At 36.7% G+C, this 105493-nt stretch overlaps 5 protein-coding genes across 8 annotated transcripts; 4 read left to right on the top strand and 1 right to left on the bottom strand.

Moving 5' to 3' along the window:
- Positions 1 to 3845: 3845 nt before the first annotated feature.
- On the top strand, positions 3846 to 24480 carry LOC306845202 (inactive phospholipase D5-like; the record flags this gene model as incomplete). The annotated part of the gene is made up of 10 exons (XM_079377859.1): positions 3846 to 4013; positions 16307 to 16443; positions 17244 to 17427; positions 20147 to 20255; positions 20574 to 20701; positions 21214 to 21411; positions 22517 to 22668; positions 23551 to 23716; positions 23803 to 23893; positions 24230 to 24480. The coding sequence occupies 10 exons, from the start codon at positions 3846 to 3848 to the stop codon at positions 24478 to 24480; spliced, it is 1584 nt and encodes a 527-aa protein (XP_079233985.1).
- A 2769-nt stretch (positions 24481 to 27249) lies between these two features.
- On the top strand, positions 27250 to 48356 carry LOC306845199 (girdin-like). The gene is made up of 26 exons (XM_079377855.1): positions 27250 to 27848; positions 28453 to 28553; positions 30115 to 30220; positions 31611 to 31680; positions 32385 to 32443; positions 34079 to 34162; positions 34522 to 34662; positions 34880 to 35046; positions 36709 to 36790; positions 37049 to 37207; positions 37578 to 37724; positions 37847 to 37988; positions 38203 to 38864; positions 38951 to 39078; positions 39203 to 39344; positions 39608 to 39760; positions 40003 to 40164; positions 40674 to 40951; positions 41093 to 41236; positions 41949 to 42135; positions 42344 to 42489; positions 43488 to 43580; positions 43687 to 43910; positions 45316 to 45495; positions 45934 to 45999; positions 47039 to 48356. The coding sequence occupies exons 1-26, from the start codon at positions 27789 to 27791 to the stop codon at positions 47713 to 47715; spliced, it is 4560 nt and encodes a 1519-aa protein (XP_079233981.1). The 5' UTR covers positions 27250 to 27788; the 3' UTR covers positions 47716 to 48356.
- Positions 48357 to 48820: 464 nt separating this feature from the next.
- Positions 48821 to 57850, top strand: mtif2 (mitochondrial translational initiation factor 2). 2 transcript variants are annotated; one of them, XM_079377858.1, is made up of 14 exons: positions 48821 to 49003; positions 49558 to 49719; positions 49887 to 50013; positions 50517 to 50688; positions 50771 to 50931; positions 51245 to 51421; positions 51579 to 51718; positions 52254 to 52378; positions 52480 to 52684; positions 53588 to 53840; positions 54110 to 54250; positions 54957 to 55121; positions 55477 to 55617; positions 56879 to 57850. In XM_079377858.1, exons 2-14 carry the CDS (start codon positions 49579 to 49581, stop codon positions 57049 to 57051), a joined length of 2121 nt encoding a protein of 706 aa, XP_079233984.1. In that variant the 5' UTR covers positions 48821 to 49003; positions 49558 to 49578; the 3' UTR covers positions 57052 to 57850. The 2 variants fall into 2 exon arrangements, with proteins under 2 accessions (XP_079233984.1, XP_079233983.1); XM_079377857.1 differs by having other exon boundaries at positions 48826 to 49003; positions 49553 to 49719.
- An 807-nt stretch (positions 57851 to 58657) lies between these two features.
- Positions 58658 to 61149, bottom strand: LOC306845206 (ubiquitin-ribosomal protein eS31 fusion protein). Its single transcript, XM_079377866.1, has 7 exons — positions 60968 to 61149; positions 60387 to 60474; positions 60219 to 60283; positions 59518 to 59572; positions 59236 to 59321; positions 59003 to 59134; positions 58658 to 58902 (listed from the first exon to the last, which is right to left on the bottom strand). The coding sequence occupies exons 3-7, from the start codon at positions 60264 to 60266 to the stop codon at positions 58753 to 58755; spliced, it is 471 nt and encodes a 156-aa protein (XP_079233992.1). The 5' UTR covers positions 60267 to 60283; positions 60387 to 60474; positions 60968 to 61149; the 3' UTR covers positions 58658 to 58752.
- Positions 61150 to 66209: 5060 nt separating this feature from the next.
- On the top strand, positions 66210 to 78788 carry LOC306845205 (reticulon-1-A-like). Of its 3 annotated transcripts, none has more exons than XM_079377863.1 (7): positions 66210 to 66754; positions 72319 to 72526; positions 73902 to 74040; positions 76777 to 76846; positions 76969 to 77015; positions 77161 to 77219; positions 77800 to 78788. In XM_079377863.1, the coding sequence occupies exons 1-7, from the start codon at positions 66358 to 66360 to the stop codon at positions 77840 to 77842; spliced, it is 963 nt and encodes a 320-aa protein (XP_079233989.1). In that variant the 5' UTR covers positions 66210 to 66357; the 3' UTR covers positions 77843 to 78788. The 3 variants fall into 3 exon arrangements, with proteins under 3 accessions (XP_079233989.1, XP_079233990.1, XP_079233991.1); XM_079377864.1 differs by lacking the exon at positions 66210 to 66754 and adding an exon at positions 68294 to 68519; XM_079377865.1 differs by lacking the exon at positions 66210 to 66754 and adding an exon at positions 70008 to 70132.
- Positions 78789 to 105493: the final 26705 nt, after the last annotated feature.

Genomic DNA, 105493 nt, shown 5'->3' with positions numbered 1-105493 from the left:
GTTGAGCTATGATTTACTCAAAACTGAGGTCATGTTGTGTTTTGTCAAGTATTGACCCAAACTCCTTATTCAAAGGGTTCGAAATGAACACTCTCCGAGCATTAAATTGACCAGTTGGGCGGCAACAAAATATTTAATTCAAATCAAACCATGTACTAAAGAAAACATGTCAGACAACTTTTACCTCAGTGGAGAATTTTCCAACCTAAGTTTGTCTAGGATGCATAGAGTTCTTGCTTTTTCCAGAACTCCATGTGGAGACACTTATGTGGAATATTTCTTACATTAAGGCACCAAAACAAAAAAGAAGCAAAGTGACACCATGGGCTGTGCTGTCTGCAACAAATATGCAATGAAATCCCATTGTCAACAGGCACTATACCAATCAAAAGTTTGGGGTCAGAAAGATTCTTGAATGTTTTTGACAGATGTATGCTCACTAAGGCTGCATTTATTTGATCAAAAATACAGTAAAACATATATAAAATGTTCTATTGTAATATATTTGAAAATGTAATTTATTCCTTTGATGGCAAAGCTGAATGTTGAGCAGCCATTAATTTAGTCTTCTATAGTGTCACATGATCCTTCAGAAAAAAATAAGAAAATGTGTGGATTTGATTCTCAAGAAACATTTCTTATTCTTAATATATTAATGTTGAAAGCTGTTGTGCTGCTTATTATTTTTGTGAAAACTGTTATACATTTTGAAGCATTCGTTTAAAAGAACAGCATTTATTTGAAATACTTTATTGTCACTTTTAATCAATTTAATGTATCCTAGCTTAGTAAAAGTATTAATTTCTTGAAAAAAAAAAAAAAATCTAATTGACCTCAAACTTTTGAACATAGTGTAGGCTATATTTGAATAAAAAATAATGCAAACATTTTCATGGCTGTGTTTTGCCAGTGTGATCAAATTTTTGGACCCTGTTTACACAGCAGTGAACCAAAAAACAATATTTTGCATATTTCAGTCAAAATATTTCAAGCCAATTTCTGCCAAATATTTAATACACCTACTGTGTAATCAGATCTTTAGACATTGAGGTTGACTAACCGAAAATGATCATCTAAAAAACAATATCGCAGTTGTTTTGCTGCAGTGAATTTGTGATTTATGAGAACGCTGATATGTCAAGACAAAGCTAAACTGTTTATTACACTGGCCTTTATATTTGATACATTTTTTAACATTTCTTCTCTTACAGTCTTAGAAACAACCCAGTCTAATATGTGAAGTGTAAAAATCAAGCATTGTTATTTGGACCAGTCCTTCAATTTGGTCTTTAGCACTTTGATTCTCTTTTGTAAATTTAATCGTAAAACATTCCTCTGCATAACTTTCATTACCTAAGATTATAAAGTAACAGTCGCCATGTTCCTCCGATATCCTCTTCATATAATATTTAATAACCAATTAGGAATACACAAGTTGTCTCTGCCATGTGATAGCCAATAGGAGGGCCTGGATTTACCCAGATGTCGATCAAGCTTGTTGTGTCACGAAGTGCCCATTATCAAGGTCATAATCTGATGATGTAGATGTTAAACATCATGTTATTTTGCACATGCCAATGAATCAACCTGTTCAAATGAGTGTTGTGAATTGGGTACTTTTGACAGATTGAAAAACGGCTCATTTTATGTCAAATGTCTTTGCAGGCCATCTGGTTAAGAAGGTAGCATGGTAATTTTTCTCTCCTCTTAGCTTCCGTCTGCCTCATACCAGTGGTGTTTACACATGAATGTAAAACTAATAATGTTGATTTAATAAAGAACTTTCATATCCCTGGCTGCTTGATGTCATAATTTATTTATATAAGATTCACCCTTTTTCCAATTAAAGAATTTTACACATGCACACATATGTAGGTATATACATATATATTTCTATTTTGCTTGGAACTGTTGCATTAAGGAAATAAATTGACTTTAATAATGAACCAATTAATGAATTAGATATGGATGTTAACTAACTTTCTGACTAATATCTCAGAGTAAAGCATGGCCCTTTATACTGTATATCATAGAGTCTGCGCAGAGTAGCCTATGCTTTTTTATGTTTGTTACATAACAGCTTTTCCGCAGTGTTTGATAATCACGACAAATCATTCAAACAGCAGCTCAGAAAGACATACGTCTTCCCGGAGGATTTCGGTTATACAGAGGGACATTACATTTACATATTCTGTGCATTTGGTCGATGGGCAGTTACTGCTGAGGGTCTGATTGTGTTTCAGGAGAACAGAGAGTGGAAAAGGCATGCTGAGTCATTGGTTTAATTATGCTAACGGACCGAGGGAGGAGGAATTAGTATTCATGGTAGAGAGCATGTGGGAAAGACCACAGTCGGAAGAAATTAGTTAGAAAGCAAAGTTTAAAGCAGAGATCACAGAAAATATTTGGAATAAGCTCTGATCTTTTCTTTTCAAGTCAAACATGTCATGAAAATGAACTATTATTCATTTTTTAATACATAACTTACTGTGCCGCCATACATTTCGCTTGTTGAATGTCCTGTTTTACTCAGAAATAGGCTAGGCTACACCACACTGAAATTGAATCGGTTGTGAATGCAGCTTCATGTTGATTTTTAAAGCAACTGAGTGTAGTTTTGTCGATTTTTGCGACTTTTGAGCCCCTTACAGTTAAGCGAAATGTATCGTCGTAAAAAAAAACACTGTCCTATGGCTGTTGCTGCTGTAAAGCAATCCGCACTTTTCGCAGAATTTCGTACCCGCTCACCAAACTTGGAGCTAATGAAAGAAAGTGAAGCCATTCACTTCATTAAAAGTAAGTGTACCATCAGAATGATTTTGAAACTCATATTTCAAACTTAAATACAGTTGTTTTAAGGCCTCATATGATAAATACTACTAAAAATCAACTTTTAGATGTCTATACTTTTTATGATTCTAGAAACAGTCTTGGTTTTTCTATCAGTAGATTGGTACAAATGATTTTTCAAGTTATTGTTATATAGTTATTGGGGTACATTTTTACAGCAAACTTCTAAATTTCTTATATGTTGTCATTTCTTTGTAATTATGTGTGAAATCTTCTGGCAGTTTCGGAGTGAAAATTGTCCACACACCAATTGTTGTCAGTGTTGTTTGTTTTTATCTGTTTCTTTTGGCAGACTCTGCTTCACAAAACAACTGCTGCTTACATTATGAGTTTCATCAGTATTGCATTGACATATTGCTTATCTCAAGGATCATAATAGATTGAAGTACTTCATTGATCACCGGGGAGAAACGCGCATGAGGCAAACAAGGAAATATGAAGCAATCAAAAGCAATCACAACTGCTTCCTCCAGTGTAGAGTTTTATTACAAAATCGTTTCCTCTCATCACCCAATAATACGGATGGGTATTTGTTTTTTGAATGAGTGTGTCTGACGGCTGTGAACTTCTGGGTGATATCAAATGAATACTTTATTGAGTTTGCCCGCAGCACTTCTGACTTAATATGCACCGATGCCTTTACTTGTGAGTGAGTGTGTTGGACTCACAGTCATGCTTCAGAGCACCACGAACACACTGAGTGGAGGGGAGGGTACCAGGTGCAGGATGTGGGGTCTATGCATCCACTCCCACACACTTTCTCAGTCACTATGCCCACCCAGACTTTGCCAGCCCCTCCCAACAGGACAGGGAGACCCCTTTCTGTCTGTGTATGGATGAAATCCAAAGAAATCAGGCTCTCTGCAAGACACGGCTCAGTCTAGCACAGACTCCAACAGCGTTTGCTGCTAGCACTGGCTTAGAGTCTTTTCCTCGGGGACCTTTATCTTATGGAGATAAAGTAGGAGTATTTGGATACTTGACGAAGTGGAAAAATGCAAGATAGGAGGTTTGTTTCAGAGGGACCAGTGATGAAGGCTCCACCCGAAACAGGGTTCTTCTCCACGCCTCTCACCCGGCAGGGTAACAGCATCTTCAGCGCCGTCCAGCAGCAGGACTACTCTGCTATGATCTGGCTTAAAAGAAGAGATAGAATGGAACGGGTAAGGTTGACCTTTAACGACTGACCGCTGAAATTGACAATAACTGCTGACTGCTGCCCTTTTCCCCTCAGCACAGAAACCCTCCACCTGTAACCATAAAGGCACACACAGCACACACTGTCCTGAACAGGGTGCAGTGGCCAGGTCTGTGTGTCTATGTGGAGAATCTATCTATCTATCTATCTATCTATCTATCTATCTATCTATCTATCTATCTATCTATCTATCTATCTATCTATCTATCTATCTATCTATCTATCTATCTATCTATCTATAACTTTATGTATACACAACTGCTTACTGTAACCCAGGGTTTGTGTATGATGGAATTGTAAGAGGTTCAAACTATTGGCATAGAAATGTTACTTGCTCAAAAACAAACAAAAAAAAAACAAGCCCCAATATGCATTTACTTTTTAAATACAACATATTTAGAAATGACTTTAATATGTACAGGATGATGTAAATATATTTAATATAAAAATGCATATGATATCATACTCGATTTATTTATTTAAAGGTTACATTTTATGATTCAGCATTTTATTCATTTTGACAATTTTATCAAGTACTTGTCAAAATAAAATAGATCTGAAAGATATGAATAGGCAAATATTTAAATTAAAAGGATGCCATAATAATAAGAAACAATCAATTCATATTGAATGATTCCACTCAGTTGACCTATAGGTAATGGAAAATAATGAAAATTTCTCTAATGTGATCTGGAATTTTACTTTAAAGTAAAAACAATATTTTTTTATGCTACAATTATAAATAGTTAACGGTGTCCACAAATCTCCAATGACAACTCTCTCTATGACAACATACATTTTCATGTTCAAAGTGAAATATATGCAATGACAAAATATTATTTTATTATATAGATTCTGATTATTAATCATTTTTATTATTATGAATTATTTTAAATTGTTTATATTATAATTATTTTATTATTATCACTATAGGCAGCAATTTTAAATTAGACTATTTGTGACCCTGGACCACAAAACCAGTCATAAGGGTAAATTTTTGGAAATGTATACATCATCTGAAAGCTGGATAGATACGCTTTCCATTGATGTATGGTTTGGCTGAGATACAACTATTTGAAAATCTGGAATCTGAAGGTGCAAAAAATTCAAAAAATTGAGAAAATCGCCTTTAAAGTTGTCCGAATGAAGTTCTTAGCAATGCATATTACTAATCAAACATTAAGTTTTGATATATTTACAGTAGGAAATGTACAAAATATATTCATGGAACATGATCTTTACTTAATATCCTAATGATTTTTGGCATAAAAGAAAAATTTATAATTTTGACCCATGCAATGTGTTGGCTATTGCTGCAAATATACCCCAGCGACTTAAGACTGGTTTTGTGCTCCAGGGTCACATTTAACATCAAAACTGGTCTGTTGAAACAAATCTCACACATGTTGATGTTTAGATGAAACAGCTGTTCAATAAATGTGCTTAAATTAGATTTAGTGTCAAAAGAAAAAAGGAGGATCTTGTGCTTGGTTCCATTCACATGTAACATGATTTCAAGTCAATAATAGAATCCAACAAAGAGCAAAAACACTCAATTCTTTAAATTTGTTTGCTATGTATCCAAATAAATGATTACATGCCGAGATACTAGTATTCTTCTTTATTCTTCTAAAGTGCAAAAAAGTGCTCAGTGCATGTTAAAATCAACAGATGTTGACAGATATTGATTTTAACATGCACTGAGCACTTTTTGGAAGGACATGTAGGAAGGACACGCAGGACCTTCCTCAGTGTTGCCATTCTATTCAAACAGTTCATTTTTATATTAAATTCCTCACATATCAACACTATGGAAGCATATGTGTAGCTAAATTCAATTTGCAATGTAATATGCAAAATGGCAATGCAATATGTAAAATGGCAATGTATTTCTGTATTTAAATTTACATTTTCCCATTCATGTGCGCAATATTTGGTGCAAAATGAAAATTCAGTTATATCATTTAAAGTTGCCATTTTTGACACTAGTTTTAATATGAAAATTAAAAACTTTTGCTCTTTGGTGGATTCTATAAATGAGATTTAGTGCCATCTATGGTCAATATGAGAAAGGATAGGTACATCTTACCTATTGTTCCCCATTTTACAACACGTAACATTTCAAAATGGTCAAAATATTATAATTTTATCTTGTATACAAAATAAGTAATCAAATGCATTATTCATTATATTCATGGAATGTTTAAAACTACTTTAAAACATACAGTAAATCATTTAGGTGACGCTTAATCAGTCAAAAATGTTATACTTGCAAAAAAAATGATAAAATATGCAATATATATAAAACATGAGTGCGATACTGTATTGCAGTAATGAGGATCTAGAAAGAATCAATGACAATGATGAGAATTACTATCAAAAAAGATGAGCAGAACATTCATTACTGAGAATTTGATAACAAAAAAAATCGGAATGGTCCTAAAATAGGCTTCATTTTCTTTATGCAAAAAGTAATTTCGTTTCTTGTTTTTTTTTTTTTTTTTTTTTTTTTGCATTTGGTGTGATATGTGGCCTGGGCAAGTTTTGTGAGGTTGACATATCTCTGGATGATACTAGTAGGCTGCAGTAAACCAGAGCATTTTCTGTTAGCTGTGTACTGTAGCAGGCACTCTCATTTGGCTTGCTGGGTCTCTCTCTATATGTATTTCTCTCTCTTAGTGAAATGAGCCACTCGGGAGTTGCGTGGAGGAAAGTGTGCTGTTCTGTGCCTTCACCGACTGCTTCTCTGTCTCTGTGTTTCTTTGATATAAATATAAATCATGCTCAGTTCCTAATCTTTGACTTCTCCTTCAACCTAAAACCTAATTACATAACCAGGCCACTATACCTGTGAGTGTAGCACCTTTGGCTGTTGTAAAAGTGTATAGTGCTTGATCAAAGCAGAGGTTTCATTCCTGGCTCTATAGATCTTGCTGTTTAAATGAGCTCTGTTTAGCCTTTGGGTTCAGACTGAAGTCTTTGAGATAAAGCTTCGGATGTTTTTAAGTACTCTGCTCAGGAGGGACATTTTGTCCACACACACACACACACACACACACACACACACACACACACACACACACACACCTCTTTTAGATGCTTAGATGTCTTGTACAAATGTCTAAAGTGTTTAATGAAGGAAGCATGCATTAGCTGTAAGTTATAAGTGGTTGTTTTTTTACAGATATTTTACTGAAGGTTTGGGGTGTTTGCCACAACATGAAACTATAACATATGCAAATAATAATAATTAGTTATAACTAAAGAGTTACAGGGTCAAATAAAGATGGAAGAGATGTGTTTTTAACCAATTCTTGAAGATGGCTAAGGACTGCTTGGATTGAGTTGGGCAGGTCGTTCCACCAGATGGGAACATTTAATGTAAAAGTCTGTGAAAGTGATTTTGTGCTTCTTTGGGATGGCACAATAATGCGCCGTTCACTTGCAGAACGAGGTGACATAAATCTGAAGTAATGCATTTAGTTAAAGGGGTGCAGAGCCAGTGGTGGTTTTGTAGGCAAACATTAATGCCTTAAATTTGATATATATATATATATATATATATATATATATATATATATATATATATATATATATATATATATATATATATATATATATATATTTACTAGGAGTAGAAGGGCAGTTTTTTAAGCATATTTCATATATTATATTCTGAAGCATATTACCTCCAGATACCTCCAAGTTATTGGTGTTAATCTGGCAGCTGGTGCTAATTTCTGTAATTATTTGACAAACCCTATTCAACTGTCAGCATTCCTCCAATTTTCACTGAGATTACAATATGGCAGGCTGCTCTAAAGTGACTGAAACCCTGCGGCAGGAGGTTGTTGAGACAACGGCCAAAAGGATGAGATGCAATAAACATACTTTCTTGCCCTCTCCAGCAGTTCTTTATGTAAAAATAATGAGACCTTGTTCAGCTTGGCCTGCTTTTTCAATACAGGCACAGTGAGTCTCTCATGTGGAACCCCCCATTTATATAAATTTTTGCTCATTCAAGATCTTCCTGTGCAACTTACCGGGTGAATTCTGCCCTTTCATCAAAGTCAGCCTGGCCGTTTGCTGTTTCCCGGGGTTTAAAGTGCGGCATCCTGCAGACAGGAGCACAGCATACACACTATAAACTGATGTGACCCTCAGTATGTGGGACGCCCACACACATTCGCTGACCTTAAAACACACACACGCACAGCAGGGGCGAATGAGTCAGGCATTACAACGGGAATGTTTCTGGCACCCCAGAAAAGGCTCTCATGAAAATCACAGCCAATGTTCGTATTGATTAATAATGCATGGAAGCATGTGTTGTTACACTCCGATCGGGTTTCTGAACAGTGCGTTTCAAGCAGTGGGATCTCTCAACTCACAGTGGACAGGGAGGTTAGGTAAAGAGGTCCTAATGAGTCTTGTGGGAGAAAGACTGTCTCAGTTCTGTCCCTTAATGATGCTCTTCTGCCAGAGGTGTTGCTGTAGATCAGATGCTTCAGCTCCAAGCTTTTGTCCTGAATAAATTCTTTAAGGATGCTGAGGATGTCACCTGCCTGGATTTTGACAGCTGTTGTCGCTAGGAAATAAGGAGTTATATTCAAAATAGTCTCTGGTCAGTAAACTAGATGATGGTGTGATGTATTGGGTTAAAGCTCAGAGCTGCTAATTGGTTTAAGGTTACTTCAGGTGGACTGTCCCTATTATCAGGCCCAGATAGACTCTATACATTATTTCAGCTTTTCTGTGCTGATGGAGGTGAAAATCTGCAGCACTTGTGAAAAAAGTGCACTTAATTGTACTTAATGTACACTTGTAGTGTACCTCAAATCTGTATTACTGTATTAAAACTAAAAGTTTTACTTTAAAGTACATTTTAAACCATAATAATCCTTTTAATAATAGTACTGAAAGTACAGTTATTTTGATCTGTTGACTAGCATACTAAAGTGTGAGTAATGTAATTGATTATAATTTGAACTCTAGTGTGTTATTCAATATTACAATTGAATGTACTGACTTTCAACATCATGATTACAAATGTGAAATTACAAATATATTTAAAAACATGTTATATAAGTTTCAATAAAAATGGCATTAAAATATAATTTAGTTTACCATGCATGTTTGTCAGTATATTCAACGGCACTTACTACAAACCATATTTAACCAAGGCCTGAAAAACCATTATGAAATTATATATAGAGATGTACTGTACTACTTTAGCATTTAGCACACTAAACTAACATTTTACCTTACTTTTGTGGTTACTGAAAATGCTCTAGAACATATATATTTTATATATTTCAATATTTTTCAGTGACTCTTTATGCAGGTTACATTGTCTCACCAGTAGGTGGCGACAAATGGCTGTATTTATGCATGAGATTGTCCGATTCGTTCAAAAACACTGATTCGTTCAGCATCTAAAGTGACTGCATTTGAGTGAGACTGGAGAGTGCAACTGCAATTTACTCAATCTTGGGCATCTCAAAACGTAAATGAGTTTGTTTCTTCATCAGAACCGATTTGGGGAAATGTAGCATTACATAACTTGCTCCCCATTGGATCCTCTGCAGTGAATGGGTGCCGTCAAAATGAGAGTCCAAACAGCTGCTAAAAACATCAAAATAATCCACAAGTAATCCACACAACTCCAGTCCATCTATTAATATCTAGTGCAGTTAAAAGCTGCATGTTTGTAAAAAAAAAAAAAAAAAAATCCATCATTAAGGTATTTTAACTTTAAACCAATAACAGTTATGGCCAAAATATGAGTTCATAATCCATAATAACATTTTCTCCAGTAAAAAAGTCCATCCCCTGTTGTCATCTCAAATTAAAATCCACCCACCTACTTGTTTAGAACTGTTTTGGATTGTTTCTCTTGTAAATAGTGCTTGATCTCTGCATATTTCTCTCCTGATTCAGTCGAGATGACTTTTTCACTGGAGCAAGCAATATTATGGATAGAGGACTCATATTTTAGCTGGAAGCAACAGTTTGAAGTTAGAAACATCATAATGATGGAGCTGTGGATGAACTATTCCTTTAATGCTTTACTCACTCACTTTATTTTGTGGGTTTTCTTAGTAAATATTTATATATTTGATTCATTGCATTTAATTCAATTAATTTGATTACAATGTTTGACAGAGCTAGCTAAAATATTTATTAAATGAAGCGAGTGACCGATGTTTCAGTTTTGCTGACGTTTGTGGATCCTTCTGCTAGGTTCTAAATCCTAGAGTAACTGATGATTGTTTCTGTGTACCATTTCAGCATGTACAGTGCCAAGGCCTAAAATAACTTTTCCTCCTGGCCGTATAGGGTCCTCTGTCAGAGAAGGACACAGTCAAGTTTGCTTTCCTCATTTTTATTATATATTACACCCTGTCTGCTTCACCGCTCCCTGGAGAAATGACTCACCTGGCATTGTCTGGGCTATCAGCCTCTTTTTTCGCTCTCTTTTTACTCTCTCAGTTTTTAATTCAGTACACTTTTTGCAAGTATTCAATCAACACAGAACTCATAGGAACAGCCATATAATCATTTTCTGAAGACATCATGAGTGCTGTTGGCTTGTGCAAAACTCTGTGCCATGATACTAAAGTGTTGTTCCAGACCTGTGCTGTGCAGTTGCTAAGGTGTTTTTTAAAATGATCATCCATATCATCATCATCCATAACGTATAATAAATAAACACTGTACTCCCACGCTCTACTGTATGTACAAAGTGCATCTGCTGTGCAGTGATGAAGTGCTTGGCGTTTTAAGGTAACTAATGGACGTCACGCTGACAGTGACCTCTATTCTGACTTGTGGTTATATGGGCAGGGTCATTCCCGCTTCGTTTCGCTCTCGTTTCCTTCGATGAAAAGTTACGCAACGAATGTCCCAAAACACAGGTACATATATCTCCCGTCTGACGTCCTGCCAGCTCTCCTCAATGCATCACCATCGTAAGTGCAATCAAGTCTTGCGGTCTGTCAACGTCTAGTTTTATCAGACAGATTTAGCTGACTCTAAAGTGGTCAAGAATGGGAATTAGTTGCTTTTAAATACGCTTACTCCACAAACTCCACTCTGTAATCACAGGACTGAGAAGAGTATGCACTGATTTAAAAAGGTGATATCTCGTTAAGCAATGATGCAAATCCCATTGAGAGAGGTCGTCTGTATCTTGTGAGTATAGGCAGTAATTAACAGTGCGTAAGTGAGGTGAGATTCAGCAGGAGTCTCCTGCTGTAAGCAGCATATGCTCCATTCCATTATGATAGTGTGCCAGGAACATCTGCCGAGTGATTCCAGGGAAAACTTTGATTACTTCAAGCTCTTGGCCTTTTTTGCATTTATCATGCTACACATGCATCTAGCAGCTAACTGTTTTTGAAACATAACAATGCAGAGGTTTTCAACTTTTTTGACTCAATGGTCCCCCACTGCCCACACTGCATTTATTATTAATTATTGTAATTATATATCATTACAATATATATATATATATATATATATATATATATATATATTATTATTATTATTATCATTATTATATTTTTATATTTAAGTTACTTAAAGTAAAGTAGAAACTAATAAAAAATTACCTGAAATAATTAAGTTGAAGTACTTAAATGACTAAAAATAAAATAACAATGAATAAAATCAAAATAGAAATATAAAATAAATAATACAAATTACAAAAGTACATGATTACTAAAAAAAAACAAAAATATAAAAAAGCAATTCATAATGTTAATAAATATTCTAGTCGTATAAAATTAATATTTCTGATATATATCTCTAATATCTTTAATATTTCTAATATTTCACTTTCTAAAATGTTAAATGTTTCTGCTAAAATTGTTTTTTTTTTTTACTTTTAAAAATGATTGTGGTTAGCATAGTTATCGTTGACATTTGATCTTGATAAATCATTGAGATGTGTTTTGAAGATGAAGTAGATGTGAGAGTGAGACAACTGGTCAGTAATAAAATCAGCAAACCTAAGCAATTCGTTCTAATTTACTGTTTTCAAGGAACAACCGAGACAATAAAAGATTTCCTTTTTGATTTTTCTTTCCTATAGGAGTTGCAGACCAGTGAATCTCTTATACAGGCTTGATAGATTAGTTCACAAGCTTGCCAGGCAGATTTAACAATCCTAAATTAGACACAAATGAGACATTACAGCGTGAGTTCAGAGCTATAAAATTGAAGTGGAATACTTTTTCTGGATAATTGGTCTTTGATGAGAAGTATGTGAGCTCTCTGACCTTTTCAAACTTTTGTCTTTTCCCAGTAAACTCAGTTTGAGACATAATTGACGTCTATTCTGAAACACTTTCGGAGATTACTGGGATCTTTTTCTCTTGAGAACAATCTGAGAATCAGGAGACTTCAGCAAAGTCGGTTTGCTTTCTATTGAACGTAATTTGCTGTCTGAGAGAAGACAGGTATTAATAAGGTCTCCTCTGGGGTTTTTCCTTCCTATGGGAAGGTTCTTCAGATTCTGAGATTGCATACCGGTGACTCTAATAAACAATTTACTTGATAGATTAGTTCAGGAGCTGGCCAGCCAGTTGTAACGATGCTGAATTATTTATAGGGTGAACGTGTCAAGCTCATTTATGCTTGCGCTGAACTTCCCTCTGTCGTGCTGGAAGGAAAAGAGACAATACCTTAGAGATGCTTGGAGTCAGAAGGTTGCATTTTATAACATGTTTTCCCCCCTTGTCTTTCTTCTGCTGAAGCCAAATCCATTTGCACTCTGCCGGGAGAGTTTTGCTTCACAGGGCAGGTGAGAAAGATGCAGAAGGGAGGGGGATTGTTCTGTGTTAGCCCAGCATTGGATGTTTCGAGAGAGGGAGTGGACAGTGTCTTTCTCTCTCTCTCTCTCCTCCTCTCTCTTTCTCTGTCTCCATCACTGTGGAGGTGAGGCAAGGAAACCACACAGCCAGTGGAAGCATGCGTGAGCTCAGGGTGCTAAAACAAAAGGCACACTATCTATCACCCACTATATCATTCCGTGGACCTGCACGTCCATTACAGCGATGAGCGTAAGAGAGAGGCTGAGCGGGACACGTTACCAAGGAGACTACAATGATGAAATGCACTAGCATCTCGTTTTCCATGTTTCCTAAAGTCTGAAGGAACTTAAAAGCTGTTATGCCAGGCTCTGCCAATCAGGAGAACATCATGAAGGTGAGGCTTAACTTTCACTTCAGGCTCCACATACCCCATCAGAATATTTTTGCAGATAGTCTGCATTTAAATTGAAATGAATTGATTTTTTGCTCAGCTGCACAGAATGTGATTTTGATATTGGGTGACTCCTAAAACTCCCAAGAAATGTTTGGGTCGAATTTCATCCCCCCCCAAAAAAGTGGGGGAAAACAGTAAATTACATTTTGAATAAAGAAAGTTATTTTAACATTTCTAATTAATATCAACATTGAAAATTTTTGGTTTGTGTTTTTTCATAACAAGTGCATTAGTTTCCAATTTGTCAGTATATAGTTAATATATGCAAGTTTGTATATGTGTGTGTGTGTGTATGTATGTGTATATATATATATATATATATACATACATACATACATACACACACACACACACACACACACACACACACACACACACACATATATATATTACATTTTCAACAGTAATGGTACATTTTTTAGAACATATTATTTATTTATATGAAAATAAATGTCACTTTTTCACAAATACAGAAAAATCCCAATGTTTCTAAAAGCATAGTATAATATAATGTAATATAATATAATAAATATAATATGAAATACGACCTGAACATTCATATGTGAGAATTTAAACATTTTTTCAGTGGTGTCTACAATTGTGTATGTTGTGTAGGCAATTAATTTTATTTTTAAAAACACACATATGCAAATGTTATGTGTGTAATTACATTTTGTCCGTTTCTCTGGTTTATTTTGTTTTGTTAAATTAGATTAAGTCTGAGAGGAGAATATGTTTTAATGAATTTTTCTCTCACATGGTGGTTTACAGTAGTCTGACTAAGCTGGATGTCAGGCCTTTTTGATTGTATGTTAGAACGCTTAACTCGGCAAGACTGAACTCTGTAAAGTAACAGATAAGGTTGGAAGAAGTAGCACATCGTCCTGTCAATCAAAGCCGTCAGCACAGACAGCTCGATGCAAACACAGCATTAATTTGACATATTTCCCTTCAGGCGGAGAAAGTCTGTGTTTACAGACAACTTTAATCCTTCCTTTGCCTCTGGCAAGACACAGATTTAATTTTTATTACAGTGGAGGAAATCTGACATATCGTTTGATTACTGCAGTGTATGCTCTTAGCTTCTAGATTAAAAAAAATACTGAAACACTAATGGATTCAAAATATCCCGTTCTCTTAAAGGTCTGAAACACCCCATTTACTTCTAATGGTTGAAATAAACTAAGATACTTCAGTGTTACTGTATTCAGTGATATTCCCCAGTGCTACTGAACTGATTTTAAGCTTTAAACCAAGCCAAGCTTCAAAACTCCTTTATATATAAAAAGGAAACTCCTTCAATAATATCTTGGATGTCAAACTTAACATAAAGTAAAAATCCAAACATAAAGTCAATTATGACATGAGTGTGTAAGGATAATAAAGGGGACACTAATTGACCAAATCCATTTGAACTGCAAGAAGGTTAATGCCGTGCATTAATCTGCTCGCTTTGTGTACTCCCTGCTCTTTAAATAAACTTCACTTTGCATGTCTCCTTCAGAGGAAAATGATATACGATGTATATGTCACTCAGCAGACAGCTGTAAAGCTGGGACTCTGATGGAGGCCAGCAGATGGGATGGGAGACAATCTCTCTCAGGGGAGATATGTTCAGGGAAGTGCAGTGCTAAGCAAAAATCAAGTCACTTGTGTTCACTTTTTGTTTTTTTGGAGGGAAAATCAAAAGTTCTGAGTTGATTACAACGCTGGTTCTGAGTTGATTACAGCGCTGGTATCTCAAGTACTATTGCCTCAGGACCCACACTGGTCATCAAATGATGACAAAACACCATAAGTTTTTAATGCACAAATGGAAACAAAATGTTCTTTATATACAATATTGATATGTATTTATACTTCCATAAACTGAATATGCCCAATGTCAACAACCTGTCTTATAGGTTCTGTATTCGTGTAGTATAGGTCCTTGACTTGTTCATTTGTTTTTGAGGACGAGGCCTCTGATGCCAACAAAAACATTGAAATGTTTTCTCCTATACACTAATGTTCAGTTATCTCATGATGACCATGGGCTTCATTTATTTATTCAAAAATATGGTGAAAACAGCAACATTGTGAAATATTATTATAGTTTTCTATTTGAATATATTTTAAAATGTCATTTATTGCTGTGCTGGCAAAGCTCAAAGTCTTCAGTGTCACATGATCCTTCAGAAATCATTCTAATATGCTGATTTGCTGCTCAAGAAACATTTCTTATTATCATCAACAGTTGAGCTGCTTAATATTTTTGTGAAAACTGTGATACATTTTAAATTCTTAAATGTAAAAGAACAGCAAATGTCTTTACTGACACGTTTAATGTATTTAATGCAACCATCACGAAAATTTCTTATCATACTGACCTCAAACTTTTGAACGGTAGTGTATTGTTGATAAACCTGTATGTTTTACAGTCCTTAATATGCATAATTTTATGATTTATTATTCACATTTAGTATTGTTCTTTCCCTGCTGTCTACGACCCTATCAGCGACCCACCATATGTGAGAACTACTGCCCTACAGCACACACCACGTTTTATCCATTGATCACATTAATATTTATAGACACTAGTTTTCGTGCTGATGCTTGTTTACAGCGGCGGATTGGAGAGAATGCCGCATAGTGAGAACACTCACCAACAACAGATTTATCTACCTTAATACCTTAGAAAAAAAACACCAAGCATATTAGGAAAGCTCTTTTTAAAAAAAGCCATCCTTCTGTATAATAGAATTCAGGCAGAAATTTGACAGAGACGCTCTATCATTCTCTCAGTCATAAAATGAAATTATAGCTATAGGAAAAGATTCCAGAGCAGAGAAGTACAATTTTGAATACAATAAATCTTGATCCTGCAAATTTAAACTGTTGCCAAAGTCAGAAACTCTATATTAATATTTTAAACAAATAAGTCAAGACAAAGTTATCCAAAACCTGGTATATGTAATTGGCAGAGCTCTCTTTCTATGTCTTATGCAGTCCCAGCAGAAATGTATTGCTGTATTTGCTCTGGTTTGCTGCTTTGCTGTCCTGGTGGCTCTAATTTTCTCTGCTGTGGATGTCTGGGGAGAGGATGAGGATGGTGTCACTGAGGAGAACTGCAGCAGAAATTGTCGGTAAGAAGCAGTTCTCACAGATCATGCCCTGATTATGTTATTTTCTACAGTATGTATTGAATACAGTATAACAAACCAAAATGTACACCAGGGAGCACTACATATTCAGCTCTGTGTTTTGTACCTTTAGCCAACATGAGCTAATGTTTCATAAAATGATCATTGCTGTGTTCCTGAAACCATACAATACCATAACGTTTTGTGAAGAACAGACTGAATTTTAATAAAAAATAAGTTCCCTCTAGTGAGCTGTTAACCGCTCATTCATTCTGTCAGAGAGCTGAACTCATCAACAAATCATTCAGAACTGAAGTGACTGATTGAAAGCAAAGATCTGACTAAAAGGAATAATTCCCTCTTGAACATCCCAAGGTGAGATGATTAATTCAGTCGTTTAATCAATTAAAATTCGGTCTGTTGCTCACACAGGACGTGAACTGAATTGCATTGTTGTTAGGACATTCATTTTGCAACTTAACAGCCTTATTCCACATTCATTTTCTATACTGTATATTAAAAAGTGTGGCCAGATTCACCTTTCTTGTTTTATATGGAAAGGAAGTCACATTGCAACATGTTTGCTAAATGAACAATTGTAGCATAATGTAAAAGAATGAAATTAACTTAACTGCTTGCCCAGCAGTTTTTAAGAAAAATATGCAACGACTCATATACTGAATCATATGTGTAGTAAACAGGTTCAAATTTGATTTCATGGTGACTTCAATATATGTTGTACATAAAACTATGAACATTTTCCACAAACTAATATTTTCTGACTTACATCAATGTGCTCTTAGCATTGTCCTCGTGGAGAACGTCCCAGAAGAGCTGTCATTCAACCCCAATAGTTCAACCCATCTCCCATTTGCCATGGGTCTTAACCACCTTTTGGACCAAGCAAAACTATCAGTTGAGATAGTGTCGCCATACTGGGCTCTGACCTCCACCGATCAGGGGTCACGGCTTTATTCTTCCTATCAGGTTAGTTAGCATATGGTTATCCTGCAAATACACAATATCAACACTTAAAGTGATAGTTTTTTTATTTATATACTGTATATTAGCAATAAAGTTATCATAACTTTGTCTTACCAAGACAAACTATAGGTCTACAATCATTTGTGTGATTTAACTTTATAAGGGATGCACTGATATTCTAATTAAAACTATTTTTAGAAATAAAACACTAAAAACTGAAATCATTTTAAATGCTACTGTACAGTATGAAATATTTATATTTATTTTGAGATTCTGCTAAAAATTTAATTTATCAGTTTCGCCAATTTATAAGTGGTTTTAAAGATTAAGTGCACATTTACGGAGCCTCTAATGGTAATGGTAAAAAATTACCTAAGAGGGAAAAAAATATATGCTTCTGTGTTCTCTCACAAAACATTTGGATTCCCCCTAGACACTTTGCATCGAACGCAAATATTTTATGAGAGACTGCAGAGTTTTTTGCAAAACTTTTGCAAAAGAACACACATATGTCACTTAAAAATAAGAGGGAAAAAATATTTTTGCAAGAGAATAAATATATTTTATGAGAGAACGCAAATGTTTTGCGAGAGAATGCAGTGTTTCTCACGGGAACACAATACTTTTGCAAGAGAATGCAAAAGCACTGAAATATTTTTCCCCTCCCATCTCATAATTTTTTACTTTCCCCATTACTCCTTAAGGCTTACTACAAATGCAAAGTTAAATATCGGAATAAAAAAACCCCTCTAATATTGGCTAATAAATAAAAAAATTCTGTCATGAAACTTTAGATGGCACAGGCCGATAGGTTCTAACTCAGTCTGATATAATCACATAATTTCTGGCATGGCAAATTGTTTGGTTTCTTTTTGCATCAGCTGCCAATGAACCTGCTGCTCAACATCCAAATACTTGACTAGTGCTTTAGAAACCCTCCACCTCCACCAGCTCCACCTATATACAGTAGATCTGCTACAGGGCAATGCCATGTATGTTATACACAGGGGTTATTTCATGTATGTTATATGTGCAGCAGCAGTATTTCTTTCACGCTTATAGCAGCATATCTCTGGATGGACAGGCAGTAGCAAATCTGTACCACCGAAACCAAACACATTAACATTGCCATGTATATTACCATGCTGAACACTCAGAGTGTTTTCATGACAGAACTGATGTAGTACGTATATATTGTTCATACCTACAACCCGAATCCGGAAATGTTGGGACATTTTTTAAATTTCAATAAAATGAAAACTAAAGTACTTTCAAATCACATGAGACAATATTTTATTCACAATAGAACATAGAGAACATAACGAATGTTTAAACAGAGAAATTTTACACTTTATCCACTAAATGAGCACATTTCAAATTTGATGCCTGCTACAGGTCTCCAAAAAGTTGGCACATGGACAATAATGGGAAGGGGAAGTCGTGGCCTAATGGTTAGAGAGCTGGACTTGTAATCCAAAGGTTGCGGGTTCGAGTCTCCGGCCGGCAGGAATTGTAGGTGGGGGGAGTGAATGTCCAGCGCTCTCTCTCCACCCTCAATACCACGACTGAGGTGCCCTTGAGCAAGGCACCGAACCCCCAACTGCTCCCTGGGCGCTGCAGCATAAAATGGCTGCCCACTGCTCCGGGTGTGTGTTCACGGTGTGTGTGTGTTCACTGCTGTGTGTGTGCACGTTGGATGGGTTAAATGCAGAGCACGAATTCCGAGTATGGGTCACCATACTTGGCTGAATGTCACTTCACTTTTTGTTTTTTTGTTTTTTTTTAATGGGCTGAAAAAGCAAGAAATTTTGAAAGATTCAGCTGGGAGAACATCTAGCAACTAGTTAAGTTAATTGACATCAGGTCTGTAACATGATTAGCTATAAAAGGGATGTCTTAGAGAGGCAGAGTCTCTCAGAAGTAAAGATGGGCAGAGGCTCTCCAATCTGTGAAAGAGTGCGTAAAAAGATTGTGGAATACTTTAGAAGCAACGTTCTTCAACTTCAAATTGCAAAGGCTTTGCAAATCTCATGCATCTCACTATGAATGCTGAAAGGTATATAAAGGTTTTAGAGCAACATATGCTCCCCTCCAGATGACGTGTATTTCAGCAGGACAATGAAAAACCACACACTGTAGCTATTACAACAGCATCAGCACGGCTTCGTAGTAGAAGAGTCCAGGTGCTGTATTGGCCTGCCTGCAGTCCAGATCTTTCACCTATAGAGAACATTTGGTGTATCATTAAACGAAAAATATGTCAAAGACGACCACAAACTCTTCAGCAGCTGGAGACCAAATTCCAACACTAAAACTCCCGAAACTCATAACCTCGATGCCCACATCTTCAAACTGTTTTGAAAAGAAGAGGAGATGCTACACCATGGTAAAAATGCCCCCGTCCCAACTATTTTGAGACCTGTAGCAGGCATCAAATTTGAAATGAGCTCATTTTGTGCATAAAATTGTAAAACTTCTCAGTTTAAACATGTGTTATGTTATCTATGTTGTATTGTGAATAAAATATTGGCTCATTTGATTTGAAAATATTTTAGTTTTCATTTTATTCAAATTTTAAAAACGTCCCAACATTTCCGGAATTCAGTTTGTACTTCCTACTTATAATTATGTACTGATAAATTCTACTTCTAAAATTAATTTATTGTCATTGGCATATATTGCATATGGAATTAATATTCTACAATCTTTTACTGTTTTCTAGGGTCAGTATTTGTTTCAGAGATTGTTAAGCCTGAAGACTCGAGGTGTGAAATTAAAGATCGTCAGTGACCAGCCCAACTCCATTGAGCTGAAGAGCATGTCTGACCGCTGTAAGTGAACTCAAATCTCTCTCGTTTATGTTAAGAGATGCGTTGATTTGTGTCTGCTGAAGTGCTGAATACAGTACTAAAGCAGTTCTCTCGAGGCAAACAGTGTAAGATCACACACACAGGCATCTGTCTGTCATAAACTGGCATAACTCTTTGGGCTTTTTCGCTGCTCCAGTCCCTCAAGGCTACACACAAGGTCAAAACATCACGAATGTGCAATATTGTTTATGCCAGAGTTGAATGACAGACAGATCTCTCGTCAAGGTTGAGCGCTTAACAGTTCCCCAACTATTCCCAACATGGCTCGGTCTCTCCCAGATGCAGAAGTGCGCTACGTCAACATGACAGCCCTCACCAGAGGAAGACTGCTTTCCTCCTTTTGGGTGGTGGACAGGAAGCACATTTACATTGGCAGTGCTGGCATGAACTGGAAAGCGCTATCCAAGGTAAAGAATTTCGGCCTCGAAAAGTACTTGGTTGATGTATGAGAAAAACATAACAAAATATGAAACCTGGGAGCATTTAAGGGCAGGTCACAGTACACTCTTTGTTCAATTGACTTCCATTCACACCCATGCAAGAGAGAACATTTACATTAATTAATTTAGCTGACGATTTTATCCAAAGCGACTTACAATTGCTATATATGTCAGAGGTCGCCCATCTCTGGAGCAACTAGGGGTTAAGTGTCTTGCTCAGGAACACATTGGTGTCTCACAGTGGATTCGAACCCGGGTCTCTCACACCAAAGGCATGTGTCTTATCCACTGCGCCATCACCGCCCCTAGAAGGCTAATTCAAATTTTACTGCATTTAAAAGTTCAAGTTTTATGAATGCTGCCCTGCAAATTTGTATCATGAAGCCATCCGTGACCAAAGTAGATAACGTATTTTTCAAGTAAAACTTTTCACATTTCATATTGAGAAATTCTTGCTCCTGTTTTTTTTTTTCTTTCAGCTGAAGGAGCTCGGAGTTATAGTGTACGACTGTAGTTGTTTGGCTCTGGACCTGCACAGGATCTTTTCTTTCTACTGGCAGCTGCAGTACAGGGACTACATCCCTTCAATCTGGTCCAAGAGAGTCACGGCCGTGTTCAGCAGAGACGAGCCGCTTCAGCTCAGACTCAACAATACAAATGCTTCTGCCTATGTGTCGGTGAGATCAATAAAAAACTCTCTAGTCTTTGCCTGACTCCGGTGTTCTGCCAGTGTACAGCTATTTTTAAAATAAAAAGGGATAGTTTCCACACATTTTACTCCTTTATCTTCAATATCCTGCTACCCACTTCTCAGGGAAGATTTATTTTTAATGTTGTCTATACAGTAAGTCTATAGTTACTGAGATACAGTCCTTGTGACAACTTTCCTGTGTGACAACTAACTATATGGTATTATGCCTGCAAAATGAAATATAAATTTCAAGTATATATACAATTGAAAAGTTTAAGGGTAATATTTATTTTAAAAGAAATAAGTACTTCTATGACAGTAAAGACATATTCAGCTTTGCATCACAGGAATAAATGACATTTTAATATATATTAAAATATAAAGCAGTTATTTTAAATTGTAATATTTCACAACATTACTGTTTATCCTGTATTTTTGAGCAAATTAATGCAACCTTGGTGATCTTAAGAGACTTAAAAAAAAAAAAACATTACAAATTCATACCGACCCCAAACCTTTAAGGGTTTGTGTGTAAACGTATTTCGTACAGTACTTACTAATACATTTGACAGTTTATTGCATAAACATGCCATGATCGATTATCTAGTTCCATGAACATTGAAATGTGTTTACATCTATGTCTGTTCTTATTACAAAGATTTTTTATGTAAACTGCTTTTTTCATTGGCTCCCATGGGATATAATTTGATTAAGGTGAATTCACTCACTTGACAGGTAATTTATCCCGGTGACTCTGTTCCACGTCAAGCTGCGTCACATGTGAAGACACTGGCCATCGGATTCTAATTTGGGCATAATGAATCTTGATTCCCTTCCAGCAACAGGATGTTTACTCGACACATCTGAAACATCCATCATCCCATTCAAATGAATTGTGCTGTAATGTTATAGGCTGCTGGGAGACATTTCTAGCTCAGTGATAAAATCCTTCTCCTGACAATGATGTATGTACACAGACGGCCATCTCATTACCTCGCTCTGGTGTACTGGCAGTGTGAATTGAAGCTGAAAAAAAAACATTAAAAAGAAAACTGCTGTTTAATCTTTTTTTCCCCAACTTTTCTTCATAGACATCACCAGAGCTGTTTTGCCCCAAGGGTCGAAGTAGAGATTTAGATGCCATACGGCATGTGATCCGAGAAGCCAAGAGATTCATCTATATTTCTGTGACAGATTACCTGCCCTTAGTCAACCGCAGCTTCAGAGGATCACCAGTCATACGGTAAAGCTGGTTTTCACAGGCACAGGGTTATTTTTATATTTCAGCATTAAAAATTGTCTGTTAATAAAGGAAATAATCTATTTAGTGAGATTTGTTAAAACAAGCAAAAAACTGCAAACAAAAAGGAAAAAAAAACATGAAAAGATTTATACATTTCAAAATAAAATACATTGAAATTATTTGAAAAAACACTGAAACTTTTAACACATTTTAACGTTTTTTGTAGTGTTAATCTAAGATATTTCTCAAGTAAGCATGCTATATTTTATGCTTTTATTCTTCTATTTTTACGTATTATTTAATATTAATTAACTTGATTTTTGTTTACTTATTTTTTCAAAATAATTTTTTATTTGCTTTTAAGAAATTAATTAAATCTCAAAATCTTCTACAACATGTTTGTCATTATGTATACTGTATGTATAATGTGTTTTAGCCATCTTAAGAAAATTTGATGATTTATTTAATCAACTGATCATTCAGTTTGATATACAATATAACACTTTAATCAAGTTTACCCATTTTTTTACAAGTTTCCTCAATCGAGTCTTTTTCTGTTTATCTTGATGTTCACTGAATTATTTGTGAAAACTCTTGCCAAGGAAAAGAAAAATCAAATTGAGACATCTATATGTTGTCAGTTTTATGCATCTTAATATTCAACTTTGAAAGGTCTTATTTTTGCTTCTCAATTGAATTTGTCTTAAAAGACATTTAGGTATTTTCAATGGAAAACAAGACAAAGATACTAAAAATAGATCTTTTTGATGTGCAAATCTTTGGAGCTATTTATACTGTAAATGGACAAATTTGCTCTTTTGAAGATTTATGACTTCACTGTTACATCAACACTCATGTGGCTTGTTATATTTTTTGGTTCAGGTACTGGTCGCCAATAGACGAGATGATCCGAGAGGCTGCGGTACTGAGAGAGGTCAAAGTTCGTCTCTTAATCAGTCTGTGGACACGCACACATCCACTGACCTTTAACTTTATTACGTCAATGCAGGCCCTATGCACAGGACTGCCATTCTGCTCTATAGAAGTGGTGAGGAAAGAATCTATTTGGTTGATCTGTTTACACACACACATACCCAAACATATATTTATATATGCGTGTCTGTTTTGAATCAGAGATTTTACAGAGGCAAGGAGCAGATGGGAGGATTTCAGCACAGGATAAATGAGAATAAATTTATGGTGACAGACAACACAGCATACATCGGTAAGGCTCTCTCTCTTGCACACACACTTAATTTAGTGTGATTCACTGGCCTGACAAAAACTGTATATTTGTATTGCCAAAGCAGTATAAAAAATAAGTTTAAAACAGCAAATAACAGTAGTGCAAATGTGTAAAAGTATTAACAAATTAAGTGAACTCAATATTTTTTTTTTTATTATTATTAAATGTAATATTAAAAGCGATAGCAGAAAACTAAAATATGCAATAATTCTAAAAATAAATATACATAATGTTGCATTTGTCATCTGTATTATATTAATTCATGTACAATTTTATCATATTGCACATTACCATTCAAATTTTCTGTCATTTAAGGGAATCTGGACTGGGTTGGCAGTGAGTTGGCTTTCAATGCAGGAGCCGGGCTGGTGATTCAAGAATCGGAGAACCAGCGGGAAAGGCAGGGCTCGATTGTACAGCAGCTGACTGCTTCTTTTGAAAGAGACTGGTTTTCACCCTACACAATAAGCCTGCTCTCTGGCAGCACGACCCTACACGAGAGCCAACATGGGAGTCAGAAACGGCAAGCTCTAAAGACAAAACCAGAGAGCAGAGAGCATGAGTGAGCGGCACAAATTTCTCTCTGAAGCGGGACCAATAAGCCAAGGACTTTGTGCCTCAGAACATCTGCACCATGACTCTTACCATTTGAATTTTCAAATGCTGTCAATGGAACGGAATAATAATCTCTGAAGGACTTCTGTGAAGGAAAAGATTTTTGTGTATGCTTTCTTTTTAAAATTACAGTACAGCACTTTCAAAGAAATACTCTAAACCACTATATAATGCATGCTTGTTTGGATAAGAAACACTCAGTACCATTAACTAAGAACTGTGGAAATCATTAACTCCAATATTTAGACTTTTCTTATTTTAAACCAATTTATTCAGAGACTGCTCATGGAAAAATTTTGAGAAAGGCCATTGGCAAAATTTTATAATCATTGTGTAAAGTATATTATTAGTCATCCTTTTTTAAAATCAAGCACATTTTTACTGAAAGACAGTTTGGAAAAATCTGCATATACACCAACACACTTGCTCATTACATATGCGGCCTCATACTGTAGCTATCATTACTTTTTAGATATTATGGCACACTGTGTATATATATATATATATAATGTTTACTTGATGCAGCATGCACAGCCTTGAAGTAATGTACAATCATACGCACAAGAAGAGACTGTTTTTCTTACTGAATACTAACTTAAGCTTACACCCTTTAAATGTAGCTTTATAGAGTAGCTTTTATATGCAGCTTTATATCATCCTTTAATTGACTGTTTTAATGGAACAGTAATGTTTTTGTTAAATAGTCACTGCTGATTGCTGATCTTATAACACAGGCCATTTATGTTGCATTTCTCAGTAGTTTGTGGCCTGAAGCTTTAGCATGTTTTGCCTTAAATATGCTGCCATAAACTGTAGCTGCTGTTGCTTTCTGGATGACTACCTCCTGTGATACAATGCATACATATAATCATATATAATAAAATCGCTTGCTGCAGCATGGGTCATATATTGAACTGTATTATAGCCCCATGTACTTAAGATACTGATTTTCTTACATGGAATGCACAATTTATGTGATTAAATGTATAGCACCTTAACCGACTGTTATAATTAAATATTAAAGAGTTCATTAAAAATTGACTACCAGTCGTAAATAGGCAACATATGTCCCATTGATTTCTCACCGTTGTTGTTCAGTAATTTGTGTCAGACTGTCAGCAAACATTTCTCAAAACTCAATCAATTTAAAGCCTCTCTTGGGGGAGCAATTTATTTGGCACATTCAAAGCAATAACAAAGATCTGCATAGTATCTTACTACAGTACATCTTGTAAGTGGTTAGGTGTGGAGTGTTATTTAAGTGTTCCCTGTGAGGCTAATATTCATTTTTGATGTGAGCTAGTTAATGATTTCAACTGAAAAAAAATGCAATGTTTATATGTTAGGTAACATTTTATTTTGATGTCCCCTTAGTCTATTGACTATAAGCAACTGTGCAACTACGTGTCAACTAACTCTCATTAGAGTATTAGTAGGCTTAGGTTAGGGTTAGGGTTGGTAGAATGTTGACATACTCGCAAAGTTGCTTATAGTCAGTTTGTCTGTTGGGGAACCATCAAAATAAAGTGTTAGCATATATTTAGCAGACATACTACTGATACTCCAATGACTGCTAGTTTACATGCAGAGTTACTTAACAACAGCTGTCTAAAGGGTACCATCAAAATAATCAAACTGATATTAAAATAAAAATAGTTCAAAGCAATCTGATATCTGATCTTATGGTTGTTTAAGAGAGAAAAAATATTACTATTATTATTACTATACTTATAAGTGGTCATTGATGGCTTTAGGTAAAGTAGCATAAGAAAGGTGGCAATATATGAGATTTATATGAGAAATATAATCCATTGTAACTTAAGCGGATGCAACGTGTTCACTGTTATAAATCATCATACTCTTAAAAGCTATAACCACTAATAAGTAAATATTATAATACATTAAAACTGTTCTTATGAATATTCATAAGATGATATAACATATTATAAGTTTATGCATTCATTATAATGCCTTAAAATACCCTTATAATGTATTATAAATATGGGATTTATAGAAAGTGTTACCAAAATTACAATGCCATGCAATTACATTACCTGCTTATGGTCTTCGGTATTATCAGGCACAGATATTGTCAGGCACATTACAGATTATAAATTGTGTGTGGTACTCAGAAAACGTTGTACAAAAAATCCACCAAGAAAATGCACTTTTCACAGCTTGTAATACGTTTTTACAAAACAAAACACTCATCTACAGCCCACTTGCAGCTGGCTCCGACCTCCGTTTGGACTTCTTGTTCTTAACTCTTCCGCAAGGTGGTGCCAAAGCCTTCCATTACATGTTTAGGGAGCTTGTCCTATTTTATATATATATATATATATATATATATATATATATATATATATATATATATATATATATATATATATATATATATTTTTTTTTTTTTTTTTTAATTGTTTTCTATATTATTAGATATTAATATCACAGACTAACTAGTCTTTTGCCCTTTTCCAGTTACACGAATAGCTCTGCCAGTACAGTGTAATGTAGTCCACCCCTCAGCAGAATGTGTGGAGGTGCTTGTTATTCTACTCATCCCTCATTGGTGACGATTTAAAGCACAGACCGGGACAGATTACACTCAATAAGCCTGTTATGATATTTTAACTGGTGATTGAGGGGGTTGACGGCTGTTGTTATGGTAACAGATTAAGGTCAGAGATGTACTAAACCACAACCACTGCTGTCCAGATCAGGCGGATGCTGTGGGACGGAAAATACATAAAAACCTACTAAAACTTTTTCAATTAGACTTTACGTCCTTTTGGGATATTTCCATTTGATGAAGGAAGCACGAGAATGCACTAAATGTTTCAAGTTTACATTTAGTTATTAAAATCCTGTGTTATTTGGGTTCTAATGGTTGGCGGTTTTACTTTAAAACTTCCCATGCACTAGTAAGTGAGGATGGATCTCCAGTAGTGAGCAGTGAGCACCCTGCAGGCTGCACTGATGTGTGAGCGGCACCGGAGGATGCTGCAGTCCTGATGGAACATTTAAAAGGCAACATTCTGCGTTTATTTTCAATCTAATAACAGATACCAGTTTGTTGACGAGGAACGAGCTACATGAATGTGAAATCTTGCATCGCTGTGAACGGAAGATTTGTCCCTTGTTCAGTGATGCAGCTAGATTTCCTCTTCTCAGCTGCATATGGAGAAGGGTAAACCACCAGTGCTGGATTTATATGGATTTAATGTGTTTCTTCCAATCTCTTTGATCGTGTAATATTAATATGGAGGGTGAGATTCCAGTCTTATTAGAGGAGTTCATGAGCAGCCCTCTTGTCACTTGGGTAAGTTGCTATTTTTCTGTTTGTTATGAGCAGATTCTGCAGAACATAGCTAACATTGTATCAGTGTGTCAGAATATATGAGCTAGCATAACAATTATCTCATTGGAAGATCAAGCTGTATGTACATATATACACACACACACACACACACATATACACACATATATGTGTTGTTGGGCAAAACAAAGATTTATCTAAAAAGCTTACTCCATTTACTGTTACCATGATTGGGGCATGTTGTCACAAGAAAGTATAAACTATATAATGGTGAGCATATTTATTTAGCCAAGACTTTAAAGTATGTCTCTACCACTGATCTCTTTATTAGAGTTCATAAATCTGCCACAAGAAATATTCACTCAAATGAAGTGTGGTGAACAGCCCAGACTTCACTGATAATTATATTTGTGCAGTTTCCTTAATGTAACTAATGAGTGTTTAAAAGTATGAATATTCCATGTAGTTTCTCAGTATGTCTCAGTCTCAGAAATGCCACAAAACTGCTTGTTTAATTAGAAAATTGTTGTCACACAAAGCGCATGTCACACTGCTGTCACTTCATGACATGTCTTTTTAATTTCCCATATATATCTGTGTTCCAAAGGTTAAGACATTTGGTCAACTAGGTGACAAAGAGGGGAACATGCTCTCTGAATACACTGAATTAGTGGATGGCATATTCTTGAACAAGGTCATGAATCAAATGTAAGTATCTATTTACACACAATTATATTATCCGAACACTCAACTCAATAGTAAGCGTTCTACCTAAATGTACAGTATTTGAGGTTTTTATTGATCTCATCAAAATTTTGGGACATATGTCATTGAAAAATTGGGATCAGTAAATTATAAATTTATTTGAAATAAAGTGTATTAAAAAGGCAGAATACTGTATAGACATCAGATCAGTTTCCAGTCCCCCCCAAAACATTAAGCAGCACAACTGTATTGAGTATTTATAATATTTTTTTCTTTTTCTCAACATCAAATCAGCAAATTAGAATAATCTCTGAAGTATCATGTGACACTGAAAACTGGCTGCTAAAAAATCTAAATGATCTAAAAAAAAAATCTAAAAATTTGCCATAACAGAAATAAATTACATTTAAAAATATATAAAACATTTTTTTTTAAATTGTAATAATATTTCACAATATTACTTTTTACTGTATTTCTTATCAAACAAAAGCAGACTTGGTGAGTATAAGAGATATACCAACCCCAAAGTTTTTTCACTGGTATGTACATCAAAGTAAACATTTGTTGCTCATTCAATTAGCTGTTGAGCCTAAATTATTCATCCAAAGCAATTGAACACTAGCTGAGTGCTTTGCTTAAGGGCATATTGTTGAAAGGGTTCTCTCAGTGACTTTTCAGTTCACAGGTTGTCTCTACATGTGATCAAATCTGTGTGCCCCCATTCCAGACCCCATACTGTGAAGTTACCACCACCCTTTGGTGTCGTTCACGTGTAATATCGAGCAGTGTTGTAGACAGCATGTGTTTCAGCTTTTAAATGACTCACTCCATGCAGGAGACCCAAAACACTGTATGCTTTGTCATGGTCATGAAGGAACACTTTGTAGTCGGTCCGTCAGACTGTTCGGCTGGACAGAATTTGGATGGGTGCATATGGGTGGGTTGTTTTTGCCCCAAATTCTATTTCCATCTCAGACAAAAATCCATAGCTGTATTTAAATGTTAAAACCCAACCATGCCTTTAGGCAACATGCATTTCGTTGTCATTTAAAGTATAGTTAATGGCCAAAACATGTATTTTCAAAAGCAAAATAATCTGTAAAGATGCTGAGGTAGTAAACCGTACAGTATCAAGCCGGCCACAGTAATCCCACAGATTCAGGGAGGCTGATGGATTAGAGCTTGATTGTAGACTGTTTTTGGATGGTGGCATGGACAGCATCCCAGACTGAAGTTTATCAAGGGACAGCAGCGTTTCAGGTCACTGTGTCAGGACTCAGACCTTGAGCTACTGAACTAGAAGAGTTAAAGTCTCAAGACTTGACCTGATCTGAATGTTGCTGCTTTTGCCTCTGTCTGTGTTTTAGTGCTGGCTAGTTGAGGAATGAAGTCATGTGGAAAAAAAAGGGAATGAATGAACGGATTGTGTTTTGTTGCTATTATTACTCGTGCCCCTTAGTCCAGGTTAATATACTAAACAGGTCTTCGGAAACAAGACGTCTCAGTTTCTTCTTGCTGAGTTGATTTTATATTGCAGGAATAAGTTCATGTCTTTTTTTCACAGAAATCCCAAAGGAACTGTTCAAGGTTTAAACAAAGTGAACAATGACGTCGGCCAGAGAGCGCAAAACCTGTCTGTTCTCATTTACCACATCAAATCATACTACCAGGTAAGGCACAGAGAATTAAATATCATAAATATAATAAGACTATATAGATATATATATATATATATATATAGTTCAATGTCAAGTTTCCTTTTTTACTATACTCGATTCTGCATATTCCCAAATGGAGGCCCTCTGGGTGGAAGGGCAGGATTCAAAGTCATACCCTAAAGTTCCTGCTGCTCACCCTGCATCCTGCACATCTGTCCGTGTGGAAATAGCCTCGCCACCAGACGTACAAGCTCCCCTCAAAGAGGCTGGCCTAGATATCAGTGCGCCAAGCCAACATCTGTGTAATCAGTAGCTAGGAAACAGCGATGGCCCGGAGCAAAGCTGGAAAATGACCCATTTTACATCCCATGAGACCTGTCTCTCATGGTGCCGGCTAAAGCGGTCAAACTAATGAAAGTACCCTAAAAAAAACAAACCAGCCAAATAATGGAATTATTTCCTGTTGCTTAATTTTCACAAGGGTTTTTAATTGGTGGAAATTATGGCTTTGTAAAACCCATGTGTTGCCATAAGTTCTCACATTCAAAGCAAAGCTGGGAAAATAAATGCACATACTTTTAAGTTAATGTAAAATAGTGTGACAGAGCTGTTTGTGCTCAGCATCTTGAATCTTCGGAATTGACTTTATCCTCCCTTGAGTTTTGTTAGCCTGAGGAAATTCAGATCGTCCAATCACTGATCTAGCTTATTCAGCCAAACTGAAAACGATTTTGCCCAAGAAGAATCGGCATTAGCGAATTCCCATACGGAAAAGTGACAGGCAAAGTAAGCCCACCCACATCCTTGTCGATGTGTGTTAGCATAACTTACATATTGAAAAACTCTGGACATTCTGGGACATCTGCCTTCCACAAGAAGACATTATTAAATAATGCTGTTTAATAATTAATAATACACATTGTCATGCTGATTTAAGCTGAAATGCTCTGTAATGAATGCTCTCTGGTTGTCTGGTTATGTGGCTTTTTAAGAAGGACTAATACATATTTTAGTGAGTGTAGTGTAATCTAACTTCTTGAATTACCTCTGCATTGGTCCTTTAATGTGTTTTTTTTTTTTTTTTGAAATTAATAAGATTGCAGATAACGGTGACCACAACATTCAAATTCATCTGAAGCACCACATCAAAGTTTAATAATTGTCTTGATTTAAACCATCCCCCAAGTTTCCTGAACTCTTTAAGACGTCTCTGAACAATTACCACAGTCCCTGGTCCTGCCTGTAATTTACTGCTTAAAACGGTTGAATGCAAAGAAACTGATGGCAGCTGGATCTGTTTTTGCTCTTTAATAAAACTCAGAGCTGCTGATATTTGGACAAGATTCTGCATATCTCCTCTCTCTTATCTCCTGTTTCTGATTTTGCATCCTATTTACTGTAGGAGACCTTGCATCAGCTGATTATGATGCCTCCTCCCAATGTTCTGCTGCTGGGCAGGAACCCGCTCTGTGGTACGTCAGCTCTTTAAAAAAAAAAAAAAAATTCAGAGAATGTGCACAATAGTTCTAGTCGCTTGAATATAATGTCGTGCACATGAACAATCTGTCAGGAGCTCTTACAGAAATCATAAAGCTGCTGTGTGTGATTTTTCATTTTACTTTCTCCTTTAAAATCCTTTCCTATCCATCCCAATACTTTCCTTTTCTTTGCAAAAATGTATACTTATATTTAGCATGGATGCCTTAAATTAATCAAAATTAACAGTTAAGACATTTATAATGTTATAAAAAAACTTATGTTTCAAATAAATGCTGTTCTTCTGAATTTTCTGTTCATGGTTTCCAAAAAAAAATAAAAATTAAGCAGCACTTTTTTCCAAACTGTTCAGCAATGCAGCACATTAGAATGATTTCTGAAGGATCATGCGACATTGAAGACTGGAGTAATGATGCTGAAAATTCAGCTTTGCATCACAGGAATAAATAATTGTTTTAATATATTCTAATACAAAACAGTTATTTTAAATTGTAATAATATTTCACAATATTACTGTTTTTACTGTATTTTTGATCAAATAAATGCAACCTTGGTGACCATAAGAAATCTCTTTTATAAACATCTTGGAGCGAACCAGACAACTGTGATTAAGCAGATTTAGAATCATTAGCATTCCATTGTAAAGCACTTATTTTGACAAATGACACCTTTTTTCTAGAGGAAGGTCTAGAAGAGATCAGGAAGTTGCTGCTACTGTTGCTTAGCTGTGCTGTGCAGGTAATATGTGTGCACTACATAGATTGTATTAAACTGAGCAGTTGACTATTCATTTAACTTTTAATTTTTTCATTGTACAACCTGAATTCCAGACATGTTGGGACGTTTTTTAAATTTGAATAAAATTAAAACTAAAAGACTTTCAAATCACATGAGCCAATAATTTATTCACAATAGAACATAGATAGCATAAATGTTGAAATGGATAAATTTTACACTTTTATCCACTAAATAAGCTCATTTCAAATTTGATGCCTGCTACAGGTCTCAAAAAAGTTGGCACGGGGACAACAATGGGCTGAAAAAGCAAGAAATTGGGAGAACATCTAGCAACTAATTAAGTTAATTGACATCAGGTCTGTAACATGATTAGCTATAAAAGGGATGTCTTAGAGAGGCAGAGTCTCTCAGAAGTAAAGATGGGCAGAGGCTCTCCAATCTGTGAAAGAGTATGTAAAAGGATTCTGGAATACTTTAAAAACATCGTTCCTCAATGTCAAATTGCAAAGGCTTTGCAAATTTCATCATCTACAGGCACAACATCATCAAAAGATTCAGAGAAACTGGATAAATCTCTGTGCGTAAGGGACAAGCCCGAAGACCTTTGTTGGATGCCCGTGGTTTTCGGGCCTCAGACGACACTGTATCACTCATCGGCATGATTCTGTCATTGACATTACTAAATGGGCCCAGGAATACTTCCAGAAACCACAGTCGGTAAATACAATCCGCCGTGCCATCTGCAGATGCCAACTAAAGCTCTATCATGCTAAAAGGAAGCCATATTTGAACATGTTCCAGAAACGCCGTCGTGTCCTGTGGGCCAAGGCTCTTTTAAAATGGACTGTTTCAAAGTTGAAAAGTATTTTATGGTCAGACGAGTCCAAATTTAACATTCTTGTTGGAAATCCCGGGCGCCGTGTCCGCCGGGCTAAAGAGGAGGGAGACCTTCCAGTGTGTTATCAGCGTTCAGTTTAAAAGCCAGCATGTCTGATGGTATGGGGGTGCATAAGTGCATATGGTATGGGCAGCTTGCATGTTTGCTTGAATGCTGAAAGGTATATAAAGGTTTATGCAACATATGCTCACTTCCAGACGACGTATATTTCAGCAGGACAATGCAAACCCACATACTGCAGCTATTACAACAGCATGGCTTCATAGTAGAAGAGTCTGGGTGCTGTATTGGCCTGCCTGCAGTCCAGATCTTTCACCTATAGAGAACATTTGGTGCACCATTAAACGAAAAATATGTCAAAGACGACCACAAACTCTTCAGCTGCTGGAAACCTATATCAGGCAAGAATGGGACCAAATTCCAACACCAAAAACTCCAGAAACTCATAACCTTGATGCCAAGACATCTTCAAACTGTTTTGAAATGAAGAGGAGATGCTACACCATGGTAAACATGCCCCCGTCCCAACTATTTTGAGACCTGTAGCAGGCATCAAATTTGAAAGGAGCTAATTTTGTGCATAAAATTTAAAAATTTCTCAGTTTAAACATGTGATTTGAAATACTTTTAGTTTTCATTTTATTCAAATTTAAAAAACGTTTCCGTACATTTTCATCAAACTGAAGCAGTGCCACTTCTAGTATGTAGACCTAAAACTGTCTGTTGCTGTTTTACAGTGTGAAAGAAAAGAGGAGTATATCGAGAAGATACAAAGTCTTGATTTTGAAACAAAAGCAGCAATCGCAGGTCATATCCAAGAGGTACTGGGATAGACTACAATAGACATAATTGCTTGGCAAATATGGCACATATGGCTGATTACCTGTATAGTCATGTAGTAATTATATTTGATTGGACTTCTCAGGGAGAACTGATTAAAATCATGTCTGCCTGAAAGAAGCCACCTACAGGCATAATGAGTGTCTTAATAACTTAACAAGATAATACATCAGAAACCCTTTTGTTTGCAGATTGTCAGCAGCATGTAACTTCTATTATCTATTATGTACTTTCTTGCCAGGAGGTGCTTTGAATTAAGTAGTAGATAGATAACACAAAATGTTGTACATTTTTATAAAGCTATACAAAATGCTGATTGAGACAAGTTTTTTCACTCCAGGTGACTCATTGTCAAGAGAACGTGTTTGATCTGCATTGGTTGGAGATGGAGGGTCTATGTCCAGAGGAATGGGAAAATCTCTGCAGAAGTTTGAGCATCAACCTCAAAATGTTAGTGGACCAGCGAGACCGGCAATTTGAGGTATCTTCAAATGTCATTTAGAAATGACAAAATCTATTACCTTCCCCACTTTTCTAGGAGATGATCATTCAGTTTCAAAAAGGTTTATTGTGCTTGGCTGCAGTATGAAGGAAAATAAATATTTGCCGGTGTATAAAATGATAAGCAGCCAATGCATTTAGTTGGCTAACTAATTGATTCTCTTGTCTGACCCCTCTCACTCTTTCTCTGCTGGTAGACCATCGTGGAGCTGATGCAGGGGAAAGAGACGATAAAGTCTGTAGTGTTTGGTGATGACTCCTCCCTCACAGAGTCCACCAGCAGCCGGCTCCCTTTATCCCAGCAGCATCTGGCACTAGAGCTGACGGATGCTAAAGCCAAGATCAAACGCCTCAGACAGGAGCTGTGAGCAAATGCACACACACTAAAATGATCTACACATGCACAGATATGATGAAAGATCAAACTGTTTATGTGGGTATATGATTGCAATCAATTCAGCAAGCAGAAAATCATGGTTCATGACTGTGACTTCCTGTTTCAATAGGAAATATGTCAACACAGGAAAGAAAACTGCACTTATCAAGACATTTCCTCGGATCTATAACTGTTAGTGATAGACAATATATTGGCCGCCATATCTGTATTCGTCAACATTCATGATATTTAATTTTTAATTTTTAAATTAATATTGAATGCTTGTAATATTGGTTTCCAGTGTCCAAAATAATATTTATCATATAACTTCAACATTCTATATGCAATTAATAATCACTTGCACTACACCAGACTTCAAATAAAATGTAATCTTGTATATTATCTTATTTTTTATTGATTTATGTGATAATAAATAAAGCTTCATTAATTAATCTGTAATAGCTGGTTTTGTGGTTACGGTAAAAGGAAGCTTGCCCCAGATTAAATAGACCCTCGCACAGTGCAGGGTCCGTCCTTATTCTGCTGACCCACTTTGATCCTCTTAGTGTAATGCTACAGACAGTCAACCCCCCTCGTTTCCACCCATCCAGCCTTCTATCCATCAATTTTTTTTCCATCCATCCACAAACCCACTGTACAATACTGCTCACACTGCTGCATAACTTCTATTTTGGAGTATATTCTCGAGCAGCAATTGTGTGTTAATGTCTGAACAAAAACAGCACAGCTTTCTCAATGTTTTAAAGTGAATATGTGATGTTTCAATAATCATTTATGGGAAGTAGACTTCAGTTTAGTCAAAAGTCAGTTTCATTTGGGGATAAATCATCATTTGTAGTGAAAATTCTAGGCACACTGAGCCATGAAATAACTGAGTTTGGAAATATTTTTTAGGTGATTATACTAACTTTCTGGTGTACCTTTCCAGTAACATAAAATATTAATTTAATTAAAACATTATTTAATATTTCTAAATATGATATATACTGATGTGATCTGTGATGTGAAAAATGCAATATTGACATAATCTCACATAAACACAGAGCACTATGCAGAAAACAGATCACAATGATTTTAAAATAATTCTCTTTCTTATTTTTGTGTAGTTAATAAAAGTACATATGCACTTAAAAAAATGTATAGCTTGAGATATAGTTTGTCTCTCAATGTCTGTGTAATGTATGGGCCATGCAAGTGCATGTGCAATGCTCTTATTATTATATTAATGAACCAGTATCTATGAGGGCTATAATTTCTAGGGAAAATGCAAATGTATTTTCTATATTACACTGTGCTGTTTTTTCATGTCAAAGTTTCTTTGGATTTCTTAAAGTAGCATGTTCGGTTCATCAATATTTTTTTTTATTTTTGTGTATCTGTAGGTCAAACATACGTCAAACACTGTGCCTCTTATTTGGCTTGTGTGTGCTTATAGTAGTTGTGCATTTGTGTACACACTTGCATTGGTTATGTTTGCATGTACTTAAGCTTATGTGCACACATATTTAGGTGTGCGGTTTTGTACTTGTTCTTCTCTGATTAAGTGATTGCATGTTAATCACTCCTCTGAACCTGTGCGAGTATTGAATCTTTAAATCTTCCAAACATTTGTTTCCTGTGTCACAACAGAGAGGAGAAAAGTGAACAGCTCTTAGACTGCAGGCAGGACCTAGACAGTGTGGAGGCGGAGCTTAAAAGACTTCAGCAAGAGGTACTAAAAAGAACATGTTTTAATATGTCTGATCCAAAGCTCCAACAATGAACTTTCACTTTTGTCGCAATTTATATTTTGAATAATACATGCTCATGGTTTTATGTTATAGACATGACAACTTCAGAACTTTAACTTTCAAAATATAAAGTAATGTACAGTTCAGTTGTGCTATATTTATTGATAAATGGCTATGGTTGTTATTTTAAGGTTTGATTTTTTTTTCTTTCTATCCCATCTACTTTTGTCCGTGATCAGAACATGCAGCTGTTAACAGATGCACGAGCAGCTAGGATGTACCGTGATGAGCTGGATGCAATGAAAGAAAGAGCCATCAGAGCAGACAAACTGGAGAATGAAGTGGCTCGCTACCAAGATAAACTTCACAACATGAACTTTTATAAAGTCAAACTGGAGGTGTGTGTACTGTATACCATTCAGAAGTTTGGGGTTGGTAAGATTTTTTTTTTTTTGTCTGATCAAAAACTGTGAAAACAGTAATACTGTGAAATATTACAATTTAAAATAAAATAATGATGTAAAAATTAAAAATTATTTATTCCTGTGATAGCAAAGCAAAGCATGATCCTTCAGTAATCATTCTAATATGCTGATTTGGTGCTTAAAAAATAGAATTATGTGAAAAATCAGAATTATGTGATGAATATAAAGTTCTAAAAAGAGCATTTATTTAACATTTTACTGATAAAATCTTACTGTCCCCAAGCTTCTAGTGTATGTGTATGAGTGAGAAATCTCACCTTAACTTTCTTTTTGCCGTTGACAGGAGCTGAAGGAGGATAATCAGGTGTTGATGGAAAGTAAGGCCATGCTGGAGGAAGAGCTACAGAGTGTCAAAGCACGATCTGACAAACTGCACCATCTGGAGAAACACAACCTCCTATTAGAATCAAAACTTCATGACATGGAAGAGGTGAAGAAGAAGAAATGATAACCGTGCAAAAGATCTACCACAATATTACTATATACCTTTTTCTGTTATTGCCATTCCAAATTGTTTTTATCTGCTTTGCTCGGTTGTCTAATGTGTTTTAGGAAAGAACTGTGGACAGAAGACGAATAGAGGAGCTGCTGGAAAGGAACGTCATCCTGGAGCTCTCTCAGAAAAGGAGTATGGAAGAATCACAACGTTTGGGCTGGGAGCTAGAACTTGCCAAGAACCCCCAACAGAATTCAGGTATACTAGCACTGCCAATTTGGCAAGGCATCTTAAAAATGTGATGCTTGTGGACCACAGTGCAATTAAAGACCCTACATTACTCCAAACCTTACTTTGAAACCAAAATCTTGCTATTACATAGAAGCATACGATAGCTTGCAAACCCCCTCCCCCCAAAAAAAACCCTGAGAATAAATTAAAAAAACTGTAATAAACCTAAAATGTGTTGTAGAGCTGAAGTCTTTGGGCCAAGAGGTAACTGAAAAGACGTGTAGCAGGTTGCTGAAACTGGAGAAAGAGAACCAGAGGTTGTTGAAGACCCTGGAAGAACTTCAAGGAACCAGTTGTCCATTGGATGTTGAGGAAAATGGCCAGACAGATGTAGTGGACTGTAAGACTCACAAATCTACTCCAGCATTTGCCAACATGCATTATGGCCAAATTATCACACCGACTCAGAAGACCAGCAATCATTCCCTTGACACAGAACATTTGTATACATCCTTGGAAAATACTAATGGCAATCTTCTTGAAGTAGAGCTCCATGAATTGGAGGCTGAAAACCAGAGTCCTCAATTTAATTTCAACCAAAACCAAGGACAAGTAGATATGGAAAACCAAGGTCTAGTGCATGAGAATGGACATCTGGAGCACGATCGGAGTTGTCTGGAGAAGGAGAATCGGAGATTGCGGCAGCAAGTGAAGATCCAGGAGGCCTCATTGGATAGTAACAACCTGAAGTTGGTGGTTCTTGAGAAGGAGAACCGTACTCTGGTTAAAAAGACTAACTATCTTAGTGAATCCTGTGCTAAGATCAAAGAGCATGAAAAGGAAAACCAGGAGCTGATTCAACAGGCTGGAGTGGACAAGAGGATGTTGATGACATTAAGAGAGGTTACCACTACAGCGAATGCTTTGTAGATTATTACATTTTCTCAGTATTCTCTTATTTTTCTCAAATTTACTGTTTTGCGCTCCAGGAGCTGCTGGACCAGAGGTTGAAATTGCAACAGAAAGAATCTGATCTTGAGAAATTGGCTTATGAACTAGAGAGGATGAGGTTAAACCAGGAGATGCGAATGGGAGATCACGAGGCTGTAGACCAGAGGTATGCAGACATTTACTTATATATTCAGCGAAGCCCAAGGTGATGCTTTTAAATGTCAGATACCTTAGAAATGACGAATGACCACCATTGTCTTTGTCTCCATCACTTTCTCTCCCACTCTCAGTCAGTGTAAGCAGTTGGAGTCAGAGCTGGAGTCTTCTCTAATGAAATCCCTAAAGATTAAAAAAGAGAGAATGGCTGGCCTTGAGGCCCGTGTGCAAGAATCGGCCAAGATAAACCAGCAACTACGACAGGATCTTAAAACTGTGAGTTGAAGCCAAGTCCAAATCAAGATAGTTTATTTGGTAGCCATCCTTGAATGGGGAAAGACCAAAACAGTTTACCAAACAAAACAAATATTTTAAAACCAGAAAAAATCTGACCAAAATTGTCTCTTAATTCAGGCTAAAAAGTGATTTTTTTTTTTTTGTAGCTTGGTCCAGATAATGCACATGAGAGCCAAGCCAAGGTTTTTTTCATTTTTATCCAAAGCAACTTTGGATTCAACATATATATGATTTTTTTGCAGGTCAAACAGAACTATGAGGCATTGCTTCAGAGGGATGAGGAGGAAAAGGCAGGACAATGTTCTCCACCAGAGAGGACATGGCACAGAGAGAGTCAGGAGGCCACGTGGGCATTGCTTAAGCTCAAAGATCGACTCATTGAGGTGGAGAGAAATGTGAGTCTCATGAAGGAGCCAGCGTCCACAATCTGTTTAAAAACTTAAGGGAGGATTTTAGCATGAAATAATGTTCATACCTGCTAAGCATCTTCATAATTTTAGCGCATTCAAGATATACATTTTTTGTCAGTACTTGTACGTTTGGGAATCAAACCCACAGCATTGGTGTTGTAAGCATCATGCTGTACTAATTAAGCTACAGAAATTTGTCATATCTGCCTTTGGTTTTTGTTGTGCAGAATGCAACTTTGCAGGCTGAGAAACAATCATTGCAAACACAACTGCAGACATTGCAGATGCAGTCAGATGGGCTGCAGGCACAAATAATCGCGTTACAACAGCAGACAGCTTCGTTGCAGGAGAGCAACACAGCACTGCAGACACACAATGCACAACTGCAGGTAAGTCACATTAAACCAAATGCTATTGCCTTAAATGCATTGCACATATAGCTATTATAAAATATGATAAAAGTTGCATATACACTACCATTCAAAAGTTTGGGTGTGGTTAGAGAAAGTCACTTAGGTTCACTAATGCTGCATTTATTTGATCAAAAATACAGCGGAAGACTAGTATCATTAAATGACTGTTTTCTATTTTAATATATTTTAAAATGTAAGTTATCCCTGTGCATTTTCAGCGGCTGTTATTCCAATTTTTGGTGTCATATGATCCCTCAAAGACAACTAAAATTATTTATTATTATCTTATTATTTGTGGAAATCATGCTAAATTTAGTTTTTAGCATTCGTTGATAAATAAAAAATTAAAAAGAACAGCAGTCATTTGAAAAAGATAACTTTTATTCCATTTTAAATGTCTTTACTTTCACTTTTGATCAATTTAATGCTGGGTTAAATAAAAGTATTAATTTCTTTCTTTCTATTAAATCCTCATTTTCTATTAGGTTGAGAAGTCCACTGTAACTTCCCAGAATTCCTCTCTGATGGCCCATAATGCACAGCTACAGCGGGAACGGCAGAGTTCGGAGGCTGAGAGGGAGGGCGCGATACGGGAGAGAGAAGATCTGCGCACAGTTAATGAACTTCTTCTCCGGGACCACGAGAGACTGAGTGTCCTGCATGAGAGACAGGCAGCAGAGTTGGAGGTGCTCTCTCATAGGTACTCCACGATGGAGAACAGCCACCGAACCCTGGAGATAGAGCACAGATCACTGGAGGACAGGTTAGTACACACAACATAAGATGTCTTTACAATGACAGGTTAAGATGCTAATTTGAAGTTCTGTGTAAAGATATAATGCTATATTCAGCTTTTGACAAGTAACATTAAACTATGACGCTGTTTATGTCTGTCTGACTCCAGGTATAACACACTACTTCAGCAGTGCGCTCAGCTGGAGGGGTTAGAGAAGGCTCTCAGAGAAGAACAGAAGAAAATGCAGAATGAGATATGCACAAACAGGAACACAACAGCAGAGTGCCAAAGGCTCAGAGACGAGAAAGATTGGTTAGTGTTGTGTGTGTGTGTGCGTGTGTTCATATACTGTACTGTATGTGTGTGACTGTGCTTTCATGCTTTGTTTGTTCCCTTGGTGTACACTAAGTTCAGAAAATAGCTGTCACATTGAACATTATGTCTCTATGTTGTGTTATGGTAATTTTGACCCAGAGAGGATTTCCATCAGACAAAAACTTACTGACTTTGCTTACACAGGTTAAAAAGGCTATTTTTTCCCAGCTTGCTTCATTTGTGGTGTTCCTGGTCAAAAATTGCTTGTTTTCTTTCAATTAGCACAGGTTTTGTATTTCTTTTGAGAACTGATTGATTCTCATTGATCTGAGCTTATGCACATTAGTATTTGAGTGAACATTGACATAATTATCCACAAATAATGATTTTGTTTTTCACTCAAAAACAGGTGCATAAGCTCAGTTAATTGAGACCTATGATCAATCAGTTACAAGAAGAAATACAAAACCTGTACTGATTGAAAGAAAACAAGATGACAAAAAGATTGAATCCAAGATTTGGTGACAATGTAGCATAATGAGATATATTTTCTGCACAGTGTGTACAAATGGTAAACATAATATTTTAGAGCTAGTGTTGATCTACAGTAATAAAATTACCTAAATATATAAATATTATATTACATATGAATAGAGAATTAGATTATTTGATTAACCGCACAAAACATTGTGCTTTATCCTCCACCCAGGCTGAATCAAACCTACCAGAAGCTGTTGGCAGAGAATGAGGAACTTCATGTTGAGCACAAGAGCATAAAGAGCCAGTTGAACTCCTGCAAACTGGAGCAGACACAGCTAGAGTCAGAGCTGTCCAAACTCAAGGAGCTGAACCAGCAGCTGGAAATCACCAGCATTAAACTGACCAACCAGTGTGAGGTGCGTAGCAGTTCTCTCAATCAGAGCAGAATGTTCTTGGAAGATTTTACTTCCATCTTTTACACACCTGCAGATCATGTCATCATCCATGCTGGTTTATGCTGGCAGCAACTGGACAAAGTCTTGCCATTGTTGCATTTCAAACAAAACTACTGATTTAAATACTGTAAGTTCATGATGAATCACCTTCTTTTGTGCTTCTGTTCAGTTGCTGACCCAGCTGAAGGCGAATGTGGAGGAAGAGAACCGACACTTGCTGGACCAGATCCAGAGCCTGATGCTGCAGAACCGAACCCTGCTAGATCAGACCATGGAGAGCAAGGACTTGTTCCATGTGGAGCAGAGACAATATATGTGAGAGACATTTGTTTCGTCTATGCAGCATAGAAATCAGTTAAAGACAGCTTATTAATATTCTGAAAAATATTAAAGCAGTGGTTCTCACATTAGGATTTATTACCAAAGCTATTTATGCATAGTTAGGATAACACAACAAATAAATTATTAAAGGGGAGACAAAACAACTCCTATATCTTAAGTTGTTGACATCAATGACTGTGCGTCCAGACTTAGAATTTTAGCACAAATTTAAGGTTGAAGCCAATCAAATTACGCAGATGCTAACATGGACAGGTTCTTCGACATTCCCTTATCCTCGACAACCATAAACAAAACTATGCAAGGTCAAAAAACATAACCCAGACGACAATAAATATGGGTTGACTTGCAGATAAACGTGGGGTGTGCAGACCACTATTTGTTTTGTGCAGTGAATTAACAAGAGCGTGAACTTTTTTAGAGCATGATGTTTTTGTATAATAAGGAACATAACTGAATGCATAATCTGAGAAATTAAGAAAAAAGCAGTGTCTCTTAGCTAATGAACTGGGGCTTCAAGATGACTTAAAATGATGCAAAACAAGCATTAATATAAGCTAAAACAACTTTAAATCAAGATGGTCCCCCCTTTAACAAACTTTTTTTGTCTTTGAAGAATCAGTATAGTTAACTAAAACTAAAACCATAAAAAACCTTGCTACATGAAATAAAATAAACTTTAAATGAAATTAAATATTAAAAAAAGTTAACTTATTTTCAGCTAGTTGCCAAGCCAGAATAGCTAAAATTAAAACTTAAATAAAAATGTATAAAAACTATATAGATATTTAACTATATTTAACTGCTTTACAATATTTTATTGGGTAGAAAATGCAAGTAAAATATCTGTAAAAAGTAAATCACAATCAACTGGAAAATTCATGTTGTGGACAACGGAGGTCAAAAAGATTGAAAACGTTTGATGGCACATTATGGCTTGTATGCACTAGACCAACTGTAATGTTTTTTGACAGAGACAAACTGAATGAACTCAGAAGGCAGAAGGAAAAGCTGGAAGAGAAAATCATGGATCAGTACAAGTTCTATGACCCATCACCACCACGCAGGTACAATCTCATGATGTGATGTTACCAGAGGTTTTTTGCATAAAAAAAATCAAGATCAAATGTTCATTTTTTGCGTTTCCTGTCCACAAACACTTAATCAATGCAGACGGGGCAACTGGATAACGCTGAAGATGAGGAAGTTGATGAAGACGAGGACTCGTGATCAGGAGCATGTTCATTCCTCAACTACCCAGCTCCGCTCCGAGTCATGTGAGGGTCTGGATGACCTGCGTTGCAACGACAACGGCTCCTCTATGGGTTCCCAGGGCTCTGAGGAATCTGCTTCCAACTCCCTTAATGGTGACAACGTGTCCCCTAAGAGGAGCAGCAGTGAGTATAACCTCAGTTACATGAAACTGTCACAGTCCAGCCATTCCAGCCAGGAACATCTAGAAACAAGCCACTCAGTCAGCAGCAAACCCTTCATCCCAACATCCCAAGGTCAGGAGAAGGAGAACGGAACAATTTGTGTCAGACGACTGACGTGGGGTAGCCTAGCAAAGCATAGCTACCATAGTAAATCACCTCACAAATCACCTCTGCGGATTAGAAAACTTCTCAAATTCTGCCCTAAGCAAACCTGCCACAGAAAACTTAAAGAAGAGTTCAGTTCTTCCAAATAAACAGTTATTTGACCTGTGTTTCCTGATTTATGTGAAGTCTGTGAGTCTATCATCTTTTTTGGTCCTCCATTGTTTTCCACACGATATTTCGGTAACACTTTATTTTAAGGTGTCCTTCTTGCTACACATTACATGTACTTACTATTATAATAACAATAAATTATGCATAATTACATGCAACTAACCCTAAGACAAACCCTAATCCTAACCTTATAGTAAGTACATGTAGTTAATTAATATTGCTTAGTACTTAAATGTATAATTACACTCTAACAAGGACACCTTAAAAAGTTTAACAAATATTTCTTATGTTTTTAAAGGGGTCGTATCATGAGGAATCAAATGTTGCTTAAGATAAAAGAGCTCTATGAAAACATACAATACTTTAATTTTCAGAACTCAGAACTCTGATATCAGAAATTCAGTCAAACATTGCAAGTCAACGGGGTTTAAAGCAAAAACAAAAAAAACTAATCATATTTAATATATATATATATTTTTTTTTCAATGAAATGGCCTCTTTAAAACAAGAAATACTTGTGTCATAAAATCATAGAATTTAGCAAAATATCTTAACATTCAAAGTAGGTAGCAAACAAGATGAGTGATGTCTGTGGTTGTTTTGTGATTTTTCATGTTCTTTCCTTCAAAAGAATTTCCTTCTTTCACTATGACTACGTTCACAAACGTTTTTATTGTCATGTTTTTCCTCCCTCGTTTCCTGTCTTCATCTTTTCCATTGTGGTGATCAAGCCAGCACCCTGAAAATGTTTCATGTTAAGCGTAACAAACCAAAGGATAAAGACAAAGTCAAGTCTCTCTTCCGCCGATCTCTGTGTAAGACCTCACATCCTGCCCTTCCTGTAACAGCTGTGCCTTCACTTTCATTGCTTTTTATTTGAATACATGATAAGATTAATAATCATCAGCCGTTAGAGCTTAAATATGAGCAAAACTGTTTTTATCATTTTAGAAGTAAATCAATGCCTTTTATTCTTCAGTGAAGAGAAAGTGATAATGCTTGAACTCCCTCAAGACAAATGCTGCCTCGCCTTTGAGCCCCACAGACCTCATCTCATGTCATCTTCATCTCTTGTCATGTTCCATCTCAGCCATGAATGACCTGCTGCAGTCAGAAGGATGTTTGGATGAGGACTCTGGGAAGCAGGAAGATCAGGCAGAAGAGCAAATAATGCAGCACACCATTGCCATTTCAAAAAAACAGTCCACATCATCATCATCATTTCATCACTACTCTTCCATAGACAATCATACAATAATCTGTAATCAAGGTACTAAGTCAAAATGCACGTTCATCTGTTCTAGTACTACCAACAAGCAGCATGGTAAAAAAAAAAACATCCAAAGCACCATAGAAACATGCCAAAAGCCATTCTTAACACCTTAGTAGCTGCAAACAAACATTTTGACAGCCCAAAACACTATAGCAACTATAAATCTACATACTGTATGATAAAAACCACTCAGAACACTTTTGCAACTGCATTCCAACACCTTGGCAACCACAAAGAAACATTCTGCCAACCAATAACTTTGTATTGTGGCCAACTTTTCCATGGGCAAGCACCATTTCACCGCTTTGGTGCTTCGCTGCTTTGCAAAATAAAAGTCTTATTAGTAATTATTCACCTTTGATACATCTGTTTTAAAGAGTAACTGGATTACAGTGTAGAGTACCTAACTGCCCGTTTACACATTTTTCAATTCAGGTAAAGATTTTCAAGGAGACACAATTCCACCAAGGCTTGCAAATGGCACTGAAGGCCAAGATCATGGTAAGAATTTGTTGGTAGACTACACTTTCAAAGTGATGCATGATCCTGTTGAACTTGAAGGAGAATTTCACTTCTAAAATGAAAATTTGCTGATAATTTAGTCACCCCCATGTCATCCAAGATATTCATGTCTTTCTTTCTTCAGTCGCAAAGAAATTAAGTTTTTTGACTAAAACAAACTTTAACTGAGACCAATGGGTTGACGGTCTAAATTGCAGTTTCAATGCAGCTTCAAAGGGCTCTACATGATCCCAGGTGAGTAATAAGGGTCTTATTTTGCAAAATGATAAGTAATTTTCTTTAAAAAATAAAAACGTATATACTTTTTAACCACAAATGCTCATATTGTACTTGCTCTGCGATGCGCAGGTGCATTTTCACGCATTGCGTGATCAAAATCTAATTTTCTCCTCCAACTTCAAAATTGTCCGACATTGTCGTTTAACCTTTTTTTGTCAAGGGCGTATGATTTTCTTTGCTCGTTCCTTTTGGTACTTCCACCTACGGCATGCGTACATGATTACATAATGAGTGAGGTCGAGCTAGGGCAAGACAAGCGTTTGGGATATTTTTCTTAGAAAATGACAGATCGTTTTGCCCTTATTCCTTGGCTGGGAGTGTGTAGAGCATTGGTCTCAAACTCAATTTCTGGAGGGCCACAGCTCTGCACAGTTTAGCGCCAACCAGCTCCAAATCACACCTGCTTGTAAGTTTCTAGTGATCCTGAAGATCTTGATTATCTGGATCAGGTGTGTTTGATTAGGGTTGGAGCTAAACTGTGCAGAGCTGTGGCCCTCCAGGAATTGAGTTTGAGACCAATTGTGTAGAGCCCTTTGAAGCTGCACTGACACTGCAGTTTGGACCTTCAACCCATTGGCCGCCATACAAGTCTACTGTATAGAGAAAAATGTTTTCCTTTTTGACTGAAGAAAGAAAGACTTGGATCTTGGATGACATGGGGGTGAGTAAATTGTCAGGAAGTTTTCATTCTGGAAGTGAACTTCTCCTTTAAACTTCCTCTAATTGACATTTTCACTAGGCCTGAATGGTAAATCGAGTCGTGCCCGAAGTGCGAGCAGTGGTGAGTTCAGCATAAGCCTGGAGAATGAGGCCTGGTCCAGAGATAGCAGCCCCCTTCCGGATCCACTCTCGTCCAGCCGGCAACGATTCAGTGACTCCCCTTCCCCAGCTCGACCCAACCATGAGGATCTCAGGCAGGGCTACAGCTCCTCAGGGAGTGGAGTACGCAGAACCAGCAGTGGGAGATCCGCTGGAGAACGTTCAGCCCAAAAGCTGGGCAAAGCAAGCATTGGATTGTATAAAACTCAGAGTGTGCAAAGTACAGGGTCTGAATCTAAACCTGCTCTTGAGACGCAGGGGAAGTCGTCCTCCGTATCGGGGTGTTTGAACTGCTTTGCCACACCAATGCGAAGCCCTAAAACAAGCCAGGTTCTGTCCACTCTGCCCCGCGCCAGCTGTGTCATCTCAACATCAGAGGGCAACAATCGACGTGCCAGTGTCCACAGCACTATGTCAGTGAAGTCAGCGGGATCGGTGTCAAGTAAGAAGGGTGCTGCTGAACCTCAGCCTGACCCCAGTGATGAGGTTTCAAAAGAAAGCCCTGTCTTGGAAGAGGAAGACAACAAACAAGAACAGCATTTTGATTCACCATTCACCATCGATTCGGTCTTCACAAACACAATTTTCAGTGAGTAAAGTGGAAATGATACTGGTTATAAAAGTTTCTATGTAAACCCCTTTGCTGAAATCATACCAGAATCATATAAATACTAGCATCTGACCATGTGAAAGGCAACTATGCACTATGATTATGCCATCTCTGAGGTGAATTCAGGCATAATGAGTCAGGAAGCCAATAAACAATCCTCGTCCTTGAACAATCCTCAACTACGGTCCTTAAATGTATATTTTTCCCCTATCACTCCATATTTTGTCTCCAAATCTTTTTTTGTTTGCATTTTAACTGAGGTAACTGATCCCATGTTTTGTTTTGTTTTTTTCAAATGACATGCATGAAGGTTAAATCTAAAAAATGAAAATACAAGTGTCCCTCTGAGCATGTAGCATCAAAACTGCTGTGGTTCATTTGTTCTGGTTACAGTCATTTTCCTTTTTTGCAGTATTTTTAGCTGAAATGCACCTTGTGTTTGTTAAAAACCAGTGAATATCTCAGAGTACCTGTGTATCTTGCTTAAGTTTAATCATGTTTTCCTTCTAATTAAATAAAACCTGCTAGTTTGTTTGTTGTGCTGGTTTGTGCTCATGTTTCCTATTTGTAAGCAGGTTTGGAATATAAATAAAAAGGCTGATTTTTGATTAATAATAAAGCCTCACTATACACAATGTGTTTTTTGATGACTTTGGTGGCTCGGTAAGTTGAAATTTTCATCCATTGAAATGTCAGGACGTTTTCTGACATATAGGAGAAATTTGAATTAATTTAGAAAGGTATTAATTTAATATATGAATTGTATCTGAAATACAAATAGAAATTCACCCAGCAATCAACCATGTTTTCCTCCACTAAGCGCAAATAACTGTGATTGGTTCATCCTGACAAAGGCTGAGAAAAGTAACAGGTACCACGCGCTTTGGTATTAGTATGCATTCATATTTACAGACATATACTGAAGCTTCCAGTATAGAGAAAAGATAAAAAAAAATATTATTAAAAAGTATAAATAGTGTATTGGACATTGCTTTTTTATCCAAATATTTCTGAGCGTGTTAATTTTTTTTATAACAGTGTTTTAGAGCAACAGGACTTGGTGATTATGTCGCCACCGCGTGTTTGTGTTTTGAACTGCATTCTGCGCAATGCATTGTGGGATGCACTGTCATGGCGGCGCCCTTACAGCAGAAATGACATCTGACTTAAGATATTATTTGCTTAAGTTGATTTTTTCTTCACACCTCTGCTTTCAAAGTCTGCATACTGAATTAATTCAGCGGTGACTGTGTTGAGTGCACTTCCTCTTATTTAGTAAGTAGACAACGTTACATGAAGGGAAATAATCATGCTATTAATCTGCCTTGAGCCACTGTGATATAATGTAACATAATGTCAGCTTTACAGATGTATGTAAACATACATAAAGTGCCTTGGTTATGCTTATGACATTTATCATGGTAATACCATTTTATATGAACATATACTGTGGTAATACGGTCTTTTGGCATGTACCATGGTAATACCATGGTGTTTTTTGAATTGGCTGGAGTGCCATGTAAATACATTGACTCATACAGTAATCATTCAGAGCCACTGCATTTACTAAATTATCATGATATTAGCATTTGATACCATTACTGTACCGTGGTATGACAGTACATAGGGACCAAATATTTTAGTAATAGCTTAATATGTGTCAAATCATAACATATTCATAAAACAAGCTATTTAAATATTAATATTCATGATACATTTCAACTGTCATTTTAAAGTTATTTGTCATCAAAGTTGTACTGTATGTGTATTGATTGTCCTGGATTAATGCAAGATTTGCACATTGTCTGTATATAAACTGTAAAGCTTAGTTTTTTTAAAGAAAGTCTGCAATGAAGCGGATGGCAGCCTTGATTGGCAGGACTGCAGTGTCCTGTTGGCATCATGGGAGCCCACATCTTCCCCCTCTGTCTGCCTGGGCCCCTGGACCTCCTTACACCTGCCCGCAGATCCGACACCTGGCTGCAAAGCAGGTCAGTCTCTAAATGTCAAACCCTTCGTTATCAGAGGGGTCACAGCAGTCCAAAGCAGATGACAAGATTAATTCAAGATTCCTGATTACAGTACAAACCAGATAGATTGGATGCCTTGATCACGCACAGTGTGCTGAGCAGAATGTGCTTTGTTTATCCTGCTGAAGAATAAGGGCCAATTCAAAGGTCAGAAGATCAAACCAGTGAAACTAGAGAAACAACAGAAGCAGGAGGTGGAGATCAAACAGAGGATGACTGTGTCAGAACTCGCCAAGGCCATGAATAAAGACATTGGTGAGTGCTATGATGATATGGCCAAATGCTTACCAAGGCTGCATTTATTTAGATAAAAATCTGAAATATTGTGAAATATTATGATAATTCAAAATAGCTGTTTTCAATTTTAATATATTTTAAAATGTAATTTATTCCTGTGATGCAAAGCTGAATTTTCAGCATAATTACCCCAGTTTTCAGTGTCACACGATCCTTCAGAAATCCTTTGAATTTGCTGATTTACTGCTCAAGAATCATTTCTTATTATTATCAATAATAATTGCTTCATATTTTTCTGGAAACTGCAATGTTTTTTTTTTTCAGGATTCTTTGATGAATATAATGCTCAAAATGACAGCATTTATTGAAAATGGCAATCTTTCGTAGCACTGTTATTGTTTTGTCACTTTTAATTAAATTAATTCACCCATGCTGAATAAAATTAATTTCTGTAGTAAAAAATATCTTACAGGCCCCAATGGTAATGATAGAAGTATATATCTGTGTTATTCCGTCTTTAGATCATGTCTATGAGGCCCTGCTCAATACAGATGTCGATCTGGACGAGTTGGAGCCCGACACAGTGCTGGAGGAGAAATGGATAAAAGAAGCAGTAAAGAGATCGGGAATGAAACACAAATGGGCCAAACTGGTAGAAACCAAAGTCAGAGAAAACAAAGATATACAAAGACAGTGAGAAAAATTTTAATAATGAGTTTATACACAATATGTATCTTTAGTACCTTTCTGTAATTTCTGTTTGAATTGTTGTCAGACCTCCTCCAGATCCCGCTCAGTTAGTTCCTCGAGCTCCAGTGGTGACCATCATGGGTCATGTAGATCATGGAAAGACCACCCTGCTGGACAGTCTGAGGAAGAGTCAGATCGCTGCGCAGGAGGCGGGGGGAATCACGCAACACATCGGAGCATTTCGGGGTACTGAACACCTCAACATATCAGTGCCATTTACAAGTTTTTGTTTATTCTCAAAGACCCATTGTAACAGAATTGTAGAATATAATTTGTATAGCGCAATTAAACAATACCAATACCAATTAAACCATAAATATGTTGGAGAGTGAAAAGAAAAAGAGTGCATCATGAATATCAAAGCTTTGCTCGCTGAGGGTTAAACTTAAGACAAATAGTAGGTTTCTTGAAAACAAGCAATAATATGTGCTGTTCTTTTTGGCATCCTCTGTGCTAAGTAAAGCAATTTTGTGATTAAACGAGTCTGTCTCATGTTCAGTTCAGCTGCCCACAGGTGAGAAGATCACTTTTCTGGACACACCTGGTCATGCAGCGTTTTCTGCCATGCGGGCACGTGGAGCTATGGTCACTGATATAGTCATCCTGGTGGTTGCAGCTGATGACGGTGTGATGAATCAGACTATTGAGTCCATACAACATGCCAAAAAATCCAAAGGTAATATGCTGTTTATAAATTATGGTTAAAACTACAATTATAATAAATGCAATAAAATATCACTTTATAGTCATTTACCATGACTTATTGTGTTAGTGTCATTACATTATTGTATCAGTTTTGTGTATTTATCATAATTCTGTGTTTTGATCTGCAGTGCCGATTATCGTTGCTGTGAATAAATGTGATAAACCTCAAGCCGACCCCCAACGCGTGAAAGAGGAGCTTGTAGGCCATGATGTTGTCTGTGAGGAGTTTGGTGGGGAAACACAGGCCATCCACGTCTCTGCATTAAAGGTACCATGGTCCCGCATAATATTTAGACTCTTATGCCACCCTTAAAAAAAAAATGTTATTGGATAGCATCAATAATCACAAAACAGCAAAAAATATCAAACCTAACAGCATCATGAAGAACTAATTTCACTTTTTCAAGCAATTTTTGCTATGAATTTGAACCAAGTGTTATCAAAGTGATTTCTGGATATATGAAGTTAGTTCTTGGAGACTAACCACATTTAGTAATAATATTAATAATACTTTGCTATTGAATCCATACATTTTGCATGAAAAGTGTGTTTTATCACTTTAAAATAATTCCCATTTTTGATATATTTTAGCATCTAATACAATAACACTTAAAAATATGCATGGTGTTAGATCTCCAAATATTTTTGTACTCTGTCTTCTTGTTTACAGAGTGACAGGGATTTGTCAGTGTTAATATTTGTTCACTCTCTGTATGTAGTTTTGTGACAGTGGTACCACGCCACATGATATTGGAATTATTATATGTGAATATGGCAGCTATTAGTGTGTAATTTCTCTGCAGGGGGACAATTTATTAGAGCTGGCTGAAGCCACGGTGACACTGGCAGAGGTCCTAGAGCTGAAGGGCGACCCCACAGGCCTGGTGGAGGGGATAGTCATCGAGAGCCGCTCAGACAAAGGCAAAGGGTGAGTGTAAACAAGACATCCCTACAGTGCCAGAGATTCAATAGAACTACATGTTATATTATATCATAAGGGTTTTGCCATCAGCTGTTGTGTTAACACAGGCCGGTTACCACAGCCATCATCCAGCACGGCACTCTGAGGAAGGGCTGTACGCTGGTGGCAGGAAAGTGCTGGGCTAAAGTGCGCTTCATGTTTGACGAGTATAATCAGGCCGTGAGTGAGGCCGGACCCAGCATCCCTGTGGAGATCGTGGGTTGGAAAGATCTTCCCTCTGCTGGCGAGGAGATCTTGGAGGTGGAATCAGAGGTATCTTAGAAGCTTTTTTAGAGAGCCATATTCTAGAATTTTGTAGCATTTTGTATGATATATGTTATACACTACTGGTCAAAAGTTTGAAATCAGTAAGATTTTTAAATGTTTTTGAAAATTCTCTTATGTTCACAACCAAGGCTGCATTTATTTGATCAAAAATACAGTAATATTGTGATTTAAAATAACTTTTATGTTTTATGCTAATATATTTTGAATGTAATTTATTCCTGATGCAAAGCTGAATTTTTAGCCTCATTACTTTAATGTCACATGATCCTTCAGAAATCTAATATGCTGATTTGCTGCTCAAGAAACATTTATTTTTAATTTTAAAAAACTCTGCTTAATTCTTTTAAAACTGCTTAATTCTTGTGGAAACCGTTATACTTTATTTAGAATTCTTTACTAAATAGAACTTTAAAAAAAAATCAGAATTGATTTGAAATAGGAATCTTTTGTAGCATTATACATCTCTTTAGTGTTACATTTGATCATTTTAATTCATCTTGCTGAATAAAAGTATGATTTTTTTATCTACACCAAACTTTTGAACAGCTATTTCAGTTTCCACAAAAATATTAAGTAGCAAAAACCAAAATCAACATATTAGAATGATTTCTGAAGGATCATGTGACACCGAAAACTAAAGTAATTATGCAGAAAATTCAGCTTTGATCACAGGAATAAATTACATTTTAAAATATATTCACATAGAAAACTGTTATTTTAAATTGTAATAATATTTCACAATATTACTGTTTTTACTGTATTTTTTTTTATCAAATAAGTGTAGCCTTTGTGAGCATATGAGACTTCCAGTGATTCCAAACTTGGACCAGTAGTGTGATTTTATGACTGGCATAGTTCACATAGTTTTGTTTTGTTTTTTTCTCTCAGCAAAGGGCCCGTGAGGTGGTGGAGTGGCGCAGCTACATGGAAGAGCAGGACAAGATGAAAGAAGACCAGCAGGCCATCGAAGCCAAGCAGAAGCAGCATCAGGAGAGCTATAAGAAGGACAGGGAGAGCATGGCCCATCTCTCCTGGAGACAGAGGAGGGCGGCCCTGTACCGGGCCAACAAACACAAACTCTCCCACAGGGTCAGTGAGAAAACCGAGATAGAGGAACTCACACTGCCCATCATCGTCAAAGGTGAGGTGATAGATCCTCTGCTTCAAGAAGAGTTTGATCAATTGAATTGCAAACATTTAAGCCAAAATGAAACGCATGATGAATTGTTTACAATAATATCAATAACATGCATTTAATAAATAGAGAAGGACGATCTCCATTTCATGGTTGACCAATAATATTTCATGATGGGCAAAATGAAGCTCCACACTATATTATTATAATCAGAATGGGGCATTAGAATGCAGAGTGCTAAGTACATGTTGTGTGACTGGCTGCACTTTTTTTAGGGGATGTTGACGGCTCAGTAGAGGCTATTTTGAACATCCTGGAAAGTTATGATGCTGATGACCAGTGTGAGTTGGATGTTGTACATTTTGGTGTGGGCGACATCTCAGAAAGAGACATTAACTTGGCAGAGACGTTCTCAGGTAGGAATCCACAACAGCCGCTGGAAATGAAATCGCTCCTTTCATTCATAAAAAATTGATACTCAACCAGAGACCCCCTGGGGGACTTCCACACACTTTCAAGTGCCGTAAAATGGCTTAAAATAATTTGAAATAAGCTATAACAGCTAAAAAACAAGATAAAAGCTTCATCATATTTATTATTTAATTCAACAACTGTATTTTTATTTAAACTAGGAAAACCTGGATATATGATGACATTTTAATGTTATTTCTGAAATATTAATGCAATTTTAAAAAGTCATGAAAATTTGCTTAATGAATATAAATTGTTATAGTAGCAAGCTCCAAATGTTTTTATAGGGTAGAAATTGCTTTGTGAGTAAAAAAAATAGTAATCACAAATGACTGGAAAAGTTATAAATTAAATAGAAATGTGAAAATATATTAGTAATAAAAAGCATAAAACAAGAACATTGAGTTACTCCTAGAGTTATGGAATTTAATTATTAGATTTTTTTTATATGCTGCCACTCATAGTTTCTGTAAGTATGAAAGTTTGAAAATGAGCAGCTAATTACAGAAAAAGTACCAGAAATATCTTGAAGACTTTTAAATATCATCCTTGACTACCACAGATTTAGAGCCCTTAAATTAACTATTGTTTTAATTGATCAAACTTTCAGCCTTTTTTTTGAATTCTCTCTTTATCCCCTTCATTGTTCAGGAATCATATACGGGTTCAATGTCACTGCAAATAAATCAGTTCAGCAGATGGCTGCTAAGAATGGCATTCCCTTAAGATTACACCGAGTCATCTACAAACTCATAGACCAACTCAAAGATGACTTGAGCAGCAAACTGCCTCCAACCACAGAGGAAAACATAATTGGTAAGTGTAACTTTTAATATATAGTTGATTTTAAACTCTGTTTAAACTTTAGCTTTACCAGTCATGCTTCCCTTACAACCAGGCCTAGATATAATATATACAGACTTTCCTCCACTGAATTTGATCTGCAAATTGACACATAAACGTAGTAAAATGTGTTAAATGGAGCTGAGAGTGCTACAGACAACAGAAAGCATGACCAATTAGTCAAAATACTTCTGTGAAATGAACATCACGGTTCCGCAGGTGGAGATTCCATGAGGGCCTACTGACGAGACACTGACTCAAACTTAAACTAGTGCTGTGTAAATGAAAGAATGAGGTTGAACGTTGTGTTTTCTCCCTCACGCTTCAGGGGAGGCCTCGGTTCTGGCCACGTTTGATGTGACGGTTGGGAAAAAGAAGATCCCGGTGGCTGGCTGTAGAGTTCAGAAGGGCCAACTGGACAAAAAGATGAAATTCAGACTTATTCGAGGGAGAAACATTCTCTGGGAAGGTAAACCTATGCCAGTTAGCTGTGTTAAATACATGCTATTATACACTCACTGGCCACTTTATTAGGTACACCATGCTAGGACCGGGTTGGACCCCTTTTGCCTTCAGAACTGCCCTAATTCTTTGTTGCATAGATTCAACAAGGTGTTGGAAACATTCCTCAGAGATTTTGGTCCATATTGACATGATAGCATCACGCAGTTGCTGCAGATTTGTCGGCTGCACATCCATGATGCGAATCTCCCGTTCCACCACATCTCAAAGGTGCTCTATTGGATTGAGATCAGGTGACTGTGGAGACCATTTGAGTAAAGTGAACTCATTGTCATGTTCAAGAAACCAGTCTGAGATGATTTGAGCTTTGTGACATGGTGCATTATCCTGCTGGAAGAAGCCATCAGAAGATGGGTACACTGTAGTCATAAAGGGATGGACATGGTCAGCAACAATACTCAGGCAGGCTGTGGCATTTAAACAATGCTTAATTGGTACTAAGGGGCCCAAAGTGTGCCAAGAAAATATCCCCCACACCATTACACCACCACCACCAGCCTGAACCGTTGAGACAAGGCAGGATGGATCCATGCTTTCATGTTCTTTATGACAAATTCTGACCCTACCCTCTGAATGTCGCAGCAGAAATCGAGACTCATCAGACCAGGCAACATTTTTCCAATCTTCTATTGTCCAATTTTGGTGAGCCTGTGCGAATTGTAGCCTCCGTTTCGTGTTCTTAGCTGACAGGAGCGGCACCTGGTGTGGTCTTCTGCTGCTGTAGCCCATCTGCTTCAGGGTTCGACGTGCTGTGCGTTCAGAGATGGTATTCTGCATACCTTGGTTGTAACAAGTGGTTATTTGAGTTACTGTTGCCTTTCTATCATCTCTAACCAGTCTGCCCATTCTCCTCTGACCTCTGACATCAACAAGGCATTTTCGTCCACACAACTTCTGCTCACTGGATATTTTCTCTTTTTCGGACCATTCTCTGTAAACCCTAGAGATGGTTGTGCGTGAAAATCCCAGTAGATCAGCAGTTTTTGAAATACTCAGACCATCCCATCTGGCACCAACAACCATTCCACATTCAAAGTCACTTAAATCCCCTTTCTTCCCCATTCTGATGCTCGGTTTGAACTTCAGCAAGTCGTCTTCACCACATCTTAGCAATTTGTGTTACTAAGCAATTGAACAGGTGTACCTAATAAAGTGGCCGGTGAGTGTAATGTTTTCATGTTTTTTAATGCATTTGTTTCCTCCTTCAGGATCCCTGACAACACTGAAACATCTGAAGGATGATGTTCTGACAGTAAAGACAGGCATGGAATGTGGCCTTGCTCTAGATAACGAAGAACTTGAATACAAACCTGGGGATGAAATTATTTGTTACAAAGAATCTGAGATCAAACAGAAAATTTCTTGGGATCCAGGATTTTAAGGAACTGCATCAGTATACTATGCTGTGTAGTTTCCATACAAATTCAGTAGCTGTATCGAGATTAGCTGTAGAAAACCTACAAAAAATTTGATTGTCTTCATTTTGACTCTAGATATTAGGACTGAAATAAGTGTACATAATGTATCTTGTAATGTAAATAAAAATGAGGAAGAGTCACATTCTCAAAAATTGTTCTTTGAGAAGTATTATGATTTTCATCCTACTTCATAGATATTTCATAAATTTTATAAACGTATCGCATAATATAGCTTTTGTAATAAATTGAACAATACATTAAATATATTTTTAAAGTCAAGATGGAAATGAAATTCCTGGGATATATGGGGCAAAAACACACCACACACATCATACTTAAGGTAGGTAAGGAAGGTAAAGAAGTTAAATAGCTAAAATTCAAGATATAAGCTAACATCATATTTCTTATTTTATTTTTTTCCCTCAACATGTCAAATTTAAGAACCAGGGTTCCCAAACTTGGATATATGAACGTTCTAAAAGTGTAATTTCTAGAACTGAAAAAGTGTACAAGTTATAAAAATGTATAGAATCTTAAGTCATGGGCATTTTATAATAAATATAATTTCTTTTTCTAGTTACGTCAAGCAAACCAAAATATTTTATTGGGTAGAAATAGCTACTTCTGGGGAGGAAAACGGTGACAGATGACAAGAAAATTAGACTTTCAGAAAAGTCTACATTCATTGGTAATTAAAAAAAGGTGTACAACAGGTAAGGGGGAAAAAAGATGAGAACCGGGGGCATGCTCCACATGGAATTTAAAAAAAAAAAAAAAAAAAAATACATGCTCAATTGTAGTTACTTTAAGGTTTTTTTTATTTATTACCTTATATGTCTGTTATTGTAAACATCTTGTTGCAACATTTTCAAAAACCAAGATTGAATATATTTGGTCAAAATCCCATGTTATAAAAGATGAAGTGCTATGCGGGCTATTTAAGACAATATTGGATGATTAGACCTAAAAAGCTAAATGTTTGCCCTCTCTCTCTTCACCGTTCCCGCATCTCAGACCTCAAATACATAAAAGATTACCCTTTTTAGATAGTTTAATAAAAAGTAAAGAAAATATGTACTAGCAGTTGCCAAGTGGTTATCAGTCTTACTTTTCCTACACAAATAAGACCAGTCTACCTTTTCATAACTGAATATAAAAAGTTATGACCAGTCTGCAACCGGCCCAGGTCTTTATTTACCCAGGTAAGATCAAAAGCAAATCTCATAGGTGACCTGTTTTAATCTAAAAAAAGTGAGGTGTCACCTAAAGGTGAGGAGTTTGCATCTATGAGTCCTTGAAAAACAAACATTTCAGATTTAAATATACGATCATTTTAAAAATAAAAATGCATAAATTATATTTAAGGTAAGAAAAGAATATTCCAGTGCAGAATGAAATATAACCCATCTAAAATAGACTTTGTATTCTGCATGTCCCATTACCAAGAAATAATTTTTTTTTGTACACAATTTACCATCAAATTTATCCAACTTCTTACTTTAGCATATTAGTTTGAATGCCTAAAAGTTAAAACCCCAAAAAGTAATATTAATCAAGACTCGAGATTCATTTTTAATTGTGGCAGGCCAATTTTATTTACAAAGTACAAATTCCAGAACCGACAATCTCCTGTATTACACAGAGCATGTTGTCAGGACTGTACTTCACTTGTCCTCTGGTTTGTTGAAGCAGTAAGTCAGGCAGCACTTCCCGCAGTAGTGACGGTCAAAGTGGCTGGCCATGAACACCCCGGCTCCACACTCATCTGCAGGACACTCGCGGCGCAGGCGGTGAATCTTGCCATTCTCATCAACCTGAGGACCAAGACCGACAACATGAAGTCATACTAGAAACTCCCAGAGCTGAATACAGAACACATGCAGCTGGCAAAAAAGCTCCGATGCTGAACCTGACCTTGTAATATTTCAGCACAGCGAGCTTGACCTTCTTTCTCTTGTGCTTGTTCTTCTTGGGGGTGGTGTAGGACTTCTTCTTCCTCTTCTTAGCACCACCACGCAGTCTCAGCACAAGATGCAGTGTGGACTCCTGAATGAATGATCACAATGAAGTTAGCTGAAGCAACCCTAACGGCATGATAGCAAAAGCAAGGAACCTAAAATTCTGTATGACTACCATTACTCACTAACCTTCTGAATGTTGTAGTCAGACAGGGTGCGTCCATCCTCCAGCTGTTTGCCAGCAAAGATCAATCTCTGCTGATCAGGAGGGATTCCTGCATTCAATACATGCAGCAGTCAGCATTGTGTCATTCATATACATCTCAACATTTCAAGTGGATCAAAACCTTTCATCAAAGTTGTCCTAAAAACAAAATGTGTTCTTGTCTTTGGACGACTTTAACTGTTTTTGATCCAGTTCAAATGTTGACAACTGTGTCTGTATAAAAATATATATAGATGGGAACTTACCTTCCTTGTCTTGAATCTTAGCCTTGACATTTTCAATAGTATCAGAGGGCTCAACCTATAACACATAGAAGAGATAAATATGACTTGAATAACCGTAAACTGCACATAAACCAATAGCTATTATCATTAATGTACAGGAGACCGAGGGACAGCTAACTTTTCCAAATCACAAACTCTGAGGTCTAATCCTGATATTTTTGTTGAACGTTTTTCATTTAAAATGATATCGTTGATACGTCTTTGAAATCTTTTTTTACACATTTGAACCATTCTTACGCTGTAACCGGCACCTATTAATATTGAGGCTGTGAACAATCTGTCAAAACTGCATAACTAAATTTAAATTATTTATTTTAAGTATTCAATTTTATGCATATTTTTTTTTTCGAAGAACTATAACATACAACATGTTATCAAAAAACAAAATAATAAAATAAATAAAAATAAAAGGATAGAAAGACAAATTACAACAAAAATGTTATGCATATTATGCATACAATTCACATTTACTTCCAATCTCCTCGTTAGCATTATTTAGGGCTTCTTTAGAACTATAAAAATATAGCTTTTACTTACGTTATAACGCTACCTAGCCTATACATTTATATTTAAAGATTAATATAATGCAAATTAATTAGCCCCGCAGTCAAGCATTGCAATAAAATCAAAGATAAAGTGTTGAATTGTCTCGCGCGGCCCACCTCGAGGGTGATGGTTTTCCCCGTTAGGGTTTTCACGAAAATCTGCATGTTGAAGTTCAATCCACCTGTGTATAAGACAGACGTAAATGTTTCTGGGTCATTTTAAAGCATTTATATACGCGAATATCATATTTATTTCGCCATTATTCGTTCGTGACAGTCACTCACCACCAGCTCTTAGATGGCGGAAATCGAAAAGGGTCCTTCAAACGGTACAACGTGCTCTTCAGCGCTGCAAGGCTGCCCGACGAACTGCCTGAAGAGAGAGAAAAAAGTCCACATGTTGTAAGTATTTAACAGTGTTGAAAAATGTTTAATTTTAGTTTTTAACTAGTAGTATATACGCCGTTATTTTATTTAACTATAGCATTTTGTAGTTACATTTCATCAAGCTGTTAAAATCGATTGTTTTAATGATACTGAACATATTACAGTGTCTGCAGATTCAAACATATGTCGACTGATAAATGTGTATTTTTACAGCTAAAACTTCATATTATTAGATTTCCTCAAAACACTCTTGCCCCATAGAATAAATAAAATCTCGTTTTTTTTAAAATTAATAGTATTTTAAAAATTGCTGCGTAACTGCTTTGATTATATTTTGAAATTCATATCTTGAGCATGAACGGCAGAAATGTATATCCGGCTCCAGGGGCGCTATAACAAGTATTGGCACTACATACATGTTGAAAGAAGAGCATTTGAGAGTTGCACACCAGAAATGAAAATGGATTTAGTTGACTCACTGTGGATTCTCTGGTCTTCAAGCTCTTCCATATGCATGCAGTGCCTTACAAAGTCTTCCTGACAAGCATGCAAAGGTTTTTCTTCCTCTTTGTTTTATTACATAACACATCCTTTGCAGTCCTTGATGAAGCATATGGTCTTTGGCCAATGCACCCAGTTAACCGCACAACACTTCTTATGTGAATATTGTGTAATCTTGGTTTTGTAACCAGAGGCAACAGCCTGTGTATAACATGGCCCGTTTCATCTCATTGCCAAAAATCAAATATTTTGCTCTGCAGAAGCAGAATGAGGAAATTGAATGCTTTGTAGTTGTGCAACCAGAGCTGAATGACATGAGTTTCTGAACAGCATGTTCCCATATAAAACTAATATGTTCCCACTAAAACTCTATTTACACATGAATATGCAATGGCCTTTAGATACGAGACAAGTGACCCAGCAGAGTTGCTTCATGAAGAAAGCAGCCAGTGCAAGTCTGCAAACTGTGTGTGCCATGACCTGTTCCAAAAACAGGACAGTCTCCTCCGGTGATAAATGCTCAGGGGGAAGGAGCAAGTAGATACAGAACACAGCTGAGAAACAAGGGTGGAATCAGATCTGAACAGCAGTGTAGCAGTCATAGATCTGACATGAGAAAGCAGAGGGCATGCAGTATTTCTGCGTCTATGAATACTCTCAGACAAAGGATAACGGCAGATAAAAGTTACAAAGAGCTAGATGGGATGCATTGCATATTTTCACTGTAAATAAAATGTACACACTATACTCACTGTTTGAAACTAATACTTTTAGTTTACCCCAAAATAAATGTGCTTAAAATTTATTCATCCTCAGGGCATCCAAGATATAGCTGTGTTTTTTTAATAATCAGAACAGATTGGGGGAAATTTAGCATTACATCACTTACTTTCCAATGGATGCTCTGCAGTGAATGGGTGCCGTCAGAATGAGAGTCCAAACAGCTGATAAAAAATCACAATAATCCACAAGTAATCCACACCATTTCCGTCCATCAGTTAATGTCTTGTAAAGTAAAAATCTGTATGTTTGTAGAAACAAATCCATCACTTCTGGCCACAATACACAAGTCCATAATAACGCAAAAATACATCAAACTCATCTCACATCAAAATCCACCCAGAGCTGTTTTGAACTGTTTTATAAGTGGTGCTTCATGTGTGCATATTTCTCTCCTGATTCAGATTAGACGACTTGGAGAAAACAATATTATACATTAAGATAAAATACAAATACATTTTAATATAAAAATGTCTTAATGATGAACTTGTTCATTACAAGCATGCGTCTTTTTTTCAGAAGGCATTAATTGATGAACTGGTGTCATGATGGTCATGTTGGCTCTCTCATTCTGACGGCACCCATTCACTACAGAGGATAACTTTGGTGCAAAATTAATTTAATTAAACACTCATTTGCGTATCTAAGCACTTTAAAGCATAGTTTGCCTGCAATAAAAATTCTGCCAATATTTATTCAACCTCATGTTGTTCTATGTATGTATGTGTGTACATATAATATATAATATTTTTAATTTAAGTTTTTTTTACCTAATATTTATATTTATTTGATTTCAGTTACAGAAGATGAATTATTTTAATTACCAATAACAACATGAATGAGGGTGAGTAAATAAATAATATTCTTTCGCTTTTAAAACACTGTTTATATTTCATTGGGAGCATCCTAAATTTAGGATATGATGCATGAACATTCAGTTTAGTAACATCTCAGCAATTGTAATGAGTCTGATTTCTGTCAACAAGGCAGTTCCTGGTGAAATCCCCTAAGCCATAATGTTGTGATTGGGTTGTTTGTGTCTTACTCAGAATTAAATAGTTTATTAAATAGAAGTTAGGCAGATAAGCTTGTGCAGTGTGATAATAAGAGCTTGTTTGCTTATGTGAATGCTGTTAGTTGCCAAGTGGAGCCACACCCCTGCTGTAAGTGAGTCTTGATGGGTTAGATCACAGTTCATTGCCCTGTGAATTCCACTATTAAATACCAGCCAGATTCTTCTTCCAAATTTGGAGCAACAAACCCACAAAACACCCTGAACAGAAGAAGACTAATGTTACTCCCAAAGAAACCTCCTGAAATATCTTGACAGAGAGATGGAGGCTCAATAATCCATTAGTTTTTTATGAGAGGGACGTCTCTTCCTCCCTATGCTACTTTTGACATTTCATATTTGGATGACATTTAACTGATTTGCTTAAAATCATGCTTTGATGGGAATTTGTCATTAAAAGGATACTGCACCCAAAAATGACAATTCTGTCAACATTTACTCACCCATCAAATTGTTCCAAACTCCTATGAGTTTCTTTCTTCTGTTGAGAACAAAAAATTTTTATTTTGAAGAATGGTGCTAACCGAACAGTTGACGGTAGCCATTGACTTCTGTAGTACAGAAAAAAATACTATGGAAGTCAATGGCTACCGTCAAGGTAGCCATGGTTAGCAACATTCTTCAAAATATATTTTGTGTTCAACAGAAGAAGAAAAAACTAATGTGTTGAGTAAATATTGACACACATTTGGGTGAACTATCCCTTTAATATGCCTATTTTTATTTTCCATTCGAGTCACCGATGTAAACAGCAATATAGCCATGCTACAGTATGTTGGGAATTCAAACCTTATTTATAAGTGACCTTCATTGCTTAATTAGAACATAACACATAAATCATTAAAATAAACTATTACAATGAACCTTAGATCATCAAAGATCATAATGATTGTGAATGTTTAAGAAATGAAGGTCTGGGAGACGCCCTTTAGGATGACTAAGATGATAGCACTCTGTTTTCTGGGAAATAAGTATTGCACTACATTGACTCGCTGCCATGAATTTCAAGATTACTGCTACATGAATCAGCAACTTCAATAAGGTGATTAAAGCTAATCTTTTCACTGCAAAATGGTTCTATTCTGAGATCTAAAAATATATTCCTGCATCCTTTCTCTTACAGAAGATGGATTATGACATGACTTTTGCACAAGCAAAAAAGATAAGATCAGAAAGAGCTAACTAGCAGACTTAGAAGATGTGCACCAAACATCTCTAAGATTAATCAATCAGTAAGCAAAGAGCAGGTTATCAGTCAGCCCACGCTGGCAGGACTCCAGCGCAGCACAAAGACCCTGCAGAACCGGTTTGGTACTTTGTTTCCCCATTGGCGTCTGGATGACAATGGAGACTGCAGTATCTGGAGAGGACAAACTATCCCTCAAATCTGCCTTTGTCTCCTTTTCACAGCACAGAGGACAGACAATGACATCTGTCCAGCAGACATGCACTGACTCACCACAATCTGCAATTAAACAAGAAGACTTAAAAGATCAACTTAATGCATTAAAACAGCTAATGATCAATAGCTTTATATTTTTGAGCCTAGTAGTGGTTGCTAAGACTTGCATCACTACTATTGGTTTTGATAAGGTTTTGAAGTGCTCTATACATTTTTCAAGTGATCAGACTTACAGTTTTAACTCACAGTAAAGGAGAGATATGAGACACATCTATATATAATGATGAGGGTATAAAGTAATTTTACAGTCTGGATCCACCTGGATTCCTTTGTTGATTGATGTTTCAGCTGCATGTGTGACAAGGAAAACATTTACATTACATACAGTATGTGCTCCAAGTATGTTCAGAATTTCCTGGAGCATAGCAGAACTGCCTACAAAGCCTGAGAAGAAATATGAAATAATAGTCAATAAATAAATAATAATAATAATAGTGGGGGAAAAATTATAAAAGGACTTTTTACTTAAGTATGAACTACCAACGAGAGGACAGAAGGCGTAAAAAATTAGTATATTATAGTATATGATATACAAAGTATATCATATAAAAGCAGGGCCGCTGCTGACCAAATGGGTGCCCTAAGCAGGATTGTATTGTTGTGCCCCTCCCTCAAATATTATGGAAGTAAATAAAAACAAACAAACAAACAAAAAACACCTACTATAGGGGGTCAAAATTGAACTTTAATAAAATATAAAAGTAAATAAATAAATTGTAATTAAATTGTATTATTTACAAATTACAATTGTAGCTCTAGACAGTTACCTATGGCTATTATTTTAATAATACAGTTGTCTGAATGATTTTATGGTCTCAAGAATTCAGAAATCAAGCAAAAGAAAATTAAGCAGTTTTACTACAATAAAACCATGGTTCATTTTTGTAAGGGTTGTGATGTCCATGTGTTTTTGTTGAAGAAATTATAGAGGCTGTGTCATCTATCGCAAAAAATGGCCAAAAATGAAAGATTAAGTGGATATTTGAATGAAATTGGTTACATTAATGGTTAAAAGTTGATTGTTTGTAATGGCATTAGAATTTTCTGTGATGGTTCTTTTGTTTTTTATTTGTTTTTATAGTTTTTTGTTGTTGTTGTTGTTTTTATTCTATTGTTTTTTTTTCAGCAGGGTTGCCTCATTGTTTTATATATGCATTTTAAGTCATTTTAAAGGCTGTTGTTGGCTTAGGTTTGTTTTTATAACCACAAAAAATATTATCTTAATACATCTTATTATTTGAAGTAACAAAATTAATGGATTTGTGGTTAATTTGCGGTTATCATGGCTACAAGAACCAGGATTTTTTTTTTGCAACTGGGATGGTGCCCCCCCAGGAGTTGGTCCTCTCTGCGTGGGGAGCGGCGGTACTGTATAAAAGTGATATGATACAAAACACTTTCCATTACAGTCTTGACTCATTTGATCACGCGAGTCTATTTAGGTTATGTTGTAATACATCGATAAACACTGAATCATCTGAATAAATGTATTCGCAACAAAATTCAATGATTTCACAATCACCGCACGAGATGTTGCCATAGTCAAGGTTAGAGAGTGGTGCTTGCATGACATCAAATGTCTAGTTGATTTCATTAAACAATGGCTACATATTGCAGATATTAAGAACATATAACTATTACTAACATAGACAAGCTATCACTGCATTTTCAAACCACTGTGAATTTTAAACCACTGCTTGAAATGCCATTTTCACATTTTTGCTCAGGAAGAGAAAGCGTGTGGGCGCGGCTGCCCCGCCCCTTTCACCGCTCACCCAATGAAATACCCACAAACTTCCATACTCCGCCCCTAATTAAGCGCGTAACCTTGCACGCAACGAGGTGCATGGGCGTCGCCGAACCGCCCATTTTCACTGTTCAACCAATAAAAGAGTTTGCTAAATTTGCATATACTTCCTCTAACTAAGCGTCTAGTCAAGCAGTTGCGCCGTTTCTGCGTTTTAGGCCCGTGTTGAACCTGACGCTGGTGAAGTTTTGAAAATATATTTTCTCAGACATTCAAATCGAAAAGACTCTAAGAAATATTCTTAACGATGGATGATCAGATGGATATAAGCTCCACGACACCCTCATATGGCTTTCAGCATGACGAAGTCTACCTAGCAGACAAACACAAGAACTCGTTGATGGATGAAGGAGCGGATTTCTCGAAAAGAGAGGCAGAGGCTAATGTTTTAGAAGACGATGATATCTTAGATCTGGCTGGAGGAGCGAAAGATGCGCTGGAGAGGCACAGGTCCACATTGCCACGTACCGAAGAGCCTCTGCTGGACTTTACACTACCAGAGCCATCCTCCAAACCAGAACCAGAAGCTGTCAAACCAGCACCGATCAGTGCTTTTGGAGACGCAACAACAAAACCGACGAAATCAGAAGAAAAAGATGAGAAAACAACAGTCACGTCATCTAAATCTAATTCTTGTTGTTCATGTAAGTACATTTATGTATTTATAAATTCTCATTTGAATCGAGGATCTGTAAGTATTATCACTAACTACAATAAGTATAATCAACTTTTTGTATTTTCAACATGTTACACCAGGAACAATTGACATGACGTCAGATCCGTTTGAATTATTAACGGTACGTTACATGCATTAATATTAATCAAGACGGACGGACTTTTTACAGTTTGATTTATATTTAAGTCTCCGATTCATATTTCTTGGGCTTATCTCAAGTGTTTTAACTTATGCTTATGCAGGATCAGTTTAAAAAAAGGTGTATTAACTGGTTACAGTCTAGAAATTGCCATATAATACTGACTCATATGTGATTACTAATAATGTTTGTCAGCTTCGTTGCTACTTTGAACAGCATTTTGAAACGATGATCATTGGGGAATTTTTAAAATATCCAAGTCATCTTGATGGCGTCCCTTTACTGCCATCTCGTGGAGTATTATGTGTACTGACAGGAAAATAACCTAAACCCACGAAATTGTGCTAGTTGTGGATTTATTTTATTTTATTTGTGTCTTTTGTATAAATCCGTTTTTAATTCAGCTCCACATACTTAATGGTCACCTCTCTATTGTAAATACAGGCTGGACAAAGGTCAGTTTAGTTGAGTGACCGAGTTTACTCAGAAGTGTCTTTGACCTCGAGGAAAACACAGTGACCCAGACTTCATAAATCATTCATTAAACATTCATACTTCAGTGAAAGCCTGTCATAATCATTACAGCCTAAACAGCAGACTGTGTCCGAACACTAACCTGTTACTAAAGCAGTAAAATGCCCATTTTTCTTAATGTCCTACTAAACCAAGACTTTGCACACACCATCTTCAGAAGTGAGATGTAGGTAGGTCATTATGAAAGGTGCATTTTTGATGAGGTGATTTAATTATTATTTTTTTTTTTTAGATAAATCATGTAAGTATTAATAAATAGCATTGTGTCATCTTGATTTTTAAAATGTTTTCTTTTCATAATTTGTCCCAACAAAGTTAATGGTAACATTCATTTAATGGCACTTTTTATATATATATATATATATATATATATATATATATGAATTATTTACCATGTAATTGTTTATTTTCATATATTATTTTAGTTCCCGAGGCAATATATATTTTTTAAATTGGTGGTTTTTAATTTATTTTGTTTTACATTTTATTTCAATAAATACAAATGCTCGATAGTTTTAGTGAATAATAATAGGAATCCAGGTACTTATTGTTTCTGTAAAGAAAATGTAACAAATTTTACAAAAAAATCTCACTTTTATTTCCATATATTCCATTTTATTCAGAATATGCGCATTTGCTCGTAGGAACGCTGAGGGCAGGCCAAAAAGGACATTTCACAGCAAGTTATTTTAGAAGTATTAACTGTATGTGTATTAGGAACACAAACGGTGCCTGGTTTGTGAGCGACCCAGCTGATGTTGTTCTAAAACCTCATGTTACTAGTACACGGCGTTCAGCACCTTTGAATGTGGTCAGCTGATCTCAGCAGTGCTGGCCTTTGAAGAGCGTGATCAGGCAGCTCTGCCCAGGAGAGCCGTAGCGTTTCTCTCTACCCTTCAGTCCTGTCCTGCCCCAGCCAGAGACTCGTGCCTCCTTCCTCACCCCCGACCACCTCTTCTGCAGACCTGTGACTGGAATATATGACCGATGCACGCCAATTCAGATAACACGCCTTCTGTGACAACCTCAGGGATGGAGATAAAGCACTGGAAAGAAAAGGGTACATGCTTGTTTTGCCCTAAAAAGCCTGAAAATGGACTAAGGAAACCATTTTTCTGCTTGCTTTGTCTGTAAATGTTATTGGGTAAAGCTGCGAGTAAGTTTTGCTCCGTTTTGAGGTCTTCCTTACAAAGGTGCTTGTGGGAGAGAATGTTCTAGTTGCGCTGAGTAAATGGTCTGGGGTGTCTTGATTACAAAGCATATTGCAACGGCAAGCATTTATCCCTCTGCCAGAGAATTCTCTTGGCAATGCTGCCTGTTTGCTGCACAGAATGTTGTACTGACTGCGTTTTCTGAATTCAGGGCATTTTTCAAAGAAGTTAAAGAATATCTGATGCAACGCACCAAGGCCGTTTACCACAGCTTGAGGAGCTTTGAGCAGCAATTTATTGTTTATAATTAGATTTTTAATTTTTTTTTTTTTTTTTTTTTTTTTTTTGTGTTGGCATCATAGTGTTGTAGCTTTTCTCAGATTCTCGGAAGGGGAGGCAGTGCTGTTTAAATTGTTTATGCAAGTTGGCACTGATTGTGACAATGAAATCAAGCTGGGAACATGTAATGAAGGGTGACGTCTATGATAAACTTTTGTGAACCCTGAATGCTGGCTTATGAAAGGGTTTCCTGGATAGACACACAGTGCTAACTTTAGGACAGAATATGGCCATTTTGGGTCAAGATTTGCCTTTCATGAGTTCCAGTTGAATTATACAATTTTATGTAAAAGTTATAAAATGGCTGGTTATCAGTGTTTTTTTATTTTACTTTTTTGTTTTCTAGGCTTCATCGAGTAGGCTAATATATTTATTGTAGATTTTTGCTGCAGTGACAAGTAATGATAAACATTTAATATACACTTCTGTTAAAAGGTTTGAGGGCATAAAAAAAAAAATGTGCGTTTTATATATATATATATATATATATATATATATATATATATATATATATATATATATATATATATATATATATATTTATAAATAAATAATGGAACACATTAAACTGTTCAAACATGACAAAGACAAGGTTTTACTTTTCACTTCAAAGTAATGTTCCTTTGAACTTTCTATTCATCACTGAATCCCGGGGAGAAAAAAAACTATACATTTCTACAAAAATATTAAGCAGCACAACTTTTTTCATCATTGACAATAAGAAATATTTCCTGAGCTCCAAATCAGGATATTATAATGTTTTCTAAAATACCATGCGACAAACTGCAGTAATAATGCTGAAAATTTAGCATTGCCATGCCATCACAGGAATAAATTACATTTGAAAATATATTAAAATAGAAAACCAGTGTTTTATATTACTTTTTTTAAACCAAATAAATGCAGAGACTTTAAAAAAAAAAAAAAGCATTAAAAAAACCTGGCCAACTGTTTCGGTTTTCCTGATAGATGCACGGTCACCGATATTTCCTGGACGTTTATTTTGTATCTGATCCGTTCAGTGCTTTTCTTGATCTGAAATGTGCTGTATTACGCAGGGACTTTTGTTTTGAAGCCATCAAATTCGACCGGAAGTGCTATTTATCAGTGGCTCTGCGTGCCTCTCATGTGTTCTTGGCCCTGGCTGTCAGACCGCAGCTGAACGAGATGGATTCCAAACAAGGTTAGTTAGTGAGCAGACCTTTAAACGCTCTGTAATTGCGTCCCTCCTCCAGCCGGTACACTTGAGTTATGCGCACTTGCACTTCAATTTGTGTTTACACGCACTGTCGATGATTTAGGATGAAATCATTATGATAAAATGCAGTTTTTATTGCGGGGGGTCTTGATAGGCCGCAGGGCTTAACGTGTTTTCAGGCGTGCATTATAACGGTACACAGTAACATGAATATATCTGAGCAGATATGTATGCATTATGCGTTGGTTTTCGAAAATGTGATGCATTAATACTTTGTGAACTGCTCAGTTTCGATAGGCTTATGCAACGGTCTGTTGGCAAGAGTACAAGAGGAAGGGCAACGAACACAAGTGCTCCTGAGTTATTGATTAAATGCATCGGATTTTTGGATGGATGATGTTTGTCTTTAGAAATGCAGTGAGAGGAGATACCGCATATTTGTTTGCCATGAACTCTGATCAGACATATTGACACGCATTGTAGAGTAGATTAAATTATTGAAGGGTCCTTGACTGACTGTGAAGTTTCTGGCCTATTTTTATCCTCCCTCAGCACGAACAGACTAGGTTTGCTGTAAAGCCAGAATTCGACATGATGCTGTCCGTGTTTAGTGTGTGCATGAGTTATTTTCTGTTTCTGAATGTTCAGTGTGGTCCAATGCTTATCTGGGAAGCCACCAGCACATGTATAGCAGATTTCCACATATTTGTCCTCTTTCCAGCTCTGCAGCTACTTAAAAACTGAGCATGTTTACTTGCAAATCACTTTCTGATTAAAATCTGTAGTCTGTCTAAGCCTCTACTAAGACAAATAGTGATTTGATGCTCGACAGCTATTCAAGTTTTCCTGCACTTGTGTGCAATCAACATATTTTACTATAAAAAGGCATTATTTTGGCCAATCATTGATTAATATTGGCAATTTTTAGATTATCAGCATTGAGTAACTGCCTGATTGCACAATTAACTGAAGTACCTAAAATTGTATGAAACCAAAAGTTGGTTTTTATATTTATGCTTGCAATGACTATTATAATTAATGGTTTTTGAGTTAAATTACTGTGCAGAGTTACTAATAAATTATTTTATGAAATGTAGTATTATTATATAAGAATTTAATAATGGTGTTTAAATTCAGCAATGATGTGTGTGATGTTCTTAGAGGTTTTGTGTATTTATATGAAATAAAACGCAATTCAATGACAATATACAAAATTGCTGAATTTAAACATTATAGCAACTAGGGCTGGGCGATATGGCTGAAAACTGTATCACGATATCAGTGTTTCATATCGGTCGATATCGATAATTATTGATATTTTTTTAAGGTGGTACATCAAGTTCGTGGTATTACCAGTCTTGGCGGGGACGACGGTCTTGCATAATTTGCAGACGACATTTGGTCTGACTATGGTCAGACTTATAATATCCAAAAAACTGCCATACCGGCGAGCTGACTTTCTCTTTTATTTACAATTTCCTCGCTCGCTGCGGCACTCATTTTCTGCTTATGAAGAGGAATCCAGCAGACCAGCACGAGACAACGATATGGCGCAACCAAACTTGATACTGTTACATGATTGGCTGTTAGCGTGTCACTCCCTACGTTGCTAGGTTACCAGAGAGCGAGTGCCTTTGTTAATGCAACCAAACTTGCTTCGCAACCTTTGTTTTCTTCCGACGAAGAATAAAAAATATCGAACGTTTTATCGAACACATTTTTTATTGATATCGTTCACGTGTCTATCGCGATGCATATCGTTATCGTTTTATCGCCCAGCCCTAATAGCAACATTTTAAAATATATTGGTTTGTGTGTAAAATATATATCTTTACTGTTGAACTTACACGTAAGCAATATTTACAAAATATTGTGTTTTTTTTTCTTACAAAATTGCTGAATTGAAACACCAAGCAATATGTAAAAAAAATAACATTTGATAAATTATCGTTCTATTGTAGTTTTGTTACAATTATAGTAATTTTACACCGTAATTTAACTATTCTCGTTCACACACAATTTGAAAAAATGAAGGTCATGAGTCACCGTTTACTGTTAAAATGATTTTAAGAATGTTCGTGTAAAAAGTGTTAATTTCTATTTGCATGAAAGCAGAAAGGTGCATCATCTGTCTGTTTGGGGCTGACGTAACTCCTCTTTTCTGCCGGCAGTGGTGGACCTGCTGTATTGGCGAGATCTGCAGAGGACGGGGGTGGTGTTTGGAGCCAGTCTGTTCCTGCTGCTGTCCCTCAGCGTATGCAGTATTATCAGCGTGATCTCCTACATGGCCCTTGCCCTGCTGTCTGTCACCGTCTCCTTCAGGATATACAAAGGCATTTTACAGGCTGTTCAGAAGTCAGAGGATGGACACCCCTTCAAGTGAGGACCCACACGTGCCACATTGTAGTTGCTTCTCGTGTATTTCCACACCATGTTTTGTTCACTTTGCGTTGCCCAAGTGTAAAACGGTTAGGATAATCCTGCTTTGATCAGTTTGTGTTCCAGTTTCTGTAAGAAGGCAGATCTCTGGAGCTTAGCTTCTGGGCTTACATGAGGTGCTTGGTTTTGATTCCCTGCCAAAATTTTAAGCTTTGCTTTTGAAATGGAAAAGAAATCCAGCCACTTAAAGAATCTTAAAGTTGTTTTGGAAGTAAAGAGGTTGCGGTATCTTTTGTATCTCTCAGAAAGCCTGTTTCAGGCGCTGCTTTGCTGTCTACTGCATAGTCAGCTACCTTCAAAGGCAACATCTTAATTGAAATGAAACCTCTTAAGTCGTACATTTGAAACACTCTACATTGGCAGCAACCTTCTTGCTCTACACAAAAGAGGCTTCTTAAGTTTGATGTTAGCTTGATCTGGCCAAAACACAGACTGTGTTTGTAATAGTGTAATAGTACAAATGTGTAATGGTACAAATCTAATTGTATTTAATTCGTTTTCTACAGCTTTTCTCTAAATGACAAAAAGAGAGAATTATTTGCAATCATGTTCACTGCAGGAAAATGGCAGTAATAAAAAGCCATTTTACAGCAACTTGTATTGAAATGTTTTAAATGGGTGTAAATAACCACAAGATGAGAGAGAATTGTAAAACTAGGTAAATGATGTGGTCTTTAAAAAAACTTTATGCTTATGAATAAAAAGTGGAAAACTTGAAATTGAACCAGTTGCTTAGCAAAATGTTTGGCTGTTTTGAAGTCAATACTCAGGCCAAACATGCATGCATAACTCCTTGGACAAACCAATTTCAAATGTTTTATTGAATGTGTAATCTATTAAATGCCATTAACAAATAATTTAATATCTCCAAACATGAAGAGTCTATATAATTGTAGGGCTTGTTTTGTTTGTTGGATAATCAAGTCAATAAGAGTTTATAACTACAACCCTTTTTTTATTATTATTATTGTTCAAATGTGTGATTTAAAAATGTCAAATACAAATTTGTAATACTCATCCGAGATCAGGTAAAAACCATATAGAGACTAGTTAATTCGTCCGGAGATCACTCTCTAGCAGCAAATCATTGAAATTTTGTAATGAAAGCCTTGTAATGTAATGAAGCCTTGTTTACGGTTTACTAAATCTTGTGACTGACAGTTTAATACATGCTTGATATGATCGCTGGTTTAAAGCAAATGATTCACAGGTTTCGAAGTTTGACACAGGTTCATGAAGCAAGCACCCATCACTAGTTGCTAACTCGCTGCTAACTTCATCGGTCTCAGGCTAAACCCTCTTTCTCTTCCTACAGGATGTATCTGGATAAAGATATCGGGATCTCTTCGGAGTTGGTTCATAAGTACAGTGACACGGGTCTGGCGCACATCAACTGTGTGATTAAGGAGCTGCGACGACTCTTCCTGGTGGAGGATCTGGTGGACTCGCTCAAGGTTTGTTCTTCCAGGAGACCAGAGGAAATGAAATCCTGAACCTGCTGCTTTCACCTTAGCCTCTTTTATTTGATTTGGGGCTCCATATCTGCTCTCAGGGTGAAGATTGGAAAATAAATCTTGTTGTCTTGATGTTTTTCATGAGGCTGGTGAACGATAAGCTGTACAGTTTATGCTAAATTTGATAAAAACAGTTTTCTGAAGAAGTGAGCTGGAAATTGGCCTCTAGTGTTCAAAACAAAGAACTTAATACACATGTAAATGAAAACAGTTCTGCTTATGAGATGTTGGATTGACAGATATGCATTTATTAAAGTCCGGCCAATATTGTGATATTTTAAAATTGAGCTAGCTTAGCCAATTAAATGTACTGTTCAAAATCTGACATCCACTTAATTCCTCAATGCACACTTGTATTTTCTTGAGTAATTGAGTTACACTTTTTTTTTTTTTTTTTTTGAGATAAATGTATTTTAATTCCACAAGGATGCATAAAAGTGGTCAGTGACAGTTAAGACATTTATAATGTTACAAAAGAGTCCCGTTTAAAAAAAAAAAAAGCTGTTCGTTTTTTTTTTTTACTTTCTATTAATCAAAGAATCCTGAGAAAATGTATTTCAGTTGCTGCAAAATATTAAGCAGAACAGCTGTTTTCAACATTGCTAAAAGTAAGAAATGATTCTTCACCAAATTTGCATAATAGAATGATTTCTGAAGGATCATGTGACACTGAGTAATGATGCTAAAAATTCAGCTTTGCCATGACAGGAATAAATTATAGTTTAATATAGAAAATGGTTATTTTAAATGTAAATATTATTTTCAGTAGTACTGCTTTTAATTGCATTTTTGATCAAATAAATGCAACCTTGCAGTCTCCAAACATTAGCTAACGTTACTTTATATTGTCAACGGTGTTCTCTCCCATTTTGTATACTGAATTTTCTCCTTAATACATTAAGAAACAGGGCTTCCCATTTTAGTAGACATGGTTGGTGGTCAGGTTTGGGGTGTTTGGTCATGTGTTGCAGAAGCGGGTCATGAACGGCTCCACAAAGAAGCCTTTGTTGATCAGGCCGAGAGGATTTGGACTGAGCTCTGATGGGATAGAAATGGTGCCAAAGAGACCCCTCTCTCTCTCTCTCTCTCTCTCTCTCTCTCTCTCTCTCTCACCACAGCCAGCAACTCTTTTTATTGGAGGTGGCGGGGTTGAAGTATCAGCTGTGATATAGCATTGAAGAATGCCAGTCATGTGATGCTCTCTGTTTTTAATGCCGTCACATGACAAGGTTAGCTGCAAGGCTGAATGATCGTGAATGAATAGCTGGAATAAACTTTCCACCCCACTATGAATTGTTGCTCAAATGCCCATGTTGCCTTGCTGAGGGCATTCCAGTTCTGATGAGTGGGTCATTAAAAAAAAAAAAAAGACATTTAAATAAATATACATTACAAAAGAGTCCTGTTTTAAATAACTGCTTTTCTTAAATTTACAAATTTAAATATACATTTAACAAAAAAAAAAAATTTAATAAATATTACTTGTGAAAATTCTCTCTGGGCCTATAAGCCTAAAAATGTTGACTGTTGCAGAACTAGAGGTCACAAGTCATCTGGTTTATTAAAATACATGTTTGTATCCAGGGATAAGCGCTTCTTAATCTGGCATCAAAACATCTGACACTTTAAGTAGTCGGTGTGTTCTAAGCAAAGTTTGTGGCGTAATGGAAAAGCGCCACTAACGTTAATGTTAAATCAGCACCTCTTGGCTTTTCTTGGCGTTGCATTGACCCACGTCTCAAATGCAGGGGAGCCCAGTGGATGGAAGCATCCGTGTAAGGAGATTTACTGCCCTGTGAGGGGGGGCGGTGATTATGGGCTGTGGATAGAGTTACAGCCAGACCCCGCTGCCCTTTCAGAGCTCTGGAGGTCTTCCGCAGCTGGACGGATGGATTGCATCCCAGCATTCAGTCTCTCTGTGGTCAGACAGCTATATTGAGTGACGTGTCCAGTTACGAGTGACCGTTTATGTGCCGGTGGGTTTTGAACAGGCTCTGCCATTTGTTGGGTTAGCTTGCAAAAAAGAGGTCGCCCTTTTGTTTTGAGTTCAAGTGAAACGTTTTTGAGTTAACAATGACAGTTTATGAAAATGGTCAGTTAATGGGCATTTCAAAATACACTTTCAAAATGCTAATGATATATATTTTTTTACCAATTATAATTTAGCTTTCATTATTTTGACCATCTTTCTGACTCTTGAGTTAAGGAGACTGTTCAACCAAACACACAAATTTAGAATTTAATAGTCTTTTCCCCCAAGGCTGCATTTATCTGTTAAAAGAGCAGTAATATCGGTTAAATTTGACAATTTAGAAGAACTGATGAACGTTCAGCAGTCATTATTTATGATCATACAGAAATCATTCTAATAAGCTGATTTGGTCAAATAACATTTCTTGTCGGTGTTGAGAAACATTAGGGTTAAGATTGCTGCTTTATTTTTTTTTTACTTGATTGAAACTATCTCTTTATTTTTATTTTTTTCAAATTTTTTTGTAACTGTCTATACTGTCACTTTTTTTTATCAATTTAATGGATCCTTGTTAAATACCTTTTTTTTTTTTTTTTTTAACAATGTTACACCTTGCAAATGTGTTTCTCACACGTAACTACAGTGTTTCCTCTGGCCTGTTGTACTGTGGTTGTATGTTGACATGGTTTCCTCTCCTCTTCCAGTTTGCAGTGCTCATGTGGATCCTGACCTATGTTGGTGCCTTGTTCAATGGTCTGACCCTTCTTATTTTGGGTAAGTCCATTTGAGACTGTAGTCCTATTAGTTTGAATCGATACATATGTTTTTGCAGTTAATTGGCACTTGTCAGAATTATAAGATAATGCCATAATTTTCAAAATGTGCTTTTTCTTTAGGTCTCATAGGTACTTTCAGTTGGCCAGTGATCTATGAGAAGCATCAGGTATGTTTGGCATGTGTATGCATTGATTACTTCTGGCTCATGCAGCTGTCATGGTTGACTTAAGTATTTATCAGAGTCTTCAGTTTCAGTAAACACTATAATAAACCTATAATGCTGTAATTATTATTTTTCGCTCATAATACAGGCACAAATTGACCATTACTATGGACTGGTGAGCAAGCAAATCAAAGATGTTTTGGGAAAGTAAGTCTGTTTACATTGTGAAATACATGACTGGTGTTTTTGTCAATAAACCAGACAAAAAATTTTGTAGCATATTTGAAATAATTGTAGACAAAAGAGTGTTATTTTAGAAGATACTGCTATAGTTTTTAATATTATTTTGAATTTGTTTGATTTCAGTTTTTCATTTCCTTGGCAAATGGTATATATATTGTGTAATATTTTTTTTTTTTTTCACTTTAATTTTTTCAAGTAATAAAACTATTTATTTGTTTTTTATTTTTTGGAAGTGGATCAAAAAGGTTCACCAAAGTTGTCCTAAGACAAGAAGGCTTTCAGGATTTAGGATAACTTTGATGAAAATTTTTGACCCACTTCAAATGTTGACTAGTGTGTATAAAATAAATTATAGATATATAAACAGTACAGTATATATGCAGTAGCCTATACACTCATATGCACAAGGTATATCGTTTTGTTTTTGACAGTAGTATAAATGACTAAACTAGACTACTACTAAATAAATGATTAGTTGCATAAATGGATGTTTTTCCTGTTCCTTATGGACTGTAGTCATGTTCTTTTGTTTGTGTCATTACAGGATCCAGGCCAAGATTCCCAGAGCAAAGCCAAAGACAGAGTGAAGAAAGTTAGCTAGTGTGTTATTTCCGTGCACGAGAAGTGATGGTGGAACAAGCGAAGACGGACAGAATCGTGTTTGGTTTGGAAAAAGGCCTTAGACGATGCAATGTAAACTTTACCCCCCCCCCCCCCCCCCCCAGTGTTTGAATTGTTAGCGCACCTGAGAATGAAATCTTTAAACCTCTTATCAGTTTCTCACAAGCAGAGTCAACACTCTTTCACAGTAGATCTAGTTCTCCATGTTTGAAGTAAACGCAGCTACGTAACACCATCACAGAATGTAGTCTGAGGAACTGATGTCAGCAAAAGCAGGAATCGATGAGGTTTTTTCATTTACTATTTGGTCAGTGAAGCGTTCACCTTGTTTAAAGGCCATTTTGATTCATTTCAGTATGATAAAGGGAGTGAATTGTTTTGGTTACGAAGTTCCTTCACAACAAGTCTTTTGTTTTTAGCAATTTTTTTCCCTTTTCGTTTGTACTTGGCGTGCTAGAACACAGTGGTGTTGTGGTGTAACTGTTAAAGTTGATGCAATTCAGTTGTGTTAGAGGTGAAGTGTCTTCTGTAGCAGAGTATAAGAGCAATTTTATTTCACACTTGTCTTCAAAGGGATCTGTTACGGCATATTGCACCCAACTATTCGTTGTTTTTTAGCCGTTTAGTTAAAAACAAAAAAAAAAGCAAACTAGAATGTATGCTGTATGTGTTGGCCTATCACCTTCCTGTCGTGTCAAAATCAGCATGTTTGCAGAATTTGCCGTCTCCATCGTGGATCGAATACCTGAAACGGCACACGCTCTATAAACTCGCAAACTTCAAGCACCGTTTCTTCATGCAGGTCATTTGTAAATGATAATTCAGTTTTGATGAAAATATGCTGAAGACTGTCTGTGAAATGCATTGTGAACATAAGCCAATAAAGTACCAATAAAGCTTGTAGACAAACTATTTGGGGTTTGTGCCTAATTTGAAGCTTTGTTTGATATTCACAATGCAGTTTGTCACATGTACTTTGGCGTCATCCAGTGGTGTTGTGTGGAATTTGATCTGATTTTGAGCATCAGTCATTCCTGACATTAACAAGAATTTAGATATTTCAAATCTCAGATATACTGTAAATGACATTCACCTGGTATAGTTTCTATGGTATGAGATATTTACATGAAAGCAAGCTGGTTATTCTGGGAACAAAAATGTGCATTTTTCTACCCTTATAATAGTGTAACAGGCAGGCTCTTTAAATGAAAATCATGATGATTTGCTCACACTTATTTCCTCTTCTCAACAAATTATCTTTGGATAAAGGTGCTTTCAGAACCTGCATAAAAATAAGAGAAATGATTGTATATTTTTAATTTATATACACAAATGCACACACACACTTGGCCATATCTAAATGCATTTGAAAAAAAACATTCAAAAAATAATGTTATGTATGTGATATGTAAATATAAAAGGACAACAACAGCATTGTATGGTTTAGTTGAATTAAAACAAGTTCCTCTCCACACACAAATATCTATATATTAATATGTATAGATGTGTGTATGTGTATGCATATGTGTTATTTGCATTTATTCGACCAAAAACACAGTAGTATTGATTTTTTTTTTAACAACTTAAAATAATTTTATCTAACTTTATTTTAAAATGTAATTTATTCATTAAATTAGCTGACTTTTCAGCATCATTACTCCAGTCTGCAGTGTCTGGTATGCTGGTAAAAATAGTTGTGATGTTATGTTTGTGTCTGACATAAGCTACGCATTTGATGTTTAATGACCTTTTTGTTATGATTCATTGTATGAGATGTTATGGTACTAAAACAATGTGATTTTATGTAATACTTGAAATAGAATTCATTTCCCCATTTCTACGTTCATGAAAACATATAAAAGAAACAACCAGTTTAAGCACTGATAAACAGCATAGGCCTATTTTCAGTAGCTCCCATTTTCTAACTCTAAAAAAAGTCATGTTCTTAAACTGCCTTTAACTCACCGAACTCAGATCAGTCTTCCTCTGGCCTTCATGCCTCCAATCACTTTGTGTGCGTAAGAGAGAGAGTGATAAAGTATTGTCCGTGTTGTGCAGCCATTCATTTGAATGAAGATTAGGTCATTCTGTTGTGCTGGAAAGATCATTAGGGACAGGTGCGCATGCAGCCAAACAGATTACCAGACTGCCTTTCTGAAATGAACTTTCTATTGATTGCTGGCCTTTTTTTAGGGAGCAGGAGAGGAGAGGTAAGCCTTGTTTTTCTCTCGTCTCGGCTGAGCACAGATGCTTCCGTGCTGGGAAGATAATTTGCTGCATGGAGGGCCGCTTTCCTCTCATTGGCACGCGCCTCATGCCTGCTCTTCATTCCATTCGCATTATGACTGCTATTTACTCAGGGATAAATTAGAAAGTTACATCAAATGAAAAATACCAGGGGGGCTAAAGGAGTACATTCGTATGGCACTAATAAAAATGAGACATAATCTTGTATTCTGACTAATCTAGTGTTTTTCCTGAGAAGAAGATCAGAAGAAAATAAAAGAATAAACCAAAAGAAAGACAAAAATAGGACGCAAGCAATGTGCTGTCAAAGTTGATTTTGATAGAGAATTGTCAAAATGATGATGAATAATTTTTCCAGTGTTTTTCCAAATACGTGACCTTAAGGACCCCTTGTATGTGCCCCTGTCAGAGCCAGTTAGCGTCTCTCCAGATATGATCAAACGAATACAGACAGCAGGCAACTGACTTTGCAACCCCCCCCCCCCCCCCCCCCCCCCAAAAAAAAGGAAACACAGCTTTTACACAACCACTGAAGATTTCTGAAGAGTCACGCCAATTCTTGTAATAACAGTGTCTGCATATGTGTCCAAAAGGAACTTGAAGCCATAAATTAAATGAATTTGTGTCACAGGCTTCAGAAAGGACCCCCAGATTTTAACACTTGTTCTAGTCTTGCCTCACACTTTCAAAAAGGCATCCTTCATGTAATAAGCGTGAGAAGAGAAGTCTATAACATCACATTACTGCTCTGTGGATGTGTGAGCTTCAGAGAGGAGTAGATTAACGCCGTGCATCTGGAGCGGAAATTGGGTTCTTTTAATTTCCCTCTGACAATGCTGACAGATAATTGAAAATGATGCTAAGGTAATAGACTAACACACATACATACTTTGTCATGTTGAAACTCCGCTTTCAGGATAAAGGTAGGCTATGTCATACTTGAGCGTTTTGTGTGTGTGTGTGTGTGTGTGTGTGTGTGTGTGTGTGCATTTCGAAATGGAATAGCATACTATTTCTGCAGTAGGCTGACACAGGTAAATGCATAATGCAATATTTTATGCATGCATGGAATAAAGCACTGAAGTTACGTATTTTTGTAGGCCAACCTGCAAGGTCAACCTAGTTCCCTTTAGAAAAACCCACTAGGATTTTTCCTTTGGCTTTTGGATTATTGCAGAAAATAACCTCCGTGACCAACAAAAGTTTATGATTAACACATTTTGTTCATGATAATCTTAACAAATGAACACAACTCTGAATTTTGAAGCCTAGATACAATCCCTTTACGTATACAAATATAAGCTTTAAATCACTGTTGCATGACTTCAACATCACTTCAACAAATTTCTGACGACTCTTTTAGTCTTTATTTAAAATATTTCCCTGAAAGTTTGAGATTTCAATAGCGTGATTATAAACTTAAGCTTTTTTAAACGCAAGCGATTATAAACACTACTTAAGTAAATTTTTAAGTACTTTACTTCAGTAGGCCTATACATGTTTCTATTGACTTTTCATCTCTATACTGTATTTTGAAAATGAAATGAATACTTTTACACTGGAAACTTTTCTCCACAATGAACATCTTCATTATGGAATCTAAAGATGCTGCTCGTGGAAGTTTTAATTTGTAATGAGTCAGAATTAATCTGATACGTTTTTGCTAAATAATTTTGAATGTTGTGAAGTAGTCTACTGATGACGTTATGTACGATAAGAATTGTTTATGTGATGCAACTGTCCTGTATTTTCTAGAACGTCTCTTGTGCTGTTGTTGTATCCTGCAGCAGTTGCTAAGGGGTTCTCAGCGTCCCCCCCTCCCTTTTTTCTTCTTTGCTGTGTTGCTGCTAGAGTGCTTTTTTTTTAAGGTCTTTTCTCTTTTATGTTGAAGTGGCTTAATTCCTTTTGTTTAATTTGCAATGTGTCGGATTGTGTCAAAGAGCTGTTGTGGTAAGACTACAACACGCTGTTGCCAGTGGTAGGCTATAATAAAACTGACTTGTGGTTTTGATAGTATTTTTCACATGAGAAATATTGTAACTTGGGTCGATTCCCATAAAGGTATCTTTACGATGATTGCACACTTTATACAACCCTGGTTATATTGCACGGTATTCAGTAGGCCAAGTATTGTGCTTTCTGAATGTATGCTGTGTTTATACCTGGATACTGGATTCAGTAGGCTACATGTCTGTCTTTACATTCAGGGCTATAATCTCGATCTCATTCCCGCTAACCCTTCACAGATGCTGTTTGGATGTGTGGCAGAGCCTCATATCAAGCAGTCAGTATTACCTCTACCCTGGGGTGTTAAAACCCCTGTGATTCCAAACACCTGCACGGACAGACATCAATGCTTTTCTGTCCACCAGTGCATAGAATAAATAAACGTTGTATTATCAAATGAATTATTTGAGCACCACAATTACATTTATATACAAGATTACATATAATTATAATAAATGCATATATATAATTTATTTATTCAACAGTTCTTTCTGGTCCTCGGATCTGATTATTGGCTGAGAGCCTTTTTCAGTGGTGCGATAGGCTATTCTAGTGATAACAGGACTGCAACCGTCCATAGTGAGTGTTATGGCAGACACCCACATCCACTATAATTTTTATAAATAATACAGTTTTTTAATTTTTTTTTAGCTTTAGGAGTTTTTGTTTTTTTAGGTGAGAATGTTGCTGTTTAGAATTCAAATATGTGGTTTGTTAATAAAGATAATGTCTATTTGAAACTTTGCTTCAACGTTTTCAGAGATGTGAGCTCCAGGGTGTCAGCGGCTGTACGGTGCTCATAAACCCACCGAGAATGCCTCAACTCGGCCAGATCTTCTGGAATTTGCTGATGGCTCTAATGTCTCTTTAGTGGTTAAACATGAGGAATCATTTGTTTTGGGTAAATCTAACAGGCAGTATTTTGTCTCATTAATCTATTATGTGTTCCAGAGCAAATAGTGTTGAGGGCAAAGTATCATAACAGTTTAATGCTGTATATCGGAGCGCTGCCTTTGTACTTTTGACTGAATGCATGCTGTATAAGATGCAGGTAATCACACTTGCTCAGTCAATCTCTCTCATAATACTCTATTCTATATAATACAGTGAGCTTTTAATACAGTAATACAATAAACTTTGAATGAAGTAACTAGTTAAATGTAACGTTTTTGAATTAGTCGTCGTCGTCGTGTCGTGACGTATTGTCAAGTATGGTGACCCATACTCGAAATTGGTGCTCTGCGTTTAACCCATCCAAGTGCACACACACAGCAGTGAGTAGTGAACAAATCCACACACACACACACCGTGAACACACACCCGGAGCAGTGGGCAGCCATGCTGTAGCGCCCGGGGAGCAATTGGGGGTTCGGTGCCTTGCTCAAGGGCACCTCAGTCGTGGTATTGAGGGTGGAGAGAGCGCTGGACATTCACTCCCCCCACCTACAATTCCTGCCGGCCGGGGGCTCGAACTCGCAACCTTTCGATTACTAGTCTGACTCTCTAACCATTAGGCCACGACTTCCAATTAGTAATGGAAGCTTGGGCTCAGCTGTTAAACTGAGATTTGAATCCGTGGAGGAAGGAAATAGTTCCACACAAGAGAGCTTTTTTTAGTTTTTTTCTTATGTATTTACACATTCATGCCATCAAACTGTTGTATAACTGCAATATCACACTTATAGCAGTGCAATATGGCTGTATATCAGCACGCTACGGCCGAATCACAGTCGTGCTGATACAGCCTCCCATATCGCACTGCTACGAATGTGATATTGCTCTCATATATTATATTTTTTATTTTATTATGAATGGCATGATTTTTCAAGGATATCTTGCGCTCTTTTCCATCCCTGTAATCATGATTTTACACAATTTTAATTAAAATGATACATTTGTTGAAATAATAGCATGTAATGCGCTTTCTTAGCAGCAATTTGTAGACCATTTTAGAGGCTCTAATAATGTCAAATTAGACTGAAAAACTGTCAATCCTGTTAACATCATTGCTTGTACCGTGCTGAAGACGCACACACACACACACACACACACGTTTATAAAAATCACGTTATCAAAAGCCACCATTTTTTTTTTTTAATGATTATGTATAGCATATAGCATGCAGAGGCTATGATTAGTACAATTAAAAAAGCATTAAAAGAACATTTAATTTGAGATTTTTAGGATAAATATGCATGTCTCCAACAGGTGGCAATGTAGGCTGTCTGAATGGCAGTTGGCATGACCCCTCAGGACTGGACATCAGGTGAAAACACCTCACCGGGCTAAAGAGAGCATGTCTGCTTCATCAGGTCCACCCTGTCATTTCAGATCTGTGCAGTGGTGAGAGGACAGACAAAACGAAAAGAGAAATACATTCTGGTTCTCTGATGGATGAGTGTATTATCTATAGTGATTTTGCTCGTATTTGAACCGAGAATAGAGACGGTAGAAATAGGAAGGATTAAAAAAAAGGGCCACGGTAAACATTTGCCCACTGCTGCTAATACATTTATTGCTACAGTTAAACAATTTGCATCTCCTTTCCATCACCTCAATAAAACGAGCCAGTGTTTTTGTTAACACATGCTCACCTTTATATTGTGATTACACAGTGCTGACATTTTACTTCTTAAACTTTTATTTTATCACATATTTCACCAGCCTGTGTAATGTTTGTTTGTGTCTCGCTAAATAGCCAATCCCCACAGCGTCCAAGTCATTTTTTCATTTATTAAAAATAGACCATGTTTTTTCTGTCTTTTTTTGTTAGCCTCTCCTTCCATGGGAAATTAAAATGTGGATCAAAGGTCGACTCTGTAATCCAGGGGAGACTTGTAGGAAGTGTCGCTTTGCAGGAGTTAATTAGGAGACCACCTCTGGGGTACAGTTACTAATACCACCCTGCAATGTAATAACAGGCAGGAAATTCATTTGTACTCTCTTCCTGTCACAGATTCCCAAAAAGAGAGAAAGAGCTGTCTCTGACTATCTCTGTGGTGGCATGGGGGTTAAATTTATTCTTAAACAGCATTTCAAAAGTTGCCTGTAAGTATCCAGAAATGATCAAGGTTTGTTTGATTTGCTAAAGAGGAGATTGAGATGGCAGGTATGTCATGCTCTTTTTGGGAGATTGATGAGAACAGAGAGAGGGACAGAGCAAACAGGCTAAAAGAATGAATGGAGATTAACTTGAACAATCTGGAGTTTAAACTCAATTATCCTGTTGGAAAACAATGGAAGAGGTCATTGATTTGTTAAACTCAACATGAAATCAAAATTGGCACTATTTACTTACTTAATACATACGCGTCCATCTTAAAGAAGAGATATTTCTGATGGTTCTAAAAAAACACTGGGTTAAAAACAACCCAATTTGGGTTGGGTTGGTAACATCCAATGTAGGGATGCACAATATTGGATTTTTGCCGATATCCGATATGCCGATATTTTTCAACTCTTTTTGGCTGATGCCGATACCGATATATTTTCTTTTGTTTGGAAACAACACCACGTCTCTCCTGTGTGGAAATTATAAGCAAATTTTTATTCATTTTGGTTAGTTTTTAACAAAAACTATTTTTTTGTTAAAATTAAATAAACAATAATGAAGTTCTTTTATAATGACAGTACATTGAAGCTTTGAAAATTACTATAAATAAACAATATATATATATCGCTGCATTTTTTTTCAGAAATATGCTGTAGTAACCTTACCATTTTATTTTAAGATTTAACGTTTGTAGATGGTCTAAAGCAAAAGAGTTGTAAAATTTCTGAAGATCTTTAGAGCTCATAATTTGTTTATACAATATAACACATTACACATATCAGTATATATATCAGAATAAATCCAATTATTTAGTTAACAAGTGTAATGTTTGTGACTATTTTTTATTCATGTAAGCTATAGCTTCTGACCTTTCAATCAAAACATACTCATGATTTTATGACATAAATTACTGCTTTATTTAATCACAAACATAGTCTAAATATTATTTGTGTATTTTGCTTTCATTTGATTAAAAGTAGGCCAACAGGGCCCCCTACGCAATTAAAGCTCCTTACCGAACAGGCTTTAGGACCCGGGGAGGCTGCTACTGCACGACTCTTGGTGCATTCCAAAGGGGATATATTGCCCTCCGAAGGGCACTTCAGAGTGAAAACAATAATGGCCGCCATATTGAAGGGTTGTTCCACACTGAAGTGCTCAAAACATGCCATTTCAAAGGGCCCTTTGGAATGAAGGATTTCGAAGGGTACAACTGATGGACACTTTGGGCCCCCATGATCCTTTGTGCTGATTCTTTCCATGATGACGGCGCCACCATGTGGGCACGGGATGATGACGCAGAAGGGCACTTCAAGAAACTGATGATTGGTCCCCTACACCCTTCAACCCTTCAAAAGCTCTCACTCCGGAGGGTATTAGGGGATAGGGATGAGCCCTGCCGAATGGAACGCAGGATCTATCACACACCGAATGAGTTATTCTATGCATGCATTCTCAGTTTAAATGCAGTGATCCAAAAGAGTGAATCTTATCACCATTCAGGCAAAACTTTGCTTCAAGTCACACCGCTGATGTGATCTAATCGCTAGCACACCCTGAGCATATGTGAGTTAACCTATTCCTCTTATCTGGAAGACATATCGGCATAATTGTTCATATCGGGCAGATGCCGATATGTACATTCAAAGCCAATATCGGCTGATTCCGATATCGGTCCGATAATATCATGCATCCCTAATCCAAAGTATTTGTATTCATATAGCTTTATGAATAAAATCGTTTATTTTATGCAAAGCATCAGGCTTTTCCATGACGTGATAAGTCTGATGTGCGCGACACTCGTTTAGGTGATAGATAGCCTGTATGTTGCCCTGCATGAAAATTAACTATATACAGCACAGTAATGATTTTATAGATAAAATAAAATGTACAAAATGTTCAAAAGAATTTTACTGTATGTTACTGAAGAAATGCATCAATTCGACAGCGCTTAGATCTGCTCTGTCCTGAAGAGTGCAAAAAATCCCAAAGATAAATAACTCAACTTCTCGGTTACGTCTGACCCAGGATCTGAGTAACACAAAAACTAAACAAACATTAGGTTGTGTCTGACCCAAGAGCTGGGTAACACAAAAACTACCCTAACAAAAATAACCCCAAAAATGACCCAAAATGCTCAACACAGCATTTGTGTTTAAAAAAATGTAGCTAAGAGTAAAACAAGAACTCTTTACCCTGGAACGTAATGAAATGTTGCTCTATCCATAGGGAAATGTCTTATTAATTTAGCTTTTACAGTTCTAAGACACACTGCCAAATTAAAGGAATATTCCAGATCAGTACAAGTTAAGCTCAATCAACAGCACTGGTGACCTAATGTTGATTACCAAGAATAAATTAATTTACATGTATTTATTATTTTATGAAAAAAGCAAACATCTAAGATACAGTGAGACTTTCAGTTAAATATGACATTTATGGTAAGGTGTAGTTGCTAGAAATTTACCGTCAAAAATATGTTGACAATGTTTCAGGTATTATGGGATGGCATATTTACAACTCATAACAAACTCATAAGTGACAATTTTAATAATTTAATGTCTGCTTTTTACCTTAAAATGTACTGATAACCACCATAATAATACAGGTGGCACAGTAGAGTTTATCATAAGCGGCCTGTCCATAAAATATGTAAAATATACATATACTGTATAAACAGTGCATAGTCCATACACACAGACAAAGCAGCATCAGGGTTACACACATATCACTAAAATAATGCAAGTAAAATGACTAAATAACATCAAATGCAAAACAAAACGCTTTAATGTATATGTTACTGATGACAAAAAAGTATATCAAATATGTGCATTGACTTGAATTGAATGTCCTTTTACAGTTTTTCACCAAAAATTATAGAACAATTAATAGATTTTACCAACAAAAACCATGTATTAGATAGCATTTTAAATGTACATATAATGTGATGCTAAACCACTTAAAAATGTTCAGTGTATATGGTAAGGTAACTTACTGTTAACCAACTAGCATTAATTTTTTTTAAATGCACAAGTAACAACAGTTTTTCATTTCCATGACAAAGCAACATTGTATAAAATGACTGTAAAAATGACGAGACTTTACATCGTTACATCTCAAATAATACAGATTTGTCACACAAATGAATGTGAGAAACATAAAATGAATATGCTTTTATAAAATTATAAGCTTCAAATTTTTACATAGTCCTCCCAAAATTGCCCCCCTTCTTATTCTCTCTCTCTTTTTTTTTTTTTTTAAGAAAATGGAGTCAATCAAAAGCAATTTTGATTTCTCTTCTCATGTGGTCTCATCTCTCCTCACTGATATCTACAGCAATACTGTCCTCTGCATTTAACCTTATGTGTAAGGTTGTTTACAGGCCACAGATATAGTCCGTTCAGGGCTGTCCATTAATGTTAGAACTGGCTGCCTGCCTATGAGCATGAATGTGTGTTTATGAGTTTTCGTTGATCCCTTATGTGTGTGTTTATGTGGTCTGAATGCATTCCCATCACAGCCTCTGAGTGGGTCTGGTGTATGGCACATCTCTCATCTGCCCCTGCTTGTCTGCCCGCCTCTACTGCAGTCCAGGGAGTGACCGGCTCTCTGGTAAATAAGCAGCTCTCGTCTGCGTGACCTTTCAGAGTCCATCCAGTGTGGAGCAAGGAGAACCGAGCGGATAAATGGAGAGAGACAGAGTCAAGCCAGCACTACGGTGACACCGCTAAGAGGACAGGACAGAGGGGACACTGGCACAACAATGGAGAGAAAGAGAGGGAGAGAGAACAAGAAAGAGGGAAAGGGAGGGTCTCTCTCTCATAATATCTCCCTCCCTCGCTGTGTCTAGTCCATCTGAAATATGATACTAATTACATTTATTGCCTCCACAAACTCCATCTGAAATTACAGAGCAGGGAAAGGGGAGGGAGGGTGACGGAGGAAGATCACGGAAGAAGAGAGCGAAGGAGGAAGAAAGGTCAACGGGACGAGGTCTAAAATAGAAGACGAGGCTTCCATTAAAAAGGCATAAAACAAAATCCATACTTCTAAAACCCTGAAATTAAAATGCAGTGACTCCTGTCAAAACAAGGTCAACACACGTCTTTTGAAAAATAGACTAACGCATTCAAGGCCTTGCCTTTCTTTCATTTTTTTTCTCTCCCAAATGCTTTTGAACATTTGTTCCTCTCTTCAGGTTCAGTTAAAAGATGATTCATATGCTTTTCCCACAAGGAGGAGAAAAGGAGAAAATAAATCAAATGCCTGAGACAAGTAAGAAGACAAAGTCCAAAAGTTTAAGCTTTTGTTTGGTCAAGCTTTTGTTAGCAGATAAAGGCTGGGATGAAACTCAAAATGAATGGCTTGTCTCGCCTCGTTACTCTTCTAGCCTTGTCCTATCCCTTTGTTTCATTTTTGGCTACTTTCAGTTCTTTCTTTTCCTCATCTCATATTCTCCTCTTTCTCATTTCTTCTTTTTTTGTGTTAATTTTCATCATGCCTTCCATCATCTCTTCTCATCTTGTCTCAATCTATTATTTTTCTTATTTCTTTTTTCTTGTCTCTTCTGATCTTCCATTTCCCTTCCATGTTCCCTCTGCATCTTCTCATCTTGTCTCATCCATTTATCTCATTTTTCACTTCCTTTTCCTTTTCCTCTTCATCTCATCTCTTCTCTTTGACTTTGATGTTGTATTGTCTCATCTTTTCTCTTTGATTCTCTTCCACTCTTCCTGTGTCTTCTCTTCTTGTCTCGTTTCTTCACCTTTTCCATCATCTCTTACTCTGCATTATCTCATCTTGTCTCATCCTTTCATCTCCTTTTCTCTCTTCCCTGCTCTTCTTTTTGCTTCTCTCCGTCTCCTCCTTTGTCTTCACTTCTTGTCCCATTTTTGTTGCATTTTAGTGTCTTTCAGTCTGTGTCTTCCTCATCTCATTTAGTCTAAGCTCTTTTCTTCTGATCTTCCTTTGCAGTATCCTATTTATTTTCTCTTCCACTGCATCTTCTCATTTTAGTCTCTTCTTCATCTCTTCTCTTCGTCATTTTTCCGTTCCTTCCACATCTTGTCTTGTCTCTTCCTCGTCTCTGTAAAGCTCTTATCGGCTTTTTAAATATATAACTCACCAGGAAAGTATGCCTTCATTTTATGGTCTTTGAAATATGGCTTCACAGAAGATTAACCGAGCTTGATTTACACAGATACAGCGAGCATGATTATTCATATGACTTTATTTGGTGTGAGGCCTAACCTTTTGGGATCGCCTGTTGAAGGTCGCTTTTGATCCAATTTCCATGGACCCTCACTGAGTGTGTGTGTGTGCGTGTGCTCGTGTTAAAAAAAGCCCTCATGTGGTTGGCATACCAAGCAGTGTGTGTGTCACGTTAAGATGCATCCTGCATCTCTCCAACCTCCCCTAATGACCTAGCTTCTCTCTCCTCCTCTTCTGTTGCACCAGAAGGATGATTAACTGAGTGTGTGTGTGTACACCCTCTTAGACCAAACGAGCAAAGTCATGAGAAGCCTAGTTTGATTGAAGGATTTTTGTATAAAATGTGCAAGATGAGGCCTTGAGCCATGGTACCTTGCCCTAAATGTCCCATATGAGCAAAAAATCCTTTGCAGAACTTCAAAAACGAAGCGATCTTGTAACTTTGGTTAGGCTACTTCAGTAAAACATGCCTGAGGCCTTTTGTGCTGGGTTCCTGCTTGCTTTTATGTCAAGTGATACATTTGTTTAGCCTCGTGGCATTTCAGCGCTACCTATTCTGTCAAGAGGGAACGGACCCATTAACATAACATCTGTCTCAGATTTTTTAAGAGCTTCTTATGCTTTGAAATTCTTACAGGCTTTGTTTGGAATGGAATATAGCGTATTTCTCACAGAATAGAGCAGAGTGTGTACTGTCGTATGCACTATTGTTTACAAATAGTATGTGCAACAGAATGTAGTACGCTACTATAAATATTTCACATCATTTGGATGCAGTTTTACAAGCAAAAGCAAAATCATTTGAATATATTTTGTCGTCCTATCTCGTATTTTTCCCTTAGGGGCTCTGCACTTCTCCTTGACATGCCATGCTTTTGAGCATTAATGACATTTGAAAGCTACTGCAGAGAGGAACATCAGTGAATAACAACTCATATTTTGGCCAGAACATCACATGACCTCAAAGGACTTGGAATATTGCATGTGAGTTGTGCAGATTACTTCTAAGGTGGCATTATGTCCCTTTATTGTTCTTTTAGAGCTTGACTTTCCTGGTGCCCATTCATTTTTACTGAGTAGTCAGAACATAGTTCAACACATTTCCTTAGTGGTATGGTATGATGGAAGGATGAATAGATTATGCTAAAATATTAACCCCCCCCCCCCCCCCCCCCCCTCTAAAATTCAGAACAATTTTAAGCAACACAACTGTTTTCAGCATTTATAATAAGAAATGTTCTTGAGCCCTAAATCAGCATATTGGAATGATTTCTGAAGGAAATTTGTAATAATATTTCCTAATATTATTGTTTTTACTGTATTTTTGATCACATATACCCTTATTGAGTAGAAGACACAAAACAAGCCCAAAAAAATTATGACCCTAAACTTTTGAATTGTGATATATAATCCAATTTAGTGGAAATGGAAGGTGAGTGCATTGTGGGATACAGTATTCTGTGCAGTGCTGTGCATATTTTGCGTAGGCACACTGTTCACAGTACACATACTGCATAGTACTATCGTACTAAAATAGTAGGTAAGTAGGTAATATGCACTGGGAGTGTTCTCATTTTGTTGCATCTCAGTGTGTTGGCTCATCTCTGTATAGTGAGCATAAGCATCTGCCTGTTTGCCCACTCCAGAAACAGTTTGTCTTTGTTTGAGGGCTCCCCTATTGCTCGTGACAGGTGTGCGCGTGTGCGTGAGTGTGACCCTAACTCATTCTTTCACAGGTACGGCTCATTACTGTCTGCGTGTGCAGAGCTTGATGTATCAGCTGAAGAAGCGTGCAAAGAGTTATGAGCTCTAACTCCATCTCCTCTCCTCCTCTTGGCTGTCTTTATCACCCATCACTACCGTAACACCCACAGAGAGAGTGTGTGTGTGTGTGTTTGTGGGCACGTGTGTGTGTATATCAAGCCACACCTGACAAGTGGGCCATCCAGTCCCCTGGGTGTGCGGCACACCTGTCACCAAGCCTGTATGCTTTTTCTTTATCGTCTGTGACCTTCAGAAGGTCACAGCTGCCGGGCAGACCGCGTCTCACACCAAACCCTCCCTCGTGCCCTTTGCGTTCACCTGACCGGTGGTGATCTGTTCTGTTCAGTCTTTAGATAATCAATACAAATGAACTGAACACAAGGCATTCATAAACATAAGCCTGAGCTATAAAACCAGACCTCATCTATAATGATTGTGTGTGTGTGTGACAGTGACCTCTGGGTTCTTGTCCTTTGGGGTCTGATTGAAAGTGAAGCAATCAACAGACCCCTCCGGCCTTATCTAATATTTTGTTATGTTGTCAGTAGGGGACAGTGTTAAAAAGTCAAGCTTGTTAGCATTTTGTACAATAGACATTTGATCATTAAAAACTGGATATTTGTAAAAAATATCAGCATTCAATTTAAAAGACACCTGTAGTGCCATGAACTTTAGCACAAGATCACACAAATGCAATTTATTAGCCCTTATAGACATTCTTTGTCCAAAGGCTTGTCCAAAAATCAAATCACTTTTTTTTTTCTGATAATATTTTTTTTAAATAAAAATAATAAAAAGTAGAAATATGACTAATATGTAAATCAAGATATCACTGTAAAATAACAAATGAGTATTTAAGAAAAATATAAATAAATATTATTATTATTATTATTATATTTTACAGTAGTCAGTAACTGTAAAATTACAACATTAATATTTATGTAAGTCTTTTTTCATTTTAAAACGTTAAGACATTAAACTTTTATTTTGGTGGAAAACTGCAGAGAACACAGTACCGTGCTTCACTCTGAAACATAGCATGCATATTTATTTGATTACATTTCAGCCTTTGGAATTTGATATCACAGGTTTTGTTTCATATTGATTAATTATGCAGTCCTGCTTTGTCTGATCAAATATTTAAATCATATAGAACTAGACATTTATTTGAAAAACTTTGCATTTATTTATTCATTAAAAAAATACATTTTCAAAATGCAAAAGGTATGTTTCATGGAACAACTCTTCAGTTAATTATAGTAGGCCCTACAGCTAAAATGTAGAGTTAAGGAATCAGTTGGGGAACCAGTAAGAGCAAACTTAATAAATAAATTATAAATGCATTTTAAATACTTTTTTCCCCTTTTCATCCATCACTACAAATTCTGACTTGCGACTTATTTTATGTTACTATTTTAGCCACTGTTTTCAGTTTGTTGTCTGATTACACAGCAGTAATTGTTTTATGTCAGTTACTATTATTGTTTTGGTGTACAGTAATAACCCTGACTCCATCAACTGTATTACATTTTCCTTTCTCTGCATTCTGTTGTTTTGCATTCTGCTGTTTAATGTGACAGTACGCACGCATGTTTTGCGATTGCCTGCTCCATTGCTTCTCAGCGTATTTCTGTCCTCTGTTAATTTACTCAGTCTCCTATTTTCCCTCTCTCTCTGTTTCTATGCGTCTTTCTTTCTATCATCCTCTCTTCTTTCTCTCCAGCTGCTGAAACCACCTATCTCATTATAACTGTGACACCCTGTCTTATATTTTTCGCTTATATTCATTTACATCCAGTCCCTTGGGTACCATAAGCACCCAGTTTCTCTCTCTCTCTCTCTCTCTCTACATGATTGCATGTTGAATGTGTGCAGTCGTCATTTTGGTCTGGGATGTAATAGGCTGTGTTAAACACTCATAATCGGTCTCACTTACGAGGCACTGAAGCGGCTCTGAAAAGGGTCGCGCTCGGATCTCTACCTCTCAGGACCACACACACACATACATACAGAGGCCGTGCCACACACACATTTTGTTGGAATTCACTCAAGTGTACGTTATACACTGTAGGCTGCAGTGGGCCTTGGGTATTGCTTTAGGAACCTGTCAGTGCTGATTTATAGAGACGGGAACGCACAGCTGGAAGTCACGATTGCTTGGGTGCAAAACAGAAATTAGATCAGGAGTCCGTATGAACCTCTATAAGACAGCTGTCGGATACATAATCTGCGTGTGTTCTGTACATGTACATGTTCACCTGTTTTGACCATGATAACATCATAAAATATGAAAAGGGCATGCATGGGTTGACATGGTATATGTGTTGTGTTTATCCTGGAACAGTCTATTCATTCATTCATTGCAATATATTACAATACAATTCAGATCAATATATTTCTTACCAAATTATCTGAGCTGTTTGTCTGCCCAGTGACAAATGGACTAGTGTTTGGGGAAAATATATGAAAAGGTTTGTATTTTGCAATTATAAATTATGGTGATTTATTTCCACATTTTGTCTAAGCGTATCTTAAACGGTGCTCGGATTCTCCAAGAATTCTACCAAAGTTTCTCAATCAAAAGACACTGAAATTTCTCTAATCTGAGTTTTACTATCCATAATAATTTAACAGATGGATTTAAATGGTTGTGTAAACATTTGAGACAATTTTGAACATTAAAAACGAAGCATGCCTTGCTAACTTCTATCAGCAGTACCCTTCATGACCGCAGGGTGGCACTGTTGCTCTTTAAAAGTGCCACTTCCCAAGCTCACACCATTGGACCATGAAGTCTCCCTGTATTATCACTAGTTGTCTCTTATCTACTCTGGATCCCTCCTATTGTACTACTTTAAGATAAAGGCAGCGTGTGTCGGACAGCTATCGTTCTACAGCATCTCTCAGATACGCTCAGGGTTTGACAGCGTGAAGGCTGTTAGCACAGAGAGAGAGAGAAAGAAAAACAGAGGAAGAGGAGGAAAGATTAACAGATGGCTCCATAACCGAGCTGTAATTGACCGGTGGCAACAAACCACCGCGGCTCTCCTTCTTTTCTCGGCAGGAAGCCTCTCGCTCACACTCCAGCCGCTTCTGTTACTCTGTGCACTGATAGACTGGTGTAATGCGTCAGTCTGTGATGACCTCTTCTCACCGCTTAGTCATGACAGAGGTAAAGACTGAAACATGCTGAGATGATATCTGGGCCCACCTAGTCAGTTACAAAGATATATTTGCCTTTAGGTGTCTTTGTTTTGTTGTATTATATTAGTAGATGAGTGGGTGTCGTAAAAGCTTTGTTCGTCCTCGGAACACAATTTAAGATATTTTGGATGAAAACCGGGAGGCTTGTGACTGTCCCATTGACTGCCAACCCAGATAGCCACTGGACGCTGTAACGGAACAGAGCCGCAATCGCAAAACGATAGAGCCGGGTCTGGCCCGCATCCGCCTCACGGACTCGTTCCTGAGTCCAAACGCACATCGGGCCGAAGCCGTTTCTGGTCTGTTTTTAGGGGTTGTTGCGGATATGTTCCAGCGCCGATCCAGCACCGCCTGATCATCCCGTTACAGATGCGTAACGGGTGCGTGAAACGATTCCGCCTACCGGAGCTGTGCCGGATGTGTTACGATTCTGCTTAAATCACCACTGGATCGTCCTTTTGCCTTATTTTCGGCATTTTTGTCAGTTAGGGTATCATAGTAAACTATGCTACCTAGGCATAGGCCTACATTTTTCAGTCTGTGGAATGTCCACACTTCAAAAAATGCTTTTCTTACTTAGTATTTTTGTTTCCAGTCCAGTCATTTTACTTCTCTAGTAAATGCTTCTTGATTTAAGAATTTTTATATATTTGGACTGGAAACGAGACAAAAATACTAAGTAAGAAAAGCATTTTTTGCAGTGCAGAAAAACATTTTCACTACAAGGCCTTGGCTATAATAAAAAGCTTGACTTGACTTGATGAAGGCTAGTTTCAGTTGGAGCAATGCGTAGGCCTATAGGCTATAGCTGAAATAAATAGTTTTAATGATTAAAACGCATACTAAAACAACGTGAACAAAGTTAACAAACACAGAATTAATGACCACAAATTCATAGATTTAATTATAAAAAACAAACAAAAAAGTCATGAACAAAGTCAACAATTAACACAGAACACAGTCAACAACAAACAAAGAATTAATGGATAAAAAAAAACACAGGCTATTAACACAACGTCAAAAAAACTAAAAAAACATGCACTTAAACAAAATCACTAGGTGGGTGCTGTGGCAGCTGTTGCTGCTCCTGCTGCTGACGTGCCAGTCTCTCCTGGCGCCCTCCTCTCCTGTCCGCCGAAAGGGCAAACCACCTTATAGCATGCCTCCATATTTCAGCTTCTGTTGCAGTTGCTGTCAGTGCACATTTGCGCACTGCACCTGGAAAACAGCATTAATGATTAGGTTGAATACTTCTATAACCAGGGTATCTGCAGATATGAACAAGTGAAACTTAAGACTTTTATGGAAATATACGTTATATAACATGCATATCTGTAATATTTAATTTGTTTAATGTAAAAAGTAAACAATATTTCATGGCTGTCATAAATTATATTTATTACTACGATATACAGTGAACTTTTCATATCAGCAGATACTATTCCACACAAAATATCCCCATAAAAGTAAACAATTTATTCTGAAGCAATATTAATAGCATTTTACGACAGACTAATTGTAAAATAATTTTTTTTCTGCATAGATCATTTATATGAGGTGCCCAGAACAACATACTAAAAGTCCTAAGAAATCCTAGTTGAGGAAATATGTTCATTTATCATCTATTTATCAATCCGAAATATGTGCCAATAAGGCCAGGCAACAATACACCCCAATGGGGCTATTTTTTTTTTTCCTTTACTCCTATCAAAATGAAACTTTACACAATGAAAGTACCCATGAAAAGTATTTTTTTTGTATTACAATTTTCTTTGAAAATTAATTGTAATATGCAAATATGGGGTGTGTTGTTGCTGGCCTTAATGGCACACATTTCGGATTGATGATAAATTAACATATTTAATAAAATACAGTTTATTATTCTCAACCAGTGTAGTCCGAGTCCTAAATGACTCTTATGAGCCGGTTCTTTTAGAGATTCTAACACACTTTTGAATCAGTACGAGCTGTTACTGAACTTTTTTCTGTTACTGAAATTATCCTGACGCTTGATTGAACCGCAATTATTACTTTCGTCATGTTCGACTCGAAATGAACCAAGCTGTTACTGTGGTATGTGTTAAGGCTCGTGAGACTTGAAACAGTGTTTTAACTGACTAAATGTCATGTACATAAAGACACGCATTATGAGTTATTGCACAGTGGTATGGCTATTTTATAAAAACAAAAATCAATATTCTCTGTTAAGGCCTAACCTTTTACTATCGTGTGTCAATTGATTTCGATTATTATGCGTGAGGGAGAGAGAGCAAGACAGCGCTCGTGTTGTTTGAAAACGGGGAGAGTGCGCGCGCACGCGTGGCCGAGTCTCTCTCTCTGCTCGTATTCATTCACCGATCACCGAGTCCCGAAATAAGGCTTTGGCGGGACAAACATTTTTGCTTTGGCGGCCGCGAAAAAATGCAGGAAAACTCCTGTATCAGTCGGCCTATGTAGCTAAGGTGCATGGCAATATGGAAATTTGGAAAACACATGTCGATCAATCCACAATATTAAACGACGCATTAAACAATTCACACGTCGCCTTAATGTAACAGACAAATAAACATATATATGTAGATAAATGAGTCTCTTATTACTATGGAAACCCCTTCCACGTCGCTATTTGTTCCATTTAAGAGGTGAATTCGTAGTGCAGCAGTTAACGTTAAACTCCGCTTCTCTGCGTGCTCCCGCGGCCAGGGGATGCAAATCCTGGCGGGAATAAGTGCCTTGGCACGACACCCTAGCCGATAAAACATTGCTGACATTCAAATGGACTTTCATCTGTGTTTTTGCTTTAACTGTAAATGCAACAAGTGCAAACATTAAAATGCCACCAGCTAGTAAAAGCGGAGAAATGGGCATTTTACAGCTTTTTTTTAACAGCTTGCTAATAACTACGTTATGCCTGTTCGACTGCCTTGCTAACAAAGTTCACAACCAAATCCTTCTAAACAAAATATTCAAGTCAACCACTCAAAATAAGCTCAACATATGCATGATATTGACTTAATAAATTAAACTCGTCTGTTCAACGCCATGCTTTAACCAGGTTTAATTTACGTTACCGAAGCTAACTTACCTCACTGGTATACGGTATATTCGCTAAAAGCTAGTTCCTGGCCTCTTAACTAATACTTTACAAAAAAGTTTTTGGTTAACATTCATCATACGGTAAAATCATCCCCTGTTTATTATACATTGAGGCAGATTCTTACCTGTCTTTTGTCCACACGACACCGTTATGGATCCTTAACTGACAGCAGACTCAAAGGCGGCAAAGTTGTTGCTGGGCAAACTTCTTTTGCTCGGTGGTGGGGGTGGAGCTTTCTGGATGTGGTCCACATCAGGTAGCCTCTGTCAAAACAGTGTTGGCTCAAATCCGTTTTGCAGATATGGGCCAGAGCAGTTTTTAGCCCTTTTTTAAATGCAGTCGGCTCAGATATGTATCACAGATTCGGGCCACACCAGTGTAGCCTATGTGAAAACAGTATCGGCTCAGATTCATATTGCAGATCTGGACCAAATCAGTGTCAGACACAGCTAATGTCTTTCGGTTACCAATGGGAAAAGTGATCTGGGCCAGATCTGTAAAATGATATAAATACTGAACTGATGGCAGTAGAATGTTTAAGCTAAAACCTCTAACTGGCACGGATCTGGTTCACAATCAGAAAACGTCTCTAAGATAGAAACGGAGGCAAGGGGCTTAAAACGGATCCGGGCCAAATGTAATTGCTATCTGGGAAGTAAATTACATTGTCAAGGCACAGAAAAGTATAAAAAAAGTCCATATGCCATCAGTGGTTCAATCTGAATTTTATGAAGCGACGAGAATATTTTTTGTACACAAAAAAAAATAAAAATAACGACATTTATTCAACAGTTTGTCTCCTCTTTGTCAGTGTAGTGCCATTTGGGAGAGCATCCGATTGATGCAAAGTGCATATGCTATTCTCTGTCATCAAACGCATGGATACGCTGTTTCCGTTAAAATCAAAGTGTAAATAAACGTACAATATGTATCCATGCGTTACTGATGACAGAGAATAGCATCCTTTCGAGCGTCGATCATTTAACGAGTTCGTTTGCCAATATAATCATTAGGAAATAGAGTAAACGTATTTGTCTTGCTGTCCACTGATGAGGGGCTCGATGAAGCAGCTTTGATATACCCCCCAGGGACTTGATATAAGGTGATTACAAAGGGCAAGGTACCTAAGAAGAAGATGGAGATTGGGGTGGAGGGATGCTGGAACAGCTGAGACTGGAGAGAGGTAAGCAGCTGCTTATATACTCTGGCTGTTGATTGAAAGATTAGATGGGCTCGCTCCTCCCTAACTTACGTTTAAGAACTTCATTAAAAGGAAATTTAAAAGTGTAAAAGCATTAACACATTTCTTTCAGCATACCATGAATAACTCGGACGTGTTAAATATCACACTAATATATGTCCATATTACATTTTACAACATCTGCGTGAAAACAAACCTGGGAAGAGACATACGGATTTCGATAAAAAGATGAAAGATTCTTAGTGCATTCCGGAGTTATTCGTGATTTATATCGTCGACCACAAATGCACAGTATATGTCGTCTTTATTCATTTACTTACAGCGGAATACAAAACAAACATGAAAATAATCAGGAGGAAAATAATGCAGCGGGCTGAAAAGAGCTATTCTATAGATATTGTTGTTTTATCATGTCACATTAATATACCAAACATAATTCGTTAGCAAATTTACAGCCCATTCAGTCAAAATGATGGATAAGGATTATTTGTAGCTCAATTAAAAAAAAAAATGCATAGTACATCTTGTGTAAACATACCCTAGGTCTGTACCACTTTACACCCTTAAAGGGATAGTTCACCCAAAAATGAAAATTCTATCATTAATTACTCCCCCTCATGTCGCTCCAAACCCATAAGACAAATTAAGATATTTTTGATGAATTCGAGAGCTTTCTGACCCTCCATAGTCAGCAAAGCAACTGCCATGTTCAAGGCCCAGAAAGGTAACATCATTAAAATAGTCCATGTGTCTTCAGTGGTTCAACCTTAACTTTATGAAGCTACTAGAACACTTTTTGTGCACAAAGAAAAAAAAAAAAACGGCTTTATTCAACACTTTCTTCTCTTCCATGTCAGTCTTAGAAAAATTGGGCTGTACATGTACAGTATGCGCATACCCTAGTGAACGTGTAATACCTATATACCAGGGGCATTCAGTTTATACAAGCTGCGAATGCTCTGCATAGCCAAGCCATGTGAGAGAACGATATTTACTAATTAATATTAATATTACTATAAATTCTTTTGTCATTTGGGGAGTAACTTAATAACATGTTAGGAATACATATTTAACTGTACATAAAATATTGATTTGCCAAGCAACGGTAACTTTCTGCAAAACTGTGCCTGCTACAGAGGGAACAGAGTAGGCAGATACACACCATTTGGTGCCTGCACTCTATTGCTATGAATCGTCCATATTATCGTCCTGTGTTCTCATCGGTTTGTTGGCCTGTGGGTGATTTCATGCACAAGGAAAGCTGACAGCGAATCGCTTGATGTGCTGTTGCTGCCAGATCTTGATTACCGAAAATCACATTGTATTTGATGCAAAATTAACTTAATTAAATAAAAAAAGTCATAACTGTATATTTTCTTGTTTTTTCAAACAAAGCAAATTTCCACATAAAAAACACATCTTCATATATTTTTGGCATAGACAAAGTATGTTGATGGTACAAGTTATTTGGTAACATGCTTCATCAAGTGATTAGTGATTACGAATACAATATCATTTTGACATAACCTGTTGAAATAACATTCAGTTAATTAACAATATTTTTAGTACTTAATTGTCACATTATTTTGGCATTTTCTACAGCATGGTGATATAAGTTAATGGTTTTTCTTGTACATTTGTACAGTTTAGCTATTCTGTATTCATCAGGCTTACCATTCAATCCGATTACAATTCAATCAAATTTATTGTAAGAATATAAAAATGCAAAAATAAAAAAAGGTTTCAAACTATATTTAGACATGACCCAATGCTTGGTAACAGGGTAAACTTTATGCAGAATAATTTGCAACATATTGCACATTTTATGAAGATTAGGCACCTCATCCAACTTGCCATGTGTTGCAAAAGGGAACAAAATAAATGTTTTTTTAGATTCAGGTCCTAGTTTGTACCCTATTCATGGAAAGTGTCCATAATTCATAAAGGCAAAGCAGGGCCCTTCTATGACACACGAGCACACGCTGGGTGCCAACCAAGGCGAAATCCATCAACACTAGACTTTGCCCTTCGCTTAACATTGCTGCTGGCCAAGAAAAAAGGGCAAGTAAAATATTTGTTTGTAGATTAGGACTTAAATAAATAACTTTTAGGACTCAGAGCTTGACTGCCGTAATGGAAACTGACAGCATGGGAATTAGAATTTGATAATGACAACCTGATATTTCCTCCGTCGGTGGAGGAGCCCCCATGTCAGATGTGTGTGTGTGTGTGTGTGGCTTTTCCCCTCAGCTTCCCCCAGGCGTTTCTTGCTTCCTGTAAATCTCATCACATACTCAAAAAAGATTCTCCGAAAGCCTCCAGGCCGTGAGAGGAGTAAAGCTCAAACCACAACAGCAAATAAAGTAAAAATTCATCTGCTCATAAAGCCCCTTACATTGCCCTCTATGAAGTGCTAACGACTCGGACTGAGCACGTGTGATGCATAGATCAATGGTTTGAAGTGCACTATTCATGGACTGCATTCTACATTGTTTGCTGTTTATATTATACAGCAATACAGCACATATTCATTTGTTATTCTATTTTTGGTTTAAAAAGCATAATTCTGCCATTTACCTACCTTCTTATAGTTTGAAACACATGAGATTCTTTTTGTGTGGAGCATAAAAGATGCTAGACAGGACATTCATGCTGCTCTTTTCCATGCGTGAAGGATCAGGAGGCTGCCAAGGGGCTCGAGGGTACAAGACCACTAGAAATGTATCATAAAAATAGTCCCTATGATTTGTATTTTTCTGAAGCAATACAGTATCTATGTGTGAGCAACAGAGCAAATTTTTTTTTTTAGGTCAGACAGAAAGTATCAATAATGTAAATCTAGTAATATAATATAAATAATATAGGAATATACACATCTACATATAACATACATTAATTCAGATTAAGAATAAAGAGAACACCATAGTTATACATTCAAAGAAAGAAAGACAAACAAAGAAAGAGAGAGAAAGAAAAATACATTTAAAAAATGTATATTATATAATGAACAGAGCAACATTTAAAATACTTATGTAGCTATGAAGTTTCATTTGTGCCTCTGTACCTTCAAATTTGCCTCGTTACACCATTTTGTCATAATTTTGTCATTTTGTCATGATAACAGTTGTTGAGAGACAACCAAACTTGTGTGAAAATGTGACACTGACAGTAAAGTTGTTTGATTTCAATCATATCAAGCCTGACATGATTTTAAGAAAAGATTCAGCTTATTTAAAATATATTTCTCATATTTTTATAATTATTTAATGTATTTACTTTTACATAATATAAAAAAAACATATCTTAAATTTATTAAATTATGTAATATTTGTCATATCTTCATGACTTTGCATTGGCAACCCTTTGTAATTCTGTAATGTGATGCATTTCCAATTGTAAAAGGCTATTCAACAAGAAAAGGCAGGTTGTTTCAAAGGTAGTGCAAGTGTGAAAGCTTGCAAAGATGTTTTTTTTTCTTTAAAATAATGTGCACCACTAAATTGTACAAAATAAGTATGCTTCATATCATAAACCTGCACTCTCAAAAATAAAGGTTCCAAAAGGGGGTTTTCACAGTGAGTGTAAGAACCAATTTGGGCTCCTCTTTTTCTTTGTTTGAAGAACATTTGAATAATCTAAAGAACCCTTTTCCACTGTAATGATCCTTTTTTGCAATGCAAAGGTTATATGGATGTTTAATGTTCTTCATTTAACCATTGATGCCAATAAATAACCTTTATTTTTTAGGAGTGAATAGTGTATTTGCAGTGCCCTTGAAGCTGTTTTGGTAAAACAAATATGACAATAACCCAAATTTAAAGGTATTTTGAGAAAACATTAAGAGATGAACAAGTTTCGTGGGGGATTTAATGTAATAAATGGACCATCTGTCTCTGGTTTGAATGTTAAGAAAATATCTTGATCTCTAGATCTTGAGATTTATGATAGCATTCTTCTTAGTCCTGTCTCGAGTTGAGATGTGGTCCCATCATGCCTCTGTCAGCACCATGGAATCATTGCATTCCCAAGTCTCCATGGTTACCATGTGCTAACTGGATGGCAATCATCAAATCGCCAAACTGAGATGTCCATCCACACATTTCCACCTCAATGGAGCACACATGCTCAGTGTTTCTCTTTCTCTCTGCTTTATTCCCTCTCCGTCTTTCCCCCACAGGCTTCACATGAGGCACATTCTGAAAAATTAAACTACTCCCACACCTTTCTCCGTTCGTCCTCTGTTGATGGTCCTCTGCTTGCTTTCATACATTTATTTTCTCATTCCGTCCATTCTCTCTGAGGTGCATCTAGATTCCCCCTCGGGCCACATGCACCACCAAAGGTCAGCGCTGGTGAAGGCAATAAAGTATCTGAAGATACTTCTCTAGTGACTGTTAGAATGGGCCCTTCAGACAGGGGAAGGATTTATGGGCCTTCAGGCCTGTGAGAGAGGAGAAGCCTGGGACTCTGACCACGACTGCCAGCCAGGAGCACAGAGATTGAGAGCTATAGCTGTAGTACAGTGGTTAGGAGAAACACATCTGTAGGGGGACAACAGAGTTTGGCAGGTGTGTGCGCATACTATACATGGTCATTTATGCATCCATTGTGAATGAAATGCACAAGATACAGAAGAGATCATATATGTCATATTGACTACTGCGAATACTTGAGGCACCCGGGGCCTACTAGGGTGCCTCAAGATGACGCAAAATAATTTTAAATAAGCCAAAGCAACTAAAAATCAGTGCGATTCTTACTTCAATTCAGCCTCTCAAATGTTTTTTTTTCTTTATAGATTATGTTAGTTATGGTTCCTGTTTGTGTCATGCTTCCCTTGCCCTCATGTCTCTTTGCTATTGGTTCGCTTGTTCATTGTGTCATGTTCTCATTGGTTTGTTCATGTCATGTGACCCTCAATGTTTGTTATAAGTAGCCATGTCCTTGCCTTTAGTTCTTGTCGTGTATTAATGTTGTAACCTGCTGTTGGTGAGTCTAGTCGGTTTCAAGTCAAGTCTGTTTGGATTTTGGATTTCACTTTTGTAAATAAACTGCACTTGGGTTCATCACTACGCTCGCCTCATTGGACTGCTCTTTACAATAGAGCAATGGTTATACTACTGTCTTGAAAAACCCAAATACTATATGAGGTAGCCTAAATTTAAAAGTGTGATTTCTAGAATTGGGAAAGTCAAGTTAATAAAATCCTCATGGCCATTTTAACAATGAATATATATATGTATATTTTCTAGGTATGCCAGTCTCTGTAATGTGTTGGATAGAAAGTGTGGAGCACAATGGGGTGTTTGTCTGTTGTTGACAATAGAGGGCCTTGGGCTGCACATAAAGAATCGCATACAGAGTAGGTGCTTCTAATTACTTCCTTTGTAACTGCTCAAAAGGTGCGTTATATATAGTATGAGTTTGTGTAGTATGAATGTAGTAGACATACTACATTTAGTCATGTGACCTACCAGTGTCAGTTGCCTCAATACATCACTGCTATTCACAAATCCTCTTCCTTGGCCTTGTAGGATAGTAGAGTGTCCACTGGATGCACACTTCAGAATCATGGCGGAAGCAGTAGGTAATTTGGGTACTTTTCACCTACTGTGTATTTGGACATGCTACACTCTTTGCATACTGTGTAATAGGGAAGTATGCAATTTTAAAAGATTAAAAACCACTGGCTTAAAGGGATGGTTCACCCAAAAATGAAAATTCTGCCATTTACTCATTTCGCACCAAATTGTCTGTCTGTCTTCTGAACATACACAAACTGTAATTATAATTTGAAGAATGTAGTTGTTCAAACTAAACTGCACCCCGCTGAC

This window comes from Barbus barbus (genome assembly GCF_936440315.1).
Source record: "Barbus barbus genome assembly, chromosome: 25".
In the NCBI taxonomy this organism is placed as follows: domain Eukaryota; kingdom Metazoa; phylum Chordata; class Actinopteri; order Cypriniformes; family Cyprinidae; genus Barbus; species Barbus barbus.
The sequence above is the reverse complement of the archived record's forward strand: the minus strand, read 5'-3'. Positions and strand labels throughout refer to the sequence as shown.

Bases quoted from the DNA above. Each gene is read 5' to 3' on its own strand.
- LOC306845205 (XM_079377863.1), top strand. From the start codon at position 66,358: ATGGATGATCAGATGGATATAAGCTCCACGACACCCTCATATGGCTTT. The intron at 72,527-73,901 runs GTGAGGACCCAC...CTCTTCCTACAG, and splicing joins GAGGATGGACACCCCTTCAA to GATGTATCTGGATAAAGATA. The intron at 76,847-76,968 runs GTAAGTCCATTT...CTTTTTCTTTAG, and splicing joins TCTGACCCTTCTTATTTTGG to GTCTCATAGGTACTTTCAGT.
- mtif2 (XM_079377858.1), top strand. From the start codon at position 49,579: ATGAAGCGGATGGCAGCCTTGATTGGCAGGACTGCAGTGTCCTGTTGG. The intron at 53,841-54,109 runs GTGAGGTGATAG...CACTTTTTTTAG, and splicing joins ACTGCCCATCATCGTCAAAG to GGGATGTTGACGGCTCAGTA. The intron at 55,618-56,878 runs GTAAACCTATGC...TTCCTCCTTCAG, and splicing joins GAGAAACATTCTCTGGGAAG to GATCCCTGACAACACTGAAA.
- LOC306845199 (XM_079377855.1), top strand. From the start codon at position 27,789: ATGGAGGGTGAGATTCCAGTCTTATTAGAGGAGTTCATGAGCAGCCCT. The intron at 28,554-30,114 runs GTAAGTATCTAT...TTTTTTTCACAG, and splicing joins AACAAGGTCATGAATCAAAT to AAATCCCAAAGGAACTGTTC. The intron at 43,911-45,315 runs GTGAGTATAACC...GTTCCATCTCAG, and splicing joins GTCCCCTAAGAGGAGCAGCA to CCATGAATGACCTGCTGCAG.
- LOC306845206 (XM_079377866.1), bottom strand. From the start codon at position 60,266: ATGCAGATTTTCGTGAAAACCCTAACGGGGAAAACCATCACCCTCGAG. The intron at 59,573-60,218 runs GTGGGCCGCGCG...TATGTGTTATAG, and splicing joins GGAAAACCATCACCCTCGAG to GTTGAGCCCTCTGATACTAT. The intron at 58,903-59,002 runs GTCAGGTTCAGC...CTTGGTCCTCAG, and splicing joins CTGTGCTGAAATATTACAAG to GTTGATGAGAATGGCAAGAT.